At 42.1% G+C, this 144,179-nt stretch overlaps 4 protein-coding genes across 5 annotated transcripts in view; 3 read left to right on the plus strand and 1 right to left on the minus strand.

Annotated features, from left to right (window-relative positions):
- The first annotated feature begins 5,812 nt into the window (after positions 1-5,812).
- Rlf (RLF zinc finger) lies at positions 5,813-61,997 on the plus strand. The gene is made up of 8 exons (XM_032898904.1): positions 5,813-6,058; positions 25,264-25,418; positions 27,405-27,486; positions 32,640-32,772; positions 39,530-39,732; positions 48,294-48,430; positions 52,893-53,034; positions 56,875-61,997. The coding sequence occupies exons 1-8, from the start codon at positions 5,822-5,824 to the stop codon at positions 61,543-61,545; spliced, it is 5,760 nt and encodes a 1,919-aa protein (XP_032754795.1). The 5' UTR covers positions 5,813-5,821; the 3' UTR covers positions 61,546-61,997.
- A 25,455-nt stretch (positions 61,998-87,452) lies between these two features.
- Positions 87,453-87,983, minus strand: LOC116887053 (MICOS complex subunit Mic10-like). Its single transcript, XM_032888547.1, has one exon. It carries the CDS (start codon positions 87,901-87,903, stop codon positions 87,673-87,675), a length of 231 nt encoding a protein of 76 aa, XP_032744438.1. The 5' UTR covers positions 87,904-87,983; the 3' UTR covers positions 87,453-87,672.
- Positions 87,984-101,804: 13,821 nt separating this feature from the next.
- Positions 101,805-106,407, plus strand: Tmco2 (transmembrane and coiled-coil domains 2). Its single transcript, XM_032898916.1, has 2 exons — positions 101,805-102,546; positions 106,008-106,407. Exons 1-2 carry the CDS (start codon positions 102,301-102,303, stop codon positions 106,323-106,325), a joined length of 564 nt encoding a protein of 187 aa, XP_032754807.1. The 5' UTR covers positions 101,805-102,300; the 3' UTR covers positions 106,326-106,407.
- A 4,084-nt stretch (positions 106,408-110,491) lies between these two features.
- Zmpste24 (zinc metallopeptidase STE24) overlaps positions 110,492-144,179 on the plus strand; it is a 34,736-nt gene continuing 1,048 nt past the window's right edge. Inside the window, exons 1-10 of one of the 2 annotated variants that reach the window (XM_032898929.1) lie at positions 110,492-110,930; positions 112,991-113,137; positions 120,005-120,091; positions 124,949-125,065; positions 125,399-125,551; positions 127,150-127,291; positions 132,458-132,642; positions 138,376-138,480; positions 139,988-140,131; positions 143,286-144,179. The exon at positions 143,286-144,179 is cut by the window's right edge and continues 1,048 nt beyond it. In XM_032898929.1, the coding sequence (XP_032754820.1) occupies positions 110,808-110,930; positions 112,991-113,137; positions 120,005-120,091; positions 124,949-125,065; positions 125,399-125,551; positions 127,150-127,291; positions 132,458-132,642; positions 138,376-138,480; positions 139,988-140,131; positions 143,286-143,510 (1,428 nt within the window). In that variant the 5' untranslated portion in view covers positions 110,492-110,807 and the 3' untranslated portion in view covers positions 143,511-144,179. The remainder of the gene's footprint in view (positions 110,931-112,990; positions 113,138-120,004; positions 120,092-124,948; positions 125,066-125,398; positions 125,552-127,149; positions 127,292-132,457; positions 132,643-138,375; positions 138,481-139,987; positions 140,132-143,285) is intronic. The other variant, XM_032898937.1, reaches the window with a different exon arrangement.

The raw sequence follows: 144,179 nt of genomic DNA on the forward strand, positions 1-144,179 counted from the left end.
TCTCCAGCACCTCTAGCAGCATGTCTGCAATAGCTGCTGCCATGCTCCCACCACGATGATAATGAACTTAGCCCCTGAAACTGTAAGCCAGCCCCAATTAAATGATTCCCTTTATTAGAGCTGTGGTCATGGTTTCTCTTCCCAGCAATAGAACGGTGACTAAGAAAGAGGTTCACATGCGAGGCCAGCTCAAGGTTGTCTGAGCTCCGTGCTAAGATTGTCTCAAAAAGGAGTACAAAGATGTCTTTTTAAATGGTAAATCTGATGTAACTGCTAGTATCTGGTTTTCACTTCTGCATTTCAAAATGTTAATATGTTTTCGTTTAGATAGGGGCACATCAAATGTAGGACAAAACCTCCCTGCTGTTGGATATTGTCCCACGCTACATCTCGCCAGCAAGAACACGCACGGGACACAAAGGATTCTTCTGCAGAAAAAGCTTTAATGCATCTTGAGAGCGAGAGCCCGAGGGAGGGAAAGACCATCCCTTATATAGGAAACTATCCTCGCCCAGGACGTGTCACTCTCTGGCTGGTCGCTGCCAAACGTGCCAGATGACGTACCACAGCATACGTGTCCCCCTGAGTGAGGAATTTACCAGGCGCTTGCGTATTGCCCTTTTACTAGGTGCATCCTGCCGGATATCGGCACCATCTTACAATGGAGAATGTGAGGACGGCCCTCCACAGGATATCACCAGAGTCAACTTACAGTCAAGGTCACTAGGATTTGAAGTTCAACAAGGAAAAAGATACCCTCATTCCAAGACAGCAAGTTCATCACACAATGTTTCTACTGCCTAATTTTATTTTATCTTTTGAGACAGCATCTTGTGCAGCTTAGATTGGCCTGGAACTCACTTTGTAGTCCTGGCTGGCCTTGAACTTTTGGTGACCCTTTTGCCTTGTCCACTTACGTGAGCCACTCCAACTCTTTAGGTCATATTGTTGTTTTGCCTTTGTATGTGATTATGAAGTGTTCTCATCATCATCACAGAGCAGATTTACCTGACATTTGTGTTTTATAATTTTCGTTTATATTTAACGCTTGAATACCACGACTGAGTTGTGCTTGCCAGGAGTATTTATTGCTCTTACAGAGAACCTGGCTTCCATTCCCGGCATCCACATGGTGGTGGTTCACAATCATCCATAGCTCCAGTTCCAGGGGGTCTGATGCCTCCCACTGACCTCCACAGGCACTAAACCCAAAGGGGTGCACATTTATATGCAGGTGAAACACTGACACATAAAATAAAGTGAATAAATCTAATAAAATTTTATTAAAAAAATATGACCCAGGTGTGGAGAGCGGCACACACCTTTAATCTTTTAGGAGGCAAAAGAGGCAGGCAGATCTCTGAGTCCAAGGCCAGTCAGGTGTACAAAGTGAGTCGCAGAATGGTCAGGGTTACATAGAGAAGCCCTGTCTTGAAAAAAAAATGTGTGGCTCTGTGATGTGCTGTACTAGATGAGCCCATCAGTAGTCTGTCATGGAGCACAGGGGTGCTTATGAGGCCTCACTGGTCTCTGGGAATATATATGTAGTTAATGGTTGCTGTGGGGAGGAAAGTACAATTTTTTTCAGTAATGTAACGACTTGTAAGCTGCCCATAGTCATGTGAACAATCCCTTACCTATGCTCTTGTAAGTAACCCTACCTAAACTGACTGGGCTCCCCACCCCTTCTCTCCCATGGTATGAAAGTGTCATGTATTAAAAATAGAAAAGAAGCCAGTGAGATAGCTCAGCTGGTAAGAACTTGCCACCAAGTCCGATGATCCAAAGATTCCCAGAACCCTTGTGGCAGAAAGGGAGAAGCAGTTCCCCCAATTTCTTCTGACCTTTCACACATCTGCCATGGTGTGTATGCTGTCCATGTACCCACACGCACGCATAGACATTCACACACTCATGCGGAAAAAAAAGAAAAGAGAGGAAGGAAGGAAGGAAGGAAGGGAGGAAGGGAGGGGGGGCAGGAAGGAAGGAAGGAAGGGAGGAAGGGAGGCCCGGAATTAATACAGTTGAGGAATGGCCTTAAACTCCTTCCTGGTCCTCCTGCTTTAACTTCCCAAGTGACGAGGTTACAGATATGAATCACAATGCATATTTTAGATTTTAAAAAATTAATATTTTAGTTAGCATATATTCATGGCTTATCATGGTTAGCATATTTAATAGGCTTCATTGTGACATTTTCATACATGTATAGTACTTTTCCCCATTTTCATGTTCAGAGACAGCCAGGGATGTAGCTCAATTGGCAAAGTGCTTACCTAGCATGCACAAAGCCCTCATGTGCATCTCCAACATCACATAAACTGGGTATAGTAGGAGGTAGTAGGGTATACCTCAGGAGGTAAAAGGAGGAGAATTGGGAGTTCAAAGCAATTCCTAAGCTATGTAGCAAACTGGAAGCCAGACAAGCAATATGAGACCCCTATGTCAACATAAATAAGAAGCTAGACCTGGTGGCACAGACCTGTAATCTCGGCTGTCTTGGGGAGTTTCTTATAGTCCCCTCCTCTCACATCATTAAGTTCCTCTTTTGAAGGACCATCTTCATGCCACCCTATTCTACTGAGTGTGCTCCAAAAGTCAGGATGTCCTTGTGTTTCTTTTACTTTTTTCCTTATCAGGACTTTTCTTTTAGTTGTCATGTATGGTCATTAGGAAAGTATCCATGGCACCTTTAATTCTGATATGAGGGGAAGAACTTTTTTTGCAGCTTTAGAGATGTCAAGCTTCAAAGGGTTACTTCAGCCCACAGAAGAACTAGCTAGCTACCAAAATACAGTTGTAGATTCCTAGGTTGTAGGTCTAAGTCTCTGCCTACTAAATCAGCTGGTCTCGAACTAGAAAAAAGGGTGGACACCTTTGCCACTTCTGCTCATGTCTACCTAGCCACCTCTTCTAGCAGAACAAGTATGTTGGAAGAGTTCCTTCTCTAGGGAGACATTAAACATCTACCCTTCCTTATAAGATCCAAATGACAAACTAAAGTACAACTCCACCGAAGTTTACCCTGGAGAACCAATGATTTTTATGGGGCTCACTTACAAAGCATGAATGAGGGGCTACTTGTATGAATGTGGGTGACTTCTAAGCTTCCACACTGGATAGTCTTCACCCAGCACAGATGATGGTTTCCCCCAGAGCTGCATAGATCTTCAACTAGTCTGCCCACAGCCTATATACTCTAACACCTCTGAGGCCAAGTACAACTAGGGCAGAATTGCAGCTGGAATTGCAGGTGTAGGTCTAATGATCCCTCCCACCTTCTTTTTCTATGGGTGTCAGCAGTCCATAAGCTGTATTCTGATGGACTCTTGGAAGTAGGTACAGCTTATCCAATGGCTGTTTTGCTCAAATGACTGCCTTTTTGTTGTTGTCATTGTTGATGATGTTATTGTTTTTGGGCTTTTGTTTGTCTTTTTGAGACAGGTTTTCTCTATGTATCCCTAGCTGTCCTGGAACTCAACTCTGTAGACCAGGTTAACCTTGAACTCACAGAGAGCTGCCTGCCTCTGCCTCTTGAGTGCTAAGATTAAAGGTGTGTTGCCCCCACAGCCCAGCTGGACTGCCTTTTATACCATATGCTATTATAGGGAGTAGATGCTCTAAGTAAGTGAAGTCCCGAGCAGATGTATCTTTTGACATAGGCAAAGCCTGCCAAAGACTCCAAGACTAATTGGTCTACGGAAAATTAGCAAAGCTATTACCAATATGAACCAAGCTCAAGAGAAATCAGGAGTCTACGTGTTTAAGAATTGATCAGTGTATGTAAAGACTAGCAACTGCAGTTTCCTCCTCCTGGATGTTTATAGCCTGAGACTGCTGGCCTATAGAGACACCTCCTTAAGAGACTAGCTAACCTCTCACTCTGAGCTTGTATCTCATAAACATGTTCAGATTGCAGGTTGCAGTGAAAGCTGTAGTCCTAGAGAACTCCACCTGATCTCCGTGTATGTCGTCTGTGTGTGTCTTTTTGTTCATTCCCTGGCCACCCCTAGCCAGGGTTCCAGAATCCAAACCTCTCAGGATGTGGCAGGGTATGACTAAAGAAAGGTGTAAATGAATTAGTTGCATTATAACTTCAAGGAAACAAAAAGAATACAAAATTCAGGACTAGTTTTATAGGGCAGAACCAGAATCATATTACATTGTCAATGCATATTTGTCGAACAAATGAATGCCATTCAACACTACCCTAGAGTCTCCCTGTATTTATCTAGTATATAACTCTCTCTTTCTCACTCTGAAACAACTTGAATACAGTTTGTTTGGTTTTTCCTCAGAAGCTTGATGACTGTCCTTTCATTACTGTGATCAACACAATGCCCAAAAACAACTTGGAGAAGGGTTTGTGTGGCTTACATGTCCCAGTTGATCATTGAGGGATATCACGGCAGTAACTCAAGCAGGAGCAGAGGCAGGAATGGTGGAGAAAAGCTTCTCACTGATTTGTTTCATCGCTCATATTCAGTTATGTTGCTTATACATCCCAGTGCCACATGGTCAGGGGTGATACCACCCACAATGGGCTGGGTCATCCCACTTCAGTCAACAAACAAAAATGTCACAGACATGCCTACATGGGTCAGTGTGACAGAGGCACTTCTCAATTGAGGTTCCCTCCTCCCAGGTGACTCTGTTCTTGTTTTAAGGTCACAAACAACTAACCAATCAGCATGACTCACATTTCATGGAGTGGAAAGCAACATTTAGGTTATGGCTCTCAAATTTCCCATGATCAAATTATACATTTATCTTCATCTAGACCCATCATTTATAAACTTCCTCCAGTTGAAATGAGAGTATCCCTCATTAGTGTTCTGGATGCTCTCTTCTCTGTCCTTCTCAATGACTTTTCTCCTGTACGTCCCCTAGTTCCTTCCGCATTATAATTCTCCTTGCTTGTATCATTTCCATATAGATAGATAGATAGATAGATAGATAGATAGATAGATAGATAGATAGATAGATATCACTCTTGTTTTCACCAGTAGGCTCCAGCCACACCGCTTTGCCCTTCTCCCTTTTCTTCTTTGCATTTCTTTCTTGTCCCCTCCCACCAAGACCTGGAACTCATGATCTCCTCCTGGTTCAGTCTCTCAAGTGCTGGATTACAGTGGCTTTGCCTTGGCTGTCCTGGAACTCGTTCTGTATACCAGGCTAGCTTCAAACTCAGAGAGATCCAGCCTGCCTCTGCACACCTCCAGTTCCAGCACTTAAGAGGCAGACGCAGGTGAATCTTTGAGTTTAAGGCCAGTCTGGTCTACAATTATCCTACGCAGAGAATCCCTGTCTTGCAAAAACTTTTTTTAAGGTTTTCTTCCCCTCTTTTAGTAGAATTGTCTCAACGTCATATATTTTGGTTGATCCTTTTTCCAGTAATTAGTAAGTAATGTCATTCCCATTATAAACCAAGTTCCCTTGAGCTTGTTTTCAGTTCAGCCTAGCAATATTTTCCTTCAACCGGGGATGCTTTTCTCCAAGCTTCTTTCTAAGCTATCTTTCCCTTGCTCATCAGTTGGCAGCTCGGCTGAAATCTCCTATCTCCATTGTCTCTAGGTCCTTTGCACTCCTCAACTCTGAAGGGCCTGTAGAACCCAGGGCCGCCAGAATCTCGCCGTTGCTAAGCTGTTGCTAGGGCGGTTGCGGTGGAGACTTCTGAGAGGACCAACATTCGGCGTCCTAGTGACGTAATAAAATTGGCGCCAGTGTCGCCAGGGAGTGCGTCACTAACACGGGCGATTGGGGGCGGGGCCATGCGGAGTCACGTGGTTTGGTTGCCTACGCGCTGCTGGGCCGTGGGAAGATGGCGGACGGAAAGGGAGACGCCACCGCCGCCGCCGGGGCTGGGGCCGGGGCTGAGGCTGCGGCGGCCGCGGGAGCCGGAACCGAGACTGAGTCCATGGCTCGGGGTCATCGCCCTGCATCTCCGGCGTCGGGAGCCCCGGGCCTACGACCGTGTCTCTGGCAGCTGGAGACCGAGCTGAGGGAGCAGGAGGTGTCCGAGGTCTCATCTTTGAACTACTGCCGGAGCTTCTGCCAGGTGAGGGGTGGACTAGCTGGCTGAGGGTGGAGGGGCGAAGAGGCCTGGAGGAGAGACCCGGGATCCGCCTCCACGGCCGGGGACTACGGGGGGAAAACGCCACCCCCGTGTCTCGCCGCGCCCCCGGGCCGGGCAGGCCCAGCTCTGCCATAACCCCGACTTCAGTCACTGCCGGGGCGGATTGCGCTGGGCGGTACTGAGAGCCCAGAGAGCTCCCTGGAAGGGCTGTGCCCTGTCGCTGTTGCCTGGGTCCTGGCCCAGAGGTTGGAGCGCCACTGCCCCCCTGAGGGATCGATTGCCAGTTCCTGCAGGGAGATGCTTTTTTGAGTGGTGTGCTGATCTCCAAACTGAAAAACCTTGTTTTTCTGAATAGTCAGAGGTGGGTTGTGGCCAGAGACTTATCTTTGAAGTCACATCTTTTGGCTTCCCTAAGATACGACGGTTGGTCTTGGATGGCGTCTAGAGCTTTCTGATTAGGGATTACTGAGCCGTTTGGTTGGCTGGTTGTTTTTTTGTTTTTTCCACTGTGGGCGGGTGTGAAAAGATATGTTTATGCCATTCTTTGATCTGTTTTGTATTCATTTGCTGATCGTACTACTAGGAATGGGTCTGGTGAGCTCTCTAGTGAAGATTAGTCTTGAGTGGAAGAGGTCGGGAGAGAGACGTATAGAATAGCCTCTTTTGGCAGTCGGGTGATTGATCATTTCAGTGCGGGTCCCAATCTGTGGGGCTACATGCTGACAGATGTGTTTTTAAGTTTGGTCTCCGTGATCACACTGCAGTTTTGTTTTTTGTTTTGTTTATTTTTTCCATGTTTTCAAGTGTCTTCCAAGTGTAAATGCTTGCCGTTATTGTTTCTGCTTCTGGTACTTGCACTATCAGGTTTCTGTCATCCCTTTGCTCCTCATTTGGAGCCCCTTAGAGAATACAAAATAATCGAGGTATGTTGGTACGTGCATTCTTAATGAGCAATTGAGTGCTGAAAAAATTGTGGAGTTAGAAAGTGGTAGTTGGGGTAGTGAACAATTTACTTTGTTGGTCCTGGACAGAATTAAAGTTATTCCTTTTGAGTCCGTTTTTGTACCACTCTTTGACCCAGAACTTTGGAATTTTGGAATTTTGTCTCTGCTAATCTTTTCCATACATTAGATCATGTCAGTTCTTGTGTGCACAATCTTCAGCATTCCCGTTGTTGTCTACTTTACTAGTAATGATCATCATTCTTATTTAGGGCAGGAATTTATTCAACCAATTTTTGCCAACCCTTAGAATGGTGCCAGGAAGATTTATGGAAGTTCAAGGACATCCTGGACATTATTATGGTCTCCTATCCTAGGCTACAGTGTGATATTCTCAAGTAGACATTTCACACCACACACACACACACACACACACACACACACACACACCCAAAAAAGAGAAATGACAATTAGTGCAATTTTGATAGTGATGAGAAAAAAAATGTCATGCAGAGAGTGTAAGGAGACTTCATGGGACAACCTAGTGAGAATGACAGAAAAAAAAATGAATGTAGTGGGTATTGAGAACTGGGAGATGCCACTTTGGATAGAGTAGAACCTCAGGCTATAAGTGAATCCTGGGAGGGCCTGGAGCAAGGGTGACAGAGGTGGAGCTGAGAAGGAACACAGAATGCTGTGGAAGAAGAGGGAAGTAATTGCAGAGAGGGTGGAGGTAGGAAAACAACTGTGGATTTTGAGCAGAGCTTTGAAGCTTACGTTATCTGCCAGCAAAAATTAAAGGGTGAATGTAGCCAGTCAGATTGGATTTTGTCAGAATATGCTGTACATACGTATTCTGGAAAAATTAGAGCTTTAATTAGGTTAGTTGAATAGTTTTCTTGGTTCCCCCTTTGCGTATCCTTGGTTGCCCTGGAACTAGCTCTATAGACCAGGCTCACCTTAAATCTCCACCCGCCTCTGCTTCTAGAGACTGAGATTAGACATGTGCCACCAGTGCCTGACATTGGTTCCACATTTGAAAGGCAGAATAAGACATGCTTTATTGTTTGATTGAGTGCTGAAGATGAGCTGGGGGCACATACTACATAAAGATTGGTGGTTAGTACACCAAAGGAAAGGGCTGACTGTGCTCCTGCAGTGTTTACTGTTACAGATTGTTCTCATCAGGTATTTATTTAGAAATGTCATCCTAGCCTGGGTGTGGTGGTACATACTTTAATCCCAGCATTCTAGAGGCATAAGTAGGGGCAAGTGGGCCTCTGTGAGTTTAAGGCCAGCTTGGTCTATGTGGTGAGTTCCAAGCCATCTAGGTCTATTCAGTGAGACTCCATCTCTAAGAAAAGAGAAGAAATGTTCTAAAAACTTAAATTGTGCCTACAATTGTAACATGCTGTTACCTTATAAGAAATATGTCGGGGTGGGGGATTTAGCTCAGTGGTAGAGCGCTTGCCTAGCAAGCGCAAGGCCCTGGGTTCAGTCCCCAGCTCCAAAAAAAAAAAAAAGAAAAAAAAAAATATGTCTATCTCAAACCAGCCTTTAATCCCAGGAGTTAGATAGGCAAATCTCTGTGAGTTCCAGAACATCTACCTAGTGTGAGTTGAGGGCACCTAGAAATACATAGTGAGATCTTCTCTTAAAAAAAAGAAAGGGGGTTGGGGATTTAGCTCAGTGGTAGAGCGCTTGCCTAGGAAGCGCAAGGCCCTGGGTTCGGTCCCCAGCTCCGGGGGAAAAAAAAAAAAAAAAGAAAGAAAGAAAGAAGGAAAAGAGACAGGAAGAAAATAATGCATCTATCTAAAGCGGCTTAAAAGCCTGGTGAATTTGGTGTCTCATCTGTAATTCCAACTCCAGGGAAGCAGAGACAAGAGTTCCCCCCGAGGAAACTGGCTGGCTAGACTATGTGAAAATAGGAACTCTGGGCTGGAGAGATAGCTCAGTGGTTAAGAGCACCGACCTGCTCTTCCAGAGGTCCTGAGTTCAATTCCCAGCAACCACATGGTGGCTCACAACCATCCCTCTTCTGGTGTGTCTGAAGACAGCTACAGTGTATTCATATAAATAAAATAAATCTTTAAAAAAAAAAAGAAAATAGGAACTCTTTGTTTTGTTTAAGATTTAGTTATTTTTATGTGTCTTTGGTGTTTTTCCTGCATGCATGGAACTGGAGTCATAGACATTTGTTAGCTGTCATGCAGGCTGGTAATCGAACCCAGTTCAGGTCTTCTGAAAGAGCAGCCAGTGCTCTTAACTGCTGAGCTGCCTTTCCGGCTCAGGAATTCTGGGTTCAGGGATGCTCATCAGAGACCCTGCCTTGGTATAAGGTGAAGAACAAACATGGAAGATATGCTGGCCTCCAACTTCCATTTGGAGAAAGAGATCCAATTTCTAAAAGTTGTCCTTTGACCTCCATGATACCACACATATGCACATAAATTTTTTTTAAGTAACTTTTTAAAAAAGTTTAATGCTATACTTTTTGTTAATGTTGAAAAATCGATGTCTTAATTTTTTTGCTATATCTAGGGAAACCAAAATGCTCATACTGTGTGGGCAAGGTGATTCAGTGGATACAAATGCTTGCTGCTGAGCCTGATGACCTGAGATTGACCCCTGCTGTCCTCTGACCTCTACATGCACACTCTTGCATGCCCCTTAATGGATAAAGGAATGGAGGAATTTTTAAGACATTTTGAAAATCTTAGAACTGGTGGCTCTATTTTTGAAGGCTTTTTAATTGAATTTCATTTAGCATATAAGAAATTAGTAGGAAGGTAATTAAAGACTTACCAGACAAAGTAATTTTATGAGTAAATATGTTACACACTTTTAAATTCTAGACTTATAGTAATGTTGCAGATAGTTTTTGTTTTGTTTTGTTTTTGAGATAGTGTCTGGCTGTGTAGCTTTGGCTGGCCTCAAATTGGCTACTAGACCAGGCCATCCTGAAACTCCTATACCTGCTCCTGCTTCACAAGTGCTAGAAAAAAAGGCTTGCATCACCATGTCCAGCTCAACTTCCTAGATTTTTAATAGTTAAACTAAACACTGTATATATCTTTTTGGATTGGTTATTGAGTAAAAGGGTTCTAAGTCAAATAGGCCATATAATAATTAGCTCTCTATGGGCAGGGTATGTATCCAAGACTGTCCCAGACAGATGTCTAAAATGAATCTCCTTACAAACTGTTGTTCCATGTCCTCCACTTCCCACCTTATCCCCACATTTACCCATGGGGCAGGCAAGATGGCTCAGAGAGGAAAATCAATTGCTGGTCCCTAGAACCCGTAGTAAGAGAAAACAGCTCCCCAAAGCAATTGACCTCCAGCAAATTTACCTTCACATGTGCCTCCCACCTCAGCTCCCACAAATACAGATGGATGGATGGATGGATGGATGGATGGATGGATGGATGGATGGATGGATGGATGGATAGATGATAGATGGATGAGCTGCCATTTTTTTGAAATCACAGTGACATCACAGAATAACACAGTCACAACAGTATTCGGGTACTGGAGGCTGTGTGAATGTTGTTTCTTTCTCAAGATGTCTTCCTGTGTATCCTTCCTGTGGTGATGTGAAACGACCAAGTGCCTAAGATGAAATAAACTGAAAGATGGCTTCTTATGGCTTGCTTACTAGCTTTAAGCTGTTGAATAAGGATTATTTAAACACAAGCTCTGTAATAATTGAGCTGGCCTCTCAATAGCTAACACATTAGCAGATCCTAACTATGTGGATATGTCCTTAGTGGGACAGAGATGGGTAGCCCAAGATTTCATCACATTACCTAAATCAGTGTGTCATTTAAAAGGTAATAAAGTATTATTTGGGGACTTTTCCACTTGATATTTTTGACTAACCAAAAAAGTGGAGAAGGCTGCCTTTCTGACTTCATTTAAATTAGCTCTATGGACTTGGACTTTTTTTTTTCTGTTACTCAATTTGCTTATTTGCCATTTGAATGTACTAGTGTATTTATTATATTCTAAGTAAATACACTGTGAGGACTAAGACAGTCTTAAAAAACAAACACTTGAATTGCCTGAGTCGTCCAGATTCAGCTTTGAAGGAAACAGCTTACAGCCTCAGCTCCAGCTTGGTTTAGCTCTCATCTAGCAAAACACATTATCCTCGTCCCCACTATTCGGGTGGGTTTGTTTGTTTTCAAGACAGGGTTTGTAGCCCTGGGAAATCCACCTGCCTCTGCTTTCTGAGGGTGGAATTAAAGGCAAGCACCACTACCACCTACCTCAAATGGGTTTTTGAGAGAGTCTCATGCTGGTTTTGCTGGCTCACACTTGAATTCCAGCACTTGGGAGGTGGAGGCAGGGGAATCAAGAGTTTGGAGTCAACCTGGGCTATATTAGACCTCTCAAAAAACAAACAAAACTGAAAAGGGTCTGGGGGTGCAACTCAGTTGGTAGAATGTTTGCCTGCTGTGCAAGAAGCCCTGGGTATGGGGATGCCCACCTGTACTAACTAATTAGTACTCTGAATGTGGAGGCCAGAAGCTAACATTTTTAAGTTTGAGGGTAGGATGTGGTCTGTTGGTAGAATGCCTGAAGCCCTGGGTTCAATACCCAGAATCCACTAAACTTGATGTGGTGTACTCAGGATCAGAAGTTCAAGATCAGCCTCAGATACAAAGTCAGTTTGAGGCTAGCCTGGGGTACAGGACAACCTGTCTCAAACAACAAAACTTACATCTAAACTCATTATCTAGTGATATTAAGACTATTGGGATTATAGGAATGTGTCACACATGACCCTGCAGGACTGGCTTTTAAAGGCAGGGTCACTGTTATATACACCTGTATACACCAGGTAGGACTCTATATACCAGCCTGGTCTTTAACTTAGGATCTTTGTGCCCCTACTCTACAAATGGTAGGATTGCAAGTGTGGCCTAATGCAGGAAGTTACTTAACTTAACCAGTGCTTAGCAAGTGTTTACCACTGACCTCTTCCGTTTGTTTTTTGACACTTTGCATGTAGTATCAGCTGTTACTTTTCTTGCTGTCTATATTTTAGTTAGCTTCCTCCTATCTGTAGCCTTATTTTCACAAGTTTCTTGCTCTTTGATTGCCTTTATCTATGGTTGAGATTTTAAAATCCCCTGTAGAGCATATTTTTCTGTTATCTGCCCCACCCCCACCCCACACCCTCACTGGCTGTGTAGGCCAGGCTAGCCACACTTACCTTTGCCTCTGGGTGTGTTTTAGGATTTCTGGTGTGAGCCACTGCGCCAGGCTCTTTTTGTGCTTTGTGTTTAGTAGGCACTGCAGTGCTGATATATAAATGATATTAAAAAAAATTGTCCTAGTGTGTGTGGGCGTGCTCATGCTCTCGAATGCATGTGAGTGTTCAAGGAGGCCAGAAGATAGCGTTAGATCCTGTCCTGGGGCTGGAGGTAACTACGTCCTGGTACTTTGAAAGAGCAGCAAGCTCTCTTAACTGCTGAGCTGTCTTCTGACCCCACCACCTATCTCAAGTAATGTATTGAATGAGCTATAGAGTAGGAACTGTGTGGTACTTGGAAGGGGCAAGAACCTTAAGAGAACGGGGTAGGAGTCCTTTACCACTTTCTGAGGGACATTATCAGTTTTAGCCTGAATTTATATAATGCACATATTTCACTGTACACATTGTGGTGTTAGTAAGGATAGGCAGATAATAAGAGAAGCATTTTAGTATTGTGGAATGTTGCAGGATATTCCATCACATTGTAAACACCAAGATTGTTATTTACTGGGGGAAAAAAACCCTTTTAGTTGTGTGACTCGACCTTAGCACGCACCTTTAATCCAAGAGGTTTTGCTTGAATTCTGTAAACAGGATTAATAAGTGAAGTGAAGATAAGGTCAAGAGGCAGAGCTAGCAACCAGTTGACAGGAAGTAAACATAGGATTACTAAGAAAAAAACCAGTTAGAGGGAGTCAGGAGGACAGATAGACGCACAGGAAGCAGGAGGGAGGGGCATGAGTTTGAAGGTTTTTTGACACTGTGTGAGGCGGATTCAGGTGGGATGTTGACTGAAGAGGAAGGTCTGCTGGGTGCTTTCTGTGCCTCTCTGAGCTAGCAGGCTTTCACTCCAGCATCTGACTCTCTTCATCTACTCATCTTCATTGGTAAAATAGAAAACTAAAAAAAGCAGAAGAGTTGAGTTAGCAAATGAATAGGCCAGCAGTGATGCTGAGATGGGAGAGAGTGTGGTAACCATGGAGATTCTTGAGCTTCATGTTTTCTTCCTATTTTAAAGATTTACTGTACGTTTTTTAAGATTTATTTTTATTTTATGTGTATTAGTGTCTCATCTTCATGTGTGCTGTGTCAGTGTGTTGGATGCCGTGCAGCTGGAGTTACAGATACTGGTCAGCTGCCATGTGGGTGATGGGAATTGAACCTGAGTCCTCTGGAGGAGCAGCCAGTACTCTTAACCATTGAGCCATCTCTCCAGCCCTGAGCTTAATGTTTTCAGTATATTAAAAAAATTAAAAAATCAGGCTGAGGGTATAACTAGAACAAAGTTTGTGTAGCATGCCACAGGGTTCTGGCTTCTAGCCTCAACACACAGACATACTTGAAAACTTGATTATTGTGCAGTTTTCATCTTGTGTGATGTGTACATTTCTGAGCATAAGTGTGCTCATGTCATTACCCTGGTGTGTGGATGTCAGGACAGCTGTCAGAGTCCGCTCTCCTCTCACCAGGAACTCTGGGAATTGATCAAGTTGTCAGGCTTGTGTGGCAGGTGCTTTTGCTCGCTGAAGCATCTGCTTGACCTGCAAACAAGTAATTTCAAACACATCAGCTTTTCTTCTGCTGCTGCTTTCTCTTGAGAGATATCTGATAGAAATTACATGTCAAGTTGTTCTCTAAGCAGAAGCAAGCTTTGTAGCCTGTGTAATCCAAACATTGTATGAAGTGACCCTTAAGCAGAGGAAACTTTGGTTGCAATGTCTGCTGTGGGACCATTGTTTCTTCCGTTCTCCGAAACCACTGCTGGTGCTGTTTCATACTGTGCACCCCGCTGTCTGGTCATTTTTAATAACAAATAGGAAGCACCACTAAGACTGTAAGACTGAAGACTGCCAAAACGTAGGTGCTTTGTTCATTCAGACCAAACGTCTGTCACCTCTTCCAGAGATCTTTGTTAACTATCTTTAGTTTTGAGGGGCAGGTCTCACTGTGTAGCTAGATGTTCAGGTTTGAGCCAATACAATACCTTCAGCCTTGGCTATCTTCTCTAAAATAGTGCTTCCTAGTTATTTTCAGGTCACTGTCTGACCTGACTCCTCAGCTAGAAAGGAAGTGTCGGGAAGGGGTTGACTTCAGAGTAGTCCCTAGCACTTTATGAGAATGCAGTAAATATAATAATTATTGGTTTAATTTTTTTCTTAAGATTTACTTAGGTATTAGGTATATGTGTGCACAAAATGAATGTGGACATGTGGAGGCCAAGGGACAACTTTGTGGAGTGGCTCTCTCTAATACTGTCTGGGTCAGTCCAATTGAATTCATATTATCAGACTTGGCGGTAGGTGTCCCTACCCACAGAATCATTTCACAAGCCACCATCTTGTTTGTTTTGTTTGAGAAGGGTCTCATTGTAGGCCACATTGGCCTGGGGCTCTTCCTTAGAGTTATGATCCTCCTGTTTCTACCTCCTGTGTTCTGGGCTTACAGGCGTGGATGGGTTGTCACATGTGACAGACAGCACTATGATTTAACAGTCTGTGTTGCTTTTCAGAGATATTTCAGAGAAACCCTTTTAAATAAGGTTATTTATATCTGCAATATGAATTCCTAGATTAAAAAGAATGTTAATGGGAGCTGGAGAGATGGCTCAGTAATTAAAGAGCCCTGACTGCTGCTCTTCCAGAGAATCTGAGTTCATTTCCCAGCACATGGTAGGTCACACCATCTGCAGCTTCAAGGGATCTGATGCCCTCTTCTGATCTTCACGGATGCACACACACACACACATGCACACACACTCAACACTCACACACACATGCACACAGTGCATGGATATATTTGCAGGCAAAACATCTATATACATAAAACAATTAAAAATCCTTTTTAAAAATGTAGGTAGATATTAGTCTACCAATAAGTTGAACCTCTATGTCCACCAGTCATGCTTGTGAATCCTTATTCCTTATGTATCCTTGCCAGTTTGGTGCTTTTAAACTTATAGTTTCCATGTTAAAAACATGTTCTCATCTTGTAACTTTGCACTGAAGTAACTTGAGTATTTCTATGTAAATTAGATATTTAAAATATTCTTTTAAAATATTTTATCCATGTAATATATTTTGGTCATATTCATCACCCCAAAATTCCCAAATTTCTACTCCCACCTTCACACCCACCCAGCTTTGTGTCTTTTTTTCCCCCATACAGTCCAATTTGTGCTGCCTAGATACTCTTGGGTGGACATGATCTGTCTACCAAGGGTTACACCCTACTTCCAGGGGTCAGTCTTATGAAAAACTGGTTCTTCCAATTGCCCTCAGTTGCCACTAGCCCATCAAATAGGGACTTGGTGCCTATTTGGTGCCTACTTGGTGCCTACTTTCCTCCTCCATGCCAGGATTTTGTCTGGTTTGTGCTTATCTAGGACACAGCCACTTTGAGTTCCTCTCACTCTGGTCCAGGCTAACCTGGAACTCATTGTAGACTAGGCTTGCCTCAGACTCAGTTTTCCCACTTGAATCTAGATAGCTAGGATTATAGCAGTCAGCTACTACGCCTGTTTTTGTGGTCCTAGAGATCAAACCCAGAGCCCTGTACAGGCTTGACAAGTCCTCTCTGTCAATTCACCTGCATCCCCAGCCCCCAGGGATAAGATTTTTAAGATGTTATTTAACAGTAAGTGTTAATATTGTATTTGTGCCCCTGGTGAGTTATCATTTACCCCTCTAGAGTAAATGCCTATCCCAATGGAAGCCTCACTACTAATTTAACTAAGATTGCTTGTTTACGTGAGTTGTGCTTACTCTTTTAATTTGGCTTTTCTTTGTAGTGAAATCTTGATTTCTACATTAAAGGACTTGCAAATGCAAATGTTAATTTAGAGCACATTTTCCCATAACCTTCTAGCAGTGGGGAGAAAATGTCATGCTTAGGAAGGCCTAGTCATTGTGAACTAGACTTGAGAACATGCACTTGTACCTCTGATTAGGAGTTTGCACTAAAATCTTCCATTCCAATTCCTGTTCACCTTCAATCATTCTACAGATCTGTATTGTTTTCTAGAGATAGCTGCTGGTATAGTTGGGTATAGTTGGTGGGGTAGAGCAGTTGGGACCAGATGTTGTTGCCCATACCATTGTGTTGGATAAAAGATAAGTACCCAGTATGTTAAATTTCTTTTAAAGAAAAAAGATTTTTAGGCAGTATTCTTCTGTGTAGCACAGGCTGTCCTAGAACTTGCTACTCTCTTCTGTCTCTTAGGTTATGATAAGCATATATGCCATTATGCCTGGCTAAAAGAGGTTTTTGTTTCCTTTTGTTTTGTTTTTGAGGCAGTGTCTTATGTAGCCCAAGTTGGTCTTAAACTTTGAACTCCTAATATTCTCCAATTTTCCCACTGCTGGGATTACAGAGACTGTATCAGCACACCTGGTTTATGGAGTACTGGGGAGCTAATCTAGGGCTTCTTAGATGTTAGGCAAGCACTCTACAAACTGAAGTATGTCCCTAGCTTCCAATAAATGTGTGTGTGTATGCTTGTAGTGGATATAATAAATTCTGCCTTTTTGCAATCAAGAGATTGGTCTTTCTCTCTTCAAAAGGCTTTTAGGCCAAGTGATGGTGGTACCTGCCTTTAATCAGAAGCCCAAGGCAGATGGATCACTGTGAGTTCTAGGACAGCCAGGGAAACACAGAGAAACCCTGTCTCCAAACAAATACAAAAACAGGTTTTATTTTGTATACTCCCGAGAGCCAGAAGAGTTAGGATAAAGTAGTTCAGGTCCTCTACAAGAGCAGTGCGCACGTTAGCCGCTGAGCCACCTCACCAGCCCCATAGATTAGTCTAGATAAAGTTTTTTTTTTTAAGCTTAACTATCTGCTTATTTCGTATTTAAATTGTGTTTATTTTTCCTCTTTTTTTTTTTAAGGCAAATTCTTACTTAGTTCAAGCTGATTCTCGATCCTCCTGCCTTCCCAAGTGCTAGAATTACAGGCATGCGTTACAGTGCCCAACTATGTTTCTATTATATTGAATAACATATATAAAATTATTTTAATTCATGCTCCTGGGAAAAATAAAGCTGTATTTCCATAATGGTAGAAGTTTGCGTTTGAAGTAAGAAAGAAATTTTGGAAGTCATTTAGCACATCTACTTGTCTGCTAAAACTTATTTTAAAATTTTTAATTACCTTTTTATTAAGAGTGTGTGTTGTGTGTTTGAATATGTACACCACAGTGCTCAGGTCAGAGGACAACTTTCATGAGTCAGTATTCTTGTACAATGTAGGTCTCAGCGATCAAACTTAGGTTTTCCAACTTAGTGACAAGCAGTTTTACCCACTGAGCCATCTTGCTAGCAATAAGACCCGTGCTTTGTTTTATTTCATTTTGATTTGAGCCCAGGATGGTATCGTGTGCTTCAGACTAACCTTGAATTCACTATAGGTTTCCAGCCAGCTCATCCTTAGGGGACAAGAGCATCCGTAAAGTAGTTCTCTTTGGGGCTGTGAATGTAGCTCAGCCATAAGACACTTGCCAAAGCATGCTAGACTTAGTGAATTCTGTCACACAACCCACCCAGCGTTCTGGTTTTGTGCTCTGTACCATGACTTTACTGCTGCTCTTCTTTCTTAGCTGGGTTGTTATGTAGACCAGGCTGGCTGCAGTGCCTGTGCCTTCAAAGTATCCTTCCAGAGCATACTACTCTTGGCTACCTAATTTCTCTCTCTCTTTCTAAGTTAAATTTTATTTATTTTATATGTGTATAGGTTTTTGACTGCATGTCTTATTCACAAGTGTATGTAGTGCCCAAAAGAGGCCAGAAGAGGGCTGATACCCTGGGACTGGAGTTTGTGAGTCACCATGTAGGGGAACAGCCAGTGCTCTTAACCACTGAGCCATCTCTCCAGCCCGTAGCTTGCATTTTTTAGGATTTCATGTAAGCACAATCATGAATCTGTGTGGCCTCTTTCACTCAGCATAATTATTTTGGAATTTGTGTCATACAAATAAATAGTTGGCTTCTTGGTATGGATATACTATAATTTTTCTATTTATTCAGCTGTTGATAAATGTTTGGGTGTTTCTAGTTTGTGGGTACTATGTATTGAGCTGCTGTGAACATTCTGTATGTGGACAAAATGTAATAGCTTGGTCCCTTGACAGGTTGTATCATTTTACACTCCCATCAGCAATGCTTCCTGACAGACACTGGCATGGCTACTTTTTAAGCTATTGCTACTCTAAAAGATTTTCTTCTCCTTTTGCTTTTTTAACAGTTAAGTCAAAGAACATAAATTCATAATTTTGTTTAAATTCAATTTTTCCACTTTTCCTTTGGGTTGTACTTTTAATCATTTATCTAAAAAAGTCCTCTCACCTTAAGAACATTAAGATAACCTTGTGTGATCCCTTCCAGAGATTTTATAGTTAAATTCAGGTATATGGTCCATTTGAATTTTTATATTTGGTGTGAGGCATAAGTGGACATTACTTTTGTAAAAATCGAGTTTCTGATTAAACACTTTGTTGAAACATTACCCTTTCTCCATTAACTTGGTTTTGTGAGAGTCAGTAGTCATATGTATAGGGCTGTATTTCTGAGTTCTCTCTCTGTTTGTCTGCTTTGCTGCCAATAACATACTTTCATTTTGCTCTTCTCAAACAATATATTATAAAATGATACTGCACATAGAAACAGGAAGACTGGCACTTGCCAAGGAATATGGAGGGGTTTGTTTTGTTTTGTTTTAAGATTTATTTATTTTATGTATATGAGTACACACCAGACACACCAGAAGAGGGCATCAGATCCCATTACAGATGGTTGTGAGCCACCATGTGGTTGCTGGGATTTGAACTCAGGACCTCTGGAAGAACAGTCAGGGTTCTTAATCACTGAGCCATCTCTCCAGCCCCAGTTTTGTTTTTCTAAACAGGGTTTCTCTGTGTAGACCAGACTGGCCTCTTGCACAGAGATTTGCCTACCTCTGCCTCTTGAGAGATGGGATTAAAGATGTGCATCACTATGCCCAGCCTGGAGGGGTTTTGTTTGTTTGTTTTTAATAAATTTTCAGTATTCCCAGTTCTTTGGGTGAGTGTTAGTGACTAGCAAAATCATGTTGCTACTGTAGAGCTGCAGGCATGAGCTTGTGCAGATGATGGTGATGCTGCATATTTCTCCCACTTTTGAAAAGGTCGTACAGTATCTAGTACGAAGTAAGTATTGAGTCAACTTTTAATTGCTTGTTAGAGCCCAGGGTTTAGTCCTCAGCACTGCTGACAAACCAAAAGGATCCTAGAGGGGTTGGCTTAAATAAAATTGATGGGACTTGGGCTGGAGAGATGGCTCAGTGGTTAAGATGGGTCAGACAGCCAAAAAGCATGTCTTTCTCTCTTACACAATTAGGATTATTATGCTGTTATCATATGTAGTAAATCTTACGTTTAAAAATATCCACTTTTGGTGCTAGGGTTGTAACTTTATTGGTTGAGTACTTGCTGAACATGCAGGAAACCTTGGGTCCTATTCCCAGAAGCCATTAACTTGACTGGGTGGCACAAGTCTGTAATCCCAACACTTGGAAGGTGGAAGATCATTGCCAAGGCCAGTGTGAGATATGAGAGACCCAGTCTAAAAAAGAAGAGAAAAAGAAAAACTCATTCCAGCAATTAACAAATATTATAGATGAGTATCTTTAGTAATACTAGTTCACTAACAGAGAACTGGACAGTTACTTGTATCTGTCTCCCTCTCTAGAGCCTTCCAGTTGCACATTCAAGTTCCTCTAAAATCTCGAGGCTCATAGTTGATTTTCAACTGTTTACAACCTTTTCTTTTAGGTTATTTTATTTTACTGTTTTTATGTGTATGAGTGTTTTGCGTGCTGAATGTATGTATGTGTGCCATGTGTGTGCTTGGTGGCTGCAGGGGTCAGAAAAAAGCATTAGAACTGGAGTTACAGATACTTAATGAACCACCACTGAACCCAGTGGTTTTGGGCACTGAACCCAGGTCTTCTACAAGAGCCACAAGTGCTCTTAACCACTGATCCATCTCCAGCCCCTTATTTAAACCCAGGGCCTTGTGCTTGCTAGGCAAGCGCTCTACCACTGAGCTAAATCCCCAACCCCCTTATTCAAACTTTTAAAACGATATATTTATTTTATGTGTATGAAGATTTGCCTGCCTGTGTGTATGTGCACCATGTATGTATGTCTGGTGTCCCTGAAGGTTGTTGTTGGTCAGATCCCCTGGAACTGGAGTAGATGGTTGAGTCATATGGGTGATGGCAACCAAATCCAGTCCTCAGTAATAGCAGCAAATGCCCTTAACCATTCATTAGGCCTTCCAGCCCCAGTTGACTCCTTTTAGTTAATTGTGTAAAATGTATATGACATAAGTTACTTAACCTAGGGTGGGACTTGCTGTGTTGCCACACCTGGCCTCCAGTTCTTGAGTTCAAGTTATTTTTCTGTTTTAACTTCCTCTAGATGTTGCCTCTCCGCACCTGCGTCCAGTTAATTACAACAGTACATTTGTCCGTAAACGAAACTGCTCGTTAAACACTCAAGTCCATATTTTATTCTTTCCTTTCCTCTTTCTATGAATTTGACTACTTAAATATGTATTGTTTTGCCTTTTTTGTTTGTTTGTTTTTGGTTTTTGTTTGTTTTTTTTCTATTCTAGAATTCACTATGTGAACCAGGCTGGCCTGAAATCACAGAGATCTTCTGTTCTTGCCTCCCAAGTGCTGGGATTAAAGACATGTGCTATCAAGCTGCCCTTTTTTTTCTCACCCATTTGTCTTAAATGTATGTATGAGTGTGTGTGTACATGGGTATATGAGTGCCACAGCATTGCATGTGTATGTGAAAGCCAGGACAACTTGTGGGAGCCTGTTCTTTCCTACCGTGTGGATCCCCCGGCTCGAACTCAGGTGTCCTAGGTTTATCACCAACTGGTTGCCTCTGAACATTCTCAGCTGCTCTCAGTTTCATCCTTTTGCATGTAGATATCTTGATTAGTTGGTGAAAAATTTGTCTTTTTCTTACTGTTCTTACATCATGTATATAAGAATTTTATGTCTTTTACTGATAATTCTCAATTTAAAAATTTAAGTTATATTAAAAACAATTCGGCCACATGGTGTTGAAAAGATTGTTAGCTGGTGTGGTGGCACAAGCCTATAATCTCATCACTTCAGAGGCAGAGGTAGTAGGATCAGGAGTTCAAGGTCAGCCTCTACAACATAGGAACTGAGGCCAACCCAGGCTATATCACACCCTGCCTCAAAAAAGATAACAAAAATAAAATGAAAAGATTGTAAACTGAATGAGCAAGATTTCTCCATTAAGCTGATACTTTATCCATGCAAAAACCGTACCTCTTACCTCAAAGGAAATAAGAGATAATTTGTTCAGGAGCCAAATATGAGGGACAGTGGTTTAGGAACATGGATTCAGGCTACCTCCAATACATGTTCCATTGTAGATGTGGTTACATGAGATTTTATTAATTCCAGAACAAAGAAAGACATTTGCCACATTCGTTGCTGAGGACCAACAAGTTCCAGTAAAGTAAGGTGGGGGTGGATTGTTACAGGCATTTGACATGCTTAGTTCTTGTGGTAGAAACTAGTGGTTTGCCAAGAATGCATTTTAAAGGCTTTGATAGTCACAAGGATGTTGGTTCAGACAGACATTGGGGTGGGCAATGAATACCTTTTAAAAGGACAAGAAATAACCCCAGGCAATTTGGCTCTGGTCTGCAGCATTTTAATTTCCATAGTTACAAAGTTCAGGCATTTTTTTTGCCTTGTAGAATTTTTAACACAGTTTGACTATCCCCTCTCCCCTAGCTTCATATGCTGTCTAGTGTGATAACTCTTGAGTGTGTCACTGTCTTATACTGATAATTGGAATGTAAATTGGGATTGATTTTTTTTTTTCCTGGAGCAGAATCCAGCATCATGTAAAGCCATAGGAGTTATGGAGCCAGAAATTCTATTTATAGTCCATTCTAAGAAAGTAGTCCTGGGGCCACCAAGCTTCAGTGGATACTAAACCTGTGGTCACTAAACAAGGCAGGAAGATAGGAATATGGGAAAAGAAGTCCAGAAAGTGGTGGGAGATAAGAGTCCAGGCACATGTTCTACCCAAGCAGAGCCACTTCCCAACATAACCACAGCCTTGCATAGTAGTGAATGTCACTTGGCACCATTGCCAGGAAACTTCCCAGGAGCAGTACCTTTAGAATGGGAGGTGGAAGAAGGCCAAATGACTACCACACTGCATGGGTGCAGATACTAAAGGGAGTAGAGTCAGAAGAAAAGACAGAATTTGGAAATAAGCATATTTATTAAAATAGTAGTAGAGCTGTGTATCCCGAGAAGACATAAAACACGTGCAGATGAAAGTGTAGAACCTGCTCTTTCCTCTCGTGTGACCACTGATGGCTGTCCTGGACTGCCTCTGCCTACTGAGTGCTGGGACCACAGGCCTGCAGCACCACACCCAGCTTCTGCTGTAAAGGTCAGGGTTGTAGATCAGTGGAGGATGGAAATGACAAGGAAGTGTCTCTCTCTCTCTCTCTCTCTCTCTCTCTCTCTCTCTCTCTCTCTCTCTCTCTCTCCCTCTCTCTCTGGATGTAGCTCAGTTTGTAAAGTGCTTGCCTACTGTATATGAACTACTGAGTTTGGACCTTCACCTAGTAGCACATAAAGGCATTCTGTAATCCTAGCCTTTAGAAGGTGGAAGCAAGTGGATCAGAAATTCAAAGTCATCCTTGCCTAAATGAGAAGTTTGAAGCTGGTTAGAGACACTTTTTTTTTTTTTTTTTTTTTTTTGCATAGCTAATGTGGAAAGTGTGAGTTGGGTACAAGAAGCAACACAAGGTGCAAGAGTTGTGGTTTACTTAGTCACTTCCTCATTGTAAGCAGGCAGCTGCTAGCCAAGACCTAGCAGGCTTGAAGCTCTAGGTTCAGTTCTACGACCCCCACCTCCCTCTCTCTCCCTCTTCCCTCTCCTTCTTCCCTCTCCCTCTCCCTCTCCCTCCCCCTCCGCACGCACACACGCACTCACTCACTTACTCACTCACTATGGGAGTGCTATGGGAGGCAACTGCTAACCAGGGCCTAGCATGCTTGGATATACTTAAACTTAGGTGCCATGAGAGCCTCCCGTACATCCCAGCAATATGTCACATCTACCTTATTGCTTCTAGGCTCTGAATTTGTACATCAAGTTACTACACTAGATATGTCGGCAACTTGTAACACATCATTAGTCATCTGTGTATCTAAATACAACCAAACATGGAAAAGTATAGTAAATAGTAAAGTGAAACCACATCTAAAACAAATAAATCAAGACAATTCAAACATCCCAGGTCTTGTGGACTGTGGCCTGGAGAGTGCCTGTCTGACTTGCTTGATCTCCAGCACAGCAGCAACTGAGCATGGTAGGTACACATGTAATCCCAGCACTCAAGTTCAAGGTCATCTTGGGCTACATGAGACTGTCTTTAGGGATCAGAGGGAAGGATGATTTGGTTAAATGATATATTGCATTTCTGAGAATACAGGACACTCAGTCGAGCATTCAGGTGTGTACATCATTCAGTGTGTTGAGCATTTTTACTATATGCAGCATGATGGTGTATCACATGTCATTAAAGGAGGGGGGTTGTTTTGTTTCTTACCTAGTAATAAAGATCACTATTGTTCTTTTGTTTTGAGGTTTGACCTCAGACTATGCAGTCAAAGATCACTTCCGAGCCCCTGTATTACAGGTGTGCAGCACACCCAGCTCAGAAAGGGACCTTAAAGTGAAACGTGTAAAAAGTTGGGAATGCTTCACTGTCGCTATATTTCTTTGTAGTTTTTTAGTGTGTGTGTGTGTGTGTGTGTGTGTGTGTGTGTGTGTGTGTGTGTGTGTGTGTGTGTGTAGTGGGGGAGTACATGTGTGTCTGACACTCATGTGGAGATAGAGGACATCTTCACCTTGTAGGTCTCAGGTCATGTGGTTTGGTAGCTAGTATCATTAGTATCAGTAACTGTTACTAGTCCTATTTGTAGTCCTTTAGACAGAAAATTCTAAGACAACAGTTACACCAGGGTTTTGCTGCTGTTTACTTTTCTGTTTTTGAGGCAAGGTCTCTTAGTGTGGTCTTGGCTTTCCTAGAACTTACTCAAACTCGGCAAGATCTTCCTGCCTCTGCCTCTCTACCTCCAACGCTAAGAGTAAAGGTGTGCACCACGATACGCAACTTTACGTCAGGATCTTGGTGTCTTTTCAAGGAATTAAAATAAAGGCTCATGTATATTGTAAGAGTATATCGTCTTGCCTGTCTTCCAAGAGCAACAGTAGCCACATGAAAGAGAGTAGTTACTTCCTGGGGCTTTGTTTATAAGGCAGGAAAGAGGGACTAATTGTTGAGGTCATAACTTGGGTTCTCTACTTTAGTTGACAGACCTGAGTTATCCCTTCTGATGATATATCTGATTTTAATTATATAGTCTATTTATGTATAGGCATAAGATGGTAAATAAGAAATTGTTTCTAAAAGTTCAACTCATGACAATTTGCCTGGTTGTTCATACACCCAAAACCAACCTGCCTCTCAATCTTGTATATATCTACTAATATATGTGAGTGAAAACAGGAGGAGAAACTTACTGTTAGTGGTAGGGTGTACATGTAGTAACCGCCTTTCCTTTCCTTTCCTTTTTCAATTTAATGCTGTATTTACAAACTTGCTACTTTAATTCTGCATGTATAGTGAGACCCTACTTAGGCATATTGTGGCTTTACTCCTCTGATTTCTCACTGTCAGATGAAGCATTCTGCATTCTGCTTGCTTCGAAGGGATGATTCATGAAATCAGTGAATCTAGAATCCACTAAACCAACCAGGGCCTAAAAAACAACAGGTACACATGTGTTAGGACAAGAGAAGCAAACAGTACATTTGAGAATGAATAACCTTGTTATTTGTAAAATGATGAAATGTGTTTGTTTTTTAGACCTTATTGCAGTATGCAAGCAACAAGAATGCATCAGAACACATTGTGTATCTTCTGGAGGTATACCGCCTTGCTATCCAGAGCTTTGCCAGCGCACGTCCATTTTTAACTACTGAATGTGAAGATGTCCTCTTAGTGCTTGGCAGATTAGTCCTGTAAGTTTAAGCTCTTAAATTACTTAAGAATTGAACACTGTTGGTTGTGATGTTTGCCTGATTTCTTTACAGTAGCACTGTTTATTCTGCACAGCATCCGTTCCCTTTTCTCTGAGCCTTCACCCCTAAGTTCCCAAGAGATAAAGTCCATCTAAACAACATCTGCAGCTGCCTCAGTCAGTCTCAGTTTCCCCTCCACCGCTACACCCGGGACTGACCTGGCTGTTCTGGAATTCTCCATATAGACCAGGCTGGCCTTGAACTCAGACGTTCCCCTACCTCTGCCTCCAGGATGCTGGGATTAAAGCCTGCACCACCACTGCACACTGAAGTCTCTTTTCTCACTCAGGCTGCACTTAAGTACACAGTCCATTCTCCTCCTCTCTCCCTTAGGTATATACCTAAGAATGTGTGTTAAACAGTCTATTGTGACTGGGACCAAGTGCCAAAGAAAACCAGCTTAAGAGAAAAGGATTGTGTTGGCAGTTTCAGGGGTTTTAGTCTATCATGAGAAGGAGGCCTGACCAAGTAGAGCAGTCTTCACCCTGAAGCAAGAAGCAGAGGGAGATGCCTCCCCCAGAAGGGTCTGCTCGCTTATTATCCTTCTGGAGCTCAGGCTGTAGGCGGCACTGCTTACCTCAGCTGAAGTCTCCCCTGTAGTCAGTCTTTGGTGGAGATGCTTTCATCTAGATGTCCTTCTTAGGGGTCTCAGGCTAATCAAGTTGGCAACCAGAATTAATTATCATAGATTCAGGATCTGGAAGCAGGTTATGCTTGAGAAATACCATATTCTTTGGAGAAATACTGTGAAACTTTGCAACTTGATTACATTTTTTGAACTAAAAATAATTTTACCAGCACAAAATATCGGTATAGTAAAGCCGGCCTAAGTGTCCACAGTCATTTAGCTGTTTAACATTAGGTTGCCTGATATTCATCTCAACAGCTATTCCGCCGTGGACTGGTGCTGTCTCATTTAGATCCTGCATTGTTGAGTAAGATACATGCTAGTTAGGGCAGTCTGTTCATTTCGTCTAGCCCTACCTGTTTGTATTCTCTTCACCACAGCTGAATCTGACATTTTTGTGGAAGATTAGTATTCCCTATTTATCCCATTGTTCTCCCTAACAAGTCCCACTCACTTCCTGCCACATGATATCAGTCTCTACAGGCAAAGTGATGTGCTCTAAGGTTTAGGTGAGCTGTTAGGGTTGACGTTTTCAGTTGTTCGTTACTGACATTTTTGGGAATCCTCTAAAAATCCTTTTTTTTTTTTTAAAGATTTATTCATTTATTATATATAAGTACACTGTAGCTGTCTTCAGACACACCAGAAGAAGGCATTGGATTTCTTTACAGATGGTTGTGAGCTACCATGTGGTTGCTGGGAATTGAACTCAGGACCTCTGGAAGAGTAGTCGGGGGCTCTTAACCGCTGAGCCATCTCCCCAGCCCTAAAAATCCTTTTCTGTTACTTCTTCCTGTGCTGGGCTATTAGTTATCATAGAAGGAAGAGTCATTTTTGTTGGGTTTTAGAAGTGAAGAAATCACTTTGCTGGTCATTCTGTTTCCTCTGCAAGTGATAGAACTGAAGTGGATGGCAGGCTGCATCTCTGTCACTGTGTCAACTAATGCCCCAGTGTCCTGAGATCTCGCTCTTGGTCAGTAGGTATGAGCAGCCTTCCTGTACAAGGGAACACTGCTTAGAATATGACGTGTTTTGTGTGGTTTGTTTTTTTTTGTTTGTTTTTTTTTTGTTGTTGTTGTTGTTGTTTTTTTTTTTTTGGAAGGCTCATATATTTCCAAAATTTATTAAAACAACAATTAAACACAAAAGCATTATAGTTTCTCTTGTGTTTTTTAATACTTGAAAAACTAATAGAACAATTTTAAAGAGTATAAGTACTTAAAACAAGTATAAAATTCTTGCATATTTTTTATGCAGTACTTAATTATTACATACTTACATAGTTATTTGTATTGTAGGAGTTGTTTTGAATTACTGCTTTCAGTGTCTGAAAGTGAACTGCCCTGTGAAGTCTGGGTACCATTCCTTCAGTCTCTACAGGTAAGAAATTCTCTGTTTAGTTGTCCAAATATATTTAATTATTCTCAGCAAAGAAACTTTGAAACTTAGAACAAAAAACAAGCTAATTACATATTTGTATATTTATGATTAAATTAAAATGTCCAGATTATTCATGATATAGCACCTTGTCACTCGATATAAATCTCTGGATCAACTAAACTAGTTGTACCCATAGGAGACCATTGGGCTCTCACCTTTCTAAGTGGGTAGAACAAACTAGAAAATGGCAAGTGTCCTGACCATCAACAGGTGTCAAATGATCTGTTGAGGTAGAAACTGAAAAGATACTTTAAAAATACACTTCCGAACTAGGGAGATGGTTCAACCATTAAAGCTTCTGCCTTGCAAGCACGAGGACCTGAGTTTGGATCCCCAGAACCCATATAAAAAGCCAGGTGTGTACCACAGGTCTATAATCCCAGGGATGGCAAGGTGGGAAACAGAAAAGAGGATCCCTAGAGCTCATGTCTACCTAGCCTAGCCTATGTGACAAAGCTCCAGGCCTCTTGAACAAAGGAAGTTGGTAAAACGCTGGAGAACAATACCAAGGTGTTGACCTAAATATGCACACACCTACGTATACATACACACACAAATATACATTAAATAATATCAATCATTTAATTACTGATCACTGCTCTGTACTTTTATTTTAAATATGTTATGTTCTTTAATCAAGTAAACCTGACATTGTGGAGATTATTTGAATCTCTATTCACAACAAGGAGGCACACTTAGGAAAGTTAGCTTGCCCAGAGTAACGCCCACCTTCCGAATCAGACCCCTTTATTAATGGCTCTATGCAGGACACACATTTCACAGCAACTTGGACCGGTTTCATATGGACACAGATAAAGATTGGTATATTAAAAACATTTTAGGAATTTATTTCCTCTGAGCTACATACTACAAAATGGAATGATTGAAGAGAAAAATGAAGAAAATTCTTTGTCATTCCTGGCCTATTTGAAACTATGTAATGCAATCCTGATTTCTCACATATCCAAACGGCCATTAAATTCATCTTTTGTGTATGGCAGGTTGATTTCTGCTTTTGTTTGGGATTTTTTGGGTTTAGTTTTTTGGTTTTTTTTTGTGTGTGTGTGTGTGTTTGTGTGTGTGTGTGTGTGTGTGTGTGTGTGTTTTTTTTGTTTGTTTTGGGTTTTTTTTTTTTTTGGTGTTTTTGTTTTTTGTTTTTGTTTTTTGTTTTTTTTATTAAAGCTGATCACACAAGTGGGTTGTTGAAACCAGACTGTCCTTGACTCAATCTGTAGCCCAAACAGGCCTCAACCTTGTGACAGTCCTGTCCTCGCCTCATGATGTGCCGGAATTGCAGATATGCCCAGATGAGCACAAGTATTTTTGTCTCGAGGCCTTGAGGCCTTAGTTTGTTCCGGGTGTGTTGTGTTCTGGCCTTCCAGAATGCACATATACTTAACTCTTAGTGTTTTATTATATCCTCCCTAGACAAAATACTCTCTAAGCTTCTTTGTTTTCTTAGTGTTTGCCTGAGTAAAATAAGTGCCTCTTCGTCCCCCAACGTAGGTTTTTAGTAGTTGTTAAACCTGTGGGATATAGTTTTGAATCTTTCCAGTAAATTTAATAAAATAGCACTGCAGATAAATAAGAGGCTTGGCCCCTGTTAAAAACCAAAATTAAACTTTTTCCTTTTTTTGGAGGTAGGGACTTGTTATGTATGTATTCTAGGCCAGCCTTTGATCTTCTTTTCTCACCTCCTAAGCATTCTGATTGATAGGCCTGCCACCATGTCTGGCTTTTTGGGTTTCATTCTGTTTCATGCTCCATCTCCACCCAGAATATGAATCTATATCAGTGAAGGCCTCCGATGGCACCAAGTCCCTTGACCGATGTGCAGCCTCATGAGTATTAGAAAACCTATTCTGAGCAAGTTAGTGTTCTTGTTTCCAGGGCAGGAGATTAAGCTATGTGGCCTTGCTCATGCTGTCTGAGCACTCTACACTGAGCTACATTTCCAGCCTGGTCAGGACTTTTGTTATTGTTCATGGTATTAGCTGGGTTTTTTGTTGTTTGGGGGGGGTTGTTTGTTCATTTGTTTGTTGAGATTAACATCTGTATCTGCCACCTAGGCTGAATTAGAACTCACTTTGTAGCCCAGGCTGGCCTTGGACACAGTACTCCTATGGTGGCCGTACAGCTTGTTCTTTAGTTTTTATTATGAGCATGCAGCTTATTCTACATGACAATGACTTTGCTCCTTGACAACACATGGTACTCTTTTCTGCATGTGACCATGAATTATTTAACTAAATATCTCCTGTTGGTTTTAATGTTATGAAACTAAACGACTTGCTGCCATCTCAGTGTTCCAGATCTCAGGGTATAGCAGTTGTACTTTAAAGAACCTGTGCTGGCAGGATGGCTCAGTGGGCGAGGCTGCTCTTTTCCTGCTAGGCCTGAGAGCGTGAGCTTAAGCTTCAGAACTCACTTGTTAGGAGAGAATTAACTGCCACATGTCCTCTGCTGATCTTCACAAGTACTCTTATGCACACACATCCCCCCAATAAGTAAAACCTTTTAAGTACAAAGTTTTTTAAGTATCTTTATTATAATGAATTAACTAATTACCCAGTCAATACTTGCAACAAAAGTTGCTCTAAATGAAATAAATTCTGAGTTTAACAATGAAAAAGTAAAATATGTGGTGTGGTGCCCTGACCTTATTTCATCTTAGTCCTGGGGAGTACCAATAACACCAGAGTTAGAGACATGGATGGGGAGGAGAACAACCATTTACATGTCAGTTGCTGTTTATCACAGAAGTGATGATATTTTCTTCATCCTGTTTTGTTTTTCAAGGCAAAAGTTTTTCTGAATAACCCTGACTGTCCTGGAACTTATCCTGTAGGCCAGACTGACCTTGAACTCAGAGCTCAACCTGCTTCTGCCTCAAGTGCTGGGACTAAAGACTTGTGCCATCACTGTTCTGGCAGGCGCTGTAAGCAGTGATCGGATAGTAAATCCTAGAGTTTCAGGTAGACTTCTCATTTTCACTGTGTTCAGGATAAAGAAGTCTAAAGACTAGTCAATCTTTAAAAGGAAAATTGCTGTGTTAACAATCTAAAATGGTACCAAATAATTATAAATTAAATATTGATAAACTATTACTGGAAGTCTTCCCCTTTTTTCTCTCATTAGGTTTTATGTAGCCCAGGCTGGCCTTGAGCTCTTGATCTTTCTGCTTCTTCATTTCTACTTACTAATTGCTGGGTACGTGCCACTCTGTTTCACTGTGTAGGCCTGGCTAGCTTAGAACTCCAGATGTGCCTGCCTCTGCCTCTCAAATGCTGAGATTAAAGGTTTGCGCTGTCATACCTAGTAGCAATTACATTTTTAAAAACTGCTAATAACCGAGACCTTAAAACATCTAGTATAGGAGTTGGGGATTTAGCTCAGTGGTAGAGTGCTTGCCTAGCAAGCGCAAGGCCCTAGGTTCGGTCCCCAGCTCTGAAAAAAAGAAAAAAAAAAAAAATCTAGTATAAAGCCACCTCTTATTTAAACAATAGATTAACAAGGATTTAAGTAGTTGGAAATCAGAGCTGGAGCTGAAGCTCAGCACTGCCCCTCACCTCAGTGTCATACATCAATTATTCCCATATGGTAATTATTTTACTGTGCTGCCTGAATACTGAATAGGCCTTTAAATGAAGCCTGCTACTGCCAAGGTTATTAGGTCCAGCCATCATAATTATTGGGATATTTCAGATATTCAACTCAGGTATAAATTGATTGTGATAATAATTTTACATGAAGGAAATTCATGAAAACATTTTAAATACATTTTTTAAACTTGGTTGGGAATATCCCAATAGGAAAGCACAAACATTACTTTTTCTCCCTCTCATTGTAAGTGTTGAACACTGACCTCACTCAGACATGGATAGCTGTATATGCCCCAGGACTGATCGATCAGGGTCACAAATTCACACAATAAGGTTATATTGGGTTTTTAAGCCTAAAATCCACAAACATTTGTGCCAAGTTATTCCACCAATCAGGATTTAGAGACGGGGCTTTGCTAGGCTCATGTCTTTGTTGTACACTTCTGCTGTCCCTGTTAGTTGTGGTATTCAACTGGCAGGGGATTTGCCATGCCTAACCTTATTGTCTTTTTTTTTCCCTTTTTTTTTTTGGAGCTGGGGACCGAACCCAGGGCCTTGCACTTGCTAGGCAAGCGCTCTACCACTGAGCTAAATCCCAACCCCCTAACCTTATTGTCTTAACTTGTCAGTCAGGATGGTACTTGTCTAACATTTTGTCAACCAGGATGTCAGTTACCCATGTACATGTCTCTTTATGCCAGGTAGCATAGCAGTTCTCAGGGAGGTCTCATGAACTTAAACTTTACTCAACCCCTACCCAAAATGGAAGTCTTATTCCAAATAGTTTCTGATATTGGTACAGATGTCTCTCTTATGTTGGGGTCCATCTCAGGGGCAGCTTATAAAAGCAAATACCATAAAAGCTTATACACAAGTGCAGGAAGTGTTGCTGGGTGGTTGGTTCAGGTCCAAGCTCATTGTGTGTAACTATACAAAACAGTTCTACTGACTTTTATCATGATTAGTTTCCAAGGGCACAGAAGACAACAGAATATGTAATCAACCTGGACATGAGAAAGTTTCCTTATAATATGAGTTACAGTACAAAATGGCAGGCTAACAGTTAACTAGGCTTTTAGATTTAACGTAGGCCTTAACATTCCATCTAGGCCTTCAGTTTATTGTTTTTTGTTTTTTTTTTTTTTCCGGAGCTGGGAACCGAACCCAGGGCCTTGCGCTTCCTAGGCAAGCGTTCTACCACTGAGCTAAATCCCCAACCCTATTTTTTTTTTTAATATTTTATTTTTTATTTATCATATATGAGTACACTGTAGCTGTCTTCAGACACACCAGAAGAGGACATCAGATCTCATTACAGATGGTTGTGAGCCACCATGTGGTTGCTGGGATTTGAACTCAGGACCTCAGGAAGAGCAGTAGGTGCTCTTAGCCGCTGAGCCATCTCTCCAGCCCCAGTTTATTGGTATTTAAGTTGAGAAGGCAAAGCTTTGTTAATTAGCTTCTCTTCTAAATATGCTACTTTCGTTTTAGGAGTCCCATGATGCATTGTTGGAGTTTGGAAATAATAATTTACAAATACTGGTTCATGTTACAAAAGAAGGAGTATGGAAAAATCCTGTTCTTCTTAAAATTCTGTCACAACAGCCAGTAGAGACAGAGGAAGGTAAGTCTTAACACATCATTGACCATATTGAGTTCTAAGAGATTTGGAATTGGTTATTGATTAAAATTTTCTATCTGAGTTTTTTGTTTTGTTTTTCTGGGTAGTAGTTGTGTGTGTGCGCGCGTGTGTGTGTGTGTGTGTGTGTGTGTGTGTGTGTGTGTGTGTTGCACACTAGAATCCCAGCAAGCAAGCAGGAGCTGGAGACAGAGGATTGGTTTCAGGTCAGCCTGTTAACATAATGGAGACTAGCACCTGTTACAGTGAAAACCTGCTTCAAACAAATTTGTTTGATATTTTACTTTTTTCTGTAAGAATTGTTACACTTTTAGTGTTGTATGTCTTGTTGTATTTGTTTCTTTTTTTAAGTTGTCACATTGAATAATGATACTCATATGGAGTTCCTGAAATGAAGATTAAATTGTTATAGTTCTAGGATAAACAACAGATTTCAGGACATTATCCCAGTTAGCTAACATTTTATTAAATGTGACTATTGCATTCAGGCCTTTTTTGTATAGTAAAAAGTTTAGCATAAGGGTTTGTGGGTTTTTTGTTTCTCAAATAATTTTTAAATTGTTTTTTGGTGGGTTCATATGCCATAACCTGTTGTGTGTTCATTCAGAGGACAGTTTTATGGGCTAGGGTCTTTCCACCTTTTCATGTAGAGAATCCGCAGATTGCTAGGTGCTCTTGTTTGCCGCACTCAGGTGTTTAGATTTGCTATTAGTTGTGACCGTTGATGATTTGTTTGGAAAAGATAATTTTCCTTTTTACATGTAGGCAAGTGGAGACTAACAAATCATGTTTGTTATCAAGAGAGCTTAATGGTAGGGTATGCTTTGGTTTTGTTTTGTTTCTCTGTGTAGCCTTGGCTGTCCTGGAGCTCACTCTATAGGCCAGGCTGGCCTCGAACTCACAGAGATCTTTCTGCCTCTGCTTCTGAGTGCTGGGATTAAAGGCATTAGCCGCCACCAGCCAGCTTATGGGGTATGTTTATCATGGACTTCCTAATTTACTAGTGTACTTCTGTTGATGTGGAAGGTCTATGATGCACTGTATCATAGTGTTCCTATGGCTACTGAGTAGCAAGAAATTGCCTTTTAAGTTGTTTTGTTTTGTTTTATGTATGAACATTTTGCCTGGATATATGTATGTACCCCCGATCCATGCCTGGTGCACACAGAGGCTTAAAGAGAGGAGGGTATTGGGAATTCCCCTGGAACTGAGTTACTGATAGTTGTGACCCACCATTGTGGGTGCTGGGATTGAACCTGGGTCTTCTGGAAGAAGAGCTATGCTCTTAACTAAGCCATTTCTTCAGCCTAGCAGTAGAAATTCTCTGCTATAGTCTCTCTTGGATTTTTTTCATGTGTATGAATGTTTTCCCTGTGTGTGCGAGTAGTGTGTGTGTGTGTGTGTGTGTGTGTGTGTGTGTGTGTGTGTGTGTCTGCAAAAGTGAGAGGAAGATTTTGGATCCCCGGCAAAAGTGAGAGGAAGATTTTGGATCCCCGGGAGCTAGAATTCTAAAAGATTGTGAACCACCATGTAGGTGCTGGGAATCAATCTAACCCAGGTTCTCTGCAAGAGCAACTAATGCTTTAAAATGCTAAGCTATCTCTTCAGCCCCTTTCATTATAATCTTACAGAATTTACAGGGTCTCTCACTATGTAGTCCTGGCTGCATAGAACTTCCAGTATAAACTATCTTGGACTTGAACTCACAGAGACCCACTTGTCTCTGCAATTAAGCATTGTTTTGAATTCAAAAGACATTTAAACATTTTTGCTTGCCACCCAATGACCTATGACCCAAAGCCTAATGACCATGTTTCAAATCCTGGAACCCATGTAAAGGTAGAAGGAGGAAACTAAGATCTCTGACTTCCACATAGATTTTATGCACAGCACACAAATGCTAGTAAATTTGGAAAGTATGCATACAAATTGTTTAAAACTGCACCCTGTGGTAAGTGCCAGTTGACTCTGAGCTGATGGCTGAAAACATGCAAAGGGTCATAGATGTGGAGGCCATTTGTGGTTCAATTTGGCCTTGAACTCTTCTATAGTCAGAGCATGCAGAGAGAGAGAGAGAGAGAGAGTGAGAGTGTGTGTGTGTGTGTGTGTGTGTGTGTGTGTGTGTTTCACATGTGTGCCTGGTGCCTGCTGAGGCCAGAAGAGAGGATCAGATCCCTTGAACTGGAGAGTTAAAGATGGCTGGGTCGGTCCCCAGCTCCAAAAAAAAAAAAAAAAATTTAAAGATGGCTGGGAACTGCAGTGCTGCCACGTAGGTGCTGGAAACAGTGCAAGAGCAGTCAGTGTTCTTAGCCATTGAGTCATTTCTCCAGCACAACGACTTGAGACTTTGTTTTTGCTGTTTGTTTGTTGGGGTTTTTTGTTTGTTTCTTAAAATCAGCCTCTCAAATGTTGAAAATACAACAGTGGTGGAGCACATTGCCTAGCTAAGAGCTCCTTTTATTTTGTTTTTTAAAGATTTAATTTTTTTAAATTACGTGTGTGTGTGTGTGTGTGTGTGTGTGTGTGTGTGTCTGTGTCTGTGTCTGTGTCTGTGTCTGTGTCTGTGTGGGTAAGAGACTGGAGCTCATCTGGAGCTAGAGTTACAGTTGTGAACTGATGCGAGTTCTGGGAATTAGACTTTGGTCCTCTGAAAGAGCAATATGTGCTCTTAACCTCTGAGTCATCTCCATCCCTAAGAACTCCTTTTAAACTAAACCTTAAATGTGATTGTTTTCAGATGTTAAGGTACAGATAAGATAAAGTGTCATACTGTCAGTAACTTTTCTTCCCAGCATCTGTGGCTGGGGATTAAACCTTGCTCTTTGTCTAGAGCAACCCACAGCAACACAGGGATTCACAGTCATTTTACTTTGCAGCACTAGGCATGAACCAGTACCCTAGACATGCAGGATAAATGCTTGTTGAGCTGCCTTCCCAGCCCCTAGATTCCTTTCAACAGATAAATGTATTGATAAGTAAGTAAGAAATAAGTATCTAAGAAATATAGATACTTCTTAAGAAAGGGAAAGAAGCCAGGAATGGTGGTACACACTTTATTCTCAGGTCTCAAAGGCAGAGGCAGGTGGATTGACCTTATTGCCCTATTTGAGCTTGAAGTTCATCAGTGCTGGCTGGCCAGCAGAACTCTAGAGAGCTGCCGGACTCTAAGCTTCAGTAGTGACGTTACTACCTCCTTTTGTGTGAATCCTGGTATTAAACGCAGGTCTGCAAAGCAAATGCTTTTTATCTAGTGAGCATCTCCCAGCTCTTGAAATGACCTTTTTTAAAAAAAAAAAAAAGAAAAAAATGACCTTTTTTATTATTATTTAATAAAATAAAATAAGCTAAAACATTATTATTTAATGGTTTATTTGTTTTTATTGAATTTTTTCCTGTTCATTGGTATTTTGCCTGAATGTGAGTATCTCCCTAGAAATGGGGACACATTGTGAGCTGCCACATGGTTGCTAGGAATTGAACCTGGGTCCTCTACAAAACCATGAACTGCTCTTAACTGAACAGCCATCTCTCCATCCCTGAACTGACTTTTTTTAATGCAAGACTGAGCTGTGTTGAAAATAGTAAGAACAGGACTGCTGGCATAGCAGTGACAGAACTGCTCAACTAGCAAACTTGAAGCTCTGGGTTTAGTCCTTGTCCATGTGCTGTGGTCGTGTGCCCAGCCTCCACCATCCTCACATTTAAAAAGTGTAGAAATTGTTTAACCATTGTAACATATTGAGTGGAAAGGGTTTTTTTCTCCTAAAAATAACAGCAGTGATACTTAGAGTCACTGTTCTGTGTTGAGTATTGTATTAGTGTACTCACAGCTCAGCACATCTATAAGCAGATGAGAGATCACACATGCCCAGAGACCATGTAGTTGAAATTATAGAATTGGGTTCAAACAAACATGACTTTAGGAGTATTTGACTGAAAGTTAATAATCCTTACATCACTAAGTCCATGGTTCCATAGAGAATACAGAAATCTGAACATTGTAGTTGATCACAAATTAGTAGCAGAAGAGCAGAGAAGATATCAGAGATAAATAATGGTCAGTAATAGTGAACACTTGTTACATGCTGGCTTTTGTTCTCTTATTTATATCACTCCCATTTCCTGTATGATTCTGTGATTTCTCCTTAAGGTAAATGAGTTTTATTAAGATTTTATAGATGAAAACCTTCAACTCCAGAGTGGTCAATGAATTTGTATCAGAGCAAAGCTGAATCCTCAGATGGCAATTTAGAAATCCGCAGTCTTCTAACCCATTGTTCCGCACGTACAGAGAAATCTTAGTGTGGCAAGAGATGAAGAGTATTGTGCAAATTTAGCAGGACTGGGGGCTTAATGGTAACATTCCTGTTTTCGAGTCTGTTGTCTCCTATGAGATTCCTAAGCTACTCATAGCCTTATAACACAGATAGAGCAGGGTCTGATAATGGGCAGAACACAGTGAGAGGGAGACTAGGCAATGAGGAGAAGAGGTTTAAAGAGCTGCATGGCCAGGGGCAAGTAACTCTGTGGTTCTGCGAGGAAAGGAGTAGCATAGAAGAATGCTACGTATGAAGTTTTGTTTTTTGTTTTTTTTTGTTTTGTTTTGTTTTGTTTGAATACTTGACAAAACATTACTGACAAAAGAATAAAGAACTATTGATGGGGGAGCTGTATTATTTTGTGAATTTAAATGATTATTAGTCTAAAATGGAAAGGCTAAGGTAAATGTGACATTTTCCCTACATGACTTTTGACTTTGGCTCCATTTTATACAATTTAAAACCAAAAGCATATGATACTGAGACCACGCTCCACCTGCTAAATCGGAGTCTTGAGAGTTGGAACGCAGAAGTAGTTAAAAGTAGGCGCAGCTTCTGGAGAAGTTTGGCACTTTAGGCCAGAATTATTGAACAAAGCCTTTAACCTAGTAGTCCTACTTCTTGGGCTTTGTTTGTTCTGTTTGGTATATGCTCTCGTGAATCACATCATTATTGATAACTGGTAAGATTGAAAACAGCTTGGAAATGGGTCAGTAGGGAATCATTGAGATGAATTATATAGTGCATCCAAACAGCGAGGTTGGTTGACAGCAACTCTAAGAGATTGGTGGTAAAATGAACTACTATGTCATTTACTTGGTTGGTCAAGAAAGGGACCCTTTATGGAGGAGTACAGAAAAAAATGAAAAGAATTGTTTCTCCAGGAGGGAAACTAAAGTACTGATGTCAAAATAAAAGGGAGTTTTCTTGCTTTTGCTTTTGATCTTTCTTTCTTTCTCTTTTAAATGAATCTTGCAGTCTGGAGAGATGGATCTGTGGTTGCTTTCAAGAGGTCCCTAGGTTTGATTCCCAGCACACATGTGGTGGCACTATAACTTAGAGCTACGGATATGTTACACATTTAAGCACACAAACCTGAACATGAATACATACATACATACATACATACTTACATACACACATAAAAGAATCTTTTTTGGTCTCTCATGCTAGGATTACAAGCATATACCACCATGCCAGGCTTAGGCCGTACTTTTAGCTTAAAGTTCTAGGAAATGGTGGCACTCACTTTATTTAATCTCAACAAAGGCAAGTTCAAGGCCAAGATTGGTCTATATAGAGCATTCCATGCTATCCAGAGATATATACAGGAAAGCCCTGTATCCAAAAAAAAAAATAAATAAAAATAAAAATAAAACTCCATCTTTAGACCTAGAGTCAGAATCTGCATTTAAGAAAGTCTCCTGTGTTCTCAGGGGCCATTTTCAAGTCTGAGAAGCAGTGCCTTAGACTAGCCACCTAAAGCAGTTTCGGCTTAACTTGCTTGAATGCAGCATTGTTAGGGAAGGCTGTATAATGTCTCAGATTGCTGAGTGGCTTTCCAAAGTGTGTACTAAACCAGGAGTATGTATTTTACAAGGGACTAATTATTCATAAAAGGGTTCTCTGGTCAAATCATCTTGGGAAACACTGGGCTAAATACACATGAACAGTTTTATTCATTGCAGGACTGTTCAGAGATTTGACCAAGGAATCCTTTTTTTTTCTAGGACTATCTCTCAGGTCTTTTGGTCGCTGGAACACACTTTGAGAAATGCCTGGTTTAGAGGAAACAGCACCACTGGCTTTGGAATCCTTGGCAAGTGACCTAACTTCTCTGAATATTAATTTTTCTAACTTTAATCTGCGGTTATTACTTGCCTTGGTGGTGGTGTGAAGAATAAATGAGATATAAGAACATTTAGCATAAAAGTTGGTGCCTCATATGCATCTACTTGGTAGTAGTTAATATTGTGTAGGCCACTTGTTTCATTTTCTTGAATTTATTTGCACTTATAGTTGATTTCACTATTCTTAACTGTTCTTTGCTGGACTTTGCAGAAAGTGAGAGGGGAGATGATTGAGTAATTCTGAAATATTGACAGTTTCAGTAAAACATTTGGTGTTTAGAATAAAACTAACATGAAATTTTTTAGCTCTATTTTCCTCTTGCCTTTGTTAGAGGAGTCTTGAGACTAGAATAAACACACATTTATAGCAACTCAGGATTCAGTAACAACAATTAGAGGCAGGAGAATCATCAGCTAAAGGTCATCCTCAGCTGTACAGTGGTGACCTTGTAGCAGCCTGAAATTCACCAGTCTCAGAAGGAAAAAAGGCAAAAGCAGAAAGATGAAAGTGTCACCACTACTCTGGCATGTGGTATATTGTCATACTATTGCATTTTTTTCCCTTTTTTATAGTTAACAAATTGATTGCACAAGAAGGACCTTCCTTTCTACAAATGAGAATCAAACATTTGTTGAAGTCTAACTGCATCCCCCAAGCCACTGCTCTATCAAAACTGTGCGCAGAGTCTAAAGAACTTGCGCAGGTATCATGTTTTCAGCAAGCCTATGTCACGTGTTTGTGCGCCATGCTTCCCAGCGAAGAGGCTATTCAGGAGGTGAGTGCCTTAGGTAACTGTTCAGTCTGGTTGTAACTACGATGTGTCAGCACAGGCATGGCATTGTTTATTTCCCTTCATCCAGAGTGAAAGCCACAGTTCATCTTTTATGCCACAAAAACCAGTGCTTTAGCCATGCAGTTGGGTATTGGTATAGTGGGTAATTAAGAATGTTCAAGTGATGTTTATAAGTGTTTACAAGTACTGCTCTACTGTGCAATCGTCTGATAGGAGAATAGCTTTCCTTCTTACAGTTCGAACTTTATTGGATTTAGGAAATTATTAGGTTAAGGAATAATACAAGGAATGTGGGACTTGATTTTTAACTTAGTTAACACTTTGTGGTTTGACCTCTGCAACACAGAAGTGCAGGACTCTAAGATCCATGAATATACTTTACTAATAATTAACTGGTTAAACAGGATACCATGGAGTACATTTTTTTAAAGTAGACAAATTTATTACTTCAGAATGTTTTGTAACATAGATTCTAAAAATATACATGCATGCATGCATAAAATGTGGCTAGAAAAAAAATCTACCTAATATTTTCTACCCTCAAGTTATTTTATATTTGTTCTTAAAGTCCTGAAATAAGGCATTAACCCAATAGAAAAGTAATATTTATATGTAGTTAATTGATATCTACAATTGTGTAGTGTTGTAAAATTATAATAAGGTTGTTTTCTTCTACCTCCCCCCCCCCTGGTCCGGCATCGAAGTGCCCCAAGATAGCTGATAGATATCTTCATCTCAGTCAGCAAAGCCTCTCACCCGCTCTGCTCCATCCCATATCACACTGCCAAAGACCTCTCTCTGAGCCTGGCAACAATCTCTCTACCCATCCACTTCCCAAGGCAGGTTTCCATACCAGAAACACGCTCTTCTTACACTTAAATCTGCACATGAAAGAACACACAACACAATAACCTTGGATCCAATTGATAAGATATAATTGCCCACTTAAACATACAAAGCCCAATACACATCCATCCCTTAGAATGTTCATAACAACCTGTTAAGGTACGGCTTGGAATCCTAACCTCAGCTTCCATGTCCTCTCCACAGCTTTTCCACAGTCTCCTCCTCTCTTCCTCTCTTCTGTTCCAGTCTCCTCCTCTTCCTTCAAACTTTTCTCCCACCCATCCTTCCTTCTTGTCCAATGACAGGCCTTGTTCTATCCTGTACCTGCCTCACCTGTATGATGACATCATCCTACAATGTAGTTATTATGTCACATATCACAAATAACATGTCATATCGTCTACTTAATACTATCTGCTAAATACTGTATACTATCCACTGAACACTAAATTCTGTATTCTATCTGCTAATAATATACTACATATCACATACCATGTACCACGTATGGCATAACACAATCATATATGATATCAGAATATATACATATATGTGTGTATTATACATTATATATCATATATCACACCCACTTACCATATACCACATATATTTTACACATTACATGCAGTATCTCATATATCAGTCATAATACATATACTGTATATTATATATTATATAGATATCTATAGTTAACACAAAAGTGAATATTATCTATATTTAAGTGATAAATAACATCATATATGTCTGGTCATTTTATTTTAGAGGATTAAAATTTTATGAAGAGTAATGCAGAATGTTACTTCACTTGATCTTTTGGAAAACTGGGGGGTATTTTTTTTTAACTTTTTATTTATTTATTTTTACACTCCAGACTTTATTCCCCTCCCAGTCTACCCCCTGAGAGTTCCACATCCCATACCTCCTCCCTGCACTCTTCCTCCCACCCACCCCCACCCCCATCCCAGTCTCCACAAGGATGTCCCCATCCACCCCACCAGACCTCTAAACTTCCTGGGCCCTCCAGTCTCTTGAGAGTTGGGTGCATCTTCTCTGACTGAACCCAGACCTGGGAGTCCTCTGCTGTATGTGTGTTGGAGGCCTCATCTCAGCTGGTGTATGCTGCCTGGATCCAGTGTCTGAGAGATCTCAGGAGTCCAGATTTATTGAGACAGCTGGTCCTCCTACTGGGTTGCCCTCCTGCTTAGCTTCCTCTAGCTTTTCCCTAATTCAACCAGAGGGGTCAGCAGCTTCTGTTCATTGGTTGGGTGCACATATTTGCATCAGCTGCTTGTTGGGTCTTTTGGAGGGCAGTCATGGTAGGGCCCTTTTAGTGAACACCCCATAGCCTCAGTAATGATGTCAGTTTTTGGGGCCTCCACTTGAGCTGGATCCCACTTTGGGCCTGTTGCTGGACCATCTTCCTCGGGCTCTTCTCCATTTCCATCCCTGCATTTCTTTCAGACAGGAAGAATTCTAGGACTTTGGCTGTGGGATAGCAACCCCATCCCTCATTTGATGCCCTGTCTTTCTGCAGGAAGTGGGTTCAATAAGTTCCCTCTCCCCACTCTTGGGCCTTCCATTTAGCCTCCCTCCCTCCCCCGCTTTGAGTCTGAGAGTCTCTCACTTCCCAGGTCTCTGGTACAATCTGGAGGGCCCTCCCAACTTCCTACCGCCTGAGGCCCGCTATTTCCATTCTTTCTGCTGGCCCTCAGGGCTTCAGTCCTTTTTCCCCCACCCAATACCAGATCACATTCCCCTCTCCCCCACCCCCATCCTCTTTCCCTCTCCTGTCCCTTCCTCTCTCCCACCTTGTGGTCATGGAGTACATATAATGTTAATAAAATGATTGAGTCTTTAAAATCTGTTTTATCAATTGTCTCATTGTCCTTAGAAAGTGTGGATGGAGTTAATTCTCCCCAGATGTGTAATAAATCACACAGAAGACCAGGAATGCTCAGGCTTCACTCCGTTAGTTACTTCTCATCTCAGCTGCCATTCCACATTCAACCAACCATGAATCCTTACTTCTACACTGAAGCATCTTTTTATAATTGTGCGTGTGTGCACACAGGTGTATACGTGTGTGATGTGTTTTTGTAAGCATGCATGTCATGACATTCACGTAGATGCCAGAGGATACGTTTTGATGTTAATTCTCTTTTACCTGGTTTCTGGGAAGCTCTGGTCACTAGGATTGTTTGCAGGTGTCTTCTCTGTGAGCCCACTGCCAGTTGAAATTTATAACTAAATGTAGGCACCTCTAAGATCTCTACTACATAGTAGTTTCTAAGTTGAAATTTTCCCCTGTATCCTGCTCTCTTTTTGTTTCTTTCTCTTTACTGTATGGACTTTACTAGCACCAGTTAGGATCCATTGTTCCTGTGCCTTCCCCACCCTGCCTCATCCTCACCATATTCTCACAACTCTCTCTACTCAGTTACCATTGTAGGCATATACTCCTCAGGTCCTCGTTATTCTTGTCCTTAATTGAATCTCTTACTGACTGCCTCAACTCTTTATCTACTCTGTGGTATTTACTTGCATCCACAGGTTGAGAAAAGCTTACCAACTAATTCATCTTTAAATCAGATGTATATATGCATTTCTTTAGCCCACTTACCACCCACCACCGTAGGAAATCTCTCTCTGAAACCTGTTGTTGATGACTTCTTGTCGTACTGTAGAGACTGAGGTACTTGGGACAGATGTTCTTCAGTTCCTGAATGTCTGCTCACCTCCTTGACTCTGTGTATGAACGTCTCTTCTGCTGTTGGAGGCAGAAAATTAGTTCCTCCTCTTCACTTGTATAACAGATCTGTCTTTTTCACTCTGCTGTCCTAGAGGATAACTGAGAGTCCTTCTGCATTCCATCAGAAATCTGAATTAAGTCTGATTTAAAGAATAATGTAACCCCATAGAAAGAACAACAGTATCAACCAACCAGACCCTCAGAGCTCCCAGGGACTAAACCACTAACCAAGGGACCCATGGCAACAGCCACATATGTAGCAGAGGATGGCCTTGTCCAGCATCAATGCGAGGAGAAGCCCTTGGTCCTGTGAAGGCTCATTTCCCCAGTGTACGGGAATGCAAGGGTGTTAAGGTGGGAGTGGGTGGGTGGGAGTGGGAGCATCCTCATAGAAGCAGGGGAATGGAAGAAGGGAGAGAGGGGATAACATTTGAAATGTAAATACATAAAATATCCAGTAAAAATAAATTTAAGAAAAAGTAGTGTATTAGGTTTAGGGCAAGAGATTGTGAGAAACAACAGCCTTCACTGACGGGGCAGAAATAGGGACAATGAGAATAGTATATGACTTCAGATACTCAGGATAATAATATATGGTAGTGCACGCCTATAATCTAGCCTTCATAGAGAAACCCCCAGAAGAGTGAGTGGAGGAGCCAGGAATCATGAGGAGACAAGTCAGTTTATGGGTGTGTTGTCTAATGGTGCTGCAGTTGAACCTTGGACTGTACATGTGTTCAAGATGATACATGTAGCAGTCAGCTTTGTTTTAGCCACGATCTTTCTTGGTTTATTAATAACAAATTAAGGGGTTAAGTTATAACTCTGATAATAGTACTTGCCTTGTGCTGCTATGCTAAGTCAGTCAAACAACTAAGTAAGTAAACAGAGTTGCTCATGAAGTTTCTTACTTGCTTCATTCATGAGGTTGCTGAGTTTGCAGGGAACCGCTATAGGAAATGGGTCCGCTACTGCTGCTCTACAACCTATCTGGATTGTCAGTCTCATCTTTGTGCCAGCACTGTAGTGCAGTTACATAATCTGGATAACATTAACTTACTACCCTCAGGGTTGGGGATTTAGCTCAGTGGTAGAGCACTTGCCTAGGAAGCGCAAGGCCCTGGGTTCGGTCCCCAGCTCCAAAAAAAAAAACTTACTACCCTCATAGGCTATGTAGCAGATGCTATCTAGATATGCTGTCTGGTTGAAACATTCTATGACATGCGGCTGTACCTGTTTTCTGTTGGTTTATCTCAGATAACAGTGAACATTCATACAGTCTAGATTAGCCTCAAACTCTTGGTTCACTCCTCAGCCTCCCAAGTAGTGAGGCTTCTATAAGCATACGCCAGCATGCCCACCTGTGCCTGTTTTTACCACTCTTGGCTTGTAACTGTCTCTGGCTGCTTTTGTGCTACAGTAGTGGGGTACTTAAGAAAGCAGAACTCTTTGGTAAAGGCTGAGGGTATTTTCTTCTGTCCCCTTTGCCAGAAGTTTACCAACTCTTATGATACTAAAAATTATCAGTGTTACCACCACTAAATGCAGTCTCCATGAAAACAGCCTTCTATACTCCACCAGTGATGCCAACATGGAAATGTTCCCAAAGCCTTCATGCTAATGATAGTCTGAAGTCAGGCTAAAGGCAGTTCAGCTGGCTCCTTGGCTGTCTTTCCTCTGTGCCATTGATTTCCATTGGGTAGAAAGTGATGAGCAGTGTCTCATCACTTCCCCTCTTCAGTGTTGAGAATTGAACTTCATAAATGTTAGTGTAATTTTAAATATTTCTTTTAATTTGAATTAATTTGTTAGATTTATCAGGACAAAAACATTTAGCACACAGAATTATGTTAAAAGAAGCACTGGTTTCATCTAGTCAGCAATAGAATTATAAAGAACTCTTTATTTTGGAAGACTACTGGTGGCTTGCTACATGTTCATTAATTGGTGTTTTTAATCAGCGTGTATTTTAACATAGCACAGTTTTCACTCTATTTCAGCTTTTAGGAGAAGAGTTGAATTAACCTGAGGGACAGCTGGGAATAAGAGTTCTTTGTGTCAGCACCTGTGGGTGTCCTAGTAATGGGTGCATGTCATGGGAAACCTCTGCTGGGGACCATTTTGCCAAACACATACAATTAAGATTAATTGACTGGGTCATGTGAAAGCCAGAATTCATTGCCAGTGCACAGTTAGACAAATTAGGAACTGGGGAATCTAAAAAACAGAATACCTTGGAATTTGGTGTTCTGTGTTGGAACAGTTTGTATAGAATTGAATGATAAGTCATTGGAACTAATTAAAATGTGTTTTAGACTTGGGGGTTGAGTTTTTTAAATGTGTGTATGAGAGCTGTGTCTAACTGCATGTATGTGCCCCACATGCATGCCAATTCCTGTGGAGGTCAGATGAGAGTGTAAGTTCCTGATGCTTGTGAGCCACCATCTGGGCTCTGGGAATCTAACTTGCGTCTTCTGGAAGAGCAGCTAGTGCTCTTAACCACTGAGCTATCTTTCTGGTCCCTAACTAAGATTTATTAGATTACATTTATTTATTTATGAGTGTGTACATGCACTTGCACACATGTACCCAAGCATATTGTTGCATGGTACATAGATATGAGGAGGACAATGTGTGTAGAAGTCCACTGTCTCATTCCACTATTTGTGTATGAATGGGTTTTTGAGTCTTTGGGTACACATCATTCTTGGCTCTTTCCTGTCTCTGGCTGCTTTTGTGCTACAGTAGTGGGGTACTTAAGAGCAGGAACTGTTTGGTCTGAATGTGAATGAACTACATATTTCCTGACTCTTGTAGTTGGTAAGCACAATAGCAAATACTTATTTCTTCTCTAGATAGAGACAAGAAAATATAAACAGGATCTAATTTACTCACCAGTCTAACTCTGCTGGGAATTGTGGCAGCACTAAGTATAAATGATAAACAGAGCAAATGCATTTAAACAGGACCCAGTGGGGATTCAGTTTGGAAGTAGAAGAGTAAACAGGAGCATAGAAATTCTAGGGTGTATCTTTAGATTGAGATTTTGTTAAACAATAGAGAGCCACCTGATCAGATTAAAGGCATTAGCCACCACTCCTAGCTCTAAAATTATCATCTTAATACTTGTATTTTTTTCCACTAAGGTAGGAAAGTTGTGAAGAATTTGACTTAAATATTTAAGTATTTTACTCCTAAAGTAGAATTCTTCTAAAACAGTTTTTAACCCAGGGCTTCATGTCTGCTAGAGGATCACGCTACCACAGGGTTGTAACTACAGCCCTAAACAGTTGTGAAGAGGCATTTCCTAGGCTTTGAAATGAGTTTGGGCCTTTTGTTTTGTTTTTTGGGGTTGGTCTTTTTGAAACAAGGTTTCTCTGTGTAGCCCAGGCTGGTCTTGAACTCACAGAGATCCACCTGCCTCTGCCATCCCAGCTCCACTCCCCACCACCTCCAGGCTTGGACTTTACTTCTAGTCTTACTTTCATGGATTAGTGTTGATACTTTGGTTGCTATTTCATTGGGCTGGAGGGGTCACTGCAGAGTCAAACATAATTTTCAAGAATCCAGCAGGGGGCCCATTTTTAATCCCAGCATTGGGGAACTGAGGGTTAGAATTGCTGTGAGTTCAAGTTAGCCTGAGTATATAGTGAATCCCAGGACAGCCTGCACCACACAGTAGACCCTGTATCAGAGATAAATAAATAAGCATTTAAAAAGAGCATTGTAATACAACTGAGTCAATAAAGTGCTTGCTATACAAGAGTGAAAACCAGAGTTCAATACCCAGAAAACATTTAAAAATAAAATAAGCCACCATCACAAAATAGTGGCACACTCCTATAATCCCAGCCTTGAAAAGGAAGAGAGGGGAATACCTGGGGCTTTTTGGCCATGTGAGATTTAGGACAAAGTCTGAGCTGGAAGAGTTCTTGGAGCCAAGCTGGATATAGAAGCAGTGGTTCTCTGTAAATTCATGACCAGCCTGATCTACAAAATGAGTTCCAAGACAGCCAAAGCTACATATAGTGAAACCTGATCTCAAAAAAAAAAAAAAAAAAAAACCCTGAAAGAAAGAGAAAAATTGAAGCCAGGAATGAAAACGACTAGCTTTTTCAGAGGGCCAGCAAGATGGCTCAGCAGTTAGAGACGCACATAAGCACACCTGACAATCTGATTCTGATCCTGGATCCAACACGGTGGCAGGAGGGATCTCAGGAATTGTCCCATAACTTTCACTTGAGTGATGACACACACGTTTTACAGGAGAGGGGGAGATTAGCTAGTTTCAGAACCCTAGGAAATAAAAGTTTGCAATGTTTGAGGGGACTCATTCACATACAGGAAGAAGGAAATGAATAGGTCACTCCTTGAGTGTCTTTAAAGTTAGGATAAGGAGTTTCATAAGAGGAAGAGAGGAGACAGGATGTGGTAGGGCATTCCTCAGCTACTGAGAGGTGGTGGGCAGTACTGTTACTGTCCATTCTTCTTCCCTTTTCAGTGCGCTTAGTAAACATTTTTATTTCTACTTAAGAATGAGGGGTGGGTGGATGAAGCTCAGTTGTAGAGTGGTGGGTGAACATATTAAGCCTCTGTGTTCACTACTTCAGCACTGAGGAGTTTAAGGAAGAGAAAAAAGGGATATAATTTTTGATGGAAATAACCAGTGATGGAAATATTGAGCTCATGGTAGCAGTGTTTGTGAATACTGTAATAAAGAACAAAATGGAGCTTCTTTACAAAATGCCCATACCTTTCTCATCTTAATAGTTTGATAAATGAAGCTGTCATGCTGTACACTCAGACATTAGTCAGTGAAGTAGTCACCATCCCTCTAATTCTTGTCAAAGAAATTACCAAAGATAGAAGATATTCCAGAAGTTTCCCTTTTACATAATAGGCTTTACAGAAAATGTTACATTTTTACCTTAGTTATCTCGTTTTTTGACAGATTGCAAAGGTGGACTGCAAGGAAGTACTAGACATCATATGTAATCTGGAGTCTGAGGGTCAGGACAACACAGCGTTTGTTCTTTGCACGACTTACCTTACCCAGCAGCTGCAGACGGCCAGTGTGTATTGTTCTTGGTAAGTACACTTACTTTGTACTTTGTATATACTTCGTTTGTCGGTATATAGCATGGGACTTAGGGTCTGTATCAGATGTAAGTCTTAACATATAAATAAAATCTTGATTACTAATAAAGTCATTTAAATAAAAATGCCATTGATATAATGTAAAAAAAGAAAGGTAAGATGTTTCTCTTGCTTGGCCTGTAGGTGGTTATCTCATGACTCCCAGGATGTCTTCTTCCTTGAGGCAGCATTAGCATTATGTCAGTATGGAACAAATAGGAAGATTATTTCCCCTGAACATTTATTAATATCTTATGGCAGTAACTTGCTCTTATTTAGGAATCCATTAATGAAAAAAATCAGATTACCTAGGAGTCCAGCTAAAATTTGCATTGCAAAAGGAAATCCTTTGAGTGCCTATTTGATTTGCAACCTTGGTACCATGTAAAAGACATTGTGTTATTTTTTTTATTTAATTTTGTTTGTGTATGCCTGTAGAATGCTTAGCTACTAAAAAATAGAAACAAACATATCCAATGACTCTTAATTGTAAATGTATTGGATCTATTAGATAAACTTGATAGGCAGGAAACACTCGTCAGTGAACATATCATTAGTGATGAAAACACTGCATTGGAGCAGCTGAGAGAGGTGCCAGCCTTGAGGATAGCTTAGTTGTTTTTGTTTTTCTAGAAAATCTAGTAAAAGCCTTTCATGTACTTGGGCTTTCAGTGGTCTCCCTCTGGCCTGCTTTATCTGTATCGTTTGACTATATAGTGTGACTCATGGGTGCAGAGGCATAGCCATGTCGTACTTGTGGAGATTAGAAGACAGTCCTGAGTACAGGTTGTCACTTTCCACCTTTTTGTCTACTGTTTATATAGAAGTATTTGTATGCTGTAAATTACCTCACCCTGTCATTCATTACAATACGAAGCAGTAGAATAATCAGTGATTGAGAAACGTTTGTCTCAAGATGAAGTTATAAAGCACAAGCCCAAAGTTTTGCTTCTTAACTTGAGTGCTTTTCCTCCAGAAAACAAACAAGTTTTTCGTTTTAAGTCAGGGTCTCCCACAGCCCAAGCTGACGTTCAACACTCGGTTCTTCTGGTTCTACTCCCAAACTTTGAGCCTAGGGCTTCACACATGGAAGAAAAGTTGCTGTGGGGCACAGCCATGTAACACAGACTAAGATGCAGGTGTAGTCTGTCACTGAGTCCATAACAGCACACGTGTATGTCCTGTGAGCTAGGAGACAATGGAATACAGACCCCAGGTCTTAATCATTGTAGACATTTGCCAGAGTGAGATGATATGAATATAACAAATTGTTAATAGCAGTGAGATTTTTTGTTGTTGTTTTGTTTTTTTTCTACCCCCGCCCAGATGTTTTATTATTAAATCAAGTAAATCAACCCCACCACCACCCCAGGAATCTGGAGATTAGAAGTTCTAACTTCAGCAGGTAGATAAAGAACAAACCTAAGTTTTTCTTGGTATGGTTAAATGTATTTTGTTTTCAGTAACAAAAACATCTGCTAGTTGTATCTAGACTTTGGGCTTTGGGGTTTTGTTTGTTTGTTTGTTTGTTTTGGTTTTGGTTTTTGTTTTTTGGGTTTTTTGTTTGTTTTTAAATGGAGACAGAATCTCTCAACATAGCCCTGGCTATTTTCCAACTCATCAGGTAGTCCAGACTGGCCTCAAATTCACAGAGATCCTGCTGCCTCTGTCGCTCACCATTATGCCTGGGTAAACTTTCACTCCAAAAGTTAGTGAAACCGTGTGGAGCAATATAGATTCTGTGGGAAGAGATAGGGAGATGCTTCTGCAGACACAGTACTGGCTGTGTCAGATCTGCAGAGATTAAAGGGCAGTCTTGGGCACGGGTTCTCACCTTCCACTCAATCAAGACAGGGTCTCCTTGTTCTTTGCTACTACATATACCAGACTAGCTGGCCTGGGAATTCTAGAAATTCTGTCTCTTGGCATCTTGGAACAGAAGCACCAGGAATACAGACTCATACTTCTCTATCTGTCTTCACATGAGTTCAGGGAAATCAAGTCAGGTCCTCATGACCCAAGATTCTAAGTATTTTCAAAACCACACCCACATGTTTATTGTATTTTTATTTCCTGTTTGTTTCTCCCATTGGTTATTTGGGATAGGATCGTATTCTGTAGCCCAAGCTGGTCCCAAGTGTAAGGCACTTCCCTTCCCTCTGCCTCCCAAGTACAGATATGAGGCGCCATACCCACACCTAGCTTCAGACCTTTTCCCATTCGTGTGTGTTCATGAATACATGTGTGTGTGTGTGTTCATGAATACATGTGTTTGGAGGGCAGAGAACAGTTGTCTTCCACCTTTTTCCCCTGCTTCCTCTCAATAAACCCAGAACTTTCCAATTAGGCTGGCTGGGCTGGCCAACAAGCATCAGGGATCCTCCTGTTTGAAGCATCCCAGGACTGGGTGGGATTCCAGTGTTCGCCGTAACCAGCCTTTTCCATGTGTGCTGGGGATCCAAGTCCACGTCCTCATTCTTGAACAGCGGCACTTTACACAGTAAACCATCTCCCCAGCCTCCTCCCACAATTCTTTAGTGTTCCTGACACAACTTTTCTTTTACAGTGGTTTTTTCTCCCCCTTTTTACTCAGCCACTAGTCACAGGAACCTGTAGCTGTCTCTAGGTTCAATACTGTTTCCTGGAAAAGGAAGGGATTAATTGGGATTTCTATTTTACCCTTGCAAAAATCAAAGAAAGAAAAATCTTAGTCACTTAACACTTTGTTTAAAAGCTTCTTTCAAAGTGAAATAGAATCTAATTTTAAAAAGAGACCAACAAAAACTTTTTCCTCCTTTTTGTCAGGTGGGTCTAAATATTGGAATCAGAAATAATCATCACACATAACAATAAATTTAAGAAAGGCTTAATCAAAGTTCAAGTAAGATTAGTTTGTTATGCTGGGTACTTTTGTGTGTTTAAGATAGAGAGACCTGTAGCTCATGTTTTGAGAAGTATTTCAAGACTGGAGTTGAGACTCAAGCTTGTCATGAGGCCTTAAGAATCTGAGGGAAAAGGTGTGCTGTGAACTTGAGACTAACCTGCCTACACAGAAAGAACAAAACCATTTCAAAAGACACAGTTTAAGGGACAGTTTTATCTTGGGTGCCCTCCGAGTCCACAAGAGGGCATCAGATTCTTTGTGGTTGGAGTTAGAAGCAGTTGTGAGCCTCCTGGTTTGGGTACTGGCATCCATATTTGGGCCCTCTACAAGAGCAGCAAGTATTTTTAATGGCTGAGGCATTTTTTTTCCAAACCAGTGAACAAGCATATCTATGTGGGTGAGTATGTCTGTGTCTGTGTGTGTCTGTATTCAAGTGTGCACACCTGTGCATACATGCATAGAGACCAGTAGGGGGCGCCCCCCTGAAGCTGGAGTTACAAACAATTGTTAGTTTCTGATTTGGATGCTAGAAACAGAACTCGGTTCCCCTTCAAAGTAAAAAGAACTCTTAGTCATTTAACTATCTCTCCAGCCCTAATTAAGTTTTTTGTTTTGGTTTTGAAACTGGATCTTGCCGTGCATTCCAGCTGGCCTCTTACTCAATATGTAGCCCAGCCTAGTTTCGAACTAATAACAGTATTCCAAACTCAGCCTCTGGAATGCCAGGATTACACTTGTGCTACCACATCTGACTTTAGATAGTAAATTTTAGGTAGTTTACATTGTATATCCTTTAATTTTCATAAGCATATGTAATTGGCTTTGTTTAGTATACACACATATACTAAACACATAACAGGAAGGGGTGGTTGGACATACTAAGTAAATCATTATACCACTCAACTATGTTCCCAGCATTCACATACATATAGCTTTTGAAAGATACTGTTTGTTTGTTTGTTTGTTTGTTTGTTTGTTTGTTTCTTTCTTTCTTTCTTCCTTCCTTCCTTCCTTCCTTCCTTCCTTCCTTTCTTCCTTTCTTCCTTTCTTCCTTTGTTAGTCAGTCATTTGGGGACAGTGTCTACCTACATGGCCCTGGAAGTCGCTTTGTAGAGCATTTTCCTTAAGTATTTAGTGACATGGGCTCGATGGGGCCATCAGTGTGACAGGCTGCATAGATTTCCTTGGTACTTGCCCACCTCATCAGAACCGGGTTTAATTCACTCAGTATAAGTAAACCAGTCCAAAAGCTAAACCTCTTAGAACAGGAGGGGATCTAAGGAAAGTTCAGTGTCATCAGGAAGGAAGTAGTTGGCTTTTAGCTTTACACAGAGAAGGAGGGAAATGAGAACTTTCCGGATGGATCTTGCCGGTGTTGCCTGTTTAGGGGAGGCAGTGGAGGACATAGGCTGCTTTTCATTTGGTTTGTGTTGTATGTATTGTCAGCTTACTTTCATTGACTCGAAAAAGAGAGTGGTCAATGGGACAGCAAACACAGGTAAGATTTAATACAACCATTGTGTCTCACAGGGAGCTAACTCTCTTTTGGAGTAAACTGCAAAGAAGAACCGACCCGTCTTTGGAGACATTTTTGGAGCGCTGTCGGCAGTTTGGTGTCATAGCTAAAACACAGCAGCATCTATTCTGCCTGATTAGAGTCATACAGACTGAAGTGAGTACTTTATGCTTTCCATATTATGTCAACTTTCCAGCGAATTGTTGCTGGATACAGAGAATCTAAAACTGTGGAGTAGGCCTGCCTCACTGATGTGCACACCAACCTCTCAGGGCCACAGGCTTCGGGTGGCCTGATTGCTTTTGTTTGTTTTGCTTTGAGATACTGTCTTATGTAGTCCAGGATGCAGTCAGATGCCAGGTCCTCCTGCCTGCCTCAGTGCTGGTTTCCATGTGTGTACTACCATGCCTTGCTTCTTGGGTTGAAACTAACTTTGAGCTGACTTCCTCTCCCCGTCTCTCACTGTCATTCTAGGATGAAAAAGGGGGATCATGGGACTTGCCATGTCCTCTGAAAAACTGAGCAGTGTATACTCTTAACCACTGAGTCACCCATCTCTCCTGCTTCAGACCTAGACTTCTAAAACTAGATTCATGTCTCTTAAAAAAAACATTTACTTGTCTGTCTGTGTGAGTACACACCACAACTTATGTCGAGATTAGAATTACCTTAGGTGGTCAGTCGTGACAGCGTGTATTCTTACCTACTGAGCCGTCTTACTAGTCCTACCTAGACCTAAGTTTAAAGAGCCAATCTGGGTAGTATAGTTAGTGTAAGGTCAACTGATTGGAGACCTTCATTTGCAAAGTCCCTTTTCATATCACATGCATACTAACATAATTATTCATTCAGTCTACACTTGAGGGGAAGAAATTCTGTAAAGCTGAATGCCAATCAAGAAGAGGTCTCTTACTTTTTTTTAAACAGGGTTTAGAAAAATATTATTAGTTTATGATTATAGGTGTTTTATACCATATTTGCATCATGTGCATACCTTGTGCCCACAAATGCCAGAACTGGGTGTTAGATCCCCTGGAACTTGCATGTTCAAGTGGTTCTGAGCCACCATGTGGATGCTGGGAATCAAAGTGAGTCCTCAAAGAGCAGCCATTGCTCTTAACCATTGCCATCTCTTCATCCCTGTTTAGGTGGGTGTGATTGGCTTTGGCTCTTTGTGTTTGTTTTGGTTTTGTTTTATTTTGTTTTAAGATAAGATCTTGCTATGTAGTCCATAGTACTTTAAACTTAAAGCAATTTTGCTGTTTGGTTTTCCTAAAACAAATTATATACACGAGCCACCAGTGATATCTATATACTCGGGGTTATTTTAGAATTCTACAGATTTTTAAGCACACAGAATAATGGGAAAGCTGCTGGATATTAGAGAAGAGGGGGTGGGGGGTTGTTGGGTTGGGTCGGTTTGGTTGGTTTGTTTTTCTGGTGGATGTTGGTGAGGGTGGAGTTGTTTTTGGACAGGCTGAGGAATTTAACACCACCAGAACTCTCTCAGATGTGGGTATGGAGAATATCCTTGCCTAGTCCTCACATGATGTTCACCTAAAGGACAGAAGAAAAGTCAGGTGTTAGGAAGGTGTACATTTTCGTTCAAATTGCAATTTCTTACCTTGGATCCATGGAGGTATACACAGAAATTTCTTTTTCTTTTTTTATTCCATATAGAAATGTAGTATAAATTAAGATGGACACATACCAGGTTGATTAGAATCCACATGTAGAAAGCACACGTAGCTTCGAGAGCAGGAAAGAAGAGGTAGGATAGACTACACCATGGTACACTTTCCTAATCTAGGTACCAGCACATCTTGTGGGTCATCAGCTGCAAGAGAGGCTAGGATATGTCTCATTGTTATGGATAGCTTTATAACTATTTAAAAATTAACAACACATGCCTGTCTATAACTCCAGCACTTGTGAGGCAAATGTAGGAATCAAAAATTTCAAGTCCAAAGTTAGCTGCTATAGCACATTGTGCTCAACTAGCCAAGGGCGGGGTTATAGTGAGCTGGGCCAGGGCTTACAAGACCGTGATCTGGATGCTTGTGCTTCGATATGGCCCAAGGCTGTCACCTGAGTCTTGCATGATTAGTAATCATGGCAAGCATGTTCATTCCCCAGCCCCAAACAACAGCGAAGCCTTAAATTCTATCACTCAGGAGGCAGGCAGATCTCTGTGAGTTTGAGGCCAGCCTGATCTACATTACCAGGACAGCCAATGGTACAAAGAAATCTTGGATCAAAAAAAGGAAGGAAGGGAGGGAGGGAGGGAGGGAGGGAGGGAGGAGAGAGAGAGAGAGAGAAAAGTAGAAAGAAAAGGAAAGACTATGAGGCCTGGAGGGGTTGAGAACTTGTATTAAAGTCGCCTCCATAAAAGACATGTATAATCTTTGGGTTTTGTGATTATACCTTTTTGTGACTTTTAACTACTTTCCAGGAAATTATTTTAGAGAGTTTATCTCACACCTTTGACTAATGTACAAAACAGTTATTTCAGGAGAAATTGGAGAAGAGTCAGTTACTAGTATTGAGACTTTGAAAACCAGATGCTTTTTATACAAGGAGTTTCTTAAATCCACTTGTAGAGCACTTCTGTACTGTGTTGCGTCTTTCTCTGCTTGCTTGGTGTGATTGCTTAGATCTTCCTGCCTGGGCCTTTTCAGTGCTGGGGTCACAGATATTTCTTTCTTTTAAGATTTGTTTGTTTGTTTGTTTATTATAAGTACACTGTAGCTGTCTTCAGACGCACCAGAAGAGGGCATCAGATTTCATTACAGATGGTTGTGAACCGCCATGTGGTTTTTGGGATTTGAACTCAGGACCTCTGGAAGAGCAGTCAGTGCTCCTAACCATGGAGTCATCTCTCCAGCCCTACAGGTGTCTCTTAATACCTGAGTTTAAACTCTATCTATTTTACCCAGCATAACACCATTCTCATCTTTTATTGATTTGAGTTCTTGTCCCATAATCCTTTAGACTCATGTGCATTTATTTATATTTCCATATTACATTTGGCTTATGGGTTATTTCATTGAAAGGTAAGAACTACTTCAGTATATAATACCATCAACAGTGCCTAGTGGCATACCACATACCAAGACCCTGTCCCAAAACAACTAGAACAATATATAGTGCTGTGTAACTGTAGAAACTGTAAATATAGTTGTTGTTCCTAATTACAGTCTAATTCAGCCCTTTGCATGTTGAGACAAGAAGGATCTAAATGTGATGCTGAGTGTGGTGATACATGCCTGTGAGCCCAGTATTTGGGGGCAGGGGCTTTGTTCAAGGTCTATATCCATTTGCCTGAAGAGGAAAAAATGATTTAAGATGACATTTAAAGAACCCAAAGGATTATTTATTTGGTGGTATTTTGTTTGTTAAGTTGTTAAAAGTTGTTTGAGAGTTAACTCTTCTGCTTGGTGGCATTTTAACGTGCTCCATTACTCTTGGAACAGATAGTTCTGTTTCCTTGAATTTATCAGTGCAAACTGGACAGGTATGTATTTCATCTTTCTTGTGCATCTTTGGTGAAAAATCTAGGCCTCTGTGTATTCCTGCTTACACAATAAACAGAAAAGCATACTGGAGAATATTAGTTATAAAAATGTAACATAATTAGCCTTTATCTATAATAAATAGCCTTTATCTACTGAGCTATCTCACTGGCCCTGGTTTTTTGTTTTTTTGGAAACATGGTTTTACTAATATAGTTCAGGCTAGCCCCCAACTCTATCTAGCCCTGACTGGTCACTAGTAATCCTCTTGTCTCGACTTCCCAACTGCTAGAATTATACACATGTGCTAAGAACTCTGAAAGTTTGATAAGTTAGGGGGCAGTGCTAGTAGAGTCGGGGTTTGTCTGTGCAGCCCTGGCTGTCCTAGAACTTGATCTAGAGACCAGGCTGACCTCAAACTCAGAAATCATACAGCCTTTGCCTTATGTGTAAGAAGACTGACTTTTCCTTCCTCTGCTTACAGGCACAAGATGCTGGCATCGCGGTGTCCATTTTATTATGTGTCAGAGCTCTTCAACTCAGATCAAGTGAAGATGAGGAAATGAAAGCTTCAGTTTGTAAGACAATTTCCTGTCTTTTACCAGAAGATTTGGAAGTCAGACGAGCCTGTCAGCTTACAGAATTCTTAATTGAACCCAGTTTGGATGGGTTCAATATGCTGGAAGAACTGTATTTGCAGCCAGATCAAAAATTCGATGAAGAAAATGCACCAGTTCCAAATTCCCTGCGATGTGAGCTCTTACTAGCTTTAAAGGCCCATTGGCCATTTGATCCTGAATTTTGGGACTGGAAAACTTTGAAGCGACACTGCCACCAACTCCTGGGACAAGAAGCCTCAGATTCTGATGATGACCTAAGTGGCTACGAAATGTCTATTAATGATACAGATGTCTTAGAGTCATTTCTCAGTGACTATGACGAAGGTAAAGAAGATAAACAATATAGAAGAAGTCTAGCAGATCAGAATAAGGAGAAAAGAGACAAAAAGCCCATTGGTTCCTCTGAAAGATACCAGAGGTGGCTTCAGTATAAGTTTTTCTGTTTGTTGTGTAAGCGGGAATGCATAGAGGCCAGGATTCTCCATCATTCCAAGATGCACATGGAAGATGGAATATATACCTGTCCAGTTTGTATTAAAAAATTCAAGAGAAAAGAGCTATTTGTTCCTCACGTAATGGAACATGTTAAAATGCCACCAAGCAGAAGCCACCGTTCTAGAAAGAAATTACTGTTGAAAAGCTCTCAAAGTGGTATTTATCCCAAGAGTCCTACTGGAAGTCTGGAACAAAATCCATCATTGAGTGAACAAGCCAGGGGAGAGTCTCATGAATATGTCACATTTAGCAAGTTAGAAGACCGCCGCCTGCAAGACAGAGACTTGTACCCGTGTCCCGGTACAGACTGTTCCCGTGTGTTCAAACAGTTTAAATACTTAAGCGTACATCTTAAAGCTGAACACCAAAATAATGATGAAAATGCCAAGCACTACTTGGATATGAAAAATAGAAGAGAGAAGTGTACTTATTGTCGGAGGCATTTCATGTCAGCTTTTCACCTGCGAGAGCATGAGCAGGTACATTGTGGTCCTCAACCTTATATGTGTGTCTCTATAGATTGCTATGCAAGGTTTGGGTCAGTGAATGAACTGCTTAACCACAAGCAGAAGCATGATGACCTCCGTTACAAATGTGAGTTGAATGGCTGCAATATTGTGTTCAGTGACTTGGGTCAGCTTTACCACCATGAAGCACAACACTTCAGGGATGCGTCCTACACATGCAATGTCCTTGGCTGTAAAAAGTTCTATTATTCTAAAATTGAATACCAGAATCACCTCTCCATGCATAATGTTGAAAATCCAGATGGAGAATTAAAGAAATCAGTGAAACTTGAGGAACCTGTAGCAGGTGAGAAGCAAGATTGTGTGGACCAGTCCCATCTACTTGAGCAAACTGATAAGTCCCATTCTCCTGAAGATCTTCTTTTCTGTCCAGGGTCAGCTAGTGCTCACATAGACACCACAGAAACTCTGAAGGACAACAGTGACAGCAATTCTAGTGATCAGTTAAGTCACAGCTCTTCCACTTCAATAACTGAGGAGTTAATTGACTCACTAGACCACTCTGAAACCATGCAGGACCTATTACTGTCTCATGAGAAAGTCTTTGTTCCCTCCAGTTTAAAAGAGAAGTGCTCCAATGTGGCTGTTTGTTTTGATGGGACTAAATTCACATGTGGTTTTGACGGCTGTGGCTCCACCTACAAAAATGCAAGAGGGATGCAGAAACATCTGCGGAAGGTGCATCCGTACCACTGCAAGCCCAGAAAGATAAAGACAAAAGACCTCTTTACCTGCTTGGATGACAAACATAATGAAGCTGACAAGTTTGATGCAGAACCCAAACCCAGCTCTGATACAAACAGTGACTCCCCGGATGAAGGTCCAGATCACAGTATCCATGCTAAGTGCAAACGAGAACATCAAGGCTATTCTCCAGAACCTTCCATTTGTGCTTCTAAAAGGCCATGTACAGAGGATACAATGTTGGAACTTCTGTTACGTTTGAAACATTTAAGCTTGAAGAACTCAATAGCACATGGCTCTTTCTCAGGGTCATTGCAGGGGTGCCCATCTAGTGGTGCTAAGTCTCTTCAGTCAGTCCCATCTTCCATTTCAGACCTTAATCTTCAGAATCAGGATGAAAATATGCCAAGTCAGTACCTTGCACAATTGGCAGCAAAGCCTTTCTTCTGTGAGCTTCAAGGATGCAAATATGAATTTGTGACCAGAGAGGCTTTGCTGATGCATTATCTTAAAAAGCATAACTATTCAAAAGAGAAGGTCCTTCAGTTAACCATGTTTCAGCACCGGTATTCCCCATTCCGGTGTCACATCTGCCAAAGGTCATTTACAAGAAAAACACACCTTAGGATTCATTATAAAAACAAACATCAAATTGGCAGTGACAGGGCAACTCATAGACTGTTAGACAGTGAAAAATGTGACCATGAAGGGCCGTGTTCAGTAGACAGGCTGACAGGTGACTGCTCTGCAGAACTTGGTCCCAACAGTAATTCAGAGACCACTCAGTGTCACTCTAAAAAAGATGAGTGCAGCTCGGAAACAGACTTGGAGTCCTCTTGTGAGGAAACAGAAAGTAAGATGTCTGGTATCTCATCACCAATAGGTAGCCATAGAGAAGAGGGAGAAGGGAAAGAGGGGAGAGGAAGCAGGCGGACTGTTGCTAAAGGAAATCTGTGCTATATTTTGAATAAGTACCACAAACCATTCCATTGTATCCACAAAACTTGCAACTCTTCATTTACCAATCTAAAAGGCCTGATTCGCCATTACAGAACTGTGCATCAGTACAACAAAGAGCAGTTATGCTTAGAGAAGGACAAAGCAAGAACCAAAAGGGAACTTGTAAAATGTAAAAAGCTATTTGCTTGCAAGTATAAGGACTGTAACAAGCGCTTCCTGTGCTCCAAGGCCTTGGCTAAGCACTGCAGTGACTCTCATAACCTAGACCACATTGAAGAGTCTAAAGTGCTTTCCGAGACAGAGTCTGCAGCGAGGTTCTCTTGTAACCAGCCGCAGTGCCCTGCTGTTTTTTATTCATTCAGTAAGTTGAAACACCACCTGTTGGAACAGCATAATATTGAAGGAGAAATCCATTCGGATTACGAAATCCATTGTACTCTTAATGGCTGTGGCCAGATTTTCAGCCATCGAAGTAATTACTTCCAGCATGTCTACTACCGACATAAGGACTATTATGACAACCTGTTCAGCAGCCAGAAAGTAGCAAATGAGCGGCTTCTAAGGAGTGAAAAAGTGTGTCAGACAACTCAGGCGCAGGGACTGACGCAGGGGCAGGGGCAGACACAGACACAGGGGCAGGAACAGCAGGCTGCCAAAAGGCCATTTAACACTAAAGCTAAAAAGTGTGGCTTACTCAAAGATAAAAAAGCTCCAATTAGCTTTAAAACAAGAGCAGAAGCTATCCATATGTGCGTTGAGCATTCTGAGCACACGCAGTACCCATGCATGGTTCAGGGGTGCCTGTCTGTGGTGAAGCTGGAGAGCAGCATTGTGAGGCATTACAAACGCACCCATCAGATGAATAGTGCCTATTTAGAGCAGCAGCTGGAGAACCTGGTGGTTTGTGTTAAGTATGGTACCAAAATTAAAGAGGAGCCCCCTTCAGAAGTAGAGCCCTGTGTAAAGAAAGAGGAAAATGCTAGCTGTGAGTCAGTGCGCACAGAGAGCCAATCCCCAGGAGACAGTAGTGTGCCCCTCCCAAACACTGATTCCACTTGCCCAGCTGAACAAGATGGTGGTCAGAAAGGGTGTTCAGAAAGAAACCCAGTTTTTGACACACACAGTCTGCTCTACAGGGGAACTCTGAAATGCAGCCATTCTTCAGAAACCACTTCTTTGGAACAGTGTAATATAGTTCAGTCTCCTCCCTGTAAAATAGAAAGCCCCGTAGCTAATCCCAGTGGGACAGAAAGTGGAACTTATTTCACAGACTTCCAGCTGTCGTTACCAAGGATCAAAGAAGAACCTGGGCAGCATAGTTCAGGGCAAGAAAACACTGTAAAGAATGCAACCCAGGTCCCAAAAGAGAACGTTAGAAAGCATTCTCAGCCCAGATCATTTGATCTGAAGACTTACAAGCCTATGGGATTTGAGTCTTCCTTTCTGAAATTTATTCAGGAAAGTGAGGAGAAGGATGATGATTTTGATGACTGGGAGCCTTCAGAGCATTTAACATTGAATAACTCTTCCCAGCCCGGTAATGACTTGACAGGGAATGTTGTGGCAGATACCATAGTGAATGACAGCGACCCTCAAGTTGACATACCTCATTCTTCCAGTGACCCTCCAGTTTCTGAGAACCTGACTGCAATCCCACCATTAGTAGTAGCTGAAGCAACAGCAGTTCCTTCCTTGGAGAATCTGAGGGTTGTGCTGGACAAAGCATTAACAGACTGTGGGGAGCTTGCCTTAAAACAGCTTCATTATCTTCGGCCCGTGGTTGTCCTTGAAAGATCTAAGTTCTCTACACCCATTTTAGACTTGTTTCCAACTAAGAAGACAGATGAGCTTTGTGTCGGAAGTTCCTGAATGGCTCCAGCACTGCAGTATGGGGACACTTGCTAACGTGAACAAAGGCTGGGAAGCAGCCACACTTGCTTAGGGTAGGATAGGCTGTGTATTTACATGAATGTACAGTATCTGTGTCAGCAGTATTGGCGGCGTCCAGTAGCTCTCCAGTTGGTTTATTGGTTGGGATTTTTTTTGTTTGTTTGTTTGTTTGTTTATTAAAAAATGGAACTGTACTCTTGTTTGGTGCTAATTAATACATCAAAATATACTGGGGCTTCCTTTTCCAATTAAGTGTGCATGATTGTATATGGAACATATATTAAAGTCCCAGGGTGGGAGGGCTAGGGAAAGGGTAGGAAGTTCTTACTTGACTTGAATGTGCACCCAAGGGTGCTTTGTGTAATATATTGTACACTACAGCATCTTATATTTTTTGAGTTGAGTTTCAATAAATTACAATTTTTCACCCACTTCTTGTTTACTCATAATGAGTTTTCGTGCCATGTGCACACTGCAGCTACACTCGTATTTTCTGGAGTGTGTCTCATATTTTACTCCAGTGATTTTCTGCTAACTAAACCATTCATACGATTTTTTTTTTTTTTGATGACCCTGTCTTACAATTTTTTGTGGTTAGAAAATCCTGAGATTTGAGTTATTTGCCTTAAGATTCAGGATAGGTTCCAGAAGTTGACCGTGAAGACAGGAGAGGGTGTTCCAGGCTGAACATAAAGGACAATAGCAGATTCAGAAGGAGGTTCCCAGGGAGTTACATGTGATGTCATGTGCTGGCAGTTTCTGCAGAGGTGGAGTTTGCACTTGATACATAGCTGAGAGCCTCTGAAGGACCTGAGTATCTGAGTGGCTAGGAGACAGGTAATCGGGAGCTCGGCAGTTAAAGCTCTTGTTGATCTTACAGAGGGCCTGTAAGCATCCAACAGGCTATTGATAACTGTTGGTAATGTCCTGGGCTCTGACAACCTTTTCTGGCTTCTGCTGTCACCAGACAGACACATGGTGCCCGTACATGTGTGCTGGCAAAACAAAAATAAGTTTAAATAGTTGAGGCAAACTTGGCAATGGTCTGTGCTGGCAGTTGCACAGGATAGATGAAGCCAAGATACATGGAGGGACCGAGATGGTCAGTGGGTAAAGGGGCTTGCCAGACCAGACAAACTGACCCACCTGCTGCCAAACTGACCATAACATTTCTCATGCTATATAAACATATTTTTTAGTTCTTGTGAAGGTAGGAAAGGAGACAGAACTGTTGGAACTCAGAGCAAGAAAAGCATTCAAGAAAAACGTAGCCGACTAAGGTTGAAATACAAAAGGAATAGGTGTTTGGGGAGAAGACCGTTTTATGGTGAGTCTGGGTTTGTGTTGAGTGAGGGACATCTGGCAAGGCAGCATGGGGTTTTGTTTGTGGAGACTCTTGCTTTAGTCTCTATTCTGCAGGTTCAAACTCTCTCTCTGCCCTGTGCTCCTGAATGCTAGGATAACATACCACACCATCTTCAGGTCAGCTCAGTAAGTTGATGAGCCTGGAACTGACGCTTGCTGAACGCTGATAAGAGAGTTGTCCCTCACCCAGTTTATGCAGTGCTGCTTCCTGCATGCTTGGCAAATGCTATACCATCTAAGCCACATTCCCAGCCATTTGGGATTTTAGTTTTGAGACAAGCACTGTGTAACCCAAGCTATCTTCAAGTGTTCATGCCTCAGCCTTCTTAAAGCTGATTACAGGTACATCCTATTATGCCAAGATCGGTATTATTATAGTCTTACAATACACTAGTGTCACTGTCCTTGGGACATTTCCAGCCACTTTATCTAGTAATGAAATAATACCTATATCCCCTTTTCTTTCCTAGGCTTATTTCTCAACACCCCCCGCCCCCATTATGAAGTCAACTGTTTGGATATCTTTCTGCAACATCTCACCCTGACAGTCTAAAGCACTCCCCACAAGCTCGGGTCCTTTCTTGGTACAGGTTCCAATAGATAACAAACTCTCAAGGCTGTGATTAGGGCTTTTAGTTTTAAGGCGCACACTGGGTAGCCTAGGATTCCTCAAACTTAAATCCTACCTCAGTCTTCCTAAAGCTGTGGTTATAGGTATACATTATGCCCAACTTTGAACTAAGTTCTTTACAAGTACAGTACCGTCACTCTGAAGCTTAGGCTGAAAGAAAAATTAGACTGATACCCCTACTGCTACCTTGGGAGTCCAGCTGTAGCCTTCAGCTTCCTCAGTAAGGAAGCATGAGTGATCATCTTGGGAGGCCTATGATCTGAGTGGAAGAATTATGTTCTCAGCCCTGTCACACCTGTAATTCCAACACTTAGAAAACTGCCACAAATTTGAGGCCATCTTGGGGTGTGTGTGTGTGTGTGTGTGTTGAAAATTCCAGGGTTCATGACTGGAGAGGTGGTTCAACAGTTAAGAGCACTGACTGCACTCCCAAAAGACCTGGGTTCAATTTGCAGCACCCACATGACAGCTTACATTTGTCTATAAGTGTCCTAGAGGATCTGACACCTTCACACAAATACACATGCAGGCAAAACAAATGCACATAAAGATGAATGCGTCATTTAAAAACTCCAGGGCTTTGTGACATGACTCTGCCTTATAAAATGAGAAAACAAAAAATCTTTATATTAAGGGTGTTTAGTCCAGGAGAGAAAGTTGCTATTTTGCTTAAAACAACTATCCTTTCTATTACAAATACCTCAAAAAAGTAGAATCAAACTGTTTCAGAGCCTATTTGACAGCTCAAGTACAAACCCAAGCGCTTGGTCCAGCTAAGATCACAGGTTGCAGGTGTCAGAGTTCGCTTCAGCTCATCTTTTTGGATAGCATATGTATATTCACAAAATAATGAACCTATATTTGTTTTGTTTTAAAACAAGACCTTAGAGTGAAGCCTAGGTTGGTGTTGAGTTTGACATCTTCCATCCTTAGCCTCCCAACTGCAAGGATTACAGTCATGTGCCATCATGACTTTCTCTTTCGGGGAAAAGATCGGGAGAGTGGTTTCATGTGTCCCAGACTGGCCTCTAAAGTCCCTAAATCCTTAAGTAGTTGAGAATGACTTTGAACTCCTAATCTTCCACATCCTAAATGTACTAGGATTGCACACGCCTAGTTTACAGCTGGTTTTTGGTTTTGTCCCTTTTTTCCTTTCTCCTTTTGACAAGGTTTCACTGTGGAACCTTGGCTGGCCTAGAACTTGCTGTGTAGACCAAGCTGGCCTCTGCTTCTCAAGTGCTAAGATTAATGGCATGTGCTACCACCCTCAGCCAAGCTAATGCCCTTTAAAATTCATATTCTACATATGAGGGAAAATGTGTTTTATTAATTTGAATCTGGCATATTTCACCTAATAATCTCCAATTCAGTCCACCTTGCTACAAATGGATGTTTTCAAACTATATACCATTTTGTATATATGCCACATATTTTTTTATCCATTCATCCATTAGTGAATCTTTAGGTTGATTCCATAGTTTAATATCAAAGTCCAGCTTTAACATTCAGGGTAAACTGAGACAATTGACAATTGATTGGGGCCATCAAGATGCTCCCTTTCTTGGGGGGTCTTAGAACCAGTGACTGATCACTCGAGTTTTTTCTCTAAGAATAAGCCTAGATTCACTGGAGCCAGTAGTCCCTGTGACCAGGAAGAGGCACTATTTGAACTCTGAACTTTTTGGAGGCCAGGGAGAGGGAAAAAAGAAAAGGGGGGGTAAAGAATCACACACACACACACAGAGAGAGAGAGAGAGAGAGAGAGAGAGAGAGAGAGAGAGAGAGAGAGAGAGAGAGAGAGTCCGTGGATGAACACACATATACACATTCACACACTGGATATGCTTTCTGCTTGTTCATGTATATTATATTTTTAATTCTTTGAGAATGTAATATAGTATACTTTGATCATAGCCACCCTCTATTCCCTTCTATAACTTCCCCCAAATTCCCCTACGCATCCTCTTCCTGTTTTCATGTCCTCTTTTTTTTTTTCCCTCCAATTAGTACTAACCTTATGCAGATGGGTATGGGGTCATTCAGTAGAACATAGGCACCCTACTAATAACCACATCCCTAAAGAAAAACGATCCTTCTTCCTCTTGTAGCCCTCCCTGCCCCCCTTATAGCCATCCCTTCTCTAATATTCCTCTTTTCCCTTGTAGGTATCAACTGTCAGAAGCACCTCACTCTTTGTGGTTTTAGGGTTTTGAAAAGGAGTCTACTTATGTAGCCCAAGCTGTCCTCAAAACTGGAAACACCAAGTGCTGGGATTACATACTATACTGCCATGCCTGGCTATTTGTTTCTTTTGTTTGAGACTATGTAGCTTTAGCTGGTCTGAAACTCCTAAACCAGGCTGTCCTAGAAATCGGAGAGATCCCATGCCTCTGCCTCTTGCTTGCTGTGATTAAAAGTGAATGCTATCACAAGAGTACGTCACTGCAGCTACTCTTATTAGTTTGGTTTGATTTTGAAACATCAGAACATTGGTTTCTATAGTGGCTGAGCTAACTTAGATTCCCACCAGCAGTGTATAAAGGTTCCTCTTACCCAGCCTCTTCAGCATTTGTTGTTTTGTTTTATTATTATTATTATTATTATTATTATTATTATTAATATAAGTATTAATATTGTTAATAATAATAATAGCCTTTCTAACTGAGATGGGGTGGAATCTCCATGTAGATTTGCATTTTGCAAGTGACTAAAAATGTTGAACTTTTTTTCATGTAATTATTGTTCTTTTGTACTTTGGAGAACTGTTACATTCAACTGCCATTTTATTGGTTGGATTACCTTTTGGTGTTTAGTTTTTTGAGTTCTTTACATATGGTGGTTATTAATCTCCTCGTTGGATGAAGGCTCATAGGCCCTGCCCCAGTTCCATAAGTTATTGCTTCACTTTGATAAAAAACAATTTAACTTGATACAATTACATATGTTGATTTCCTACTATTTTTCTTTCTTTCCTGTTTGGTATTTTGAGACAGGATTGTGGTGCATATAGCTAAGGCTTGCCCAGAACTCTCCCTCCTGCTTCCACCTCCCAAGTGCTCTGGTTAAAGACTGTGCGCCACCACACCAGCTTTTGTTATTTCTTGAGCTATGTTTGAGTCCTGTTCAGAAGGTTGTGTCCTATGCCTGTATCTTAATGTTTTTCTTTCATAGTGTTTAATGCTCACATTAAGTTCTTTTGTGTACTTTGAGAATGAGTCTCCTCCATGTTGATATCCTGTCTTCCCAGCACCATTTGTTTAAAAAGCTCCCTTTTCTTCAACTCCTCTAGACACCATTGTTGGGAATCCGACAGCTGCGTGGCATTGTTTCTGTTTAAGTCTTAAAAAAGGCAGCAAAACGTACAAATTAGACTAAACCACTTAAGCACTCTTTTTTTTTTTGACCCAATTGACAAGATATAATTGCCCACTTAAACATACAAAGCCCGGTACCATCCATCCCTTAGGAACATTAATAACAACCTGCAAATACACAGAGCAGAATCTTAACATCACCTGCCATGGCTTCTCCCCCTCTCCTCCTCCTGTCTCCTCCTTTCTCCTCTAGTCTCCTCCCACTTAAGGACTCTTAATGATTTTTAGAAGTTACTGGGAAATACTAACTGGCTGTGGCCTGTGACTGGCTTGGATACTCAAGAGCTAAATAATTTATTTCAAACCTTACAAGGTGATAAAGATTTAAGTAGTCAGAGGAAATGGTCGGCTGAGGCTGAGGAGTTAGCTCTGGAAGAAAGGAAATTGCAGAGTGCACATCTAGATTGATCCAAAGATGGCCCACATCTTAGTTATCTTGCCTTCTACTCACTTCCCTACCGGAATTCACATGCAGAGGGAAGATTATATGTTAAAATGGATATTTTTAGCGCATAAACAGTAAAAATTAAAAACCTACATAGAGAAGTTCTCTAAATTGATTCTAAAAGGAAAAATGTGACTTCAACAATTAGCTGGAATGGATCCAGCTAAAATTATGCTATCTTTTACTAATGCAGAGATTGCCTCATTACGGGCACTAGATGAACACTGACAAAAAAAATAGAGTAATTTTGTGGGAGAGATTAACAACAGATACTCTAAAAGCAAGCAACTTCAGTTCATTAAAAATATAACTGGATGGTGGGCTGGAGAGATGGCTCAGTGGTTAAGAGCACTGACTGCTCTTCCAAAGGTCCTGAGCTCAAATCCCAGCAACCACATGGTGGCTCACAACCATCTCCATCTGTGATGGGCTCTGATGCCCTCTTCTAATGTGTTTGAAGACAGCTAGTGAACTCATATTCATAAAGTAAATAATTGGAAAAAATAATTGGATTCTCCCTCATATAATAAAAGAAATTATGATTTCTGGAGCCCCTACATTTTACCCTGGTGCTAATAAATCAGAAAAGACAAGATATAAATCAGAACAAATAAATAATATGGCTAAGAGTCCCTATAAGTCAGTTCAAAAATTAAATTATATGCAATACTCATGGTCAAATTTTCAAGAGCCTCAATATAACAACTGACTCAATATATACAAAGGGTTGTTTTAGACAGAGAGGCTGCTGAACTTACTCAGTATGGTTCTAAACTGAGTTCATTATTTACTCAACTACAGCAAATTAAATAAGAAATAGGAGTCATCCACTGTATATAACAGATAAGATCCCATACAGATCTGCTAGGCCCTCTGGCACAGGTAATAATAGAATCGACCAGCTATCGACAGGAAGTGTACTAGAGGTTCAAAACTGATTTAAAAAAAAACCCCACCATATTAATAGCAAAGTTTTAAAGAAATAATTACCACTTGGCAACAAGCCAAGGAAATTATGAGACAATACCCTACTTGCTCATTATATAACTAAACTTCATTACCTACAGGAAGTAACCCTAAAGGTACCCAAAGAATTGATATTTGGCAAATGGATGTGTTCAATTTTACAGAGTATGGTAAACTCATGTGGACCACAGTATAGACATATACTCAGGATTTCAATGGGCAACTGCCTTATCGTCAGATAAGGCTGATTCTGTAATTACACATTTGTTAGAAGTTATGACCAGTATGGAAATACCCATACAAATTAAATGGACAAGGGTCAGACATATGTATTTAATACGATGAAGCAGTTTTTTTACATATTGTATAAAACATGTTACAGATATATAATCCTACGGGACAAACAATTGTGGAGAGATCTAATCCAACTCTGAAAGGGATACTTAACAGGCAAAAAGGAGCAACAAGGGGTTGGGGATTTAGCTCAGTGGTAGAGCGCTTGCCTAGCAAGCGCAAGGCCCTAGGTTCGGTCCCCAGCTCCGAAAAAAAAGAAAAAAGAAAAAGAAAAAGAAAAAGAAAAAAAGGAGCAACAAAAAAACCCCAGAGATAGATTACATAGTGCTTTATTAACCTTAAATTTTTTTTAAATGCTAACAAACAAAATCTATGGCTGCTGAAAGACATTGTATTGTGGAAAAAACTGCTAAACTAAACCAGCCTGTTTATTTTAAGGATGTTATGACATCAGAATGGGAAATGTGTTATGCTGGGGGAGGGGCTATGCCTATATTTTTACAGGAAAAGAAAAGCTATGGGTTCTTTCCAAGTTGATAAAAATCAGACGTGACAAATGGTGACCCCCTGAAGACGTTAGCTACAGATAAGAAGAAAACAAGGTTAACAAGATAGGTGATGTATATATGATGATGCATATGTCTCTGCATACAAAGACAACTCTCGATCTGGCTGAGACTTAAATGTCTATATAGAGTCGATAATACTTATTGGGTACAAAACTTTCATGACTTATTATTACATACCATCCTTTAAGATGGCATGAATGGAAATTTATATCGTAGTTTGATCACATAATCAAACTAGCCTATGAAGAAAGGCAGTTGTCTTTCTTTATTGATCTTTGTTAACTGATGTATGCACCCTGCACACTGGAGTGAATGCTTTTAAGGTTTGTATATTACAAAATGAAAAGAGGAGAAAGATAGCCCTGACAAGATTCACACTCTGGGGTGCTGAGATTCTGGAACCTTCTATTCCAGCACCTTGTTTGATTCTACCTCAACTACATCAAAGCTGTTTCCTCTAAAGACTTGCTTCCAGAACATTTCCAGAACAGCTAGCACACCCATGCAGCCTTTCAGACTGTCACAGTCAGAATGTCAGCTAAGCCATGAACTTTCTCTTCATACAGTGACTGGAAGGCAATGATGCCAGCCAGCTCTCCCTTGACAAAGCCAATTTTCCTCTTTCCCTTTGGGCCCCCAGAAAGGAATTCTTTGCCCCAATTCAACTAGAAGCAAGCAAAAGAAGATCATAATCCCAATTCCTTGGGTTGGGGTGGATGGTTCTGGTTACTTTATGAATTATAGATATGTTGTCATATCTACGTATGTTTTAAGAGATAATTTACAAATGTTGTAGCTTTGGACATGGAGGAAATTAGAGAGCTTAGACTCAGGGATTTCTACCTTTCCTTCCTCTTCTCTATCCTTCTTTCTTAGGTAAAGGAAAAGGGGGTGGGAGAGAAAAGGGGGATAAAGTATAAACATTAGAGGAATAAACAAATAGAGATGTTATTAAATTTACTCTTAAAACATTGTATAGCCATATTTTACATTGGCAGAAATCTTTCTAATTAATGCAAATTGAAATTATAATTTCTTATTGGTATGGAATTTAAGGGTTTTCATTGGTGTGAATTTCTTATATTAATACAAAATTAATATTGTTATTCTTTGATAGGCATCATGCCTGTGCAACTCATCTAAGTTAGACCCGGTCCTTCTGATAACTGCCACTACAAACTGTTGAAGATGATTAAGTAACACAAGTTAAGGGCCAGATAGTTATTGCATGGTTATATTATATTCTGATTTAATTATAATAATGTTTTTAATTTATTCAAATTTACTTAGAAATGACTAAGAATAGTTAAGGTGTGACAGTTCAGGTATGCTTTACGTAGATAGATAGTCTGCAAAAGTGTCAGAAGGCCAAAGAATACAACCATTTAATTATTAAAGATCATTTGTCTAGAGATCTGTATGTTCCTGACAGCACCCATTCTTGGTTCAAAGTAGAAATTGAGGATCAGTGGAGTTACTCCAGATGTGGCGAGACAGCCACTAGTCAAGTATTGCCTCAGTTCATCTACCGACAAAACACTGTCCAGGAAAAGGATACACTATGTGGAATAGTCAACTGATAACTCTACCAAGACAGGGAAGCAGTCCTTCAAAATTCTGCCTTACAGAGGTCTTCCAGATGATCCCAGGCCAGTAGGCTAAAGACTGATACTCCCAACATTTTGAGGAATAAGGAAATGTCCAAGTTGTTAGCCATCTCTACAAATTGGTTAAATTTTAGAAACTATGTTTTGTGCTTCCTATATTTTCAGGTAATAGTTAAGTCATTCTCAGATTTCTGATAGGGTTAAAGACTAGTTATAGTCTCATAGTCAACTCGTTAACATTGAGAGAAATGATATACATTTGAGAGGATGGTTTTCAGATGATAATACAAGCTAAAACCAGAACATAACTCAGGTATAGAATTGTAAGTGTTTTAAGTTAGGATAGATGGTAGAGTGCTTTATCTAAATTGACAACTATGATGGATTGGGTGTTAAATGTATGTTATACTTTATAATTTACATAACTGTAGTGGTTGTGCTCAATTTATATCTGAAAGAAAAGAGCCTTGTAATTGTGCAAAAAGGGGGAAATGTGGGTTGCCATGGTGCTGTTTATATTCTGATGTTAATTCTGCTTCCTCAAGAGGGGCTGCCTGGATGAGGAGTGGATCACATACTCAGGTGATTTCATGTGAACCTTCTCCCCATTCTAACTGGTCAAACAACCAGAGTCTGTGAATGAGCAGTGGAAGGGAAAGGTGGGGCTAGAAGTTTTAGAGAGGGGAGGAAGAATAGGGAATGGGAGAGGAAGAAGGATAGAGATAGAAGAGATGGAAGGTGGAACAGAACCATACAACCTGGAGGAGCCACAAGTGAAATGGGGTCTCATAGCTGGGGATAGATTAGTACAGTCATAGATCTGCCCAATATAGACATATATCTTACAAATATAATAACTGGGTTGTGTGTTTTTTATACTGACCTATTGTGGTAAGAAATTACCGCAACACCATTCTGTTGGTCTTCATGGTCTTCATTCCAGTGCCACACCATTAGTTACACAACTGTAGTGTTGTTTGAAACAAGGATTTGTGACATCTCAACATGGCTCCTGCTCAGGATTGCTGTGACAATATTGGACTCTTTATTTAGAACATTATATAGAAAAAACATGAGCATATGTCTCCTAGTAGGATTTTTTCCCTAGATCTATGAATGATATCATTGGAATCTTGAAAGATAAAGAGTATTTTCTTTGTAAGCCAAAATGAGTGATTACATAATAACTCAGAACACTGAGTTGTTTTGAAGCTTTTTGTAATGCCAACTTAATATCTTATTTGAAATTTGTCCCAGCCTTTACCCAGACTATAATATTGACTATTTCAGAACTTATTTTCTACTAAGACCAATAACGACCTAATACATCTATGCTTGTCTTCTTACCCAGGGCTTTCTTCAGTGATTCCCCAATTCTCACTAGAACATGTAGGGAAAGGTGGAGAGCTATGAGGAGGAAAAGATTTTTATTAGTTTCCTAGAAGTGATTCATCCCCAACCTACCTTCCCTCAGGTCCTGGATTGTCTACTCCTTAACTATGCCTCAAAGACAGCCACTGAGTGACATAATCACTCACCAAGTAATAAATGTAAGCTTTGTATGTATGTTGATGAGGGCTGGAAGTTGTTCCCAGGACTTTGTGCATTTTAAGAACACTCTACCATTGAGCTATATCCTCCTCGCCTTTTCCTTAGACATGGTCTCACCATGTAGCCAAGACTGGCCTGGAGCTCACAATCCTACCTAACCTGCCAAGGACTAGAATTACAAGCATGACCAATACACTCGGCAAATTTTTAAAGATATATGCAATAAACATGGTGGCATATATCTGTATTTCAGCACCGTGGGAGGTGGAGAGAGGATTAGAAGTTCACAGTCATCTTCAGCTATATAGTAAGTTCAAGACCAGTCTAGGCTATGACACCCTGTCTCAGATACTAAACAGATTTTAAAATGCTTTGGGAGACAAAAAAAAAATGCCAAAGTAAATCTGTCAGGGCCACCGTGGAGCTTTACCTAAGAATGGTGAAAGCCACTATATCTTGGAATGTCCTTACTCAGGCAGTAGGCAAGAGTGTCAGAAATGAGCTTGATAAAAATGCAGAATTTCAGGCATAGCTGTCAACTGGATAGACCAAAATCAGCATTTAGTGAGGTCAGATGATTTGTAGGCAAAGATAGGTTCTAGAATCACCAGGAATACACAGTGAAAAGTGCTGTGAGAAGTTATAGCACTTATAAAACTATACTATTGAATGTTCATAGCCCCATGAAGTGTTATTTGTTGGGTTTCAGACCAGGACTTATTTTACATACAAAAACAGAACTGACCTCCAGTTCTCCTATTATCACCCTTATTTGACAGAGAACCTGAGATAGGAAGAGATGGCTCAACAATTAAGAATCCTGAATGATCTTGCAAAGGACCAGAGCTCTGTTCCCAGGACCCACATGGTGGTTTGCAGTTGCCTGTAACTCCAGTTCCAGGGGATCTTATGCCCTCTTTTGGCCTCTGTGGGCTCCTGCATGCACATGGTGCACATAACTCATACAGACTAACATACACATAAATATTGTTTAAAAGATAAAATGTGTTGCCTGACAAGAGTGAGCTCAGTTTCTGATCTCACTAGAGAGCCAACAGAGTACATTGAACAGGAGGACTGGCACATGGGAGATGGTAGGTGGTACATGAAGGGTGTGAGACACCGCTTCTCTACCAGTTATCTGAGAGTTGTGCTGTGAAAGTGAATAGCAGAAAAAAAAGCTGAGGGTGTGGGAATGGTCAGTAAGTCCTGCAACTCCAACTCTAGCTGTCAACCCACTGCTGATGATAGTAGAGACTGGGAAGTGTTGTTTGTTGTTTCTGTGAGTAACATAACATATGAAAAAGTCAGGCTTGCTTGCACACTAAAGTCAGAAAAGTTGCTTCTCTCCAGTTTCACACCTCTAAGTGGCCTATGGTGCTTCTTGGCATACAACTGTTCTGTACCTTCTATGTATAACTGTTGTAGAAAGTATAGCCTACTCTACTCAGCCTGCCCGGTCTGAACCCCAGGTGTGATAGACTGTATTTGGAGGTCTGAGCCCCTTCCTATTAGCTAAGCAGGATAAGTAGAAGAGGTTAAAATCTATAAATGGAGCTAAGGGTATAGCTCAGTGGTAGAGCTCTTGCTAAGCAAGTTCAAGATGTTGGGTTCAGTCCTTAGCACTGAAAAGAAGTGTGTGTGTGTGTGTGTGTGTGTGTGTGTGTGTGTGTGTGTGTGTGTGTGTGTGTGTGTGTGTGTGTGTGTGATTTAGTCTGAGCCAGTCATGGTGGCAGTGTCCATCAATCTCCACACTTGGGAGCAGAAGCAAGCATGTCTCTGTATGTTCACAGCTAGCCTAGTCTGCATAGCAACTTTCAGGCCAGGCCCAGGATATACAACGACCTTGTTTCCAACAAACCAAAACCAAATTTAACCTAGAAAAAAAAACAAAACAAAACAAAGCTCTAAGAAGGTTATCAGTATTTGGGATTGTGAGCCTAGCTTTTAAAGTCATCTCCTCCATGCCAGGTGGTGGTGTCAGCCATGCCTTTAATCCCAGAACTCAGGAGGCAGAGGAAGATAGGGCTCAAAGTTTGAGACCAGCCTTGTCTACAGTCAGACAGGGCTTCTCAGAAAAATTTGTCTCGAAAAAGAAAATAAATGTAAAAAATTAAAAAATAAGATGCCATATGTTTACTATGCATATGCGATCTGTCAGCCTCTGGGTGGGATGTGTTAAATGAAATGTCGTTACTTTCTGACATCCTGCTAATGGAGCCTGGTAGGGAGACTGCTGTGAGACAGAACAGCACAGATGGAAACCACAGTGTTACAACGTGAAGGGTATGTTGAGACGAGACCTGAACACAGTGTTACAATGTGAAGGGTACGTTGAGACCGAGACCTGAACACAGTGTTACAATGTGAAGGGTACGTTGAGACGAGACCTGAATCAGAGGTTATCCAGACAAAGAAAGGACAATCCTACCACATGCCAACACTCCGTAGTAAGGAAACTTTATCTGGAATGTGGACAAAAATTTGGAAAAATAAGTCATAGCGGGGAAGAGAGGAGAGGAGAAGGTTGGGTAAGTACCAGGGTCAAGCACTATGATGCTCCATGGCCTGTGCACTATGTCTGGGTGAGGGTTTTGCTGGACGGAGCTACTGAAAAGCACGTATTGCTTACACCAGTCCTATAGTGGGATATGGAAAGTGACTGAACAGTCAGGTTGATGGCTGTGAGCCTGGTACTGTACAGCCAGGCTGAAATGCCTCATAGTAATAGCCACATCTTCACCACTGAAAGGTCCAACTTGTCCAAGAGCCAAAAGAGTTAATTAAAGTACTGAATGCTTCTGGATTTATAAGGCCACGTATTTACACAAATGTCACTATTAACCCCCATCACCTACATCTGTGGGATGAGTTCTCTGAGTGTTCAAAAAGAACCAAGAATTTCCAACAATGACAACTCACACAAGGCACACAAGCACAGGGCACAGCCTGCAGCAGCACATGTGTCTTTTCACTTAGCACATTCAACTGAGGTAGGTTTTCCAAGAACAGAATTCCAAGTGACTTCAAGTCATTTCCCACCATTGCTCTCTGCGGACAGTCTCACCAAAGCTATAGGATCCAGTGGCACCAAATTGCAGCCACACTCTCTCCTTTTCTCACCCTACAAGCCTTGCATGCCTCTACACCACCATCAATCCAACAGGGTTTCAGTTAAGCGATTCAGGTTCTGTGTCACAGCCTTGCAGTCCCAGTGTTGATACGACTCTGTGAACTACAGAGTAGTGGGTGACAGTGGAGCAGCCACGGTGATGCATCGTTGGATGATAAAACACAGATACAGCAGCGTGCTCCAAGGGAAGAATATCCACAGCCTGCTGTCGGCAGAGCCGACATTTGAAACAAGATGAGCTTCAGAGACTGGAGGACGGCTTCAGATAGTACTTTATGCATGAGGGAAGACCAGTGTTAAAAACAAAACCACAGGAACAAAACACAACGGCCCCATGGTCTCCCAGGATTCAAATTAAATAAGAAAACAGTACAGTTCTAACCGATAGTTTCTACGTTGGACGTACTAAGGAATCCCTTAGATACGAGGGCACAACATTTCTACAAACCCAAGATGGGCTGAAGTGGCCCAGTCCGGTACACACCAGCAGCTCACCTTCAGCCACTCTGTGTTTTAACCCCTATGTCACAGCGCAAGATTTCCATCTCTTCCTCTTTCCAAAGAAAATGTCACAAACCTGCTGCATATACTCCACGCTAAGCAAACCAATAAAATTACTACGTATGTATTTACAAAGAACTTAATGTGAATTTAGAAAATTTTGAATTCCCACCATTCATATCAACCAACCATAACCACTGTCTCCATTCCCCAGCCAGAGGAGTTAGAGTCTACACTTGAACTAAACCCTCCTCAGAGTCAAAGGCACCGCCTGACCCTGCATTTGACGCCAGCCCCCAGCCAAGACAAGCACTAGAACCACAATAGGAGCAAGTTCCAGAACCACAGGCTGATTTGACCCCCTCTGCATGCTGCCCCGACTTTGGTTATTACCGGATGGGCCTGACTGCTTCCTGTCTGTCCAACATGCCCATCACACACACCCAACATCACCCATCACTGCTGTATTCACGCTGAGGCCAAACTTCATCTCCCACCCATATCATCCCCACCCATATCACTACCCCTGTTATTTCCCAAACCAACTCCAACCTTCCCACCCCACCCCTGTCTATGTCTACCAAAGCCACCTTGATTCCCAAAGCCGCCTGGGTTACCATCAGACCTTCTCCTTTCTTCTGATTGTTGTTGTATTTCGGCTCAGGGGCGTATATGCTCACTGATTATCTGCATGGCCTTATCACCTGCAAGGGTAACAAAAGCCCTGGGCTGGAGAGGAAGGAAGACACCCACTGCTTCTCTCTGCAGTGGTCTCCTCTGTACAACACCCAACAAATACATGTGCGCCTCACAAAGGTTCACGTGGGCTTAGAATTCAGAAGTTTAAAATCATACCATGTGCAGCAGTCACACATCACTGTAACATCACATGACTTCTACCTGTGATTCATGGCCCATAAGAGGAACAATGTCAAAGCCCTTTGATGGATTGGTTTGAAGATCTTTCTTGACCTATACCATAAGAACTCCAAAAATACCCAAAATAGTCTTTAAGTTCCTGTTCAAGTCACCAAATCTTTACAGCAGGTGCTTTGACCTGCTGAGTCATCTATCTAGCCCCTGGGCTACCATTCTTCAATGATGTCAGACCCATGGTTGACCTGTTAGAGTCATAGCTCAGGTCTTATCTGGGTTATTCCTTGCTAGAGTAGACCTTGGCTGTGGTCAGTCACGTGTAGACTGTGAGTTAACCCATTAGTCTCTTTTAAATCCTGTTGTGAGGTATCCACCAGAGAAAACTGCTCTGACATGGGTTTAAGCAAACAGTAAGTCTTTATTGGCCAGTGGTAACTATATTGGGTATTCAGGATCTTAGTGCAGTCCCAAGTCTTTCTCAGGGTGAGCTTTTAAGCACAAAAACACAGTCTGGGTTGACATGCTTCAGTTAACAAGCACAGTTAGTCAGATAGTCAGAAGCGGAACTACAGAAGCATAAAGAAAAAAAAAAAGAAAACAAAAAACAAAACCCCCAAAAAACCAGGTTAGTACATTTAGAGTCTTCCCAGAACTGTGGACTTTGATGGATTAGGTCTTAGTCTTTATTTTGGCAGGCGGTGCTGCCTATGTGCTACATTATATGGCCTGAATGGTACTTCCGAATGCAGTTAGGTGTGCCAAGGTCTCTGAGCCGGTTACAAACCCTTCGGTCATTTTGCTCTGAAATAGACTCTCCACCTGCAGCACCATCACAGACCCAATTCCCTCAGGTGCCCTTGGCACCTCAAGACACTTAATGTTGCCTCTGACCCCGGGCAGAGACAAGGACTTCCTTTATTCTCATCTCTCTGTCCCTGCTCTTTATCTCTGTCAACTAAAATGGAGGATTCAGAACCTACCATGTCTGTGGCTCTATGCTTCCTGTCAGACAATACTTTACCAATAATATTATCATAAGTCATCCTTCTTCTGAAATATGTTAACCTTACTAAGTGAAAATAGTAACCATTTGATTTTTTAGATTTTATAGAGAGAGTGCTTTGTGTGCCATGTATGTGCAGTGCCCCGTGGGGGCCAGGGAGTCAGCCTTTGGAAGTTACAAATGGTTGCAAGTCTTCATGCACGCACTGGGAATGGAAAGCAGGGCCTCAGGAAGAGCAGCCAGTGCTCTTATGTGCTGAGCCATCTCTCCAGCCCCAGCTGGCCCTTCTTTCTTGTGCTCTCCTTCCTCCCGTTGCAGACTCTTGGATTCTTGCTTGTCTTGTTTTTCAAAGTGTGAGCGCCTTACAAGTTTGCTTGTCGTCCTTGGATGGGGCATGTCCTACCCTGATCACTTCAGTGTCAACCCAAGCAAACACTCTTACTGTCCCTCTAATCTGACCTCACACTTTATTCTCTTTGTATGTGAACTACCTCAATTCATGAAGCCCTTCTGGGGACCTCACTGTTTAGACAGATGCTAGGCAGGGAATGGCTGATCTTTGTTATGTAGGTTACTGTGCAGCATGCTACTCTCACAAGACACTGTAGAAAACCGTGCTGTTTGTTCTTAATGCAATCCTCAAGAAGGAGGGGGAGTGCCCTTCTGTAAACACATAAGCAAACGCAGCACAAACATTTGAAAAAGCTTATGGGCAAGGGACGGGAAGTGGAGGCTCTCATCATGAATGATTGATATACAGTAATAAAAAAACTTTTTAAAGGTGAACCAAAAAAAAAAAAAGACACTCTACAAAATGACTTAGACGTAACCATTTTCTACATTTATCAAAACCTAAGGGGTTCCTACAGGCACCAGACAGGGAAGCAAACTTGACAAAGAGGTAAGAATGGAAACCCAGGGCAGATCGACTTTGTCAAGCTGGGTCAGACTTTAGGAAGTCCAATGCCAGGGAGTTCATTGTCAGCATATTCAAAACACAGTACAATTTGGGGGAAGGTTTCCAGGAGACAGTCAGTCCAATCACAGGTGCACAATAAAGCTTAAGATGTGACTACATAGAAACGCCTTTACAAAGTACATGTGACCGTCAGGGTGGGTTCTACAGCTAAAAGGCCTAGGAGTACATGTATGTGTTCTCTGACAGATAGCATAGGAGTCAGCAGGCTGTAATGTACTTGTGACATCCACCCTAAGGGTGGGTGTCTTAGTCTGAGTTTCTATTCCTGCACAAACATCAGGACCAAGAAGCAAGTTGGGGAGGAAAGGGTTTATTCAGCTCATACTTCCACGTTGCTGTTCATCACCAAAGGAAGTCAGGAGTGGAACTCATGCAGGTCAGGAAGCAGGAGCTGGTGCAGAGGCCACGGAGGGATGTTTCTTACTGGCTTGCTCAGCTTGCTCTCTTATAGAACGCAGGACCACCAACCCAGGGACGGTACCACCCACAATGGGCTGGGTCCTCCCGCCTTGATCACTAGTTGAGAAAATGCCTTAACAGCTGGGTCTCACGGAGGCATTTCCTCAACTGAGGCTCTTTTCTCTGTGATAACTTCAGCTTCTGTCAAGTTGACACACAAAACCAGTCAGTATAGTAAGTAATGGTCTAGGGAGGGAAGAATCTGAAATAACCATTCTGGGAAGTTTAGGTGAGGCCTGCCTCTACAGATAGCAAAAGGTCACTGGGTCATGACCAGTCTTCTGGGCAGTAAAATGGGTATTTTATCTTCTCCATTGAGAAGAGGCCCCTGTGTGTTCAACATTCCTGATTTTCCATAACACTTTGTACCAGGACCTCTGTGCCTCCAAGATCTCCCCCACCCTTCTAATTTTATTTAAAAAAAAATAGTTGCTGCAATAGAGGCCAAGGTTGACTGCTTTGCCTCTATAGCTAGTCTAATTACTACAGGCAAGCATAAGAGAATTGTAAGAATAGCTAACAGAGGACTGAAGACAGGCAAAAACCATTCTCAATTTATCTATCTCTATAATTTCTGCTAATGTTTTTGTTGTGAGCAAAATGGATGTAATACAGCCTATTCCACATAAACATTTATAATAACCCTTATCATGACACTCTGTCTCTCCTATCACAGGTGTGTCATACTGTCTATCATAGGTGTGTCATACTGTTATAGGTGTATCTTTAATCTCCCTATCAAAAGGCATTTGGATTCGGCATTAAAAAGAATTAGCAAGCTACAGTCATTAAGTATAACAGTATCTTTTTTTAGGTTAGTCCTTGTTGTTTCCTCAAAGTCTTGGCTTAACGAGTTAAAGTCCTAATGTCTCCCTAAGTTTTATCAGGTGATTCTCCCCCTTGGGCCATCTCAATGGATTTGTCATCTGCCTTCAGAAGTTTCATTCATCTAGTGTTCTCTGGATGTCCTGGTCGGATGTTTTATACCTTTCATTTGTCCAGTGGTCTCTGGATGTCCTGGTGGAATGCATCAGACCAGGAGCCATCTGGCACTTAATTTTCTGAAAAACAATAGGCATAATGTTGTAGAAATGATTTAATCCTGACCCAGAGTTTCTAACCAGCCTTTGACCATTTAATTCCAGGATAAAAGATACACACAACTGTAGGTATATGTTTTTGCAACCTACTTTTAATAAGGGTTCAACCTCTCCTGTAGCCCAACAGCCAGCAGAGGTATCAGAAGAGAAAAGTTATTAGGAGGTGAGGGAATAGACCTATTCAGCAATAGTTCTTTGGGGGTGGGCTTGATCTTCTTGGGCAGCCATTCAGTCCTGTAGCAAACACCAAATACGAGTCAGCAGCTGCAGACCAGTGCTCTAGGCAGGCAGAGAGCACACATGAACAGCAGCTATATAGTTCAGACCTTTCAGCAGGCAGACACCAGGCATAAACCAGCAACTGTAGTTCAATCCTGAAGAAATCGCCCAGGCTCACCAACCGGCCTAAGGTGAGGCTGTGGAGGTGGCAGACTACTGCAGGAACCTCACAAGCAGCTCTTGGGCGAGCTTCTCTCAATGGCTGATTACCACAAGCTGAGCTCAACAATGCTATGTAAGGCAAACCAATACGTGAGTGTTGTTAGGGAAAAACAGTGAGGCCTAGCAAACCAAACCGATGCTCAGTGCTCCTCTCCCGCTGTCTGTGGGGTCATAGTTATACTCCTTCATCAAGCATAGTTTCAGGTGTCTGCTATATGCAAACATCCTTCCGCCTGTGTCTGCTTCAGGAAAACGGTCTTTCACATGTTTGCTTTAGCAAGACAGCCTTTCACCTGTGTGCCCCAGCAAAACATCATTTGACGTAACTAACTTTCCAAAGAACTAGAAGTTTCTACTTCACACAACTTTTATATTTACAATAAGCCATAATCAGCACTATAGCTGGCACATATCTACTCTCTATGCTATTGGAATCTACTTTTCTATCAATAACCTCGAATTACTACTTACTACTTGCTGTGTTTCATCTGGGCTGCTTCTAACTCCAATCAGCCAACCTCCAGGACCCACTTTTATGGCTCACCTAACCCATGGCAGCTTCTCCTTCCTCTACATTCTTCCTCATGGTTCTCCTCCAACCGCAAGCTCGGGAACCCTAAACCCCACCTGACCAAGCCAGCTGAGTCAGTCACCTGGGTATCAAGGGAGGAAGTAAGGATTAAAAGGAAGAAAACCAATTAGACAGAATTATGACAGGACTGCAGCCTGTGCTGAGGCTGAATGAAGTCTTTATTCTTTCCCCAGTCTGCTTTTATATCATTCTAGGTATATCCAAAAACAAAAAACAAAAAACAAAACAAAACAAACAAAAAACCATGGTCAGTTCTTAGATCGAAAACAAAGTAATCAGGCTGGAGAGATGGCTCAGCGGTTAAGAGCACTGACTGCTCTTCCAGAGGTCCTGAGTTCAATTCCCAGCAACCACATGGTGGCTCACAACCATCTGTAAAGAGATCCGATGCCTCCTTCTGGTGTGTCTGAAGACAGCTACAGTGTACTTATATATAATAAATGAATAAATCTTTAGAAAAACCCGAATAGAAAAAAAAAAAAAAAAAGAAAGAAAAAAGAAAAAAAAAACAAAGTAATCGAAAAGTGGTAAACAAGGAAATCGCACAAGATAGTAATTAAGTAAAGTTGTAAGCAAAGCAATCACATAAGGTAGGCATTCAGCACAGCAGTAAACAAGGCCCCCTGGTCACTGTTTCTAATATTCTTATCTGACCCTACTTCCTTGTCCAAGACCAGTGACAAATGTCAAATTCCTAGAAGTAGCACCCAAAGCTCTCAACACCCACCTAGGCCTCCTCTGCCCAGCTGTTAGCTGTTGGGATCTTTCTTTACCAAACAAAAATAACTTAGGGGCACAGGATTAGTTGAGTTTGTGTGTAGACTCCGGTGTGGGGCCTACACTTAGCACTACAATAGACAGACAGCAAGACTAAACTCCCACAGGTAAACTCACCCGGATGTTGGAACAGCCCTCGGGCTCTTTCTTTTTACTTAGCATTTACTTTAGAATGTGTCTCTCTTAGGGCAAATGTTTGTGGGCAGCAGAAAAGGCATTATCCTTTAAAATAAAAAAAAAAATTGAAGTTAGCATAGCTAGAATGTGAGGATATAGGTAACGTAAATATCCCCATTTATTTAGTCATTCATTCTTTCATTTATTTTTAATTTGCCAATTAAGTATGTGGTTGTGTCATTCCACAGTAACTTAATCCTGTGTGTAGTAACGGATTTTAGTAACTTGATTAATACTAAAATTTCTCAAATCATTTATTTGCATGCATAAAGAGGATGGACTATTATCGTATTTTAGTTGTCATGGGTCCTAGAAAGGAAATATATAAAGGATTATGTGACAAACTTAAGTTTCAGTTATGATACAATGGTGTTACACTGGAGTCTCCCGGGCCCCATGCTATGCCTGGTAACGTTGTGTGTCTGACTAGTTAGGGAGGTATTGTGTGTGCCTGTAATGCACTTTCAGCTTAGATCTCCATGTTCCTAATAACAGAGTGTCCGAGACCCCAATGTCACGCCAATGTCCATTCACTGCTAGTTGTGCACTAGAAGCTCTGAATGCTGTATAAGATTTGTCTCTAAGCTATATAAAGCAATGCCTTTAATAAAGGACAAGCTCTTGGGAGCAACCTTTAACTTTCTCCCTTGCCAGAGTCTGACCTTTTATCAGACCAAGGCAGAGCATAAAATGAAAAACAGATAACATCCCTTTAACTAACAATGGTCATTAACTCTTAAAGATTTAAACGTAAGGCTTTTCAGATTCGGTATCTATAAAATTTAGACCAATTTTAATTATGAGTTTAAGACATGTGGTGATTTGAATGAATATGCTTGGCCCAGGGAGTGGTACTAGTAGGAGGTGTGGCCTTATTGGAATAGATGTGGCCTGGCTGGAGGAAGTGTGTCACTGGGGCTGTGGGGTTAAGAACCTCATCCTGGCTGCCTGGAAGTCGGTCCTCTCTAGAAACCTTCAGTATAAAAGGTGGAACTCTTCTTCCTCCAGCTCCACATCAGCCTGGACAATGCCATGCTCCTGCCTTGATGACAATGGATTGAACATCTAAACCTGTAAGCCAGCCCCAGTTAAATGCTGTACTTATAAGAGTTGCCTTGGTGTTGGTGTCTGTTCACAGCAGTAAAACCCTAACTAGGATAAGAAGATTTAAAAAACAAAAAAACCTAGTTAATAGACTATTTAGAGGTACCTAAGAAATAATCACAGAAAATTCTGAAGTACAAAAGAATTGGATTGTTTCATGCAAGTACGAATGTATCAATTCAGCTGATACTGTAAAGGAAACAATTGCAAACAATGCCAAAGCATGACGTCCTGGAGGAAGAACTTCTTAGAAGGCTTTGGATTTTAGTATATTTTGTAGGCAGTTTGATGTAACAGATTCTCAAGTTGTCCCAAAAATAATTTTAGCTCAGACTTTAAAATAAATCTAATGCATATTGATTGTCTTTTTGGTTTAATTCATTTTGGCTGCTGAGGAAATTTAAGAAACATAGAATTATTTTTGCATTGTTTTGCCATCATCATATCCAAAAGAAATAAGTTTTTTAAGGGGGCAGAAGATGGCTCAGTGGTTAAGAGCACTAACTGCTCTTCCAGAGGTCCTGAGTTCAATTCCCAGCAACCACGTGGCGGCTCATAACCATCTGTGATGTGATCTGATGCCCTTCTCTGGCATGCAGATGTGCGTACAGATAGAGCACTCATATAAAAATCTTAAAAGCTTAAAAAATATATTTTAAAAACTTCCTCAATTCCAATTAATTCCCATTCTTTTAAATCCATCCCAAATCTGTTCAAGTTGTTTTTTTTTTAAATTGGATTTTTTATTTACATTGCATTTATTTATTACATTATTATTTATTTATTTATTACATTACATTTCCTAGTTTCCCCCCAGAAACCCCACATCCCATCCCCCCACCCCCTGCCTCCATGAGGGTGCTCCCCCACGCGCCCACGGACTTACTCCCTCCGTCCAGCCTGCCTGCCCTGGCATGCCCCTACACTGGGGCATTGAGCCTTCACAGGACCAAGGACTCCCACTGATACCTAAGAAGGCCCATCCTCTGCTACATATGCAAGAGGAGCCATGGGTCGCTCCACATGGTACTCTCTGGTTGGTGGTTTAGTCCGTGGGAGCTCTGAGGTGTCTGGTTGGTTGATATTGTTGTTCTTCCTATGGGGTTGCAAACCACCTCAGCTACCTCAGTCCTTTCTCCAACTACTCGATCGAGGACCGCATTCTCAGTCCAATGGTTGACTGCAAGCATCTGCCTCTGGGTTTGTCAGACTCTGGCAGAGCCTCTCAGGAGACAGCTATATCAGGCTCCTGTCAGCATGCACCTCTTGGCATCCCAAATAGTGACTGCACTTGGTGACTGTATGTGGGATGGATCTCCATGTGTGGCAGTCTCTGGATGGCCTTTCCTTCAGTCTCTGCTCCACACTTGGTCTCTGTATTTTCTCCTGTGACTATTTTGTTCCCCCTTCTAATAATGACTGAAGCAGTCACACATTTGTCTTTCTTCTTGAGCTTCATGTGCTCTGTAAATTGTATCTTGGGTATTCCGAACTTTTGGGCTAATATCCACTTAGCAGCGACTACATATCATGTGTGTTTTTCTGTGATTGAGTTACCTCACTCAGGATGATATTTTCCAGTTCCATCCATTTGCCTATGAAGTTCATGAAGTCATTGTTTTTGATAGCTGAGTAATATTCCATTGTGTAGATGTACCACATTTTCTGTATCCATCCCTCTGTTGAAGGGCATCTGGGTTCTTTCCAGCTTCTGGCTATTATAAATAAGGCTGCTATGAACATAGTGAAGCATGTGTCCTTGTTGTATGTTGGAGCAACTTTTGGGTATATGCCCAAGAGAGGTATAGCTGGATCCTCAGGTAGTTCAATGTCCAATTTTCTGAAAAACCTCCAGACTGATTTCCAGAATGGTGTACCAGTCTGCAATCCCACCAACAATGGAGGAGTGTTCCTCTTTCTTCACATCCTCACCAGCATCTGCTGTCACCTGAGTTTTTGATCTCAGCCATTCTGACTGATGTGAGGTGGAATCTCAGGGTTGTTTTGATTTGCATTTCCCTGATAATAAGGAATATTATTATTATTATATTATTGAATATTATTGAATATTTCTTTAGGTGCATCTCAGCCATTCGATATTCTTCAGTTGAGAATTCTTTGTTTAGCTCTGTACACCATTTTTTAGTAGAGTTATTTGCTTCTCTGGAGTCTAACTTCTTGAGTTGGATATTAGCCCTCTATTGAATGTAGGATTGGTAAAGATGTTTTCCCAATCTGTTGGTTGCCATTTTGTCTTATTGACAGTGTTCTTTGCCTTACAGAAGTTTTGCAATTTTATGAGGTCCCATTTGTCCATTGTTGATCTTAGAGCATAAGCCATTGGTGTTGTGTTCAGGAAATTTTCCCCAGTGCTCATGTGTTCGAGGCTTTTCCCTACTTTCTCTTCTATTAGTTTCAATGTATCTGGTTTTAGGTGGAGGTCCTTGATCCACTTGGACTTGAGCTTTGTACATGGTGATAAGAATGGGTCTATTTGCATTCTTCTACATGCTGACCTCCAGTTGAACTAGCATCATTTGTTGAAAATGCTATCTTTCCACTGGATGGCTTTTAACTACTTTGTCAAATATTAAGTGACCAGAGGTGTGTGGGTTCATTTCTGGGCCTTCAGTTCAATTCCACTGGTCTATCTGCCTGTCTCTGTACCAATACCATGCAGTTCTTATCACTATTGCTCTGTAATACTGCTTGAGGTCAGGGATGGTGATTTCCCCCAGAAGTTCTTTTATTGTTGAGAATAGTTTTTGCTGTCCTGGGTTTTTTTGTTATTCCAGATGAATTTGCAAATTGTTCTTTCTAACTCTGTGAAGAATTGAGATGGAATTTTGATGGGGATTGCATTGAATCTGTAGATTGCTTTCAGCAAAATGACCTCTTTACTATATTAGTGCTGCCAATATAGACTGGGAGATCTATCCATCTTCTGAGATCTTCTTCAATCTCTTTCTTCAGAGACTTGAAGTTCTTGTCATACACATCTTTCACTTGCTTGGTTAGAGTCACACCAAGGCATTTTATATTATTTGTGACTACTGTGAATGGTGTTTCCCTGATTTCTTTCTCAGCCTGTTTATCCTTTGAGTAGAGGAAGGCTACTGGTTTGTTTGAGTTAATCTTGTATCCAGCAACTTTGCTCAAGTTGTTTATGAAGTTTAGTAGTTCTCTGGTCGAATTTTGGGGGTCACTTAAGTATACTATCATATCATCTACAAATAGTGATATTTTGAATTCTTCCCTTCCAATTTGTATCCCTTTGACCTCCTTTTGTTGTCTAATTACTCTGGCTAGGATGTCAAGAACTATATTGAATAGGTAGGGAGAGAGTAGGCAGCCTTGTCTAGTCGCTGATTTTAGTGGGATTGCTTCAAGTTTCTCTCCATTTGGTGTTGGCTACTGGTTTGCTGTATATTGCTTTTATTATGTTTAAGTATGGGCCTTGAATTCCTGATCTTTCCAGGACTTTTATTATGAAGGGGTGTTGAATTTTGTCAAATGCTTTCTCAGAATCTAGAGATGATCATGTGTTTTTTTTGAGTTTGTTTATATAGTGAATTACATTGATGGCTTTACATATATTCAAACATCCCTCCATCCCTGGGATGGAGCCTACTTGATCATGATGGATGATCGTTTTGATGTGTTCTTGGGTTTGCAAGAATTTTATTGAGTATTTTTGGATCGATTTTCTTAAGGTAAATTGGTCTGAAGTTCTCATTCTTTGTTGGGTATTTGTGTGGTTTAGGTATAGGCATAATTGTGGCATCATAGAACAAATTGGGTAATGTACCCTCTGTTTCTATTTTGTGGAAAAGCTTGAAGAGTATTGGTATTAGGTCTTCTTTGAAGGTCTGAGAGAATTCTGCACTAAACCCATCTGTTCCTGGGCTGTTTTTTGTTTGGGAGACTTTTTTTTTGGGGGGGGGGCTTCCTGTTTTTCATTTATTTAAGACCTCCTTACAATTTCCAAAGAGATGATACAAAAGCAACAGACTTGGTTTCAAACACATAAACAGTGGCTGGAGTTGAAAGCGTTGCTGATGGCACTGTCACAGGACGTCAGCGCACTCCAGGGCACTTCAGTATTCCTGAATACTGAATACTCGGCTTCTCTTTCCTCCCGCTGGGATGTTCTCAGCATAAGTCACTGCTCTTTGACATATTTTCCATGTAGAAGATATGGAGCCTGAAAGTCATGCTGACAGTTGGAGTAGGCCATCCCCAGTCCCACGCCAGAACCAAAGGCTAATGGCCACATTCTTCTCTTAAAGAAGGTGAGGGAGAAAACAATTCCTAATCCAAAACCAGTACCTAGCTTCACTAACGCGTCGGCCATACACCGGTCCCACTTTCTGCCCGGCTCGGACTCCGACATGTTCCCTACCGGCAGCTCCAGCGCTCCTCACCGCCGGCCCCCGCGCTCCGACTAATGGTAAGTCTCGCGAGAGCCGGCCGCCACCATCTGTTTGGGAGACTTTTAATGCCTTTCTATTTCTTTAGGGGTTATGGGACTGTTTAGATGGTTTATCTAATCCTGACTTAACTTTGGAACCTGGTATCTCTCTAGAAAATTGTCCATTTCCTCCAGAATTTCCAGTTTTGCTGAGTATAGGCTTTTGTAGTAGGATCTGATAATTTTTTGAATTTCCTCATTTTCTGTTGTTCTGTCTCCCTTTTCATTTCTGATTTTGCTAATTTGGATATTGTCTCTGTGTCCTCTGCTTAGTCTGGCTAGGGGTTTATCTATCTTGCTGACTTTCTTAAAGAACCAGCTCCTGGCTTTGTTGACTGTATAGTTTTTTTGTTTCTACTTGGTTGATTTCAGCCCTGAGTTTGATTATTTCTTGCTGTCTACTTCTCGGGTGTATTTGCTTCTTTTTGTTCCAGAGCTTTCAAATGTGCTGTCAAGATGCTAGTGTATGCTCTTTCCAGTTTCTTTTTTGAGGCTCTCAGAGCTATGAGTTTTCCTCTTAGCACAGCTTTCATTGTGTCCCATAAGTTTGGATATATTGTACCTTCATTTTCATTAAATTCTAAAAAGTCTTTGAATTTCTTTCTTTATTTCTACCTTGATCATTGAGTAGAGCATTGTTCAGCTTCCATGTGTATGTGGGCTTTCTGTCATTTTTGTTGTTATTGAAAACCAGCCTTAGTCCGTGGTGATCTGATAGGATGCAAAGAATTATTTCAATCTTCTTATATTTCCATCTATGTCAATTGAGAGTTTTGCTGGGTATAGTAGCCTGGGCTGAGGCCTATTTTGCCACCAATTATATGGTCAATTTTGGAGAAGGTATCATGAGGTGCTGAGAAGGTATATTCTTTTGTTTTAGGTTGAAATGTTCTATAGACATCTGTTTAATTCATTTGGTTCATAACTTCTGTTAGTTTCTGTGTCTCTGTTTAGTTTCTGTTTCCATGATCTGTCCATTGATGAGAGTGGGGTGTTGAAGTCTCCCACTATTATTGTGTGAGGCTCAATGTGTGCTTTGAGTTTTAGTACGGTTTCTTTTATGAACGTAGGTGCCCTTGCATTAAGGAGCATAGATGTTCAGAATTGAAAGTTCATCTTGATATATTTTTTCCTTTGAAGAGTATAAAGTGTCCTTTCTTATCTTTTTTGATAACTTTTGGTTGAAAGTCAAAAGTGATTGTTGCTTTCTGTTATTTTTGTTGTTAGAGGTGAAATTGTGTTTGTGTGTCCCTCTTCTTTTGGGTTTGTTGAAAGATTACTTTCTTGCTTTTTCTAGGGTGTGGTTTCTCTCCTTGTGTTGGAGTTTTGTATCTATTATCCTTTGTAGGGCTGGATTTGCGTGAAGATATTGTGTAAATTTGGTTTTGTCATGGAATATCTTGGTTTCTCTATCTATGACGTAATTGAGAGTTTTTCTGTGTATAGTAGCCTGGGCTGGCATTTGTGTTCTCTTAGGGTCTCTATGATATCTGCCCAGGATCTTCTGACTTTCATAGTCTCTGGTGAGAAGTCTTATGTAATTCTGATAGGTCTGCCTCTGTATGTTACTTGACCTTTTCACCTTACTGCTTTTAGAATTCTTTCTTTGTGGATTTGGTGTTTTGATTATTATGGGAGTAGTTTCTTTTCTGGTCCAGTCTATCTGGAGTTCTGGAGGCTTCTTGTATGTTTATGGGCAGCTCTTTCTTTAGGTTAGGGAAATTTTCTTCTATAATTTTATTGAAGATATTTACCGACGCTTTAAGTTGGGAATTTTCACTCTCTTCTATACCTATTATCCTTAGGTTTGTGCACGGAGCCATATTGGATTTGGGCCTAGCCGCTTTTTGACTGCATGGTTCAAAGTGACTCTGGGCTGTTTGGCCACAGAGACTCACCCGTAAGATGACTGCCATAAGTCTTAAGATTGTTGGATAAAGCCTCTCCCATGAATTTACGGCACAGGAGTATAACATTCAAGGGATGCCTCAGCTCGAGCAGATACCAGTTATCTCCTCAGTCTACACCCAGTGTCTCCACCACCTGACCTCATCGCCTGACTTCTTTGCCTCCAGCTATTACTGCCTATACCCTCATCTCCCCCCCTCCTTCATATTTCACAAAGGTCACTCCCCCTACCTGAAAGCCTTAAAAGCTGCAATGTTCATCCCAATAAACGAGACCTTGACAACAGAACTCTTGCTTGGTCTCCTTCTTCTCTTCACCCCCATTTTGGCCCACAGGTAGAAGGCCTCTTCGGGACCCTGAATAACTGGGTCCCCGCTGGCGGGGACAAGTGGCGCCCGAACACAGGGACCCCGAAGCAAGGCCGACTACAGGACGACGGAGATAAGAGAGCTGCAGCGGGAATCGAGGACTCTTCAGGCCGTATAGCTCGTGCGTCGCTGGAGAGGGAGGTAAGGACCGGTCGAATAATTGTCGTCTAATTGCCATGGGGAAGGTATGGATTTAGGAGGCTTGTTTCATAGGAGAGATCAAGCGCTCACTCAGGGAGAGAGGATTAAGAGTTAAGAAAAAGGATTTAATCAAGTTCTTTTGTTTTATTGATGAAAAGTGTCCATGGTTAATTTTAAGTGAATTTTTTTTGTCTTTGTGTGAGAAACTTGTCCTTGGTTTATTATCGAAGGAGCAGAAATTAATTCCTATAGTTGGAATAAGGTTGGAAAGTGTTTAAATGTCTTATTGTAAGAAAAAGGATCCTAGGCGGTTCCGATTCAGGAGGTAGTGTTGTCTGTGTCTTTGTGTCTTTGTGTTTTGTGCCGGCTAAACTCTGGGTCTGTAGTTGCTCTCGAGTTCTGGAGTTCTGGAGTTCTGGTTTTGCAGCTGCTCCCATCTCAGGCTGAGAGGGAGGATCGTGTCTCAGGAGAGACGCAAATGTGAGCGGTAGATGTGCCAGGGACTCACCGATTGCGCTGCCCTGGGAGACGTCCCAGGAGGTAAGAAGGGACCCCAGGGACGCCTGGGAGATTCCCGTCTGGGTGCCGGTGAGGATTCGGCGATTCTCATGGATTGGAGAAAAGACCCGCCTTTCCGGCTGTCTGTATTTCCAGAGTGGTCTTTGTCTGTGTGTCTTAGGTCTTTGTTTTGTGTTACTTGTGACTTTGACAATGGGAAGATTCTGGTTGGGAAGGAGGAGTGATGTGGAATCTGCTCCCGTTCATTTGTCTTTGCTGAGCTCATGGAAGCTCCCATCTGAATCAGCTCAGTTTTGTGGCAATCTTGTGGCGGCTGCTTGTTTTTTGTTTTGTGCGCACTTTTGATTTTTTTTTTTTTTGTCTGTTAATCTTTTGATTGTCTTTCTATGTGACTAAATGCTTTTGCCCTCTTCAGCAGACCTCTATTTTCTGGACTCTCTTCTTGTTTTCTCGCCATCCCACTTGGGATGCTTGTTAGTGGCTGTTACAGGAAATCTCTAATGCTCACTTGAGTGTGCTTGAGAAACAAGAATTTCAGGTTTGCCCTGGGTTCCTTTGGGATAGGTGTGGGGATAGGCTTGATTTCTATTGCAAATGATGTAACATTGCATATGTTAGTACTCCTAACACTTCTTGGGACTGTGCATCTGGGATCACAACCTGTATAAGTTTAGAAGTTCTAAAAGGCAGTCATGACCTTTGTGTGTAGGTTCAGATAGTGTCCAGATTGGAATCCTGATGCTAAAGACTTAGTAAGACACAAAAGAGAGTTGAGAATTACTTAGGGCTATCTTAAGGCAGAGTCCAGATTTATGTAAACTAGCTGCAGGAGGAAATTCTTACTGGGGCCTCGCAGACAAATACCCCTAATTGAAGCCCCTCATGGGTCTAGTTTTAATGAAAGATATGTCGGTTGTGACACTGTCCATCGACGCACCAACATTAGGGAAACTGACTTTTACGTCTGTCCCGGATCCCACAGAGATCGATCCCTAAACTATAAGTGTGGATACAGGGATCAATTCTATTGTGCCTCCAGGGGGTGTGAAACCACAGGAGATGCATACTGGAAACCCACCTCCTCTTGGGATTATATCACAGTAAAAAAAGGGGTGGCACAATTCTAACAGAAACAGTACTCTAACCCAGGAATGCCGGAACACTGAGCCTTCCAAGGGCTGGTGCAACCCTCTTACAATAACTTTTACTGATGCTGGGAAAAAGATCACCCCAGAAAACTGGCATAGGGGGTTTGAGTGGGGTCTCCGGATGTATGTTGCCAATAGAAACCCTGGAGTAACCTTCAAAATTAGATTATTTAAAACCACCCCCAACTTACATAAGGCCTCCATTGGGCCTAACCCTCAATTGCATAGCCAGGGTTCCTTGCCGCCCAGGGTGGTGACTCAGCCCCCCTTTAACACCTCTAGTCCTCCAACTACCCTTTTTCAGCCCACCATACCTGTTGGGCCAATGTCCCCCACAAGCCTGATTTTATCTGTTCTTAACGCCTCAGCTCTTGCCTTGGTATATCATGAACAGGAAACAAATACCTCTATTTATGAGGAATGCTGGATGTGTTTTTCAGCTAACCCTCCTTTCTATGAGGGTATAGCCACTTCTGGCAACATCACATATACTAATAACACTGGTGGTCTCTCTTGGAACACCATAGAACTCACTATCACAGAAGTCTCAGGGATAGGAAGCTGCCTCCTCGGGAAGAACATGCTCCTCCCTAAACAATTATTAGAAATATGTAGTCATACCATAATCGTTGACAATCAAAATACATATTTACGAGCCCCCAAGTATACTTATCTAGCATGTTCCACTGGTCTAACCACTTATGTTATAACATCTCAATTTTTAAAGACTAAAGATTACTGTGTGCCGGTTCAATTATTTCCCAGACTCAGCATACATGAGCCAGAGACTTTTCTTAAATCCTGGGAAAAGGGCTGGATATGCCTCACAAGGTAAAAAAGAGAACCAGTAACTGCCATCACTCTCACGGTTCTCCTAGGTCTAGGGGCCTCGGGTGCAGGCACTGGCATCGCTTCCCTCGTTACTTCCCATCAATACTATTACCAGCTTAGTGAAGCCATAGATAAGGATATTGCTGAATTAAGAGATGGATTGGCTAACCTAAAAGACTCAGTTGCCTCGTTGTCTGAAGTAGTCTTACAAAATAGAAGAGGCCTAGACTTAATCTTCCTACAACAAGGAGGACTTTGCTCAGCCTTAACAGAGGAATGCTGTGTTTATGTAGATAAGACTGGACTTGTAGAAGACAGTCTGAAAAAGGTGAGAGATAGCCTAGAAAAACGGAGGAGAGAGAGAGAGCAACAAGAGTCTTGGTACCAAAACTGGTTTTCTACATCCCCATGGCTCTCTACCTTGTTGCCCTGCAACACAAGGCTTATGGAGATAAAGCTTCAGTTGTGTTAATACAGAATTGTAGGCTAGAGTCTTGAAAGTATTTAAAAAAAAAAAAAAAGAAAGAAAGAAACCTGGTAAAACATATCTTATTCCAAACAGCAATTAAATTGGTTATTACAAAATACTGATATTTGGCCTATCACATATACAAATTTTTCAGGCAAAGTTGGTAATTTTACTCTTTGCATGCTTTTATATTTCCTATAAATTTGTACATACAACCCATAGGAAATGAGCTTACTGTATTTATAGGTGGTTCATCTAATGAAAAGGCTACATGTATGATTGGATCACTTGTTTATTCTCTTGAGTTTCCCCTGCTTCAACACAGATTATTAAATTACGTGCTGTAGCCACTGTTTTTAAAATTTAAAAAAAAAAAATCAAGCTTTCAATTCATATACTGATAGCCAATGTGTGGCTTAGGTTTACAGTTGATTAAAAAGTTTCCTTTTGGGGTTGGGGATTTGGCTCAGTGGTACAGCGCTTGCCTAGGAAGCGCAAGGCCCTGGGTTCGGTCCCCAGCTCCGGGAAAAAAAAAAAAAAGTTTCCTTTTTTATAGATACTACTAGCCCTCAAATTTTACAATTACTTAATGCTTTACTAGAGACAAGTTTTCTACATAAAATCAGTGAGTGATGATTTCAGTGTGAATTGTCTGACAGCTCACTGTCCTTTCAGTGCTCTGGCTGAGACAACTAAACAAAACCATAGACCCAGCTCTTTGAAAATGGTAATGGAGTTGATAACACACCCTCACGAAAAGAGGAAGACTCCATTTGCTTACTTTCAACTCCCAGCCTCACCCTGCCGGCTCAGGGATTTCTAGTACGACTGAATCTGGACAATATTTATAGGATTTGGCATCTCTAATTAATGCTTATGTTTAGGTAAATAAAGCTGGTGAGGGGCTGGAGTGATGGCTTAGTGGTTAAGAGCACTAAGTACTGTTCCTTTATAGGCCATTTAAGAACTCAAACTGGATTGCCTGGACTCCTTAACAAGGGAGGACAATGATACCAGACAGATTGTAGGCCTTACATAAGAACAATTAGTCAAAAAATCTCATTCTTTATATATCCAAAACAATAATGCTGGAGAAAATAATTTGGTATAAAATTCAACTTATAAATACAAGTGCTCAGTGTCCTCAATTTAATCCTCAAGGACTTATCTTAATAAATAATATCTTAACTATATCTTAATAAATAAAAAAGGGGAGTTATCCCTGTATGCTAAAATATGCTCCTTTTATTTCAATTTTAAAATTTGGATGCCAAGGAACACTCTGAGTTTATGGCACACTACAACTAGGCATACTTCTGCCTAGGTGAAATAGAAAGATCCACATATTGGCATGATCCTGTTCAGATATTTTATATGGGGAAGAGGGAATCTTTGTGTTTTTTCTACAGGATGCTACAGGAGTGTGCCAGCTGCCCGAGTGGCTGGTGAGACTTGCTGATCCTGGGAGCATGAAGATTCAGCTCTCCTGGTTCGGGTCCCTGAGTCATTCCTGTGTCCTTGGAGGATATGGAGGATTCCCACTCATCTTTTGTCATCACAGAAATTCTGGCGTTGCTGCAGTCATTGTGTCCCGTCCCACCGTGGCCTGTGCTCCAACCCTCTGTGCACTACTGCTTGTTCCAGAGAAGAATGACCGATCCTGAACTGTCCTGGGAAAGACCTTGACATTTCGCTGCTATTGTAGCAGCCATTACTGCTGCAGCCATTGTGTCTGCAGTGTCTGGAGTTACCCTCTCCAAATCTGTTGTTAGGCAACCACAGTGGGTGAACTTTCTGGAGTAGTTGCTAACAATTGGGAATTCTAAATTTTATTACAGGAGAGGCTTGACTAGGCCCTTGGTGGTATGGCCATAGCAGCTGAGGAGAACCAGATGAGGTGCCTACAACTTATCGGGAGAGGCTCAATTTCCACAATCTCTTATATTAATGCCATCTGGCCCTTGCTCTTTTGCCCCTGGGCTCAAGTAAGAGGAATGAGAAGATGACCTGATGTAGCTATCCTCAGGGACGGGCAACTTCCTCTGACCCTTGACCAATCTAAGGCAGGAACCTTGGGGGCGACAAGGTGATCCTATGACAGATAAGGCTGGGGTTTGAGAGGTCGATCCTAAGACAGAGGTGGCTACACCCCGTTTAAACGTGCGGGCCGGTCAAATGCTCCTCTGCCCAGTTTCTCCCCCAATAAACACACACGTATAGCCCAGAACGGTGTGTTACAGCATAAGTTCATTCCTAGCCATTGGGGTGCAGTCCTAACTGCAAGAGTGGCTTGCCATGGCCGAGCTGGGCACTCTGTGAGGCATGTCTGATCTCTCTCAGACCACTACTTCCACCTAATGGTTTTTTTTATAAAAGAAAAATGGGGGAGATGCACGGAGCCATATTGGATTTGGGCCTAGCCGCTTTTTGACTGCATGGTTCAAAGTGACTCTGGGCTGTTTGGCCACAGAGACTCACCCGTAAGATGACTGCCATAAGTCTTAAGATTGTTGGATAAAGCCTCTCCCATGAATTTACGGCACAGGAGTATAACATTCAAGGGATGCCTCAGCTCGAGCAGATACCAGTTATCTCCTCAGTCTACACCCAGTGTCTCCACCACCTGACCTCATCGCCTGACTTCTTTGCCTCCAGCTATTACTGCCTATACCCTCATCTCCCCCCCTCCTTCATATTTCACAAAGGTCACTCCCCCTACCTGAAAGCCTTAAAAGCTGTAATGTTCATCCCAATAAACGAGACCTTGACAACAGAACTCTTGCTTGGTCTCCTTCTTCTCTTCACCCCCATTTTGGCCCACAGGTAGAAGGCCTCTTCGGGACCCTGAATAACTGGGTCCCCGCTGGCGGGGACAGGTTTGGTTTCCTCTTGTGTCTTGGATTTCCAGGATAATTTAGGTTAGGAGTTTTTTGCATTTTGCATTTTCTTCTGTTGTGTCAATGTTTTCTATGGTATCTTCTGCCCCTGAGATTCTCTCTCCAATCTCTTGTATTCTGTGGGTGATGCTTGCATATATGACTCCTGATCTCTTTTCTAGTTTTTTTTTTTTTTTTAAAGGTTTATTCATTTATTATATATAAGTACACTGTAGCTTTCTTCAGATACACCAGAAGAGGGCATCGGATCTCTTTACAGATGGTTGTGAGCCACCATGTGGTTGCTGGGAATTGAACTCAGGACCTCTGGAAGAGCAGTCGGGTGCTCTTAACCGCTGAGCCATCTCTCCAGCCCTCTTTTCTAGTTTTCTATCTCCAGGGTTGTCTCCCTTTGTGATTTTTTTATTGTTTCTATTTCCATTTTTTAAGATCCTGGATGGTTTTGTTCAATTCCTTCACCTGTTTGGTTGTGTTTTCCTGTAATTCTTTTTTTTTTTTTTTTTTTTTTTGGTTCTTTTTTTTCGAGCTGGGGACCGAACCCAGGGCCTTGCGCTTCCTAGGCAAGCGCTCTACCACTGAGCTAAATCCCCAACCCCTTCCTGTAATTCTTTAATGGATTTTTGTGTTTCCTTTTTAAGGGCTTCTACCTGTTTACCTGTGTTCTCCTGTATTTCTTTAAAGGAGTTACTTACGTCCTTCCTAAAGTCCTCTATCTCATGAGATGTGATTTTAAATCCAAATCTTGCTTTTCTGGTGTGATGGGGTATCCAGGACTTGCTGTGGTGGGAGAACTGGGTTCTGATGATGCCGTGTAGCCTTGGCTTCTGTTGCTTATGTCCTCGTGCTTGTCTCCTGCCATCTGGTTTTCTCTGGTGTTACCTGCCCTCACTGTTCCTGACTGTATCCTGTCTCTCCTGTGATCCTGGTTGTATCAGAACTCCTCAGAGTCCAGCTGTCTCTGTGATCCTATAATTCTTGGATCCTGTGATCCTGAGATCCTGGTTGTGTCTAATCTCCTGGGAGTAAAGCTTCCTCTGTGATCCTGTGATCACATGGTCCTGGGTGTTTGAGAGCACCTCTGATTCTAGCACGTGTTAGAGCACCTAGGAGTTGGGCTTCCTCTGGGTTTTGTAGGACTGGGTGTGGCGCCATCGTCCAAGGTCTGCTCAGGTCACTGGTTCAGACTGCAAGGAACCTGTGCTACTGACTGGGTGGGGGTTTCTGTGTCCCTGGATCCTGGGGGACCTAGTTACTGCCGGTGTTGGGGAAGTTGTTGTGGGCTCCTCACCTCTGATCCTGGACATGTTAGAGGAGGTGAGAGTCTGGCTCCCTTTGGGTGTTGTGGGTCAAGTTGTTATTTTAAAATTTGCTGTTGTACAAAAATAAATATTTAAAAATGAAGTTTTAGTAACAAAAGACATAATAAAATTTCTTATTTTGCTAATGTTGCTAGCACATTGAATGGATGTATAACTTGATCAGGCAACATTTATTAAGTATACCTCATTTTTAAACAAAGTTTATTTTTAGTTACTTGCTTTAGACTTAACCTTGAAAACACATATAGAAGGCCAAAGCTTGTCCTTTTTTGTACTTAGTATGACTACAAAGTTAGTTCTGATCACATTAAAGAGTTTGATCATTTATAGGGTAATTTATCATTAATTTGCATGTCTTAATTATTTTTAACAGTTTACAGGTTAATAATTTTTATAAGATTGGGTTTTTACAGTTTTAGACATATACCACTAAGTTAATTTTTGTTAACATAAGTATACCTTTATAACCCTAGGAATTTATCATTATAATAAAATTTATACTAATTCAAAAATATCTTGGAGACACGTTGTTGCCTCCTTAATCAAAAAAGAAGGTATAGGAATGAGCAGAGAGTTTGAGGAACCTGCCTGACTCTATTTTAAGCAGGGGTCATTATGCTGTATTGTTAAGGTTTCCATTACTAAGACCCGAGTTGCTGTTTTAAGTCTGCTTCCTGGAGCTGGACCTGCAACACATGACCTTGACTTATTTTTAACAATACCCTTCTTGACCATGAGCCCCTCTTACCCTCCTCCCTAGTCACATGTAGACCACACAGTGTTTATTTTTCCTGAATTGCCTTGTTGCCCCATTGTCTCTCTTCTGAAACCTGCTTTGCAACTACTTGTGATTTTTCCTCTTAAAAGGGGTCCAAGAAATGGATTCCTAGATGCTCTCTTTAATCTGATTTAGGAGGCAGTCGCTAGCCAGCTTTTGGGTGCACCCCAATAAAATCAAGCTTGCTTCAAATTTAGTGCTGATTGTGGTAGGAGCTGTCTTCTTGCCCAGCGGGATTAACAGGTTCATTAGAATGAAGAGGTTTTATAGGTACTGCCTTTTATCAATAATATCCACATCTGTTCCTGGCTTCCCTCCTATGAAGATTTTTCCTGCTAGTGTTTTCTAGAGGTAAAGGTGCCAGCATATGGCATTACTGTCATGTTTCAATAAGATTAGATCTATCTATCTGTCATTTTTAAAGCAAGGAAGCTGAGCTGCAGGAGTGCATTAAGTCTTGAGACATCCCCTAAGAAAGAAGAACCTGGGGAATGGGAAAGTTTTGGTTGGGCTCCTCAGAGGGAGCTACCCACAATGGGCTGTTGATCAAAGATGGCTCTGACCAAGTAAGAATGAGCTCAGAGCTGAGACGGTTCCTGGAACTTCCTCAAGGCCTCACCAATAATGAAACTAACGTAGCACCGACCCGCGTAACTTCCCCAGCACCCAGTAATGAAGTTTTAGATTACCTAGTCTTTGCTAAAATTCCCCAAGTTTCCTATAAAAGGCTTGCATGCCTTTGACTGGGGTCACCATTTTGATGAATGACTGACCACTGCATGCTGGCAATTCCTGCAGAATAAGCACTCTTTACTTTTGCACACTATTTGAGTCTGGGGTCTTCCTTCAGTTATGCTTGGACCCTAACAGCTTCTTTTGCACTTTTGTCTCCTCCACATTTCTATCTCCAAACTACTCATGTCAACTTCCCATTAACTAGTTCCCATTCTCAAGTATCTCATTCCAAATGTTCCCTTCCACTATATCCTTTCTACATTTACAATCCTCTGTAACATCATTTTCCTCTCATGCTAGGTCGCTTTCCATTCTTGGTGTGTCTTATCCTTCAGATGCTAATTTACGAATGATGTCAGTTAATGTTGAGCCTCAGTCTTCTATAGGATGCTCATTTTGGGTGAGAATGTAGAAACTAGGGATTCAAAAACTATCCATTATGACTATAAGACTCTGATTCTTCTTAGTCCATCCAATAAATTATCATGCAAACTTTAATCAGCAGTCAGTTAAAATATCAAATGGCTGAGAAATATCTAATAAAAGCTGACTGATTACAAGGAGTTTAAATCTTTGTGCTGTTCAACTCAGATCTTTTTTGTGGAGCACAGGGAATTTGTTTGTAATCATGTTCTTTGTCCTTTTCAAGAGGCATCTATAAAAATATTAAAATCAATCTCTATAAGTTTTTAAGATGTAAGTTTAGGCAATACCCACGGAATAGTCTTACAAAATTTTAAAAAGAGGATCTTTTTTAAAAAAAAATCCCACATGACATGTTAACATGACCTTCCAACTCTAGCCGTGTGGAGTAATTAATTTATCTGAATTTTATTTAGTGGAAAAAATAATTTTTGTAGGCTCTTTGTCAGTAAGAGATCATTTCTAAGAGCTACCGCCTTAGCAGCCATATTACTTAATAAGCTAATAACCTGCTGTCTTTCAGGCACTATATTTTCATAGAATTTAACCAAGAGTTTCCAGAAAGCAACTTAAGATAGGAGCCAAATCCCCAGTAGTGATGAACAGATAAACGCACACCCAAAAGGCTGGGCATGATCAGTCCCAGCATTCGGGAGGCAGAGGCAGAGGCAGAGGCAGGAGGATCCCTGTGGGTTCATGGCCAGCCTGGTCTAGTTCCTGCACAGGCAGGGCCACACAAAGTAGACCTGTCCAAAAAAAAAAAAAAAAAAAAAAAAAAGCGTTCAAAATTCTGAAATTTTCTCTTTTAGTCTAATTAAGTATTTAATTAGTCTAAATAAATTAAGCACTTATCTAAGCATTAATGAGATGGTCTGGGGAAGAGGACATCCTTCATATATTGAATGACCAATAACCTCTGGAAATTGAAACAGCATAGGCTGAATGCCTTATGCCCTGGCTGTGGTTGTTTCTGTACTAGACGTTGAGCTTGTTTCGACATTTTTCCCTCCCATAAAGAGACCATTGATACTGATTTATACCCCCTATTACGGAAAATCAAAACAAAAAACCATTTAAACAAAAATCAAGCAAGCAAGCAAACGAGTGGTGCTGCTCTGTGACTACAAGGTCCTCTGTGCTCCCCAACAAAAGCCCTTTCTAAATCTTATCTCCAAGTTCCCCTCAACCTTAATGAACTTGGACTTTCTCGGGTGGAAGAAGTAACTGCTCCTCTGTGGAGAAGTACTGAAAAGATTCTATGTGGACACTCCGAGGTACTCATGTAGGTACTTAAAGAAAACTGTAAAGACAAGTTCTTCTGCAACACTAGCCACCTTTTGTTGTTTTGAGGTTGGGTCTCATGTAGCCCTGTCTGGCCTTGTGAATTTCATGTACTGGGATGACTTTGAAGTTCAGATCCTCCTGCTTATACCTTCATTAGCACTGGGATTATTCTGTTTTTGGGTAGAAGAAATAAATGTCAACTAAGAAAATACCTCCATCAGGTGGACCTGTAGGTAAGCCTAGGGACATTTTTGATTGATGAGTGAGGTGGGAGGGGCCAGCTCACATCAAGAAATGCCACCCCTCAACAAATGGTCCCTAACTGTAGCAGCGAGCAGGCTTGAGGGTGGCGAGATAGACAGCTCAGCCATTAAGAACACTAGCTACCTGTTTGAAGGACTCATGTTGGATTCCTAGCACTTACGTGGTGGCTTATATGTCTGTTACTGCAGTCCCGGAGCATCCAATGCCCTCTACTGGCCTATGTAGTTACATGGCGCACAGACGTACGTGCAGGCAAAATACCCATAACACAGGAAAGGAAAGGAAAGGAAAGGAAAGGAAAGGAAAGGAAAGGAAAGGAAAGGAAAGGAAAGGAAAGGAAAGGAAAGGAAAGGAAAGGAAAGGAAAGGAAAGGAAAGGAAAGGAAAGGAAAGGAAAGGAAAGGAAAGGAAAGGAAAAGGAAAGGAAAGGAAAAGGAAAAGGAAAGGAAAGGAAAAGGAAAAGGAAAAGGAAAGGAAAGGAAAGGAAAAAGGAAAGGAAAGGAAAAAGGAAAGGAAAAGAAAGGAAAGGAAAGGAAAGGAAAGGAAAGGAAAGGAAAGGAAAGGAAAGGAAAGGAAAGGAAAGGAAAGGAAAGGAAAGGAAAGGAAAAGGAAAAAAGAAAATCAGGCTGAGCACGCCGTGAGCGGGGAGCCAGCAAGCGGCATTCCTTCATGGCCTCTGCTTCAGTTCCTTCCAAGCTCCTGCCGTGACTTCCCTCGATCAGGGCTATAACCCTCTAGGTGATAAAACCCTTTACGCGATAAATTGCTTTTGGTTATATGACAGCAACAGAAACCTAACCAGCACAGCGACCATGGCCTGTTTTTGTAGTGATGGGGGTCAACCCTCGGGCTTCGTCTGTAGTAGGCGAGAACACAGCTAACTGAGCTACGTTCCTGGCCCAACTGTCCTCATTTCTAGTGACGTCGGCTGCTACATCAAACAAGGCAGACGCTAAGCACTCCCATCCTTATAGGAGGCGCCATGATGGGAGACTGCTGTGGCCAGAGATCAGAGGAAACGGGATGAATGGGCTGAAAACGCGGGCCTGTGCCTGCTTGCTCTTGAGTGGGCAGAGTCCCTGGTGAGTGCGAAGAGGCCGAGCCTTAGGAATGGTGACATCACAAAGCACAGCTCACAGTGGCTCCAGAACACCTGGACTCCCCGGCCACTTTCCCTGATTTATGTCTGATTCCTGAAGTCTCTGCACATGTAGTTCCTGGAGCTGCTATCTTACAATGCCAACATCTCTTTTTACAACTTCCTCCTGGGACAACCTCTTAAACGCTCTTGCTCGCAGCTCAATATGGAATTGGTTACAAGCAACTTTTGTGGGAGAGACTACTAGTGCGCCTCCGCCGACAAACTTGGGGATACTAGATAATCTCGCTCCAGCTGTGCAAATCATCCTTGGGATTTCCTTTTTGACTTTATTGGCAATCGGATTGTTTGCCTTATGGAAACGAAGCATTCGGTCAATTCAGGTTGTATACTCATAGGGAAATTTTAAGTATCTTGCAGGGTATTTGTTGGGATTTGTTGTTCTAAGGCAGAGTGGTGTCTTAGGCTGGCCTCGTAGAACGAGGCTGACTTCAAATTTATGATCCTCCTGCTTCATTAAGCCCTCACCCCGAACTCTCACCACCAAGGGGCTAAGACATCAACAAACACCACCATTCCTGACTTAAACCTTAATTTGTCTTACCTGTCTTTCATATTGCTTCTACTCCGTTTTAAAAGTCCATGAAAGAAGTTGGGGGTGAGCCACTGTCTCTGTCTCTTGAGTTGATTGAAACTATACTATCCTTGAAAACCTCCCACCAATAGGGCTGTGAGCAAAAATACTTTTTCTCACAACAGCGTTTGGCTTGTCTCTAATATAAAATAGATTTGGCCAGGTGGTAGTGGCTCATGCTTTAATCCCAGCTCTTGGGAGGTAGAGGCAGATGGATCCTTGAGTTCGAGGCTAGCCTGATCTACAGAATGAGTTCCAGGATGGCCAGAGTGAAACCCTGTCCCCCAAAAAATTGTTTGAACAAGTTCATCACTTGAGAAAGTTACCTGAGCCACAACTTAATTGATCATTTGTCTCCGAGAGCCTACCATGTCCTATACTGTTCATAGGATGAGCAGTGTAGGACAACCAGGTTCTTTTGTGTGTGTGTGTGCGCGCACGTACACATATGTGTGTGTTTTATTACTGCCAATGATGTTAATGTTTCTGCTGTTTAACTGATAAGGAGTTGTGTGGGTTAAGTCATTCCAGGTCTTTTCGTTATTATGCTTTAACAAGATAAGGCCCCAGAAACATACAAGGGCTCATTAGGGGAAATAGAAGTTTAATATCCTGGGATTTTAAGGAACATTTGGAATTTCAATAATTCTGCTTAACCCTCAATGATAACAAGAACTCATTTATAATACAGTCTTCAGGGATATGGGAAGTCTTAACAACTCCATGAGATGGAGTTTACTTTTCACATGAGGAGTGAGGTGGAATTTTGGGTGCATGGAGGCCCAGTGGGAAGTGACATAAGTGCATGGAGGCTCTGTGGAAATTTAAGATAGAACTTAAGGGAGGCTTTTGTTCTGTTTTGTCATGAAAGACTTCTGTAGCTTAGCTGACCTCAGATTCACTAGATAATGAAGGCTGACTTTGAACTTCTTTTCTTCATCACTCTGCCTACCAAATTTTCAACTTAGACAATCCTGGGGACTTTCTTAAAGGGTTGTTTTTAAGAGTATACAGAGACACTATTACTGGATCACTTTATAGTTTTCTCTTCTTTTTCCATTTAGGGAATCATGGTTGAATCTGAAGTTTAACTTGAGAAAACCCTACATAATAGGCAGGCCAGGAATTATCATGTCCACTTTGGAAGTGGGGTAACTTGGTTCCTGCCCAAATTCATATGATTTTGTTAGAGCTGGAAGGCTGGAGTTTGAACCTCACTTTTAGGATTTCAAATTTAATTTTTGTTCAAAATCTCATATAATAGAATCCAAAAATAAGCATAAGTTATGGATACAAGATTATGTGTGCACAAACACACAGACATATTTCAGTTGTCTAATAAGAGTATAAATTAAGAACACAACATTTCTGGTTTAGTGCAATCAGATGATTGGCTGCTTTGACCACTTTAGGCAAAAATCACAAAAACAGAAATCAGGTGTGGTGATGAATGACCATAATTCCATCGTTCGGAAGGTGGGGGGCGGTAGGATGATTGGAAATTCAGGGTCATCCTTGGCTACACAGAAAGTTGGAGGGTCAGCCTGGGATACATGAGAACTTGTCTTTAAAGAAAGAGGGAAATTGGGGTGGGGGAGACACGCAAACAAAAGGAGCAATACAGCAGAGTAACATTGTGCACTCGGGGCAGACTGCTTGGTGTACATACATCTTTGGTGGACGATCTGCTCTGAACTGAGATCACTCATTTAACCCCTACCCAAGTTTTCTTATCTGTAAAATGGGCTTGCTGAAAGTGCTGCTTTATAGGATTGCTACGAGGCTTAAAAGGAATAGAATGTGTTCCTTAGCCTACATATACTCAGTAAGCAGTGTTGGTTGCTACAAAGGGAGAAAAGTTATGGTTTTATTCTTATCCTTCCAGGAGTCTGTTGTAACATAGTAAAGCAATGTTTTTATGACCAATGTCTTAATTGCTGTGATGAAACACCATGACCAAGCCAACCTGGGAGGAAAGAGTGTATTTGTCTTACACTTCTGTATCATTCATTGTTCATCATGGAAGGAAGTCAGGAGCTCAAGCAGGAGTTGATGCAGAGGCCATGGAGGGTTGCCACTTATTGGCTTGCTCCCATGACTTGCTCAGCCTTTCTTATAGAAGCCAGGACTACCAGCCCAGGAGTGGTCCCACCCGCAACAGGACAGGGCCCTATCCCATCAATTATCAACTAAGAAAATGACGTACGGGCTTGACTACAGCCCCATCTTAGGGAGGCATTTTCTCAACTGAGATTCTCTCTTCTCAGATGACTTATGTCGAGTTGACAAGAAACTATTCAGTACCATCAGTAAATCTTACTTTTTTAGACCTCTATGCTTGGGAGAATTCCTGGACCCCAGTCTTGGCTTTGTCAGTTTCAATCTGTGGTCTTGAACATTGACATAGTCCACACTGGAAAATGTCTACACGGGTGTGTCGAGTCCTGGGTTCTCCTGCATGAATAGCTCGTAAGCTGGCAAGCTAACTTCTAAAACAGAACCCACCACATGGTAACAGACTTAGAGCCAATGAATCTAATATTATGCTTCTTATTTGTTTTGTTTCTTTTTTTTAAGATTTATTTGTTTTTTTTTATATGAGCATGTCCAGCTGCATGCCAGAAGAGAGCATCAGAACTCATTATGAATGGTCGTGAAGTTACCATGTAGTTGTTAGAAACTGAACTCGGGGACCTCTGGGAGAGCAGCCAGTGCTCTTAAGTGATGAGACATTTCTCTGGTCCCTTATAACTTTTTAGTAACTAAATACAAATTAGATCCCTGACCTAACACTTCAGTTTGTAAGCTGATGGTGATCAAAAGATTAAAAGTAGGAAGGCTGGAGAGATGGCTTAGCAAAGATAAGAGTATTGGCTGCACTCCCAGAGAACCCCAGGTCTGATTCTAAGCACCCACACGGCAGTTCACAACCATCTGTAACCTCTCTTTTGGCCTCCTTGGGTGCCAGCCAGGCACGTAAGTGGTAGATTTACACACACGGAAGCAAAACTCATACCCATAAAATAATAAGGCATCTCTCTGAAATATTTTTAAAACGGTTAAAAGTAGGTGCGAAGCTGTTTTGTCGAGTCGAAAGCTTGGCTTGTGGATGAGGGATTGGTGTACTAGGAGATCGTTATTCTGTTTTGGCTCTGTAGCTGTGACATTTCACACGCATGACCAAGTGACGCTCATCTTGTTTCGTTTTAGAAAATAGTGGTGTTTGTGATCACACTCTACCAACTTTACAAGAAGGGCTCAGATTTTTTTCAGGCTTTGCTAGCCAACCCAGACGGAAGTGGTCGCCAGATTCAAGACAATAGTAATATCTTCCTGTCGTTGGGTCTGCAAGAGAAAATTTTGAAAAAGCTTCAGATGGTGGAAAACAAAGTGAGAGACCTGGAGGGGATGATCGTCGCCCAGAAACCCGCTGCGAAGCGGGACTGCTCCTCCGAACCCTACTGCAGCTGCTCTGACTGCCAGAGTCCCTTGCCCACATCAGGGTTCACTTCCACATCTGAAATGTGATGAACTTCAATCTTTTCCAGAAAAGCACTGCTTCCCTCGTGTGTGCAGTGGTGTATCAATAAAATAGAGAACTATATTGAAATCACTCTGCGAAGATCTGGTTCCCTCTTCAGCAGGGCCTAGCATCTATCTACTTTGTGTGCAGTGGGGTAATGTGGGGTAAAGATGGCTGGAAACGTCTCCAAGGACGGGTTTTGTGGCTTGGTGGTAATAAAGGATTTCACTGGGTATGAGACTGCCGGTCTCAGAAATCTGATAAACTCGGGTATAATTTAAACCCTAAAAGGGGCGCCCCTCAGCCCCATCAATAAGAGGGAACTGCTCTTCCCGCGTCTCCACATTCACCCATGATGACTGTACACCTAGGTGGATTCGGTTGCTGCTGATGCTCCTCGCACACTTTGGGGCAGGGACATATTAGAGGATATGGGTGTTGTCCTTAAAATGGACAGTTGGGCCTTCTTTGATGACAGCACGGAACATGAACAACTGAGACTAACAGGCCACCTAAAAGGGGATCACCCCCCAATTCTATGGGACACTATCCACCCAGGGCCTCCTTCCATACCGTACTGCTGGCCTGGCTGTCACATGCCAATATCTGGGTGGATCAGTGGCCAATCACTGAACCAAAATTATCCATACTCAAAGAACTGGTTGAGGAATAACTTATACTCTGTCACTTAGAACCCTCGACCAGTAGACATAACACCCTCATCTTTGTCATAAAAAAAAAGTCAGGAAAATATAGACACAAGATCTGAGAGCTACCAATGAACAAATGGAAGAAATGGGGACTACTCAGGTGGGACTGCCTCATCCTGGTGCCCTCCCATCCTCCTATCACAGACTAGTGAAGGATTGAGGACTTTTTTCCAAACCCCCTGGCACCACAGGACAGATGCCGCTTTGACTTTACAGTGTGGGAACCTGATATGCAAAAACAAGCTAAGAGACACCAATGGGCAGTCCTCCCACAGGGAATGAAAAATAGACCCACCATCTGCCAGCTGCATGTGGCTGAGGCACTACAGGCAGTCCATAAAGATATTTTAATCATCTGCTCCCTCACTGCTCCTAATAGACTTAGGAGAGCTTAATCTGTGGGTTGCCCCCCTGAAAAACTTCAATCAGTCCTCCTGTATGCCTTTCTGGGATTCTCTATTTCTAAGTAGATTAGATCCCTGGTCTTTATTTCTCGGAAAGAGACCTACTCCTCCCCGGAGCTTCAACAACTGTATGGGACTATTAATTGGTTAAAGCCATTTCTCCCGATCCCCAATCAAGACACGAGAAATCTCTTCTCCCTATTGGGGAGCCCTGATAGCCCCTCTACTAAGATTACCCTTACCCACAATGCTAAGAGACTCCTGCAGAAGATAATGACCTGCTTGTTTGGCATGAGCCTTAATAGACATAATCCTTTGAGGCCTTCGTTGGCAATAATTATGTGGACTATGGAAGGGGGTCCCCAGGGCCCCTGTGGCAAATGGTCCCCTCATGTGGCTGCTCCAGGCACACACAGATCTACATAAGGTAACCCTCAAATATGAAATCTCCTTTAAATTGCCATGGGGGGGGCTTGGCAAGAAGAACTTATAAGGAACTTAATAAAACAATACTGCCCTTTTCTCTTAAACACTCTCCATCTTTATGGGCAGATTCCCTTAGTTTGCAAGAAATGACAAGCACTCCTGATAACCACTGATCCCCAGATAACCACCTGGTGGCCCTTCCCCATTTACCTATTGAAATTAAGCCCTACCCAGTTGTAGCCCAATCCCTAAGGCCTCTGTGGCCTTTTCTGATGCCAATAAACAGGGAGAGGGATTTTACTACAGAGGCCAGGCTTGAAGGATATTACTCACGTCCTTCCAAACCATGGATCAGTCCAATTAGGGGAGTTGTTGAGGCTTCTGAAGATCTTCAAACTCTGTCTGTCTGAGTCTGTTGTATTTTCAGACAGCCAATATGCAATACAAGCTATTCGAACACTATCATTCTTCTACATAAAAGTCCAGAATAGTCCCATACATGTCCTTATAAAGTCCCTTCAAGGAGCCCTTGAGAATAGGGCACATCGTGGTTCATTTCTCACATCAGATTCCACTCCAGGCTTCCAGGAATCTTGGCTAAGGGCAGTGAGTGATTGACTTAATGATGATGACTGGCGACCAAGGAGAGGCTCTTGAAACAGGAGAGAGCATTGCATCAACAATTTCGCCTTTCCTCACAAAACTTACACAAGCTCTTGCCGGATCATCCATGAAAGAACGCAAACATCTTGCAAGATATTATGCCACCTGTGCCCTGTTTGCGTCATTGGGGCCCCTCAATTAGGGGAGATGTCAATCCCTGAGATGTCAACTCCCCAGTGCTATTTGGCAGATGGACGTGACTCACTATCCATATTTTGGTAATTTTAAATATGCACATGTTATCGTAGATACTTGCTCTGTATATGCTGTGGCCTTGATGGGAGAAAAAGCCTCACATGCCGTCAAGGCTGTGAAGTCTGCTGTGTTGGTTATGGGTATGCCTCAGACTTTGAAGACAGATAATGACCCTGCCTATGCCTCTCAACAATTCAATGAGTTTTCTGCCTCATGGAGTATTAATCATACTTTTAGGATTCCCTATAACCGTCAAAGCCAGGCAATAGTAGAAAGGTCCAATTGGACTCTAAAGGAATTGCTGACTCAGTTTACCTCCCCTGAGTCCAAACGTGACCCTCACCTGGCGCTGGCGGAGGCCTTTTTTCACCTAAACTCCTCACCTTTGATGATCAGGGATTAAGTCTTGACTATACACATTGGGCTTTCTTACCCAGGAATACTACTCTTCCATTGGTATAGTGGAGAGATCCCCTAATGTCAGGATGGCTATCACCTGCCCCTTTGCTGACACAGGGGCTAGGATATGCTTGTGTTTTTCCACAGGACTCCACTCCAGGATGGGTGCGGGTACCAGACATCCAAACAGAGGACAGGCACGAAGCCTCCCCTACTCAGACCACTCTGGCTAAGGAGATGGTGCTTGTTAAGAGATACGACTCTGCTTGCCTGTGATCCTGTTTTCATGTCATTTGCCCAAACTCAACGTTCAGCGGACAGTTCTATCAGGTACACCACTGATTTTGCTGAAAGCAAAAAAAATCCCCAAAGAACATTCGGTTGCCAAAGGATTTGGGATCCTATTATGTTGAAGTAATTCACTTTGTCAAGTGACTTCTACTGATTACACTCATGCAGATGAATTTAGTCACAGTCGAGAAATTCGAAACCTTAATCTCAACATCTTTAGTATCATCTCAGCATATTTTAAATTGGAGCTACATATTTTAGTTGGAACTACAGGATTATCAAAATTCACTATAAATAATTATTATACAAATTGGCAACATTACTTTGTAGAAACTATTAAGTAAATCATATTTACTTTTTGGTCAGAAAAATTCTGACTTCACTTTTCAAGTAAAGTCAGTGTGAATTTCAAGATAAAACCGATACTGAGCTGTGATGTGTGTGTGTGTGTGTGTGTGTGTGTGTGTGTGTGTGTGTGTGTGTGTGTGTTGGTGTCTGAAATAAGGTCTTGTTTGGTTTAAGGGCAGGGGCCACCAAGCCTGCCTATTTGAGGTTAGAAATGGAGTCCCATAGGGTTGGAGATTTAGCTCAGTGGTAGAGCACTTGCCTAGCAAGCGCAAGGCCCTGGGTTGGTCCCCAGCTCTGAAAAAAGAATAAGAAAAAAAAAAAAAAAGAAAGAAATGCAGTCCCAGGACACACAGGTAAATGCCTCCTCTGACTTTACATGGGGAGGATAAGATGAAATGTGTAAATGAAAATCCTACTCACTAGCGTCATTTTCACCTCTAATATTCCCGAAGTCAGAACTTTCCAAGACAAGCCAAACAACCCCAAATGCCTCGTTTGGCTAGTTGTCCCGGAGATGCACATCTAATCTTTAGAAGAAGGTTAATAGAAGAAACGGTAAGTATTAGAGTCTCTCTCATCCTTCCCAGCTACTTCTAGGTGGGAATGGGGTCCACCCTGTCAGTTCTCGCTAAATATTTCTATAAGCCGGTTTACCCGCGGTTAAGCACCGCGGTCCACTGCCCTCTCTTGGTAACCCGCCAAAGCAAGGGAGAGGCGGAGATCACAGTCACCCAGGAAGAAGTCCCGGAACCTTTGAGTTTGAGTCCCGCGCGCAGAATCCGGAGTGATGTTTCAGGTGCACCGCCGCTCAGTCTTCGGGCCGGAAATGGGAAAGGTGGGGCAAGTCTTATTCTAGCAGAATATATAGGTCCTTGAGAAGCCGGAGGGGGAAGAGTGTCTTTGTGACACTGCTGGCAAAGCTAAGGGGATGGGCGTCTGAAGAAGCCTTCGGAAAGGACCCGTATCGTGGTGACACCACTGGCACTTTCTGAGGGACGCGTGTCGGTGTGGCACCGGTGCTAGCCGAAGGAGCGGGTCAGATTGGGTGACCATGGGGATGTGGGCATCGGTGGACGGTATGTGGGACTTCCCTGCGGAGAAGCGAATCTTCGGGGCGGTGTTGCTCTTTTCCTGGACCGTGTATCTTTGGGAGACCTTCCTAGCACAGCGGCAGGTAAGCATGGGGCTGTGGTGGGGGCTGACCTCAGCCTCTGGACAGCCTTAGGCCAGCCTGAGCCTCGACTCAAGCCCCTTAATCTTTGCCGGGCTGTAGCACCAGTCTATACGCCGTAACCCCCAGTGAGCTTCCTAACTTTTCCCAATGGTGACTATGGCTTTGAGTGGGTTTTGGAAGTTGTTTGCAACGTTGTAATGGGACCCAAGCCTGTTAGCGTCTATTGGAAGGGAAGAGCTGCCCTTCCGTCAAAACTTGAGCCTGTCCATGCTTGCTCTACAGCATCTTAGAATCCTTGAGCCGGGGCTTGACCCCTTCTGTCGTTGATATAAGCTTTCTAAGCGGAGGTGCTAAAATTTTAGATTAATGACATTGATGTTACCATGCTCAACCTCAGGATTAGGAAACCATTTTTCTGGAGAAACTTTTCAACCGTTCTAAGGCTCTGCACGCCTTTTGAAAATCCTAACAGCAAATGTTTGGGACCCCAAAGTAAGAGAGTGTGTGTGTGTGTGTGTGTGTGTGTGTGTGTGTGTGTGTGTGTGTGTGTGTTTCATTAAAATATCTCCTTTGTTTTTGTTTAAAACGTTAAATAGTGCAGTAGAAAAGCTAACAGTTCCCTGGAGATAGCCATAATTAACAGTTTAATTAGAAATGTGAACGTTTAAGTGAGATGGACTGTGTAACAACAAAACAGGTTGTCTGCAACGTTATAATGGGTCCCAAGCCTGTTGGTGTCTAATGAAAGGAAAGGACAGCCCTTCCGTCAAACTTGAGCAGGTCTATGCCTTCTCTACAGCGTCTTAGGATTTTGGGGCCTAAGTTTGGACAACAATCGTCTATGTTGTCCTTGAGAAACTTCCCCTTTAACTGCTGGATCTGTTTCTTGAGCGTTGCAGCCCTTTTCTTCTGCAGTTTTCCTTTAATTTACACTGTATATGACTTTCTTTGCCAGGCAAGTGCTTTTCCACTGAACCACATTTCCTAGCAGCCCTTCATGACTCTCTGGACTGCAAGTTTTAATTTAAAAATTCTGTCAGTATCAGGCTATGTGTACCTCAGTCTTTAGTATGTTCAACCTGTTAAAAATTACTGTAGCTAGGTACTCAAAGCTTCCTTAGTTCAGAATTGCATAAGTACCCTTGCTTGAAGCAAACATGTAGTATCAAAACAGCAGGGTGAGTTACTGAGTACTTGTCTGACAGAGTTTACTAATAAACAGAACTGCATATTTTTTTTTCCCAAGACAGTTTCTCTTTGTGTAGCCCTGGCTGTCCTGAAACTCACTGTAGACCAGCCTGGCCTTGAACTCACAGAGATCCATCTCCCTCTGCCTCCTGAGTGCTGGGATTAAAGCCGTGCACCTCGACCGCCTGGCATTGTTGCATTGTTGTAGGGTTATTCTTTAATGCCTTCAGCTTTTTGTTGGTGTTAACATACAACAGGAAAAGTATTTGTTGTAAAACTATTGTAGAAGGTCTACTATACCTTTGGTATCTGCTCTCTAGGGGCTGAAATTACCCTTTAGAATTTGACATAATGAGAAAATTTGTTGTAGAGATTTGATGTTTCTGTTAATTCCTAACTCTTACTTAATTTGACCTTTAGGACCAAGTTTAATGATGATTCATTAACAAATTATTAAATGTATTATGTAAATAACAAAGTATTAAAGGCACTTAATGTGTGTTGTGAGCATACTTCTCTCTTTTCTTGCATTACTTTCTATATTGTAAAACATACCTCATGATCAGGAAGAATGGCCCCCTCATGATGTCACAACTTTGGTTCACACAGGCAAACTGAAAGTGTGTTGGCAAGCCAGATGGCCATTCCACCTAGTCAGCTGGCCTTGGAATTGCTTTTGTCTGCTTTTCATTTCCTGTGTCAACTGTTTCAGTGGTCAGTGTTCTTGACTAAATGCAAGACGTATATGTATGTGACAGATTCTACAAGCTTACATGACAAATTAATGCTACAGACTGTTTAGTGTTTGACCGCAAATTACTACTGTGTAACAAAAAATATTCACTAAAGTGTTTTTCTTCAAAATATTTCAGAGAAGGATATACAAAACAACGACTCATGTACCACCAGAGTTAGAACAGATCATGGATTCGGACACATTTGAGAAATCACGACTGTATCAACTGGATAAAAGTACATTCAGCTTCTGGTCAGGACTCTATTCAGAGGTGGAAGGCACTGTGAGTAATTTATTTTTTGGAGACTCAATTCTCGTATTGTTTAAAACTTTGTAGTGCTTGGTTTTGTCCTTTTTGCACATCTGGCCTGCAGGTATGCGTTAACAGTCCAGTGTCAGTGGTCTCTAGCCGGGCCAGCAGAGTCCAGGTTGGATTGAAGAGGACGTATCAGTGGTGTGTGCGTGCACCAGCATTTCAGCGGGGCCTGCTTGGCTAGGTTCCTTCTACATTTCCACCCTTTAGTTTTTATTTTTGATAACCTAGTGAGAGTCGGAGTTCTTCGCTCTGGCCTTGTTGACCCTACCTCGGGAGGCCTTCAGTATAGTTGACCATGCCTGTCTTAGGTTGACTTGCCAAGCAGGTTCTTATCCATCATTGGCTACCGGCTCTCAAAGGACAGCCATCTTGGAGGGCATATCAGGGTGTGAGGAGGGAGCCTAAAGAGAGGCCTCTCAAATTCCTGTTAGCCATGCTGTAATCACCTCTCTGGGTGATTAGCAGACTTCACAGCCTTGACGGCATGTGAGGCTTTTTCTCCCATTAAGGCCACAGCATATACAGAGGAGCAGCAAGTATCTACGATAACATGTACATATTTAAAATTACCAAAAGACGGATAGTGAGTCACATCCATCTGCCAAATAGCACTGGGGAGTTGACATCTCAGGGATTGACATCTCCCCTATGGAGGGGCCCAAATGACAAAAGCAGGGCGCAGGTGGCATAAGATCTTGCAAGATGTTTGCGTTGTTTCATGGATAATCTGGCAAGAGCTTATATAAGTTTTGTGAGGAAAGGCGAAATTGTTGATGCAGTGCTCTCGCCTGTTCCAAGAGCTCCTGGTCACCAGTCATCATCATTAAGTCGGTCATCTCATTGTCCTTAGCCAGGATTCCTTCCTGGTAGCTGGGATTTGATGTGAGAAATGAACCACGATGTGCCCTATTCTCAAGGGCTCCTTGAAGGGACTTCGTAAGGACATGTATGGGACTATTCTGAACTTTTATGTAGGAATCTTTGCCTGTCACCCAACAGGGCATCGAGAGAGGTAGTCAAGACCACTCCAGGGCCTGACCTGGGGTCAAGGTCTTTGGTGGTTATGGCTACCATCCATTTATGAAAGTCATCATTATGAACTGCAGCAAACCAAATTGCTGGTTAGGGCATTAAAACCCTCCCAAGCCAAGTGTTTAACAAGCATGTCTCAGGCGGGTCACAGATGGACCCTTCTCTCCACTGCCTCAGTAGTCCTCGTGAGAAAGTCCATAAAGGACATGCCAGATTGTTGTACAAGGTTATGAAGTAGTCAGAGATCTCTGGGACTGCGTGCTTTAAGGGCCTTGAAAGACAGATCGGCCACCTGGTTGAAGTAGGCATGTTGGCAGATAGTAAGTAGCTTGAGTAACTGGGTTAATGTATGCCCTGTGGCCAGTCAGCATGCCTAGGGTGATGTTAAGATTATATTCAAGATTTAATCATGCCTGACTCTCAGCCAGATCCTAATAGGCTTACTGCCAATTTAGGAACATGTCATGGCTCAGGACCACTTTAAGGAGATCATACCAATCATAATAGGTTTGTAAGTGCATAGCCCACTGTTCTAAGTAGAGAGAGGCACGCCCCATTTCATTGGCCATCTTTCTGATTAAAGTGAGGTCAGCCAGGGGTGTAGAGACCCAAGAGCGGTTGGCTGAATCATGGCCAAGGTTGACAGGATAAGCCTCCAGTCAGGTCCTATGGGCCAAGGGAGGTAGCTATGCAGCAGGGGGTTGTGGGAACCCAACCACAAGAGGCTGTAAGTGTTGGGGAGGCAGGGTAATAACATCCCTGGCACATCATGGAGACTGGGGGTGGGGGCAGGGCTTGCAGCCAGCACCAGGCATTCGGATGCCTTTGAAAGGTGAGGTGGTTTTGCTGGTGCCACATCCTCGGCCCTCTGCTCCCCTTCCTCATCAGCCCAGGAGTCCGATGTGGCTGAGAGGGCCGGAGGAGGGGCAGTTATGGATAAGTTTATACTTGCTTGCCTGTTCCTAACAATGTTTGTTGTGGAAGGTGATAACTTCCTCCTGGGAAGGAGATTTTAGACTAGCAATAGTGGCAAGAGGAACTGGAACAAAGAGCCTGGGTGGGAGGAGGAGGGAACTCTCCCCCATTTCACCTTGAGTTTCCAGGCCAGAAACAAAACCCTCATCCATAAATCAGACTCCCACATGTTCTCAGGAGAGAACTGCTGCTGCCTCAGTCCAGAAGGTTTCCAGTTCCAAGGCCTTGACTCTCATGCCCCTAGGGATGGATGTCTCCTTCGAATTTGCTCCCGCCCTTGCCTGATCCAGCACCAGCATCAGTTGTCTCCAGCCAGGCCGTCAGATTCTAGGTTGGCTTGGGGAGGAAACATGAGCAGTGCACACACCAGCCTTACAGCTGGGCCCTGCTTGGCTAGGTTCCTCCTACAGACATTAACTTACTCTCTCTCTCTTTTCTTTTCTTTTTTTTTTTTTTTTTTTTTTTGGAGCTGGGGGATCCAACCCAGGGCCTTGTTCTCACTAGGCAAGCGCTCTACCGCTGAGCTAAATCCCCAACCCCCCCTTACCCCCCCCTCTCTCTCTCTCTCTCACACACACACACACACACACACACACACACACACACACACACACACACACACCATTTTGCCTTGTTTCTTTGCCTCTAAGAAAAACTAAGCAGGCCTTGTATAACTAATTGTCATAAAAATGACAAACAGGGAGAAAAATATCCAGACTCTCTGAAAGCAACTTTACCTGATATCTCACAGGTGTCCATTAAAACTCTTCCAAGAAATGGAATGGCTAACAGTATGGCACTGTGCCTGGTAATCCTAACTATTTAAGAGTTGAGGCAGGAGGATCACTTGGGTCTGAGATGGAGACCTGGGCAGTACATCAATACTATAGCAGAACATCGTCAAGAATTGGTATGGTTGGGAATGGAAAAGGGCGGAGTAGCAAAGCTCAGGTGGTGTCTCTAAGGTTTGTAGTGCATTTGCATGGGTGCGTGAGCATGGGTAGAGGTCAGAGGTTGACTCTGGTATCTTGTTCAGTCTCCGTCTGTTTGAGACAAGTATAAGTCCTTAATTCTGGAGCATTTGTTAGTATTGGGAAGAAGATGAAAATAATGCCATCCTAGGTCAGTTAGTTCAACAACTGTAGCATGTGCCAGGTACTAGTGCCAGAGCAGAGTTCCTTATGGCCACAGTGGAGCTAACTGTAGCAAAGTAGACGTGCTTGCACCTAGAGTTCAGTTAGATTATTTAAACAATCACCTGTAAGCGAGTGCCAGATTCACCTGCAGGCTGTTGGGTCCTGGCTTGCAGCCTTTGCGCTGTGGCCAGAAAATGTGTACTCCTGACGTAGGCTCCGGTGCTGCTGCTCTGGTTCTGTTCAGAAGCCATACTTGAGACCTGTGCAAACCAGTGCAGCTCATAAAACTCCAAATGATAACTAGGTGTGGGGATGCACATCTATAATCACAGCTCTGGAGACTGGTGGAGGGGGATCATTCTGAGTTCAAGATCAGCCAAGGCTACATAGTGAGTACTAAGCCAGTTTTGGCTGCATAAGACCCTATTTCAAAAAACAACAAAAATGTAAAAGATGAGTAGTATAAAATGTGTCTAAGTTGGAGAAAACCTCTAATGAAGTGTACCGGAAGTGTAATGTGACAAGAACCATGTAGAGAGCAGCTGGCAATGCCAAGTAAGGCTCGAGGTCACCATGGAAAGAGCTTTATGAGTAGAGTTTAAGCCAGATGTTGTGGTGCACACCTTTAATCCTAGCACTTGAGAGGCAGAAGCAGGTGGATCCTTGTGAGTTTGAGGTCAGCCTGGTCTACAAAGCAAGTTCTAAGACAGTATAGCTGCATAGTAAGACCCTGTCTCATGACAAACAGAAAAAGTAGTTAAAAAAGCAAGTTGTGAATGAGACAGTCTGCTATCCTTCATATGCAGACTTAAAAGTAGATCTCTGTATTTCATCAATACATATGTAAAAATGGAGGGATATAAATCCATAAAATATGATTGTTTCCAAGCCCTTCAGACTGGATTGTAGATACAGCTTAGAGCTAGAGATCCAAGGCCCTGTATTCAATCTCCAACGAAAATAAATACATAAACAAACAAAATAAATCCTGTCCAGGAGGAGCCATGTTTGAATTCATAGCTATGAGCTTCTAACCAAGGAGGATGGTTGATCTTGAGTTCCTGACTTCCTATTTGGAGAAAACTACATTGGTTCTTGACAAAGTGATCTCTGCAGCCTCATTTTTAGTAGTACCTATGGCAGTCATTGGAGTTTCTTTAAAGTGGTGCCAGTGACTGAATCCAGGGCTTCATACATGCAAACTCCACCAGTAAGCCACATCCCTAGCCCCAGAGTTGACTGAATGACTGAATGACTGAATGAATGACTGACTCTCCTTCCTTGCTTCCTTACAACTGGGGATGGAACTCAGGGCCTCCCAGCGTGCTAAGCAATCACTCCACTACTAAGATGTCTGTCTAGCAGCCAGTTGCTGTTTCTCCAACACTGCAGAAAGGTCTCACTGTTTCTTGGGCTGGCTTGAACTCACTGTGCAGCACATGCAATCTTTTGTCAGCCTCCTGGGTAGATGGGATTACAGGCTGCAAACATACATTGTTTTCATGATTTGAGCTACTTCATGGTCTCTAATGTTCTTAGAATGTGACTTAGTGAATGTCTGTTTATGTATTTGCCCAAGGCAAAGAACGGTAAGGGCCTACTCCTGAAGCCCTGATTCCTGCTCCTGCCTTAGGATTCAGTCTCTTATTCTGTGTCACAGCCTGGTGAATAGACATGACTCACCACTTCCATATCAATAGTAACAATATTTTAACCAGGCATGGTTTGTGCATACCATACTCCCATATGTAGGAGGCAAGAAGGTCATTTAAAACCATGAGTTCACATACTGCCTGGGCAAATAATTAGATGGCATCTCAAACAAACAGAGCAAGCTAATACTTTTCCTGACTGAAAAGGACACTTTCCTTTCTTGGAAAAGCAACTTATAAAGCCATATTGCCTGGTTCAAATTCTGTCTGTTGTTCATTACCTGTGAGATTTGGAACAAGCCATTTAACCCTTGTAATCTCAGGTGGTTAATAAGTTTTCATTTTGGTCTCTTGGCATGTTTTTACTTACTTTTTTAAGCCATTATGATTAACATATATGATTCCTATTTCTAGGGTTCATTGGTGTTTTTGATACATTGTAATAATAATGATCATATCAGGATAATGAGCATATTACCATAAAAATAGGTGTGTATGTGTGTGTGTGATACAAACATTGAAAACCTCTCTTCTACTTGTTTTCAAATTCAACTATACAAAGACCAGAGTCTGTTCTGTATATGACTTGTACTCCTTAGTTAATTTTGCCTATCCTCATTACTGGTTTTTAGTTTTAATAGGCACGTAATATTTATGCACATTTATGAGTATAGTGTAACTTAGAAAATGTATACCATGTATGACAATCAGACCAGGGTAATTAGAATTTCCATTTCCTTAAATATTTTTATGCCAGAAACCCTCAGACCTATGGTTCTCTTAAAATACTTCATAAATTGTTGTACACTAAAGTACAGATTTGTTACAGATGCCTGCATTAAACCCGACTGACTGACTGTTTTGATATCCATTATTTAACACACTTCTAGATTGATTTCTCCTATCTATCCTCTTCAGTCTCTAGGGACTACTGTTTTATTTTCCACTAAAAGAATGATTTTTAAATCTTTTTAAAAATTAATTAATTTGTTGTTGTTGTTGGTGGTGGTGGTGGTGGTGGTGGTGGTGGTGGTGGTGTGTGTGTGTGTGTGTGTGTGTGTGTGTGTGTGTGTGTGTGTGTGTGTGTGTGTGGAGAGGCATGCACGTGTGCCTCTGTGCATGTGGAGATCAGAACCACTCTTGGAAGTCAGGTCTCTTCTCATCCTTTACATGGTTCCGAAAGGCTTAGCAGGCAAATGTCTTGACCCTCAGCTTTCTCTCTGGACCTATATTGATTTTTTTCTTTCTATTTCCACACGTGAGACTCCTTGGTTTGCCTTTTTTTTTTTTTTTTGGTTCTTTTTTTTCCGGAGCTGGGGACCGAACCCAGGACCTTGCACTTCCTAGGCAAGTGCTCTACCACTGAGCTAAATCCCCAGCCCCCTCGGTTTGCCTTTTAAACAGGTTTTTTGGAACGTAATTTACGTACTATACAGTTTACCCATATACGGTGTTTAGGCAAAAATATCTCAGTGGTGTAAACTTAGTGTCTCAATGGTTTGTATTCTTCTGAATGTATATTTTATTCTGAATGAGTCATGCCCCCCTTCCTGTAATTTACTTAGTTTTTCCTTATAACGTACTCTTTTTTAAAAATTGGATATTTTATTTATTTACATTTCATATGTTATCCCCTTTCCCAGTTTTCCCTCTGCAAACCCCTATTCATCCCTCCTCCCCTGATTCTGAGGGGTGCTCCCCACCCACCTACCCATTCCTGCCTCAACCCCCTAGCATCCCCTTACACTGGGGCATTGAGCCTCCAGAGGACCAAGGGCCTCCCCTCCCATTGATGCCAGATAAGGCCATCCTCTGCTACATATGCAGCTAGAGCCATAGGTCCATCCCTGTGTACTCTTTGGTTGGTGGTTTAGTCCCTGGGAGCTCTGGGGGGTCTGGTTGGTTGATACTGTTGTTGCAAACCCCTTCAGCTCCTTCAGTCCCTCCACCAACTCCTCCATTAGCATCTGTAACACACTCTTTCATAGGATAGTTGCTAAGATTGTTTGAATGAGACCATGATCTGCTTTGTTTTACAGTTTATTCTGCTCTTTGGAGGAATCCCTTACCTCTGGAGACTTTCTGGACGGTTCTGTAGTTCTGCTGGCTTCGGACCAGAATATGAGGTATGTGACTCCTTCCCCTGGATCGTTCAGTCTATTTTGCTTGGTAAGCTTTACACTGAAGTTGCCTTTTTGGCTCCTACCATTAGTAGGTTTGCCTCTTGGTCTCCTCACTCCTTGTCTGAGCATGGATTAGCATAAACCATAATACATTTTGGTTACTCTTCTACTGCCGTGACAAAACTCAATGACCATCATGTTAGGGAACGTGGCAGCAGGCAGGCGCGATGCTGGGGCAGTAGCTGAGAGCTCACCTCTGACCCAGGAGAAGAGGCAGTGACACAGAAAGTTCACAGCTCCTGATCTTACCAAACAGTCCCACAAACAGTACCGACATTCAGACGTGAGCCTGAGGGGACCTTTTAGTTTTTACAGTTCACTTCCCAATCACATGATAGCTAATGCGAGTGTTTTAGTTAGCAGTGACTGTCCCATGTGCTGAGGCAGGGAGTAAGGTTATTATTTTTTTTTTCATTTTACATGTTCATCATCTAGTGACACTGGGACGATCATGCCCTCTTTTTAACTTCTGCAATGCTAGAGTTACGCTCTTCTATTCACATTACATGGGGAAACAGTCATTCGATCTTATCCACACATAGAAGGGAAATGTAGTCTGGATTGCACTGCTGCGTGTTAGGAACAACCCTGTGCAATGGTAGGAGCCCCTGTTTTAGGAACTTAGCAGATACTTTTGCGGCATGCACATCAAACAGACACTTTGAATTAAGACAGAAAGTATATCTTCAGGGCACAGTGTTAGGTGAATTCTCCATCTGCAATGCGTGCTGCAGCCGTCTTCCTGACTTTCTCCTGGAAGCTACCAAGTCATTTTACCTCCTTCCTGATTCTTTCTTGGAAATCATGGGCCTCCTGTGTGGTTGGGTTGCTCTTGGCTTTAACTGTGTTCAACCTGTACCTTTTCATACACTGTTTTCTAAAACAGCAAGACTGTGTGTGTGTGTGTGTGTGTGTGTGTGTGTGTGTGTGTGTGTGTGTGTGTGTGTGTGTGTGTGTGTCAAGGTTACAGGACAACTTGTAGGAGTCCCCCTTCCACCATATGGGCTCTAGGGCTTGAACTCAGCTAGTTAGACTTGGTGGCGGGCGTCTCCTCGTCTGTGTCACCTGCAGGCTCAGAACAATACTTACACTTTGTTGTAAGCACAGCTTCCGCATGTGCCAGGAAGAAGCACATCTCCCACTGAGTATGTCAGTGCAGCCCATGTGCACATGCGTGTAGGGACATCTGCTGGAGCATAGGCAGCTAATGGCTGCTCTCCCCTCCAGCCCTGACAAAGAAAAGGGACTTTCAGCACCCATCAGCTACCATTAGCTCCTGAGCTGGGGGGTCTGTGGCTAATTGAGATACTTTATGTAATGTTCTGAGGTGTGAATTTTGCATTTAATAATAACTTAGGGTTGTTTTCCTATTGGTTTATTCAGCAAGGCCCTGGCTCTTTGATGGCTGCTGATATTGGAGTCCTCACTTTGTGTAGTTCTGGTATTTACATATGTAAGTCACCACGGTGTGGTGTTAACACCAGCCCCCAACACTGGCTCAACTTTCCATTACCTGAGTGTGTTATGTGGATAGACTTCCTGTTAGCTGGCCAGTGTACTGATCAGGATGTAAGTGGTAGTTATATGGGAGACTGGGGCTGGGGAATTGCCTGAGCCCATGTGTTCAAGACAATACTGGACAACAACAAGGAGAGAGAGGATGAATGTGTGCGAGAGAGACAGATGGACAACCAGACAGACAGACACAGATCTAGATGGAAGGGAACTGGAATGATTGAAGGCAGAGTTGGCTAGCAAAAGTGAAAGTACAGCAAAGAAGTGGGAAATGGTGACAGAAAGTGAGGCTCAGACCCAGCCTACTGGCCACGGAGTGCCAGTGCTGCTCCTGTCAGCCACTAGGGACATACAGCAACAGGACTGTATGACCACGACTTGGTCGTCTCCAATGAAAGCATTGGATGTGATAAAAGGATGGAGATATCCCAGAACTAGTGACACTAGAAAGCTCACACACACAGAAGGACCTTTAGGGATATTTCACATTGAAGTTCAAAGGATAAAACATTAAAAGATGCTCTAACTTGAGCTGTGTGACATCTCTCCAGAGAGAACTGTCCATGCAACGATGCATGAGGAGAAGCTGAGCATTGTTTAAATTCCCTTCAAATCATTGCAAGGAGAAATTAAAAGAGAGAGCGATTAGTCCTGAATGTTCCTCAGTGTTTTATTTTTTAAATGATTTGTTAGGTTTTCCCTGCATATGTACCTGTGTGAGGGTGTCATATCAGATCCCCTGAAACTGGAATTACAGATGGTTGTGAGCTGCTGTGTGGATACTGGGAATTGAACCCCGACCCTCTAGAAGAGCAGCCAGTGCTCTTAACCACTGAGCCATCTCCCCAGCCCCTGTCCTGTGTTTTAAAATAACAAGGTGTTAAAACAAATTTGTTTTATTATTTTCTTCTACTGATTTGTAATGGAGTTTTAGGTATTGACCAAAACTTTTAAAGATCAAGACAACCACATTTTTTAAGATTGTTTATTAGACTTACTTTACAATGCCAGGTTCTGTAGCTGGAGATTTATGAGTTCTAGGCTAGTCTGGTCTACAGAAGTACACCTAGTCTCCACCCACTCAGATTTCCAGCACCCACACGGGAGCAAACAACGAAACTCCAGGGATCCAACACCTTTCCTAGCCTCTTCAGACACCGACACACATAGTATGCGTACGTACATACAGGCGAAACACCCAAACACATAAAATAGCTTCTTACTTTTTTGTATGTGGGAAGTTCTCTAGACAGGGTTTCTTTGGGTATCCCTGGCTATCCTGAAACTCTCTGTAGACCAGGCTGGCCTGGAACTCACAGAGATCCACCTGCCTCTGCCTCCTAATTTAAAAAAAAATTTTTGGGGCTGGGGATTTAGCTCAGTGGTAGAGTGCTTACCTAGGAAGCGCAAGGCCCTGGGTTCGGTCCCCAGCTCCGAAAAAAAGAACCAAAAAAAAAAAAAAAAAATTTTTTTTTTCATCTATCTTATTCAGTGAAAAAGTCAGGTTTTGAAGCAACAGTAACTGAGTCCAAGTACGTAGATGATATTACTGCTGTCCTGGAGATGGACATTTATATTGACCTAATTCTTGTATACAGACATGTGTATCTTTATTCTTTCGAACAGGTCTCACCGTGTAACCCTGGCTGCCTTGGAACTTGCTGTGTAGACCAAATTCACACATTGCTGTGGCCTTAACTTCGCAGATCCACTGCCCCTGCCTCCTAAATGCTGGAAGTAAAGGCATGCGCCATCATGCCTGGCCCTGGTATGTGTCTTTGTGCATACTATACTCGTGCATGTGTTCTGCATTTATGTTTTTAAAATCCGAATCATGTCAAAACACCGAAAGTGGGTTTCCCTCATGAGAAATTGACCATAAGAAAATTCAACAATGCACAGAAACATCTTGTGTAATTAAAATACTTTATTTAAAAATTAAGCCATGCATAATAGTGTATAGCATGTGAGTTTATACCCTTTATCCCAGCAGTAGGTAGGCTGAGGCAGGAGGATTGTGAATCCAGGTACATAGTTAGACCCTGTCTCCAAAAAAAAAAGGAAAGGAACAAAAAGCAGTAGAAGGAGTGGAGAGTCGGAGTTGGAGCTGCTCTGTGTGTAGGCAGCATGCTCTCGGGCAGGACTTCCGTCATCCCAGACGTCCAGGGAGGACTCACAACTAGTGCCCTAGTCTTGAGCAGCAAGATAAAGCCTGCTCTTTCTCAGCAAGTATGGACCTCTTTGTTAGAGTCCTCCAGGGTCCTCCATGTTATGCAGAGATGGTTGGTCTGAGTGCAGGACTCATAATGCTGTGTGTCCTGGGAACCTTGGGCACTGACAGAGAGACACAGCCTGGATCTTGCCACCTTCTTGAAGCAATGTTTTTTCTCATCCCCCGGATCCTGGGATGTCTCCCTTTGGGTTGGCTTACTGACCAAGGAGAGCTGTGGCTGTCTAATACTCGGCAGGTTTCTTCAGGAGTGAGCTTCCTGCCACACTGCCTTTCTCAGCCGGAATGGTTTTCTCAACTCTGTTCTTTTCCCAGGTTCTAGCTCATACATGCCTTTTAGGTCCTCTTTCTTCCCTCTGTACTTTTACAAAACACTTGAAATTTCTCCTTCTTTTAAGTGCTATTTCTCCAGAAGCATAGTGGTGCACACCTTTAATCCTAGCAGAGGGAGGCAGAGGCAGGCAGACCTCTGAGAGTTCAAGGCCAACCTGGTCTACAAAATGATTTCCAGGACAGCCAAGGCAGCACATAGAAAACCCTGTCTTGAACAACAAACAAACAAACACGTTTAAATGTCATTTCTCTTCCCCATCTCAGTGGCCTTGAAGTTGTACCAACTCATTCAATGTTTCTTGAATTCAACTAGGCATGATGTCACATGCCTTTATCCTAACATCGAGAAGGCAGAGGCACGGTCTCACCATGTAGCTCTGGTCTTCATAGGTGAGTTTCAAGCCAGCCAGAGGTACATGGTGAGACCCTGCCTTAACAATACACAAGAAACTCAAGAATAAGTCTTCCTTGAATCCATCTAGCATATGTTGCTTTCTCTATTTTCTGAATCCTACCAACCATCTGTCCCTATGACTTAAAGGTAGCTTTCAAGTCATGCCTCTTCTTCTAATTTTTCCAAGGGCAGACTGCTTGCTGCTGCTACAGCCTGTTCCCCACAGAGTCAAGCTCACTGCTCGGGTCAGAACAAGCATTCAGTGTGTACTTGCTGGTTTGTGCTTCAGTTCACCTGATGGTTCCCTTTGTTTCTTGTGTGTGCTTAGATCATTCAGTCGTTGGTGTTCCTGCTGTTGGCTACACTCTTCAGTGCACTGACTGGCTTGCCATGGAGTCTGTACAATACTTTCGTGATAGAAGAAAAGCATGGCTTCAATCACCAGGTATAACAGAATACCAGGGTGTGTAGTATGAAGGTTTTCTGTGCTTTAGTCCCATGCCAGCAGGATTTTAGATAAGGTCTGCCATCTTACAGGATGACTCAACTGAGGACAAACCATAGATGTGGTAAAGAACTTAGTTTAAGGTCCTGATAGAAAGAAACCCTTACCGCTTGCCCGCTAATAGTAGTTACATTCTGTTCTGAACTATGAAATGCAAGACTTTTGCTTATTGACCGAGGCTGCCTACGTTGTGTTCTTTAAGTGTTTTAAAAGCCCTTAAAGCTGCTCTTAAACGTGTTGCTCAGTTAATAGTGGTAATATTTTCTTTTTCAGACTTTGGAGTTTTTTATGAAAGATGCAATCAAAAAATTTATTGTGACTCAGTGTATTTTATTGCCTGTGTCTTCCCTTCTGCTTTACATTATTAAAATCGGAGGTGACTACTTTTTTATCTATGCCTGGCTGTTCACATTAGTTGTTTCTCTGGTAAGTAAATCCTTTGTTTTCTTTCTTGTTCACTTTATTCATTTAGACTTTCATATATTAGCACTGTATGTGCATTCTTCCCCCTCCCTCTCCTCCAGGTCTCCCCATTCTCCTACTCCCTTTCAAACCCATGGCCTCGTAGTCTCTGATGATTTCACTTTCTTTTGCAAAGGCTCCTTGACATTACTAGGATTTAGTCTTCGTCACCGTGTAAGTGGTTCCTAAGAGAAGGTGTCAGTGCAGCCACCTGCCCATAAACATCTTCCTCTCAGTTCCAGCTTTGGGATATAAAATAGGAGAACTGACTGACCATGGGTTTTCTTCTCTTTATCCTGACTCTTAATGCTTGCCAGAAGCTAGTTGCTAGTCACTTTCAGTGATCTGGCTGCTAGGCAACTGATACTATACTTGTAAGTTTAACCGAAATGGATGGCTTTTTTGATTGATGTTTCCTCCCACTCCCAGTGCCTAAAAAGCCTTAATGTTTTGAATTAGTAGATTTATGAGAGATAAGAAATGAAAGCATAGCGCTAAGGATGTAGGTCTGTTGATAGAGTGCTTGTCTAGCACGCACAAGGTCTTAGCTCAGTCCCCAGTACTTCATTACGCAGGTATGGTAGTGCTCTTGGGAGGTGAAGACAGGAGGATCAGAAGTTCAAAACCATCCTCATCTTTATATGGAGGGCATTCAGGGTTAGAGACCCTGTTTTTAAAAAGCAAATGCTTTTCTTACCCTGCTTTCTCCTGTCCTCCCTTTCTGTTCCCTTTCTCTGTATCTGTATCCCTTTCCTCCTTTATTTAATTTGTTAATTTTTTTTTTTCTTAAGAAACATCCTGCTCTTCAGTTCGGTCCAACTACAAAGCTACTATGGAGCCTAAGCTGACCTCAAATTCCTGGCAATCCTCTGCCTCAGCTGAGTGCCGATACAGGCATCCGCCACCGTGCTTCTTCTCTGCCCCTTCTCTGTTCTGCTTTCTCCTTTTATCTGCTTGCCACTCTTCCCTTGTTTCTTTTCTTTCCCCTTTCTCTTCCCTCCCCCCTTCCTCCTCTCACTGGCATTTTCCTTCCTTACATCCTTTTCCTTCTCTGTTTCTCATATTCTTAACTGCCTTCTCTCACAGACAATCATACAGTCAAGCACTATGTTCACAGACCATAGAAAGTGCCATCTGTCAGTTCTTCAGCTCCACTGGGGGTGGGGGTTATGTCCGTCTGACTTGTGTGGTGTTGCTTTATCTCTCACTGGTGGGATCAAGATCAGAAAATGAGCTACTTGTCTTTAAATACCTGTAATTAAGAGCAAAGACCAAGAAAGTACTCCAGAAGTGCCATTTCAACCAGCATGAACAAGTGTGTGTGCTATGATTGGCTTGTAGTGCCAGCAATCCCCAAGAAAGGGTACTGATTAGGCCCGGCATGCGTAGTCACTGTTAGTAGCATTATCTTCTAGAATTCAGTTGACTTGCTTGCTCTGTTATCACACTAGAATTTTGATTTAATTTACTAAACAGATAATGTCCCAGGTTTTTGTTGGATGATCATAATTATATAATTAAATCCTTATTAATGAGCAGTTTTCCTGTTACTTATTTCTCAGGTTCTTGTCACGATTTATGCCGATTATATTGCCCCTTTGTTTGACAAGTTCACACCTCTACCGGAGGGGAAACTTAAGCAGGAAATCGAAGTGATGGCAAAGAGTATTGACTTCCCCCTGACTAAGGTGTATGTCGTTGAAGGTAAGGCTACCTGGAGGTGACAAGCGTGACCTAAGTGCTCTGCTCTTAAATCAGTCAGTCTTTATTGTTTAAAGTTTGTTACTAAAAACCAGGATACGATTTTACGGTTGGCTTTTCAGATTTATAGAATCTGCACTGGAGAGATGGCTCAGCAGTTCAGACCCATGGGTGTTCTTCTGGAGGGGCCAAGTTGGCTTCCAATTGCCTGTGATGTAGATTTACAAATGAAATAAAAATAAAGAAAAAAGATTTATAGGAACTTATGACATTTCTTAGTATAGAAACCAGTAGCCTGATGCCAAATCCAGTTTTTGTTTACAACTGTTTGGTTAACCATTCAGTACTGTTCTTAATCTTTGGTCAAAGCCATTTTACCATCTCATCCTGGGCTGTGTAGTAGACCAAAACTCACCCTCCTGTCTGCCTGGCTCCTTTGGGTAATTGAATTGGACTCTTGAGTGGTTGGCTATAAGCACTAGTTTAAAGACTGTAAAACAAAACCAGTGTTCCTGGTTTTGTTCCCCTAGCAGAACATCCGTGTCCCGGAGGACTCTAACCTGTGGAGTCCTCAGACACCTCACATTATCAGACTTTTTCTGTTTGCCTTGGAGAGTTAAGCCACCGATTAGTTTTCTTTCTTTTTTATTTATTTATTTTTTATTGGATATATTTTTTTACATTTCAGGTGTTATTTCCTTTCCTGGTTTCCCGTCCATAAGCCCCTATCTCATCCCCTATTAGTTTTCATAAGACCATTTATGTTTCATGGAAGCCTGCCAAATTAAGAGAATCACAATTGGGTATACGTCAGAATTTCTGTTTAGAATAAATAGAAAAGATTCTGTCTCAGCAGTTTACTACCTATGGGATCTTAAACAAATCACTTCTTCCCTTTACCCCTCCACAGTGCTTCCTCTGAATGGTGGTTCTCTGTAAAAAGCAGCCTGTTCACTGTTCAGAGCTCTGTGGCCCACACTGTCTCCTTCAGATGTTCAGTTCTTTATGGCAGAAGCAGCCACAGACAGGGCATAAGCATGTGAGCCTGGCTGTGTTCCAGCAAGAACATGCGAGCAAGCAGCACCTTTGGTTTCATTGGAAGCCGTAGTTTGCTGGTGCCTACTACAAACTAAGCTGCCGCTAGTGAGAAGTGGTAGCAAAGATGACTGTCACCAGAATGAGCAGCTCCAAGAATATAGCAGTCCGTCAGGCCTCTGTAAGTTAGGGGCAAGAGCTGGGTTTTGTTGATGCTCGAGGCAGTCACAAGTAGCCAAAGCTGACCTCAGAATTACTCTACAATTGAGGCTGACCGCGAACTCTTGACTTTACTCCCTCTGCTTCCATCGTGCTGGAATTACAGAAATGAGCCACCACACACAGCCAGGAGACTGTCCTGGAGAATGCATTTTAGGGCAAGGCAAGAATGGGAGCAGTGCGAGCATCTAGGAGGCTGTTTGGGTCGTGCAGGTTAGATGGGGTGGGGCTGTGGTGGTGGTGGTTTGTTTTATTTGTTTTGTTTTAGACTTGAGCAATAGTTGATGAAGAGAAACAGCGTTGATGCCATTTGCTAATAGATTACATATAGGGACATGAGGAAGAGACATTAAGGATAACTAGCAGCCTGGATTTGATGTGGACAGACAGACATAAATGGCAGGCTGTTGAGAGGGAACAGAGTTGGAAGAAGAGTGGATTCATAAGGAACTAAGAGTTCTCATGTCTGTTTGTATCGACACAGTTAACTGTAAACACCCATCTTAGTCAGAGCTCTGCGAGAGCTAGCGATTGAAGCAGAGGAATTTCTTATTGATAACTAGAAAATCTCCAGAAAGCTCTTTACCAACCTTAGGAAATGGACTTTTAGATGGGTAGCTATGAGGTCAGAATCGTAGGGTAGAGCCAGTATGGATGGAAGGTTATATTGTTGCCACTGCAGAATCCTGTATTCATGGCTTATACACTTCACCTCATTGATAAACGGCTGCCCTTCCCACTTAAGGGCCTGAGTTTAATCTCCAGAATCCATGTAGAGATGCCTGTGTAGTAGCGCCCAGTGGTATTCCCAGAGACCCTTGGGGCACACTGGCCAACCAAGCTAGCTTAGTTGATGAGCTCCGGCTAATAAGAAGCTCTATCTCAAAGGAAGCGGATGGCATTTTGAGGATAGCACCTTGATTGTTCTGTGGCCTTCACATGTACACATATACATGGGTGTTCATATATGCACCTATACACACAAACATACAAATACATTTTTAAAAACTAGTCAGAGCTAGAGAGATGATTTAGTGGTTAAAAGCATTTGTTGCTCTTTCAAAGGACCTAAATCCAATTCCCAACATCCATGTGGTGACTAACAACTACAGCTCTAGCTTTGGGGAATCTGTCACCCTCTTCTGGCTTTGTAGGCACCAGACACACACATGGTGCACGCACATACAAATAACTAAATCGAAAAGTAATTTAAGTAAGTATTTTATTTTGTTTGTTTTGGGAGGAGGTGTCTGTTTTGTGTTGTTTTTAGTAAACATCCCTAGCATCCCTGCCACTGGCAGTTGCAGAATGAATTCTTGACTGCTTTGCCTCTTTGTGTGACTCTGACTATTCAGAATTCCCAGGGCTACATCTCAGCAACTTAAGCTGGAGCATGGGGCTAATTGCCAGGAGTTCCTGAGGAAGCAAATACCTGGCTTTTAATTTCCCAAATGAGAAGTAGTCTCATAAGACCTAACTGAGCTCTGAAAGGAGATTCAGTACTGAACAGGAGACGAGGCACAAAGACATAAGCATCTAGGGGCTTGGAGAGAGGGCTCAGCAGCTAAGGACATTTGCTGCTCTTCCAGAGGCCCAGAGTTTGGTTCCCAGCATCCACACTGGGTGGCTCACAACCACCTGTAACTCTGGTCCCCCAAGGATCCTTTGCCTTCTTTTGGCCTCTACAGGCACTCACACATGTGTATGCACACACTCATACACATTCATGAAGACGTCTAACTCTTATAAAACAACAAATAATGGGTGGGGGGTGGTCCAGTGAATAGAGGCACTTGCCACCACCACGTCTGAGGACTGCGCCTAACCAAGAACTATGTGGTAGGAAGAGAGAATCAATTCCTGCAGGTTGTCCTCTGATCTCCACATGAGCCATGGCGCATGTATACAAACACACAACAATAAATATTCTAGCCTGGAGAGTTGGATCAGCAGTTAAGAGTGCTTGCCTTGAAATCATGAGGAGTCGAGTTTTGATCTGAGCAGCTCCCTAGTGGATAGGAAGTCCCACAAACACCTGTATCTGCATCTCCAAGGGCTCTAACCTCCCCTCCCCCAACACACACGCATACACCCACACATTAATTAAATTTTTAAATTCCCTATAAAATACAAAGAAGTTGAGCTCTATCCCAGGGCTTCTCCTATAGCTGCACATTGTTGGAAACCCCTCATACCATAACTGACTTTGCATCACATACGGGACTGCTTCCTAGGTCTGTGGGAAGGGACTGCAGGACAGCAACAGAGCATATGGAGTCCCTATCGACACTCTGAGTGTTAGCTTACAACTGAGTGTGAGCTGGGCTTGTTCGTGTTCACAGCTCTGACTGCATGGAGAAGCAGGCATATCCATATTGCCTAAGAGAGGTCCTAACGGAGATTGCTTAAAGAGGGAGTCCAGAGATCTTAGATGGGGATTTTGAAGCTTTGTCCATATGCTCACAATTCAGGAACAGGAAGGAGAAGTCCAAGCAGACCAAGGTCTGTCTGAAGATTAGGAGGAACTAAGGTGGCCTTGTTGGGTGAAAGAGGGAATCACAACTTGTGAGTTTGTTTTCTTTTAAAAGATTTTTATGGGGCTGGAGAGATGGCTCAGTGGTTAAGAGCACCGACTGCTCTTCCAGAGGTCCTGAGTTCAAATCCCAGCAACCACATGGTGGCTCATAATCATCTGTAATGGGATCTGATTCCTTCTTCTGGTGTGTCTGAAGACAGCTACAGTGTACTTATATATAATAAATAAATCTTAAAAAAAAAGATTTTTATGGGTTGTTTTATTTTTTAGATTTATTTATTTTTATTTTATGTATATGAATGCTTTGTTCAAGTAGATGTTTGTGTACCACATGTGTGCTGGATGCTCTCGGAGGTCAGAAGCGGGCATGGATCCCTGGATCCATTGGAACTGGAGTTGGAGTTGGTTGAGTCACCGTGTGGCTGCTGTAATTCTCACACTGTGCAATGAAGGACATTTGGGCATTGGAGAAGCACATAAAATAGAAAGTAATATCGACCACAGTTCAGGAGCTCTCAGCTTCTCTCGAAAGTTTAGGCATGTTGTCTTCTGGTCTTAACAGCTCTTTCTGATAATAGGTGTCTTCTTTCCCCCCCCCCATTCAATAGTCTCTTTTAATATTTATTTACTTATTTATTGAATTATGTGAGTACACTGTAGCTGTCTTCAGACACACTAGAAGAGGACATCCGATCCCATTACAGATGGTTGTGAGCCACCATGTGGTTGCTGGGAGTTGAACTCAGGACCTCTTGAAAAGCAGTCAGTGCTCTCAACCGCTGAGCCATCTCCCCAAGCCCCGGTGTCTTCTTTTTTTAAAAAGAAAACTGGGAACAGAGACAAAGTTCATACTTCTGGGTCCTCATGAACCACATCTCCTTACTTTGGTATTTTTCTCATAGACCTGGGTTTATGCCTGTCTGTCTACATGCACATCTTTTAATAATATGATAACCTTATGTATGTGTGGCATTTTGTATTCTTCACTATACTTTGGTGAGATTTTCTCTTGCTAAATCGCATGGGTATGTATATAAATATATATATTTTTATATATAATACATATTTTTTATATATTTCTGATTAAGTAGTCAGAAAAATATATATATATTTATATATGTACCCAGGGGATTTAGCAAGAGAAAATCTCACCAAAGTATAGTGAAGAATAGCTTTGCCATGGTTTAATCATTTCACACTGTTGGATATTTTGGCTTATTTTACACACCAGGGAGCATAAGTGGAGCAGGTGACAGCCACCCCTCTGGTGCTAAAGATTTATATTAATACAGTCTTTTCAATGCTAATGGCCTTCCCACTAGTTCCAGAGGACCCCTGGTGTTTTAACCCTGTTCCCTGCTTTGGACTGTTTTCCATAGGATCTAAGCGCTCCTCCCACAGCAATGCTTACTTTTATGGCTTCTTCAAGAACAAGAGAATAGTTTTGTTTGACACTCTACTAGAAGAGTACTCTGTACCAAACAAAGACAACCAGGAGGAACCTGGCCTGGAGCCCCGCAATGAAGGTGAAGGGGACAGTGAAGAAGTAAAGGCTAAAGTGAAAGTGAGTTCCTTCTTCCTCAGAGCCTTTGACTTAGTGTTTACTCATAGTTTCTTTGATAGATCATAATACTACGAGTGTCCATGCTGTAAGTAGACTTCACAGAGACCACCAAGTACAAAGCTACAACTCTTAAAGCTCTGCTACTTGTGAGAAATGATGACCATTACCACATGCTAATGACCTTACAAGTTTTCCTAAGATGTACATATTAAAACTGAAAGATCTTATTTTTAAAAATATTATGTAATAGCTTTTTGTGTGTTCTCATGTGTGTATGTGTGTGTGTGTGTGTGTGTACTCCTGTGTGTGTGCTCATGTGTGTGTGTACTCATGTGTGTGTACTCATGTGTGTGTGTGTGTATACTCGTGTGTGTACTCGTGTGTGTGTGTATACCCGTGTGTGTGTGTGTGTGTGTGTGTGTGTGTGTGTGTGTGTGTGTGTGTGTGTGTATGTCATGGTAAAATGGAAATCAGAAGGACAACTTGGTGCCTAGGGGCGCAAGGCCCTGGGTTGGGTCCCCAGCTCCAAAAAAAAAGAACCAAAAAAAAAAAAAAAAAAAAAAAGTACAACTTGGAGGAGTTGGTTCTCTCCTACTGCTGTCGATCCTGAGGAATATACTCAGCTAGTCAGGACTGGTGACAGCTGTGGGGTACCCACCAGGGAAGACTACTCAGACACAGGTTTAAGCCAATAGAAGTCTTTGTTAGCAGCCAGCAACTACTCAGTGTAATCACCATAGCCCCAAGGGAGCCTTTCTTAGACTGAACTTTTAAGCACAAAAACCACACCTCAGTTGACATGCTTCAGTTAGCAAGAACAGTTAGTCAGCAGTGGAACTATAGAAGCAAAAGAGCAATGCTGGTACATTTAGAGACTTCCCGAAACTGTGGGCTTTGTTTTCAATTTTTGGCAAGGGGTGCTGTCCATGTGCTGAGTTTTATGGAGTCAGTTGTGTTCCGGTCTGGGGGCCTGTTACCCCTGACCTTTACCCGATGAACCATCTCATTGGCCCATATTCCTTTTATGTTTATGATCAAAGAATTTCTGCAGACAAAATAAGGAGGTGAACATTAGTTTTTAGTGTAACTGAGACGTACCAGTTAATAGGCTTTGCTGGCTTTACTTTGGCAGTGGACAGAGTTGAGACCCGGTCCTGTCATTCAGTCAATGAGGATCCTTGGGTACATTATGTAATTGGATCAGTTTTATTTGTTTTTAACACTTAGGAAATACACGCTTTCTACTGAACTGCTTTGCTTGGCATTAAAAGTACAAAAGTAGTTAGGGGAAGATGGTGCATGCCTTTAATTTAATCCCTGTACCCAGGAAGCAGAGACAAGTGATTCGAGGTGGGCTACAAAGAAAGTACCGGGGCTATCAAAAGTACACAGAAGTAAGGGTGGGCATGTGGCCCTGTTGGTGAGGTGCTTGCCTGGCTTGCAAGGCACAAGTCACGATGGCTCACACTGCTAATCCCAGCACTCAGGAGAGTACTGGGGTTAGAAGAGAAGGCTAATATTTTTTAGATTTATTTATTTACTTTATGTATGTGAGTACACTGTCACTCTCTTCAGACACACCAGAAGAGGGCATCGGATCCCATTACAGATGGTTGTGAGCCAGCATGTGGTTGCTGGGAATTGAACTCAGGACCTCTGGAAGAGCAGTCAGTGCTCTCAACCGCTGAGCCATCTCTCCAACCCAAGAAGTCTAATCTTTATAAACTTACAATGTAAAGGGGGAATGGTCAGACAAACATCCTTCACTCTGATACAAGATAATGAGAGTATAAGAGAAGGCATTTCTTTTTTTTATTTTGTGTCTATATGCACACCTGTGTGGATGCATGTATGAGTGCATATGTACACACCACAGCACATTTCTAGAGATCAGAGATCAGTTCTGTGGCACCCATTCTCTACTTGCACCTTTTTTGAGTTCCAGGGATTAGACTCCGGTCTCCAGACTTGTTGGCAAAGACCTTTACCCATAGAGCTGTCTTACCAGCCCAAGAAAACTTTCCTGTGTTTTCATTTGTTTGGTTTTTTTTTTTTTTTTTTTTTTTTTTTGTTTCTTTTTTTTCAGAGCTGGGGACTGAACCCAGGGCCTTGCGCTTGCTAGGCAAGCGCTCTACCACTGAGCTAGATCCCCAACCCCCATTTGTTTGTTTTTAAGACAGACTTTCTATACATAGCCCTGGGTGCCCAGAAACTCACTATATAGATGAGGCTGGCCTCAAATTCAGAGATCCACCTCTCTCTGCCTTTAAAGTGCTGGTATTGAAGATCTGTGCCACCCTACCCAACCCCGAGAAAACTTTTCTTAAATTGGACCTGAGAGTCTAAAAACATTGCTGGATGAAGTCAGCTAATACTGACTAGTAAAACTTAAAATATAAGAATAAATGGATAAGGGGGTAGCAAGAAATAATGATAATCTTCAGAGAAAAAGAAAAAACCCTAGTATTTACATGTGGGATTGTGTTTGGTCCCACGTGAGATGAGTACAGATCCCTATCCACTCACCAGCTGCATAGCTCTGGGCAAGTGACTTCAGCTGTCTGAATTCTGGTTCCTTCAGGCATTGGAAAGGCTGGCAGCGTTCTCAGCCTCGGCATTATGGCCTGGATAGTATCCGTTGTGATGGTTGGCAGCCTCCACGGTCTATCTCCACTTGAGTCCAGTGACACCTCTTTTTTGCACTCACATATTACAACCAAAATACGCCCCAGATGGTGCCAGATGGCCTTGGATAGGTGTGGAGCAGAATCAGAACGGTGCAGGATCTTGTGTTTGAGAAATGGTGGTTTCAAGATGCTCACTTCTCAGAGTTCTGAGTTGAAGCTAAAATGCCCATGAAGTTTCTTGTGCTTTTTCCTTTACGTTCTGGAAATAATGGTTGTCATTTGAGCATTTATTTCATTTTAAAGGGATGATCTGGTAAGGTGCCTCTACCTGTTATGAATACCTAGCTGAGACAATTACTGTGCAAGGATTAAACAGTATGGTAAAGGGGTTAGTGCCTTTGAATTTTTAAAGACTATTGTTATTTTATGGACACTGGTGTTTTGCCTGCATGTGTGCTGTGTAAGGGTGTCAGATCCCTGGAACAGGAGTTACAGACAATTGTGAGCAGCCATGTGAGTGCTGGGAATTGAACCAGGTCCCTTGGAAGAGTATCCAATGTCTTTAACACTGAGCCATCCCTCCAGGCCAGTGCCCTTGAATTTTTAAAGGGCTTATTCATTTTTATGTGTATGAGTGATGTGCGTGGGTAAGTGATAGTCCAGAGAAAAGTGTCTGGGTCCTCTGCAGCCAGACTTAGAGGTGATCGTGAGCCACCTGACGTGGATTGGAAACCAACCCCGAGTTCTCTGGAGAGCAGAAAGCACTTTAACTCCTAAGCCATCTGTGTGTTTTTGTTTGTTTGTTTGGTTGGTTGTTTGGTTGGTTGGTTTTATTTTATCTTTTCATGCATGTGTATGTGTGTTTATGTGTATTTTGCCTACATGTATGAATGTGTACCATGTGTATGATTAGTGCCCTTTTTTTCTTTGTTTTGTTTTTTTGTCTTTTGTCTTTGGTTTTGTTGGGTTTTTTTTTGTTTTTTTGTTGTTTTTTGTTGTTGTTGTTGTGGTTGTTGTTGTGGTTGTTGTTGTGGTTGTTGTTGTTGTTGTGGTTGTTGTTGTGAGATAGGATGTCTACATATAGCCCTAGAACTCACTATGTAGAGCAGGCTGGCCTCTAGCTCACAGAAATGCCTCTGCCTCTCTGCATCTACTGCCCAGTGTCAGGTAAAAGTGAGCACCGTCGTGCCAAGCCTCTGCCTTCTGAGTGCTGAGTTAAAGCTGTGCACTAGCACTGCCTGGCTGGCGAGGGTTCTTTAGGTCAGTGTCTCCTTACCTGTGTCCAACACGCTTATTTTGTGTTCTGAATCTGATAAATCCATTCTACAAATCCTCATGGCACCTCGTGCTGCTCTTTGTTATCTCTGCTCTCACCTGCCCTGACTCATTTTCTGAAGTATTAGGTGATTTTTATTATAATTTGTCATTGATTTAAAAACAAAACAAACCAACAACAACAAAACAAAGACCCTTCTGTGTGTATTGGTGTTTGGCCTACATACGTATATGTGTACAGATGCATGCCTGCCTGGTGCCTAGAGAAGATGGTCTCAGATCCTCTGGAACTGGAATTGCAGACAGTTAAGCTACCATGAGGCTGCTGGGAACTAAACCCCAGTCCTCCAGAAGAGCAGCCATCTCTCCAGTCCACTGTACTGACCTTGATCCTGAATAACCTGAGGGGTTTAGACTACAGGCCCCTGTGAAGATTTGCATCTTCTGTATTCCCCGGGCTGCTCCATTTTTTGTTTTTGTTTTTGTTTTGTTTTGTTTTTTCCTATCCTCTTATTTCAGAGATAATTTTACTTGAATGTTGAGTTTCTTCTCTTAAAATAAAAGTTTAGTTATTATTTTTGTGTGTGGTGTGTGGGAGTCGGTGCTCATGGGCCTTGGCTCACACGTGGCAGTCAAAGGATCGCTTTTAGGAGCTGATTCTCTCCGACCGTAGGAGTCCTGCGGATCAGGCTCAGGTCATCAGCCTTGGTAGCAGTCACCTTTATTTGTTGAGCCAGTGTTTCATAATTTATCTTATGTGTTTGTTGTGTGCATATGTGTTGTCAGGCTTGGCACAAACACCTGTACTTACTGAGCCGTTTCTCTGTCTCTCTGGTCTTATTCTAGCTACTTCCTCTTTCTCTCCAGATTTAGAGGTGCTTTGGTGTGTTCCCCATGCCTTTTGAAAGTCCAGCAATGCAAATCGTTTCCTCTCCACTGCTCCCCTGTGACTCAGCTGTGTCTGCTTAATTTGCTACCATTTGTCCCTCTGCTTTCTTGCCCCCACCACACCCACCCACTGTCCTGAACCCCATGTTGCTGTTTTCATCTTCTCTGTTTCTCCTGTGTTCCTTGCATTATCTTATCATGGAATCCATTTTTATTACTCTAGCTTTTTTGTGGTGCTGGGAATTAGAGCCACGGCCTTGTACACATTAGGCAAGTGCTCGACCATCAGACTCTATGTCCCCAGCCCCTGAGGCTCTATAGTCTAAATAGCTGGTACTGGCATGTTTTTGAGTCCTGAGTGGGAAGTGCATGTTTGTAGACATTTGCAAAACAGGACATGTATAAAGATAGTGAAGCGCCAGGTCATGGTAGTTCACACCTTTAATCTCTGCACTCCAAAGGCAGAGGCAGGTAGATCTCTGAGTTCGAAGCCAGCCTAGTGAGTTCCAAGACAGCCAGAGATAAACACAGAAACACTGTCTCAAAAAACAAAATAAACAAACAAACAAACCAATTAATAAATAATTAGAATAGTCAAGCCATTGATATGATGTCACTTATGATGTCACTTGTCACACACAAGTGACTGCTCCTGACACCCACCATGCTGGGCTTCCTATCAGCGTCTCCAATGAATGTATGCATAACTGTCACTTGATCATGAGCAGTTTCTATGTCCGAACAAACTTTGAGGATGAGGTTTCTAATGGGTTTAGGGTGTGGCTGCCAAGTGGTTTCATTACGACTTGTTTATCCCTTACCTTATTGATAAAGATTTATACTAAAGTCCAGTTGTTTAACTAGATGGGTCAAGGCTAAATATAAATAAATTAAAGGTTAACGAGTTTTCCCTTTTTTTTTTTTTTTTTTTTTTTTGATTCAGAATAAGAAACAAGGATGTAAAAATGAGGAGGTACTAGCTGTACTTGGCCATGAACTGGGGCACTGGAAGTTGGGACACACAGTAAAAAATATCATTATTAGTCAGGTAAGTTTGGCATGGCAGTTATATTTTGTTTTGTTTGGTTTGAAACAAGGTCTCATGTAGTTCAGCCTGGCCTGGTCTTCCACCTGTAGTCTTAAGAGCTCAGGAGACCCCGGCAGAAAGGCCTCGGGTTGATAGGGCTGGGAAGATGGCCGAAGAGTTGAAGATGCTTGCTGCCAAGCCTAAGTTAACCCCCAGGACTTACATGATGGAAGGAAAGAACTAACTCCCTTAGGCTGTCCTCTGACCTCCACACTTGCACCATGGCATGTGTTGTGCTCACACATATACATAGACAAGACAAGTAAAAAGGCTTAGAAGCTGAAGACTGTTCTGAGCTATATAGCAATTTCCAGGCCAAACCGAGCTACATAGCGAGATTGCTCTTAAAAAGAAAAGCTTAGTAAATAAATAAAAAAAGTATAACAGGCCCGAGATATTATATAGTGATGGCTCAAGACAGACCTCAAACCAGGAATGATGTTACAGGCTTATAATACAGCATTCAGGAAGCTGAGGCAGGAGGATCACAGCTTTGAGGCCAAGCTACCTGACTTCTCTTTGGTTCCCTGAGCGATCTGAGGCAATTCCTTAATTTCTCTCTGCCTCCCTTCTTCATTGAATAACAAAGCATAGTGCCGTTAGGACTTAGGTGAGTAGTCCTGCTGAGTTTGGCATGTCCTAGGACCGTGTTGAGTACATGTTAGTGTTCATGCTGTTCCATCATTGCTGTCACTCCTCTGGCTCAGATACATGAGCTGAGAAAGCCAAAGGAGCAAAACTAGATAAGTTGTACATTAAAATGCTTTCTAAAGTCGGCGAGATTGTTCAGCATACAAAGGCGCTGGCCACCAGGCCTGACAATATTGGATTGATTCCTGGGACCCACCTGGTAGAAGGCAAGAACTGACCCCCGCAGGTTGTCCTTCTGACCCCCACATGCTTGCTGTGGCCTACATGCTGCTGCAAAACACACAGATATGCACACAAAAGTAAGCAAATTATAAGTATAAAAAAGTAGACATTTTAACCCACTTTGTAGACCAGGCTGGCCTCAAACTCGGATCCATTGGCCTTTGCCTCTTGAGCGCTGGGATTAAAGATGTATGCCACCACTGCTCAGCTTAATGGATCTCAACCTGTGGATCTTGACACCTCTGGGGGTCACATATCAGATATCCTGCATATCAGATATTTACAGTACAACTTAGTAGCAAAATTATAGTTATGAAGTAGCAACAACAAAAGTATATGGTTGGGGGTCAGCACAGCATGAGGAAGTAGGTATATTAAAGGATTGCAACAGTAAGTTGAGAACCTCTAATGCATAGAGGAACATTGCTTACTGGTTTGCTCCTCATGGTTTGCTTAGCCTACTTTCTTGTACAATCCAGGGGGCGGCAACATCCACAGTGAACTGGGCCCTCTTATGTCAATCATTACTCAAGAAAATGCACCGCATGCTTGCCTAGCACCATGGTAACATACAGTGTTATGCCCTCTTTTCTAGATGAATTCTTTCCTGTGTTTTTTCTTGTTTGCTGTATTAATTGGTCGAAGGGAACTTTTTGCCGCCTTTGGTTTTTATGACAGCCAACCCACTCTGATCGGACTTTTGATCATCTTTCAGTTTATTTTCTCACCTTACAATGAGGTAATGTATGCTTTTGAAAACTACCATATAACATGCTTTTTGCCTGTTTCAAATCTAGATTCTTTAGGGTAGTGTAAAAATAAATCAATAAAGCTCTACAATCTTCTAATTCCTCACTGAGATTGGACAGCATAAAAGTAGCAGAGAAACCTGAGTCTAATTAAGTGCTCATAACACTATTAGGAGATTAAAATAGAGAATTGGAGCTTAGCAATCAGAATGTCGTTGTATGTACCTCAGAGCTGAATGTCCTCAGCCATGGGGTCACCAGTGTGGGCATGAAAATCTGTGTGTGAAAGGTCAAGACAAATTATAACTGAGGAGGTGTCAGCTAGACTGGAGACGGCATGACAGTGTTCCCTGATTGTTCACAGTAACTTCAGCATTCCCTGCAGGACCCGCTAAACCAAACCTACTAGGGTTAGGAGCCACTCCGGAGCAGCCCCTGCACGTGTGACAAGATGTGCTAATGAGACTGTGTCAGAGCAGAATCTCATGGCACTTGCCAAGGCTTCCAGATGAAGCCAAGAAACAGTATTGGTGACCTTGAGGAACCTCCAATCATCCTTGAGACAGGTTCTAGAGAAATGGCTCTCAACCTTCCTAATGCTGCGGCCCTTTAATACTGTTCCTTTATGTGTGGTGACCCCCAGCCATAAAGTTATTTTTGTTGCTGCTGCGTGACTGTAATTTTGCTACTGTTATGAATTATAAGTACCTGACATGCAGAATATCTGATATGAGACTTCTGCGGAAGGGAGGTTTGATCCCCAAAGGGGCCACGATCCACAGGTTGAGAACCACTGCCGTAGAGTGAATGTTGTAAGAGAAGTAGCTGTAAAGTGTTGTCCACAGAGCTAAAGCAAACAGAGAACTTATATTCATTATTTCTAAAGTATAGACATTAAACTATTGTTTTTTGGTTTTAAGATTTATTTTTATTATCTTAAACTACGTGTATGATGTTTGCGTGTGGCGTGTGCATGTGAATGCAGGTGCCAGCGGAGACTCGAGTTGGTGAATTCTCCTAAAGCTGGAGGTATAGGCAGCTGTGAGCCACCTGACATGGCTGCCGGGAGTCCACCCTGGTCCCCTGGAAGAGCAGCACAGACAGATCCATGTCTCCAGCCCCTGAACATTAAACTTTTTAACTTTTGATGACGTATTTATAAAATGCATTATGCAGTTTGCTGCTTAAACATGATACAGGGCTGGGAGTAGAGAACCCCTTAATCCCAGCACTTGGGAGGCAAGTGGGTCTCTGAGTTTGAGGCCAGCCTGGTCTACAGAGTGAGTTCCAAGACAGGCCAGGCCATGTAGAGAAACCCTGTCTCAAAACAACATCCTCAACAACAATTTAAAAAACAAAACGTGGTACAGAATGCTTTAGTCAGATCTCAGATGCGGTGAGGTCACTGCACATACACAGTAAATGATCCTGGAGCACCCACCTGCATTTTAAGTTTTGTTTATTTAACTAATGTTTTCCTTACCTCTTGGGGCTAATAATATCACTGTGGCTTCCCCAGTGGTCCATGACTAGTTTTCTTTAACTTGCTGCCTTTGCCTAGGAAGTCGGGCAGCCCAGCCCACAGAGAAGGGGGAGCTCCAGCTGAAGGAGAGGAGAGCTACTGAAGCAGGAAGAGAGCACTCGGCTGAGGGGTGGGAGGGCGATGGGAGGGCGATGCTCACACTTGCTGTGTGCTTTGGCTACTCAGAGATTTTTTGTTTCGTCTCCTTAATCAATAGTAGAATTCACTTCACAAATACTGGAATAAATATGGAGTATTAGAGTGGTTTGGAATGTGATTAGTCTGCAGAGGTAGTAACAACTGATTATTAAGCTTTGGGTTGCCTGGGAGATCTATCTCAGTGGCACTGGTTATTTTAGCCTGGATGTCTTGTAACCAGTGTCAGAGTTTAAGGAGCCTAATAGGAGAGCTGCTGTCCTAGGATTGCCCTTTCAAAAACAACTGGAGAGCTAGCTCAGTGTTTCAGAGTCAGTGCTGCTCTTCCAGAGGCCGCGGAGTCCAGTCCCTAGAACACACATCGGGCACTGCCTGTAACTGCAGCTCTGGAGTCCAGTGTGTCGGCACCCGTACTTGTGTAACCCATATCCACACTGCATGCACACACATATTAGAAATAAACCTTTAGGGGCTGGGGATTTAGCTCAGTGGTAGAGCGCTTACCTAGGAAGCGCAGGGCCCTGGGTTCGGTCCCCAGCTCCGAAAAAAAGAACCAAAAAAAAAAAAAAAGAAATAAACCTTTAAACAATATCGGAAACTTACAACCAAACAAATGGTAACTCGTTTAGCTTATACTTTATTTATGCATTATAGCAAAAATCAAAGACTGGTTGACTAGGGCACTTAGAAGAGGTGAAGGGCGACAATGAGCGATTTGTTTGGGAAGGTTGTTTTTATGGTTCTAAAAACTGAACATTAAGATAAGGTTATTAGAGCCAGTGAATGAAGGTTGGGGTAGGGGTTTCCTTTCTCTCCTTCCCTTCTTTCCTTCCTTGAGACAGGGTCTCACTGTGTTGTAATAAGACTTCTTTGGGCACCAGGCAGAATACAAATACAAAATAAATGAATATTTGAGAAAGAACTCCAGATGAGGCAGTGGATTCCTATGATCCTAGTTAGCACGTGGAATGTGGGGGCAAAGGATGAGGAGTTTGAGGTCGGCCCGGGTTATATGAAACCCAGTCTCAGAAAAACAGACAAAGCACATCAGAGACAGAAAGTAAGCGTAGGTCTGACTGAGACGGTGGCGAGCATGGCTTCCGAGTCACCCGTGTTCACCACCAGCCTCCAGCCCTGGGGCCTCCAGAAGACTGTCCAGTCCTCTGAACGACACCCTCCTGACCTGTACAGCAGAAGGGAGAGGTTACCGAGGAGCACGAGCTCCGGGCACATGGCAGATCTCAGGGGCTCCGTTTTGATAAGCTCTGTACCTGTTCCTGGTCTGTGTGCTTGGGCGAGGGAAGCTAAGTCGGACATGGTCCCCCACCGTGAGTCCCTAAGTCGTTGTCGCCTAGATTTCGCTTGCCTTTCTCATGTCCTGACCAGCCTCCCTCCACAGCCTGGCTCATGAAGACTTCAGTGATGACAAAGGGACAGGCGGCTAACCCTTCCATTTCCTTCTGCAGGTTCTGTCTTTCTGCCTAACAGTCCTGAGCCGCAGATTTGAATTTCAAGCCGACGCTTTTGCCAAGAAACTTGGGAAGGCTAAAGACTTATATTCTGCTTTGATCAAGCTAAACAAAGATAACCTGGGCTTCCCGGTCTCTGACTGGCTGTTCTCAACATGGCACTATTCTCACCCTCCGCTTCTGGAGAGGCTTCAGGCTCTGAAAAACGCAAAACGAGACTGAGCCGCTCAGGCCCCATGACTGGACACACTTCTGGTTATTTCTGTCCTGGCAGCATGTTCCAGCTCTTGATGTTTTTAATTTTTTAAGAAAAATGATTACGTACATAAAGGTCCAGATTTAAATACATTTACTATCTCATTTCAAAAATGATTTTAATAATCCATTTCTTAAAACACTGGATAAAATTTTGAGGCTTAATATTTTTAAAGCATAGTTTTATCTAGCATCTGATTTGCCATCAATTTGTAAATGATTTCAGGAAATGCACAACTTGTTTGATTTCTGCACTATGTGGAATCTGCGTAGAGGGTTTTTAGGTCGTATGTTTAAAGGTGGAAACACCGCCTCCAAGCACTTTCTGCGGGGCAGAAACAAAAAGTGGTCCCAGATCACTGTGCTTGTGCCTACACGGGCTTCGCTTTTACCGTCACGCTGTTATGATTTAACCGGCCAATCAGTGTTTTAAATAAGAAAGAAGAGTAAAAATTAGTAAGGCTAATGCTACTGAAATGAGTTGCTAGGCATGCTATCCTGTTCCCTTTCTTGCCACAAATCAGGAATCCCTTCCCTCCTTCCTCTCTTCCTTCATTTTTTTTAATTGACATAAGGTCTCACTCTAGTCCTTGCTGGCCCCAAACTCATTCTTTAGCACAAGGTGGCCTAGAACCC

Source organism: Rattus rattus, chromosome 1 (genome assembly GCF_011064425.1).
Source record: "Rattus rattus isolate New Zealand chromosome 1, Rrattus_CSIRO_v1, whole genome shotgun sequence".
Lineage (NCBI taxonomy): Eukaryota > Metazoa > Chordata > Mammalia > Rodentia > Muridae > Rattus > Rattus rattus.

Excerpts from the sequence above, each read along its gene's own strand:
- Rlf (XM_032898904.1), top strand. The coding sequence starts at position 5,822 with ATGGCGGACGGAAAGGGAGACGCCACCGCCGCCGCCGGGGCTGGGGCC. Across the intron at positions 6,059-25,263 it reads ACTGCCGGAGCTTCTGCCAG|ACCTTATTGCAGTATGCAAG; the intron begins GTGAGGGGTGGA and ends TTTGTTTTTTAG. Across the intron at positions 39,733-48,293 it reads GCGAAGAGGCTATTCAGGAG|ATTGCAAAGGTGGACTGCAA; the intron begins GTGAGTGCCTTA and ends GTTTTTTGACAG.
- LOC116887053 (XM_032888547.1), bottom strand. The coding sequence starts at position 87,903 with ATGTCGGAGTCCGAGCCGGGCAGAAAGTGGGACCGGTGTATGGCCGAC.
- Tmco2 (XM_032898916.1), top strand. The coding sequence starts at position 102,301 with ATGCCAACATCTCTTTTTACAACTTCCTCCTGGGACAACCTCTTAAAC. Across the intron at positions 102,547-106,007 it reads GAAGCATTCGGTCAATTCAG|AAAATAGTGGTGTTTGTGAT; the intron begins GTTGTATACTCA and ends GTTTCGTTTTAG.